Source organism: Gobius niger (genome assembly GCF_951799975.1).
Source record: "Gobius niger genome assembly, chromosome: 15".
NCBI classification, from domain to species: domain Eukaryota; kingdom Metazoa; phylum Chordata; class Actinopteri; order Gobiiformes; family Gobiidae; genus Gobius; species Gobius niger.
In genome coordinates, this window is record NC_136866.1 from 4,498,329 (window position 1) to 4,641,857 (window position 143,529).

The following is a 143,529-nucleotide window of genomic DNA, read 5'->3' on the forward strand; positions in this document are numbered from 1 at the left end:
ACACAACTAAAAAGTGACAAAAATGTGATGAAAAAGTGACTAAAACACAACTAAAAAGTGACAAAAAAGTTGTGAAAAAGTGACAAAAATGTGATGAAAAAGTGACTAAAACACAACTAAAAAGTGACAAAAAAGCTGTGAAAAAGTGAGAAAAATGTGATGAAAAAGTGAGAAAAATGTGATGAAAAAGTGACTAAAACACAACTAAAAAGTGACAAAAAAGCTGTGAAAAAGTGACAAAAATTTGATGAGAAAGTGACAAAAATTTGATGAAAAAGTGACAAAAATTTGATGAAAAAGTGACTTAAACACAACTAAAAAGTGACAAAAATGTGATGAAAAAGTGACTAAAACACAACTAAAAAGTGACAAAAAAGTTGTGAAAAAGTGACAAAAATGTGATGAAAAAGTGACTAAAACACAACTAAAAAGTGACAAAAAAGCTGTGAAAAAGTGAGAAAAATGTGATGAAAAAGTGAGAAAAATGTGATGAAAAAGTGACTAAAACACAACTAAAAAGTGACAAAAAAGCTGTGAAAAAGTGACAAAAATTTGATGAGAAAGTGACAAAAATTTGATGAAAAAGTGACAAAAATTTGATGAAAAAGTGACTAAAACACAACTAAAAAGTGACAAAAATGTGATGAAAAAGTGACTAAACACAACTAAAAAGTGACAAAAAAGTTGTGAAAAAGTGACAAAAATGTGATGAAAAAGTGACTAAAACACAACTAAAAAGTGACAAAAATCCTATGAAAAAGTGACAAAAATTTGATAAAAATTGAAATAAAAAAGCCGCAAAAAAGTGACAGGGAAATATGAAAAAGTGGCAAAAATCCCACAACAACACGTCAACAATGCAAGGAAAAAGATTCATTTAAACCGGTTTCACAGGTCTTAGCTTTCAAATGAGGCTGTAACCTTTTAGATTTGGGTAAGAATGAACTGGATGTTGGTCAAAGAATGACAACTTAAAATATATATATATAACCTTATAGGCCCTTGACCCAGTATCTGCACCAAGTCTAGTCCAGTTATCCCCAGACTCGACCACTGAAAACTAAATCACAAAACAAACATGCCACCGGCGGGACGGGCACAGCAGTTTGGGAGCATTTGAAAAAGCAAATATTTTAGAATCCACAATAGGGAAACAGACATGGAAGTCACAGAAGTACACAAAAGCCTTTGAGTCCCCGCCAGCTAATTCTAATACAAATGTTCAAGCAAATTGACACGATTTTCACCAGTGATTTCCCTTCAAGAGCACGTAATCCTCCCGTCTCCTTCTGTGCGGGACAGATTTTAATATCACCATGGAACCGTGTGTCCGGCCATTCTGGACAGATGGGAACGTACAGACCGAAACGAGAAGAAAACGGGACGGAAGGATCATTGTAAACCAAAAATGATGTTAAAAATAGTTTTGGGAGGCTGGAGTGCTACTCGGATGTAAAAAAAAAGTTGTATAAACTTGGTCTTTTTCTTGGTCCGTTTCAGCAAAAGCCTTTATTTAAACATGCCTTTATTTAGCCATGTTTAAATAAAGGCTTTTTAATGTCTCTACTTTTGGAGTGCCTCAGTTTGTTTGATTTTTTGATATTCAAAATAACCAACAAAATCAAGCAGGATGGTGTTCCCACATTGGAAGTCGTCTAGTCCCGGTGACAAAAAAAACAGAACCACACGCCCCCACATGAACCGCAAAGCTCTTTGAATAAGTCAACTAATGGTGATCATGGTGATATAGCCAGGAGAGTGCGTTTATAATTATGTTTGCATTTACACAGAATGATGCCTATCTCCCGTGCGCTGAAGTCGATTTGCATGTGTGCCGGCAACACAAACAGAGGCCGGCGTTTTTTTTCTTCTGCTTTTTTAACAGTGCACCAGTGATAAATGTGGTTTTTAGATGCGACAAACCGCTTTATTTTCTTGTCAGGGCACGGTGGCGTCGGTTGTACGGTAACGGCGTCGACGCCCGCAGAGCAAAAACAAACACAGACTAAACCGCTGTTCTACTGGAAACAAAAAGCCACAAAACGGTTTATTTATTAGAGGCCAGTTAAGCCGCACTGGCCACTAAACTTAGCTCACTGCCTTCACCGAATGTGAAAAGAGTGAAGTGTATAGAGCGCTTTTCACTCAGCGTCAAACCAACAAAGCGCCAGAATGAAATTAATGTCCTGTATATTACCTTCTCTCAAACAGTCCCCAAAACAGACCTCTTCAATGCCAGGAACATTGTCAATTTTCTCAGCCACAGATGAACATTTTTATCCCTGTTTGCCCTCGCTGTTTGGAAGAATTGTGCTTTAGACCTGACTTATTCATAATCCTTTCCAATACTTGAACAATGGAGGATTTAAAGGACCTTTCCTTTCCAATACTTGACAATGGAGGATTTACAGGACCTTTCCTTTCCAATACTTGACAATGGAGGATCTAAAGGACCTTTCCTTTCCAATACTTGACAATGGAGGATCTAAAGGACCTTTCCTTTCCAATACTTGACAATGGAGGATTTAAAGGACCTTTCCTTTCCAATACTTGAACAATGGAGGATTTACAGGACCTTTCCTTTTCAATACTTGAACAATGGAGGATTTACAGGACCTTTCCTTTCCAATACTTGAACAATGGAGGATCTAAAGGACCTTTCCTTTCCAATACTTGACAATGGAGGATTAAAGGACCTTTCCTTTCCAATACTTGACAATGGAGGATTTACAGGACCTTTCCTTTCCAATACTTGAACAATGGAGGATTTACAGGACCTTTCCTTTCCAATACTTGACAATGGAGGATTTACAGGACCTTTCCTTTCCAATACTTGACAATGGAGGATTAACAGGACCTTTCCTTTCCAATACTTGACAATGGAGGATCTAAAGGACCTTTCCTTTCCAATACTTGACAATGGAGGATCTAAAGGACCTTTCCTTTCCAATACTTGACAATGGAGGATCTAAAGGACCTTTCCTTTTCAATACTTGAACAATGGAGGATTTACAGGACCTTTCCTTTCCAATACTTGAACAATGGAGGATCTAAAGGACAAATACTGTGTCTATAAGTCTGATAATCCTTAAAGCATAATGAGTAAGTGGCATAAAAGCAATGCATAAAAACATGCCACAAAACACTTGGCTCTGCAGTTTCTTGAACATTCTTTACATTCATCTACAAAAACATTCCCCTCATAGAACTTATAAGGTCATCAGATGAAATCCCTACCTTTAAAAACAGCCGTGTAGAGAAACTGGCAGCATGAAGCGTTGGCCGTGTCCGTCCCGCAGGCGCAGTGGAGAGTGCAGGCTGCCCGGTCTTCTGATGTTGTGTGCGTTACTGCGTTTACCCAGGACCATTTGCATCAATGGCATATCAGCCTGCCTCCAGCGATGTGGCCCCGAGCGCCTTCAACTTTCCATGGGTATTTGTTTAGCAAATCCCACATCTCCTTCCAGGAGGTCACGCTGCCACCGACTTCCGAACCCAGCACGGGAGTCTTGAGCGACCCTCCCGGCCCAGGACGGGGTCAGAGGTTGCGGCTCCGTCAGGCATTTGAGGGCAGTTGGCGATCTGCAAGTTTCTCAGTTTGTAACGTGTTTCTTTGGAAGTCACACATTTACAGATGAAACAATAAAGAAGCAACAGCAATGATAGAGAAAATCCTCTCATAAAAAAGGTGTGAGGACCGTAAATGTACTTTTCCATCTGGATCCATAACTCCTGCCGGAAGAGCAACTTTTCTCTCTCAGCCATTAGCCTCATGAGCAAAAAAAAAAACAAAAACTCCCAATAACTTTTTATCCAACTCATATTATTGGCCAGAGCCAGCCAAAATACCCCAAAATTTAAATGTATTTACCAATATCTAGATGCGGATTGACCATTCATGCAAACAACCAATGACTGTAGGACCAAGTACTGGAATAGTCTCCCTTTATCAGTCAGAGACTCCAACTCTGGTCACTTTTAAAGCACGTTTTAAACTGTGGCTAAACGAAAACCAGGCCTGGGAACACTTTTAGGTGTTACATTTATTGTTGTCACATTATGTTAATTGTAAATTGTGTATGTGCTGCCTGCCTCGGGACTACAGATGGAAACTAGCATCCCCGCTATAATCTGGCATATTTACAGTGCTCATGTGCAACTGTTCATCAATATGCATTGTCCTTATTAAATAGATAAATAAAAAAATAAAAAAAAAGGATTGGATCCAACGGGATTATTGACATATCTGGAGCTCATGTTTTTACTTATTCATATCCATTTTTCAACCTTCTGTCACCCCTAGAGCTTCACTGGCCAGGGGCACGGTCCATGTCTTCAAAATGTTTTAAATTGGATCAGAAATTATTTAGAAAACAGACAACAATTTGTACAGTTTGCTGGCAATACTTCAGAAAAATTAAACAATTTTATGTGGAGTTCCCCAAGGTTCCATTGTTGGGCCCAAACTATTTATTCCATGTATAAATGATTTATGTGAAGCACCAGAAATATTACAGTCTGTGTTATTTGCTGATGACACAAATTCCCTTTTCTCAGGAAACAATTTGAAGGACATGAGTAAAATAATGGAGGAAAAAAAATGGTGAAAATAAAGGATTGGTTTGATGAAAATAAATTGCCACTGAATGTGTCTAAAGCAAAATTCATGGTGTTTTCAAATTGTGAATTAAACGTGGATCTCCTGCTGTCTTTAAATGGAAGAAATATCGAAAGAGTATCTGAACTTAGGCTTTTGGGTGTGACACTGGATGAAAAATTAAATTGGAAATCTCATGTCTGAAGCATTAGAAATAAATGATGTAGGAATATTGCTGTTCTTCATAAAGTAAAATATTTTTTTAAATTGTGAATCTTTAAGGGTCTTTAATTCTGCCTCATTTCCTTTACTGCTCAGAGGTTTCGGGAAACACATAAAAAAACTACAATCCAAACGCTGATAAAAATACCAAAAAAAAAGCTATAAGAATAATAAATAAAACGCACAGAAGAGAACATACAAATCAACTATTTAATATATAAGATCCCATAAAATTACAAACATTGATAATAATGTATAAAGCAAGATTTTTTTCGATTGCCTCAAACTGTACAAATGATGTTTTTATTCAAACCTGATGTATCCAGTCGTAGAAAACTTGACTTTACTCTCCCTTTTGCCAGAACAGCCCACTTCTTACAAATTACTGTAAATATTAGAATTTAACATTAATGACATTAGTACCTGTGTTTTATGGTTTGAAATTAATACCTGCTGAAAATAATAATAATATAAAGTTGTTTATGAAATGTGAAAACATGTAATTAACATGACTGAAATAAAAAAAAACATGAAAAAGGAAAATATGAACACTTACGATTTCTGCATTCTGGTAAACTTGCATGTACGGTGTCTTTGCTTATTCATGGTCATTTTGTATTATTATCTGTTAATGTTAGGTGGCAGCGAAGGAAAAGTTGTATAGTTACTGCGCTATATAAATAAAGATCTTCTTCTTCTTCTTTGTGGGTGTAGACCAGGGATCTCCAACCAGATCTCCAGTCCTTTCTGTGTAGCTCACCAAAGACTTTCTATTTCAACATGAGCTTGATGGCTGAAATTTTAGATGCATTTTCTTTGTGTTCTGAACATGAAACATTTGCAAACATTTGGGTTAATATAGTGAAGTATAAGTATAAAGCTATTCTCTTGGTTGAACTCCCTCAAAGTTGCATTTTACTCAAGTGAAGCTATTTATCGTGGAAGAAAATCACCATAACAAAACAAAGTACCAAAGTTGACACATGTGTAGCCTCCGATAGCATCAATGACAGCTTGGAGTCTGTTGTGGTAGTTGTGGAGAAGGTTCTGTATAGAATCTTATGGTAAAGCGGCCCATTCTTCTTGGTAAAAAGCCTCCAGTTCCTTTAAGTTCCTGGGCTGTCTTGCATGAACAGCACATTTCACTTCACTTTATTTCATGTCCCCGATGGGGCAATTCGTTTTGCAGCACAAGATACACAAAAATAGATACATAAAAACAGACAAGAAAAATAAAAATGCATTCATTCACCAGTTCCACAAGATGCCGAAGTGCAAAACCTTACAAAAACAGAGTCCTTGGCAATTTTTGTACAACAACAGAACAAGAGAATACAACAACTTTTTTCCCCTCACACTGAATTTGGTGCCTGTAAACTCCTTTTATACTCAGAGTTTAGAGTGGAGATGGCTACAGGTATGAAGGAATATTTGTATCTGTTTTTCCCCACCAAATGGAGCCCTAAGCCTCAAACCAGAGGGCAAGTAGCAGAATTCACAATGAAGAGGATGAGCATCATTAGCCAGAATACTCAGAGCCTTCCGCGTCACCTGTCCAGAATACAGGTCAGAAAGTGGAGTCTGAGGAGCTCCCAGAAGAGTGAGTGTTTCATTCTAGCTGTCAGGAGGTCAGGAGACTGAGATGGGCACTCCAGAACCTTCAAATGTATTTTGCTGGAGCCAACGAGAGGTCGACTTGGCCCTGTGTTTTGGATCATAGTCTTGTTGGAACATCCAGCTCTTCATCCGACCCCTGTGCAGCTTCCAGGCTGATGAGTGACAGTTTTCCTCCACTATGCTTTAATACCATTCTGCATTCATCCTGAAATCAGTTTTGACCAGGTTTCCAGTGATGTTTCCACACATCTCCAAAACATCAGCGAACCGCCTCCATATTTCACAGTTTGCACTTTTCATCAGCCTTGTTGACGCCTCTTCAAACATAACGTTTATGGTTGTGGCCAAAAAGTCACAAATCCACCAGGGTGTGTAAACCTACTGGAACAACTTTGAATCACCCTTTGATTCTCCTGTTTATTTTGCTTCACGTTGGGCATCTTGACTGAGATGCACAAGGCCGTGTTGATGTTGGAAGTCATGTCCCGTTAAGGGCTCATACTTTGAGAGGGTGATAAATATTATTTTTCTCTCAGATCTTGGCGTTTGGTCACATTTGAGCTCCGCCCACTCTGAGTCTCTGTGATCTGATTGGCTTCAGAGTTACACTATAGGTCAGACACCGTGAGTCTCAGTCACATGACGCTAAATAGTGAGCTCTTTATTTTCTGTAGAAAGGCTGAGGCTTCATTGCTCTTCAGGCACAAACTGAGAAGTGAAGAAAGAAGTCATGGAGATTCTGCATTAGAACATTACACTTCTGCTGGATGTAACAATAAAAGATTGAAATTAAAGTATTCCTTCATAATAAGTGTGAACAATCCTGTATATAATTAAAATATTAGTTAATTATTAATGACTCTCATTCTACAAAAACAAACCCTCATGTTTGTCCCAGTTCCTCTGAGTCGTGGTGCAGCAGGACTGATGTGGACAGATGTTACAGAAGAAGCTCATGAGGTTCATTTCTTCAACAGTTGCTATAGTAAAGTAAAAGTAGATCTACCACAGTCCTGTCCACATCTGTCACGGTCCACCATGACCCCCCACGACTCAGAGGAACTGGGACACACATGACCTCCAGCAGATCATAGATTTGAATATTTCTTCAACCTTTAGAAGCATCAATCACGTGTTTGTTTTTTGTAATAATTTCTCCTATATTTGTTGCTTTTACCATATTTGAGTTTCAGAATATGATATAACTCTTATATCCAGCAGAAGTCTGAAGTTCTGTCTAAAGCAGAAGCTCCATGACTTCCTTCTTCACTTCTCAGTCTGTGACTGAAGAGCAATGAGGCCTCAGCCTTTTTACTGGAAACAAAGAGCTCACTGTATTTAGTGTCATGTTACTGTCACTCACGGTGTCTGACCTAAAGTCTCACTCTGAAGAAAGTCAACTCACATTTACACTGAGAAGGTTGGAAGAGCGCCCCCTTGTATCACCCTGCATCCAAATGCCCGGACCAAAACAGCGGGTCCTATACGGGCTCAGGTGTTCTAAGGGGTTAATAGAAGTTGTTTTTAGAGTTGATTTAGATCTACTCCTGGTTTAGCTTGGGCTTTGTTGTTTGTTTCAAAAGAGCACTATCCAAACACAGTAAGTCACACAGATTTATTATTTAAGTTGTACAGCTATATGAGCACAAGCCATGTAATCATGCAGCATTTTAAAATAAACAAGCTTATAGTGCAGCTTATCCTGCCATGTCTTCTCCAACTGATTTGATTAGCAAAGTAAACCAAGAACAAGTCGTTTTGCATCCACTTTGTGGACATTTCCTTATTTTGAAGTGACGCACTGATTGCTTCTGTAAGATGCAGGCAGTACAATTTCTACAATTCAACCAACTGTGGGTGGAAGCAAGTTAGCAAGGAGGCGACTCAAACCCAGTCTCAAGTATTAACACCAGTCAGTTCTCTTTCAACTCCAATTCATTCACCCGCAGTAGTAAAAAATGAGAGAAAATACTTTTTCATTGGGTGCACAATTTGTACACACATATTTCAAAGTGATTTCAAAGTAAGCTATATAAATACTCTTGAGAAGGAAAATAAAATTGATAAAATAAATAGGCTAATCATCATAAAACAAATGTAAATGCAATAAAATGGTCAGGTGTCAAATAGACAAATACAAATAGAAACCTTTTAACTTTGTCAGAGTGTATGCCTCTCACACATGTTCCAACAAAGAGAAATGGAGAAGATTAAAGCCTAGAATTTATGAAAGACAATAAACAAAAAAACTAAACATTGACGTAACATCCATACATTGTTCATTTTAAATAGTAAACAGTCACACTGTACTCTTTGAAATGAATACCTGCGAATCAGACCATTGTGGTCTATTTTTTTGTGTTTGAAGAAAGGGGCACCTAGTATAAGCATCATGTTAAAAAAATAAAATAATCATATAAAGTTGTTTATGAAATGTGAAACCATGTAATTAACATGACTGAAATTTAAAAAATGAAAATATGAACACTTACGATTTCTGCATTCTGGTAAACTTGCACGTATACGGTGTTTTTGCTTATTCATGGTCATTTTGTATAATTATCTGTTAATGTTGGCAGGGAAGGAAAGGGAAAGTTGTGTAGTTACTGCTGCTTTGTGGGTGTAGACCATGATATCCAACCAGCTCTCCAGCCCTTTCGATGTAGCTCGCCAAAGACTTTCTATTTCAATATGAGCTTGATGGCTGAAATTTTAAATGCATTTATGCAAATACTTTGGGACATGAGCTTTAACGACTGACTAACGAAGCTAAAATGTCTCTGTCCTTGTTTACAGATTTTTGAATAAAAGCAGAACTTTATTTCTGTAAAAACATGCTCTTTCTGCTCAGATGGCCCCTGATAGCTCACACGGCTTCCACCCATGAAAACATGTGAAGATGAAAGTAAGGGCTCGGCAAAAACAAAGACATCACCATTTTCTTAGAGTTTGGGCCACGATTTCGATTTGATCATCATTTTAAAACTGTACTATGTGTCTAATAATCTGTAGTTCTACTTTTATGGAATGATCCCAACAACACTGATCTTTACACAATCCAATCATGCATTATTTAAACCAAGATTCATAACACTCAGCCCCCCTCTTTCCCTTTTTCTTCTCCTCTTCAGAAATACCCTAAAACACACTGTTAAATGATTGTGGTTTTGTAACTATTGACTTCAGGAGCATGACATTTATTTTTTTTAACATAAAGAACCTTGAGGACACTCCACTTTTTTGGGGGGTAAATAGGCAAGATGGATTTTTATTTATAGAATTGTAACAAGTTATCAAATAGACGTCAGAACGACACTGCAGACTGATGAGTCTAACCTGCCATCTAGTGGTGAAAGTGTAGAACGAAACAATATGTAAACAACAAATGCACCCTCTGCTGCTGCTGCTGCTGCTGCTGCTGCTGCTGCTGCTACTGCTACTACTACTACTACTGCTACTGCTGCTGCTACTGCTACTGCTGCTACTGCTACTGCTGCTACCAATAATAATAATAATATGAAGAAGAGGAGGTGTGTGTGGATCGGGAAGTCGGGCATCTCTTCTGAGACTGCTGCCCCCGCGACCCGGCCCCGGATAAAGCGGAAGAAATGGATGGATGAAGAAGCAGAAGAAGAATGCATGCATCACACTTAATAATAATAATAATACATTTTATTTATATTGCACTTTACATTTCAACGAAACCTCAAAGTGCTACAACAGAAGAATAAAATCAGATAAAAACAAAAAGAACATTCACATAGTAAAACAAAGCATCAAACAAACAAATTAGTCAGAATAGGCCTTTTTAAATAAATGTGTTTTCAGGCCTTTTTTTTAAGGCCTCAACACTCTAGGGGACCCTCAGGGCATTCCAGAGTCTCGGGGCAACTGCCTTAAAGGCCCTGTCGCCCATTGTGGAGAGCTTGATCCCGGGCTGGTGAAGGGTGTGGGTGAAAGTGGACCGTCGGCGCCTTGTGGTGGTGTGTGGAGCAACTAGCTCAGTGAGGTCTGAGGGCTGTTCCATGGACACACTGGTCTGTGAGGAGGCAGATTTTGTAGTGGATTCTGTAATGGATGGGCAGCCAATGAAGGGACCGGAGGACAGGGGTGATGTGGTCATATTTGCGCCTCCTCGTCAGGATCCTGGCTGCACAGTTCTGGATGTGCTGGAGCTTCAGCAGGCTCTTACCAGGGATCCCGACGAGGAGGGCATTGCAGTAATCCAGATGCTCAAAGACACTTTACATTTTTGTGCATTATTCATTCCCTTTATATGTGAAAGACCGTTACCATGGATGGGTGTTTGTTTATTATTTTAATCTTCACATTTATTTACATGGGCTCAAAATCTTCCTTCTCCTTTTAAAGGAACAGGCCGCCATTTTTCCGTACAGAGATATGTTCTTACCTGAGCTTAAACAAGTTGATGTGTACCTGTCTGGTCTTTACGCTCAGTCCTGCAAAAAGACCAAAGATGGTGTTCGCATCTAGCCTCTCCTCTTCTCCTCTATGGGGTTAAACGGGGGTGAAGTTAGAAGCGACCAAGCTCTTCCATGTTTCCCCGATTTAAACACAGTTATGTGAGTTACACGAGCCAAGTATAGTCACACAAAATTAACCCCTTAACTCCCACCTGAACCGAGCACATTTTCTCCAGTTTGGCTTTACCCCAATCCAAAAGCTTCTGGGAAAAAGGTGAGAAAAAGCAACAAAACTGAGACGAAAACAATGATGGAAATGTGACAAAAAAGTGAGAAAACATTGGCAAAAAAGTGACGAAAAATGGATGAAAAAGCGGCAAAAATGTGAGAAAAATGTGACAAAATATGACAAAAAATACAAAAATTTGATAAAAAATTGACAAAAAAAATGGGACAAAAATGACCAAAATGTGACAAAATGTGACAAAAAATTGACAAAAATTTGATAAAAAATTGACGAAAAAATAACAAAAAGACAAAAAATGACAAAAAAATGACTAAAATGGGACAAAAAATACAAAAATGTGACAAAAAATTGATAAAAATGTGACAAAAAAATTTAAAAAAATTGACAAAAAAATAAATACAAAAAATACAAAAATGTGACAAAAAATTGATAAAAATGTGACAAAAAAATAAAACAAAGTGTGACAAAAATGACAAAAATGTGACAAAATGTAACAAAAAAATGACAAAAAATTGACGAAAAAATAACAAAAAGACAAAAAATGACAAAAAAATGACAAAAATGGGACAAAATAATACAAAAAATTGACAAAAAAATAAATAAAAAAATACAAAAATGTGACAATTTTTTTTTTTTAAATTGACAAAAAAATAAAATAATAATAATAATAAAAAAATAAGAATAATAATACAAAAATGACAAAAATGTGACAAAATGTGACAAAAAAATGACAAAAAAATTGACGAAAAAATGACAAAAGTGACAAAAAATGACAAAAAAAAATGACAAAAATGTGACAAAATGTGACAATTTTTTTTACAAAAATGTGATTAAAATTTGACAAAAAAAATTACAAAAATTGACAAAGAAATGAAAAAAAAAAAAGACAAAAAAGTTACAAAAATGAGTTGATTACCCAACAAAAAAATGATGGAAAAAAATCTGATGACGTGAGGAAAAAGATCCTCTCGGTTCAGGCGGGAGTTAAGAGGTTAAACATGTGGATTTTCTAAGCAGATAAAAAGAGGTACTAATATAATGTAAGGCGTAATAACAACTTAGGAGCACTTCGACGTCCGCGCAGTAATACCTTCACTTTACTCCCCATTTAGGGAGGGGGGAAAATGTGAAAGGGCTTGGTCGCTTCTAACTTCACCCTCGTTTAGAGGAGAGGAGGAGAGGCTAAATGCTAACAACATCTTTGGTCTTTATGCGTGACTGAGCGCATGCGTAAAGACCAGACGGGTTCACATCAACTCGTCTGAGCTCAGGTAAGAACATATGTCAGTTTGTGTATTTCACCATAGTTTGTTCAGGCCCAAGCAGTTATGAGACTTGTTTCTTCTCTCACTATAATGTATATTCCCACATGCATTGATCATTCTAAACCATCAATTGAATATGGCTTCTTGGGTCTCAGATCTGAGTCCTTTTTAAATTGTTCTCTGTAATGTGAGCTATAGGCCATAACCATCAAGACAAAAAGAGATGCACTGAATCTATTCCAAATTGTAAACATAACTAGACATAATCTTAAAGGGGGGTATTATGCAAAATCAACTTTTTCAAGCTTCCCTCATTAAAAACATGCCTGAAGTGTTGCCTTGGCACATTCACGTATTTCTGAGTAATCTGTAAAAACTCTGAAGGCGGCCATTTTAAGGATAGGTTTGCCTGAGTCCTCCTAGGAACGCCCCCACCTCCTGGAGACGCCTCCGAGCTTTCGTCACCAGCCGAGTAACCAACCACTGCTCCTCAGCAGAACCCCCTCCCCACTGATGCCACAGACAGCGTGTGGAGGGGGCGTGTCGGAAAGGCTCAGAGGTTCTTAAAGAGACAGAGGCCTATTTCAAGACATTCACTACAGCCATTTTGAGAGAGACATTTTATACAAGGCAGTTATTCTAATTTACTGCATTTACAGACCAACAGAAGGTTTGGTCATCATTGTAGTGTGATATAGACTGGTGCTATGTGATTGAAAAAAGCAGAATACCCCCTCTTTAAAATCTTAAGACAAATGTTGTTGTTTTTTTGTGAGGACCAGGAAAGTGTCCTCACAATGTCTTTTTTTCAAATTCTACTACACCAGTGAGTAGACATCAGCTGCTTGCTCTCTATGAAAATCCCACGGTCGACTCCCTGGTGCAGTTTTGCTCTAACTTGCTTTTCTGGTTCAGAGGCCTGTCTATTTTTAGCAGGACGGATCCCAAAAGTGACGCCTCACGTAGCTTTGTGCACGCTGACGGAATAAATTACAACTGCACAAAGGCATGAGTTAACAAAATCATGGCGTCGAAAAGCTTCTTGAAAAAAAAACGAGGAGGAAAAAGCCACAAAAACTAGAGTTGGAAATGCAACAATAAAAAACATGAAGGAGCAACAAGAAAGTGGCGAAACAGAAACAAAAAAAGGGGCGAATGTGACGAAATGCAACCAAAAAGAGATGAGAAAAGGTGAGTTTTGTCGGTCTTGGCTTTCAAATGAGGTGTGACTCTGGTCTATAGACAGGGGCGGACTGGCCATATGTCCATTCTGGAAGAGCACAGAAGGGCCACTGGCTCTAGGGCCACCGGTTTGGCCTCAATTTTCTCCTTAACCTCTTATCTTACGCCTTAACCGAGCTTTGCCCAAATCTAAATGCTCAAAAGAAAAGCGCCGAAATAGAAAAACGAACACGGGACTAAAATGTGCTGTAAAAGCGACAAAAACATGACAAAAAACCACCAAAAACAGACAAAAACACAGCAACAAAGCAATGAAAAAAGCCACAAAAAAGTGATAAAACACAACGACAAAGCCACAAAAGTAATGAAAACACAACAAACTCATGACAAAAAGCTGCAATCACTCTTGTAGGTCTTCGCTTTCAAATGAGGCGTTACACTGTTGCTCTCCAGTTCAGGAGCTTTTTTAGATTTGGGTAATGGTAATTTGGGCCAGACTGGTCAGAGTCCAGGGCTGTTTTTAAGTCCCAGTCCGCCCCTGCCTATAGACATTTTAGATTTGGGTGCAGCTGAACTGGAGAAAATGCACTTGGTTATGGCGGGGGTTAAAAGGAAGTTAAAAATGAAGTAAAGCTTGAAAACAAAGAGACTGTAATGTCAGTATCTATACAATTGTTATCCTGTGTTGTATTTAAAAACCCCTAAGGAAGAACATTGAATATGAGCCCTCTACATGTTGCAGTGTGTTTCATTGTACATTTGTCCCAATCAAATAAAGAGAAGTCAAATAACACGTTTTACTCACGAAGAATTCTCTCGTTTAGCTCAGATTCGGAGCCACATTGCTCTAATAATTGCCATTTCGAAAGGTAAATTAGGAACAACATGCCCATTATGTACGTAGTTATAGGCGGCATGGTAGCACAGCGTGTGTGGAATTTGCAGGTTCTTCCCGTGTCTGCGTAGGTTTCCTCCAATAGGCCAGAATGAATGCGGGGTGTGAGTGGCTGGTGGTGGTCAGAGGGGCCGAGGGCACACACTGGTAGCCTCTGTCAGCCTACCCCAGGGCAGCTGCGGCTACAACAGTAGCTTAGAACCACCGAGTATGGAGTGAATGAATAAGAACTACAGCTTGGCACCTTGAGAAACTTGATAATACAGGTTTGAAAAGTGCAACACAAGTGCAAGCCTTATTATTATTGTTACTATTATCTGCTATTCTCCAGCTTGCACTCGCTGTTTAGCACTCATCTCAATAAATGACCCCCTGTGTGTTAGTTTATCTTATGTCACATGTGTTAAAGAGGGGGTATTATGCTTTTTTCAGTCCCATAGCACCAGTCTATATCACACTACAATGATGACCAAACCTTCTGTTGGTCTGTAAATGCAGTAAATCAGAATAACTGCCTTGTATAAAATGTCTCTCTCAAAATGGCTGTAGTGAATGTCTTGAAATAGGCCTCTGTCTCTTTAAGAACCTCTGAGCCTTTCCGACACGCCCCCTCCACACGCTGTCTGTGGCATCAGTGGGGAGGGGGTTCTGCTGAGGAGCAGTGGTTGGTTACTCGGCTGGTGACGAAAGCTCGGAGGCGTCTCCAGGAGGTGGGGGCGTTCCTAGGAGGACTCAGGCAAACCTATCCCTAAAATGGCCGCCATCAGAGTTTTTACAGATTACTCAGAAATACGTGAATGTGCCAAGGCAACACTTCAGGCATGTTTTTAATGAGGGAGTGACAGAATAACATGATGGAAATCTTGAAAAAGTCCATTTTGCATAACACCCCTCCCTTTAAGAGATTATTCAATGTGGCCCTTTGAGGAGCATGAATTTCTGAGCATGTCAAAAAGAAAAAAAAAGTAAGTCTATAGCCCATTCCTGTGCGGAGTTATGGATTTTAAAAGAAATACCCAGTTTACTCACTCCAGCCACTAGAGGGCAGCTTCAAAAGTAAAAAAAAAAGGAAAGAACTCCACACGTGTCCAGCAGAGGGCACTGACATAATAACAGATCAGGACATAAACTGCATATTTTAGCCACTTGGTAAGGGCGGCTGTGGCTACAATAGTTACTTTCTGCCATCGAGTGTGGAGTGAATGAGTAATGACTGAAGTCGCCGTGGGGGCTGACTTTCGGCCCTTGACCCAAACTTCTTCGACGCCCCTGGCTTTTGTGGTTGATAAACTAGCATGAGCCAGAACCAGGACCACATCTGGGAAAAAAGAGATTCTTAGTGTCAGAATTAAGCTCAAATAAACCTCTGTAAAAACCTGACTATCAGATGACGCCTGCTTGCCCCACGCGCCCCGACCACTTCCTGGGAACCCGCGTTGGCGTTCTACATTCTTTGCTGGTGCCAAGGAAAAACACATCATCCAGGAAATAGCTTGATACAGGCGGTAAAGCAGCAGCATGTATCGCTCAACTGACCCTCGTGCATTGGGGTTTATAGAAGTGTGTAGATCAATAATAATAACAATAATAATATATATTTGAAATGGATCGGGTTATATTCTCTCTGGGGATCAGGATTGTTCTGCTGCCATTTAGTTTACTTTTTAAAATTGTAATGTTGCTCTGTGGATGTTGTGGCCCTATCCTACATTATCAACAGAATGTAGGGCAGGGGCAAGTTTGCGTCGTGGAGGCCGATTTTCATCATTGCCAAAACACCCAAGGGCCGAACCTCGACATTGCAGCCTAAAGTAAAGAACTGTTTTCTGCAAATGCCAATGTTTTATATCAGTGGTTCCCAAGTGTCAGGGCTTTGGGACCCACCATTACCCTCGGACGACGAGCCGAGGACCCAAACAAAACTGTAATTTGTCATATATCGTATAAAATATTGTAGTTTCCTCGCCAGTTTTTGTTGAACAAGCTGAAGATTTCCCTTTAAAGATTGAAATTATGATCAAAACAACCCAATAACAGACCAGGGGTGTCCAAACATTTTTCATGTGGGGCCGCATACTGAAGCGTACACAGGGTGAAGGGCCATAGATCGGTGGTTAGTGCCGCAAAACCTTTGACTAGCAGAGGTTTAAATTGCGCCCCAGACCTTTATTTCTGCTCAAAACCTTCATGCCAGCTCTGTCTCACAGTAAAAGGTTAGTTGTTCAGCTAGAATTGTGTGGAATTATTACATTTCAAATAAAACGGACTATCTCTGGTGATGTATCCCGATTCAGCAAAAAGGCAGAGGGCCACCAACAATTGGTCTGAGGGCCGCATTTGGCCCCCGGGCCGCACTTTGGACACCCCTGCTATAGACTGACCCACTGAAAATGGTTCCGTGACCCACTTTTGGTTCCTGACCCACGAGTAGAGAATCACTGTTTATCATTATATATATGACCAAGAGGGATGTTCTGACAGGACATTTTTAAAACACTGACTCTATTTTTCCACATTTGAAGAGTATTTCACCAGGTATGTGATCTCTTTTTTGCATATTAATATTTCTCAAAATCAGCTTGGGGGCCAGAGGTTCTGTGCCAAGGCCATGGGAACCCAGGGTGCTGAGGGCGCTGCAGCACCCCCCTGGTGGACAGTTTGTGAACCGCAGGCAATATTAACCCCTTAACTCCCACCTGAACCGAGCACATTTTCTCCAGCTTTACCCCCAGTCCAAAAGCTTCAGGAAAAAAGGTGAGAAAACTGAGACGAAAACAAGGATGAAAATGTGACAAAGAGTGAGAAAACATTGACGAAAAGTGACAAAAAATGTAGAAAGAATGACAAAAATGGACAAAAATTTGACGAAAAATTGAGAAGAAATGGACGAAAAAGTGATAAGAATTTGACAAAAAAAATGTGAATAATTTGACGAAAAAGTGACAAAAAAGTCACAAAAATTTGACAAAAATGAGACAACTGCCCAACCCAAAAAAAGTGATGAAAAAAAATCTGATGTGAGGAAAAAGATCCATTTAGTTTTGTAGGTCTTTCAAATGAGGAGATACACTGGCCTACAGGATTTGGGTAAAGCTGAATTGGAGATGGAGAAAATGCTCTCGGTTCAGGCGGGAGTTAAGAGGTTAATCAATAGGATTTATGCACAGAAAAAAGTATTTTGGGGGTAAATTTTGTCCCTCAGCGCCCCCTAACTAAAATATCTTCCCACGGCTCTGTTCTGTGCTGGAGGGCCGGATTTGGCCCCCGGGCCTGACGTTGCCTACCCCTGATGTAGGGTATTGGCAACAAGGCTCATTTTGTCTTTACCTTAAACTCGATGTGGAAAGATAAATGAAAAGGAGTGTTTATCATCATAACAGTCTACACAAACCACATGTTTTCATTTTCAAAGTATGTTCAGAAACTTTTTAACAACCTGGCAACGCAAAGTTTGTTCTCGATGTTTGCATGATGAGATGTTCCCTCGTGGCTTCAGAGTTGACTGCAGTTTCCAGCGTGTTGTTGCCGAGGAGAGACGGCGGGACGGCCAACGATTGCGCGACATTGCATTATAATGATCAGAGGTGTTAATTGTACCCATTCGTCAGTCCAGGCTTCCTCGTGCAAAACAAAGCCCGGCTCCCGAGGGGCTGCACTTCGCTCGCAGCTCCCTGAACGCACCGCGAGGAGAAAACAGCGCGCATTTCACACTTTTAATTGAAGGCTCCTCGGAGATCGTTTGGAAACAGGCGGCTGACGTCAATGTGTATTGTGCACGGTCCCTGTTTCAAAATAACTGAACTAAAATATACTTTTTTTGATTAGATGAGCCAACACTATCCTCCAAAAGTATTATTATAATTCAAAAAACATGGTTCCAGTTTTATTTTTTTAAATTTCCATTCACGATGAAGTTTTAAAATTCAAGACGTAGCTTGGATCTAGTTCTATCCCTGCACTGCAAAAAGTACCCGACTAAAAACAAGGGAATTTTTTTTTTCCTTAAAACAAGACAAAATGTCTTATTTTAAGAGTTTTTCTCTTGTTTTTTTATTTAAAATATTCTAGAATATTTTTCTCATCATAAAACAAGAAAGAAACACTAAATTTAAGCAAATAAATAGCTAGAATTAAGCAAAATGTCCTCAGAAAATGGAATAATTTAAGGAAAACATTCTTATTTAGTGAAAAATTGATGATGATGTATAAAACTAATATTTAAGGAAAACATTGCCGGCGCCCGGGGACCCACCTCCATGATGTGGAGCCAGGCTGATGGTCAGAATCACCTATTGTACATGTTTTTAGTGGTAGGGGAAGCGTACGCAGACACAGGAAGAACATGCTCCACACAGAAAGGCCCCGTCCTGGTGGGAATCAAACCCAGGACCTTTGAGCTGTGAAGCTGAGGCTCTAACCACTGTGCCACCGTGCCACCCTGATTCTCACAGATTAAAAGAATCTGTGAGAATCAGTTCTTAAATTAAGAGTTGTTGCAATCTTATTTTTTCTTAAAATAACAAAAAATATTCTTTGTCTAAAGCTGAAGAAGATTCAAAAAGTTTTTCTTTCTTGTTATAAGAAATGTTGTTAATGTTGTTAAATATATCTGAACAAGAAATGGCTTGATTTTATTTCCTAAAATAAGATTTTTTTTCTCAAGAAAGACATTATTACTTTTTAGGGGGAAAAAAGAACTCATTTCTTAAAGTAAGACATTTTTTACTTGCTTAGAATCCACTTTTTGCAGTGTGAATGTTACGCAAACCAAATGAGGATTAAAGTAAGCAAGTGTTCAACCAGGGTCAAAGGTCGCCACCATCTTTTTATATCAATGACAGTATGACGCGAAGCTGACCGAAAATAAAATCTCTTTATTTACAAAAAGTGCTTGCAGTGACTTTCAGTTTGTGCAGTCATTTAATCTGTTGAATCCCGATCAACGCTCCAAAATCGTTAACTGGTTTTTATCACAAATCTTTTCATTACACAGAACACACATTCATTAAATAAACGGCCGACAGCACTGTTGTCTGAAAAGAATGTCAGATATCACATTGTGAGATAAGAGTGACAGCTCTGTATCACAGCGAGGCACGAATCAAGTATTGGAGGCGGATGAAGTCACATTTGATGATATGTTGTAGCCATCTGAGGAAGAAGATGTCACATGATGGTTCTGCTTCATGTTGTAAAATGGTGAAGACTGTCTTTTTGTGTACGATACCTCTTCGTCTTATTAATCTGGACAATCCACTTGATGATGAAGTCCGTCCACCACTGGTGCTCTGAAATCAAAGCAAAACCATGATACATATGCAGTGATATGTTTGAATAAAAGAATCATTGTGTATTCCTTTACCCTGGTTGCGCCTGCACTTGAAAGCCTTGGTGCAATTTCCTTACGCACCTAAAAATAATAACACATACGGTAATGAATGAAAAAACAAACCACAATGGCAGGTATCAGTTATAGGTATTTTATATATATATATATATATATATATGTTTTCTTTAACCTCTTACCACCCGCCTGAACCAAATGCATTCTGTCCTCTTTGGCCATTATATACGTCTGTGCTAAGCTAAGACCCACAAAACTGATCTTTTTCCTCGCATTGTTGCTGTTTTGTGTAGCCTTTTTTATGTTGTTTTTTTGTCACATTTTTGTCACTTTTTGGTTGAGTTTTTGTCATTTTTTTGTTGAATTTTTGTTGAGTTTTTGTTAAATTTTTGTTGAGTTTTTGTCACATTTTTGTTGAATTTTTGTCACATTTTTGTTAAATTTTTGTCACTTTTTTGTTGATTTTTTGTCACTTTTTGGTTGAGTTTTTTTTGAATTTTTGTCACATTTTTGTTGAATTTTTGTCACATTTTTGTTGTATTTTTGTCACATTTTGGTTGAGTTTTTGTCACATTTTTGTCACATTTTTGTTGAGTTTTTGTCACATTTTTGTTGAGTTTTTGTCATTTTTTTGTTGAATTTTTGTCACATTTTGGTTGAATTTTTGTCACATTTTGGTTGAATTTTTGTCATTTTTTTGTTGAATTTTTGTCACATTTTGGTTGAGTTTTTGTCACATTTTTGTTGCGTTCACATCCTTGTTTTCTTCTCATTTCTTTGTGGCTGTTTTGGTGCTTTTCTCCCAAGAAGCTTTTCGATTAGGGTAAAGCCAAACTGGAGAAAATGGGATCCGTTCAGGTGGGAGTTAAGAGGTTAACCAATCGCATTTTCTCGTGTTCGGCTTTACCCAAGTTTAAAAGCTTATCAATTGGAATTTACAGCCTACAGGCCAGAGTAACGCCTCATTTGAAAGCTAAGACCTACAAAACTGATCGCGAGTTTTTTGTTGCATTGTTTTGACACATTCTTGTTGTATTTTTGTCTCTTTTTTGTCTCTTTTTAATCGTGTTTCAGTCTCTTTTTTGTCATGTTTTCGGTGTTTATTCATCGTTTTTTTTCCATCTCTTGTTTATTGCTTTTTTGTCGAGGTTTCGTCACGTTTTCGTCGCTCTTTTGTCATTTATTTATGGTGTTTTTGTCGCTTTTTAAAAATTGTGTTATTGGTGCTTATCCTGCACGCTTTAGTCGCTTTTTTGTTGCTTTTTTTGTTGCGTTTTCACCCTTGTTTTAGTCTCTAACCCATCACTTTTTTCCAAGAAGCTTTTATATTTGGGTAAAGCCAAACTGGAGAAAATGTGCTCAGTTCAGGTGGGGGCTAAGACGGCAGATTTGACTATTTTTAATGTTCTATTAATTTAGAAATATCAGAATATTCATTGTATTGTATTTCCCCCCAGTGTTATTATGTCACCACTAAAACATACATCCAACCACTATGCTCAAACATACTCTACACTTCAGCAGAATATTCATCAGTTGTTTTTCTGCTCATTAGGCAACTTTTGAGTGACTTATTATACTTCAATTTAGGAGAAATGATTCTGCGCAACACTTGATGACCAGCTAGACACCTATTTCAATCTAGTTTTTGGCTGCTTATAGTCAACATCGCCCCGGAGACAAGCTGGAGACGTCCCTCCCCCAGTATGGTTACAACTCAGGTCTTAAAATTGTGCTTGTTACTTATTTTCCAACAATGAAAACATCTGTAATAAAAATGTACTGTGTTTTATTGAGTTAAAAGTCATGTAGTCAATTTTTATACTCACTGCTGCCACCTCAGGTCTTACGCGTAACTGCAGTCTCTATATTAACTTTTTGAGTGACAGTGCAGGATTTTAGAGGCAGCTGTCGTGAATAGGTCTGGGCTCATTCTACACATTAGGACATTGCTGGAACATGTAGGGGGAGGATAATACACCATTTTAACATTTTTAAACTCTGTATAGTCCCTTTAAGTGACGTTTACATAATAATAAATCATCCGAGCAGAGCAGGATTCTGCTCTGTCCACCTCCTGTTTTAGCTGCTGCCACTCAAGCAAGCGAAACATTTCCACACTATACCTTGTTGTCCAGGAGAGTTCCGAAGAGCAGGACAAAGAAACCCTTCAAGACACACAGATACATTAGCACAAGAGTCAGCACAGGCAAAAATGATCACAGCACAGACGCAGTCAAGGCCGTGGGAACCCAGGGTGCTGAGGGCGCTGCAGCACCCCCTGTTGGGTAGTTTGCGAACTGCAGGCAATATCAACCCCTTAACTCCCACCTGAACCATAGCAACAAAACAGACGAAAACAAGGATGAAAAAGTGACAAAAAATTTACAAAAAAGTGAGAAAAATTTGACGAAAAATGGAGAAAAAATGGACGAAAAAGTGATAAGAATTTGACAAAAAAATTCAAATAATTTGACGAAAAATTTACAAAAAATGTACAAAAAATGACAAAAATTTGACAAAAAAAGTGAGGAAAAGTTGACAAATAATTGAGAAAAAATGGACGAAAAAGTGACAAAAAAGTCACGAAAATTTGACAAGAATGAGACGACTGCCCAACAAAAAAAGTGATGAAAAAAAATCTGACGTGAGGAAAAAGATCAATTTAGTTTTGTAGGTCTTTCAAATAAGGTGACACTGGCCTACAGGATTTGGGTAAAGCTGAACTGGAGAAAGTGCTCTCGGTTCAGGCGGGAGTTAAGAGGTTAATAAATAGGATTTATGCACAGAAAAAGTATTTTGGGGGTAGATTTTGTCCCTCAGTACCCCCTAACTAAAATATCTTCCCACGGCTCTGGACGCAGTTGTACCTGGATTGAATTGAAGAATGCAAATGACACGTGAACTCCGAATCGAGAGTTGTCATCTTTGATATCGATCATTGTGGCCACTCCGAGGCACCACGTTAACCCAAAGAAGGGGGTGAGGAACGCCACGCAGCGAATGATCACCACCAAGACGTGCTTCTCTTCCGAGTGCACTCCGCTCGTCGACCTCCTGCGGAGAATCTTGTAGAGGACGACGCACAAAATCAGGAAGTTGATCGCCACGATTGTCAACGCCGGGATCACGAATGCCAGCAGGGCCATGGACTCGTTGAAGTTCAGCCAGCACACGGCGTTGTGCTGCGTGTACGTATTTGATCCCGCGGTGGAAGCTACGGTCACGACAGCGATGATAAGAGGCGCTCCGTATCCGATGCAAAAGCCGATGGCCAGCAGGGTTCCCTTACTCACCCCGCTGTCGAAAACGCTGATCGTGTGGTAGAGGAGCTGCAGGCCCGACACCAGCATCCAAAAGAACAGAGCCAGGTAAAACAAATGGATGAAGAAAGTGGCGGCCGTGCAAGAGCGCACCTGATCGCCACTTTTGTCCTCTGCTTTCGAAATACCGGCGCCGATCATGAACCAGATGTCGGCGATCAGGAGGCAAAGGGCGATGTTGACGACGGTGACGTGGCGCATGTAGGACACCTTGGGCTTTCGCACTTTCTTCCACACCACAGCTTCGATGATGAGACAAATAACCAAGGAGGCAATCGAGATGGAAACTCCGATGTAGGTTATGTAATCCAGGATGCGCTGTTGCTCCTTGGTGAAGACGGCGAACGGCGACATGAGGACGGAGAATGAGGTCAGGTGGGTGCAGTTGCAGATGACCGTGGAGGTCGTTGTGTTCGCCACAGTGCAGCCCTGGTCGTCCCACGCTCCGGAGTTATTCAACAGGCTGCCGTTCCAGAACACGCACTGCGGGCTGAACAGGGAGTCGTTTCGGAGCTCAAACGTGAACAGCACATAGTCAATAACTTGGTTTCTGGTTTGGACGAGCACAACTTTTGCGTTGATGGATAAGTTTGGGGAGTTGCTTTTGTTGAGGGCAGGGAGAACGTTGTGCATGGATTCAAAAAGCAGCACCGTGATGTCGTCGCTTCCCGGCTCTGAATCTAAATCTATTTGCACTGAGCTGTAATCTTCTTGGAAACCGCCGCTGAACTCCGTCTTGTTTAACAATATATTTTTTGTGGCGATGTTGGCAGATTTTCTATCGAATTTCCTTGCGTAGTTCTCAAGGCTCTGCAAAAATCTCGAGCTGGCTGAGTCTGACCGATTTCCTGTCAGTCTGCTCGCTTTCATATGGCTGTATGTTATTCTGTTGAGTTTGTCCCACGAGTCTTTTGCTTCATCTTCAGTTAAAATACTTGACATGTTCAGAAGGTCCTGAAGAGGAAGAGAGCATTAGCAAAAACACAAGCGCAGTTAAAGGAATAGGCCACCGTTTTTACATACTGAGATATGTTCTTACCTTAGCTTTGACGAGTTCTTTAGGACCTGTGTGATCTTCCCCCGTGCCGTCAGTCACGTAAACACAGCGCAGACGGCGTTAGCATTTAGCCTCTCCCTCTCTCCACTATAGCTCCAAAACTGGTCAAGATAGAAGCTACCAAGCTCTTCCACGTTTTCCCTATTGAAATATGGTTACGTGAAGTGTTTCACTACAAAGTATAATTACACAAAATTAAACAATGTGGATTTTCTAAGCGGATAAAAGGGGGAACTATATTGTAAGGCGTAGTAATACCAGGAGTAGTTTGGCATCCGCACAGTAAAGTTACTGCACGGATTTCGAACTACTCCTGGTATTATTACGCCTTACAATATAGTTCCCCCTTTTATCCGCTTAGAAAATCCACATTGTTTAATTTTGTGTAATTATACTTTGTAGTGAAACACTTCACGTAACCATATTTCAATAGGGAAAACGTGGAAGAGCTTGGTAGCTTCTATCTTGACCTGTTTTGGAGCTATAGTGGAGAGAGGGAGAGGCTAAATGCTAACGCCGTCTGCGCTGTGTTTATGTGACTGAAGGCACGGGGGAAGATCAGACAGGTCCTAAAGAACTCGTCAAAGCTAAGGTAAGAACATATCTCAGTACGTAAAAACGGTGGCCTATTCCTTTAACAAAAAAAGACATTGTTGCGTACCGTCATTGATACCACTGATATGTTCTTGGTGACTTCCAGATTTTCCAATATTGTTACAATTGCGTTAATTGTGGCGGGAGATTCTGTCACTTCATCTTGCAACTCATTTGTGATTTTATTGAGTTCAGCTAGTAGTTCAGGCACTTCGGCCTCGCTGACATCGTCCGTCTAAAAAAATGAACAGAATGAGACTTAACAGAGATTGACGCAGAATGGCAAGTGGTACCGTGTACAGTTGATAAATAATGCAATGTAGAGCGCCATGGCGATCTTTAACAGTGCAGTAGAAGTGTATGCCAAACACATTATGTTTCAAATCATTTTACAGAAACTGACCGTACTGAGCAGCTCCGCTATTTCTTCAAGAACACAGTTGTCTTCCTCGACCCATTCTCCATTCAAACAGGTGGCCTGTATGTCCCCCTTTGTTCCTTCCTCACATGAGCCAGGAACTCTGTCCCCTTCTCTCCCGATCCCCCATTTCTCATTGTTGCAATCAAACTCTGCAAGGAAACATAAAAGAAATGAGCGCTGATTCAAACGCATCGAAAAAAAGGCAAGAGCAATGTATGTTTTGTTCTTGTTTTGTCTCCACCGGAAAAAGGTGCTTTCCCCTCTACAGGTCGGTGGGTGAGTTCAAGTATCTCGGGGTCTTGTTCACGAGTGACGGACGGATGGAGCGTGAGATGGACAGACGGATCGGTGCGGCGTCAGCAGTGATGCGGTCGCTGTATCGGTCTGTCGTGGTGAAGAGGGAGCTGAGTCGGGGCAAAGCTCTCGATTTACCGATCGATCTACGTTGCACTCTCACCGATGGTCATGAGATTTGGGTAATGACCAAAAGGACAAGATCGCGAATATAAGCGGCCGAAATGAGTTTCCTTCGCAGGGTGGCTGGGCGCACCCTCCGAGATCGGGGGAGTAGCTCAGTTACACGGGTGGAGCTCGGAGTAGAGTCACTGCTCCTTCGTGTCGAAAGGAGCAGCTGAGGTGGCCCGGGCATCTGTTCCGGATGCCTCCTGGTCGCCTCCCGTGGGAGGTGTTCCAGGCATGTCCTATAGGGCTGAAACAACTAATCGATTAATCGACAACTACTAATAGTTGTCAACTTTTTCAGTAATCGATTATTCGTTTTCTTGTAAACACAGACTAAAATTGAGCAAAAAAGACAATTATGTATTTTGGATGAAAACCTACTTTGTTTTTCAAAGTGAGGGTCTGCAGTGTTTTGTACATCGTAAATTTCATAAATATCTGTCTTTGTCTCGTCCAATCAGAAAGCAGAATTAGCACAAAGAGCCTCATACAAACGTTTACTTTAAGTTTACTCCACCCACGTGTCCTCAAGCGGCGCCACTTTAGCTTATGTGATAAAATTTTAAAAAAAAATGCAATTTCCATGCATCTTTCACAGCCAAGCGATTAATCGAGTAATCGTAAAAATAATCGGTAGATTAATCGATCACCAAAATAATCGTTAGTTGCAGCCCTATCCTAGTGGGACAAGGCCTCGTGGAAGGCCCAGGACACGCTGGTGGGACTATGTCTCCGAGCTGGCCTGGTGTCTCCTCGGGGTCAGAACAGCTGGAGGAGGTGTGTGTGGATCGGGAAGTCTGGGCATCTCTGCTGAGACTGCTGCTCCCGCGACCCGGCCCCGGATGAAGCGGAAGAAAATGGATGGATGTTTTGTTGAACGCGATCATTATTTATTTTGATTCCATCCTGACACCACTTAGCCGCTGTCCAGGTGCTGCTGCATGACACCCCAGTCGGGTCACATTGTAATTCACCCTTTGAGCCGAAAAGCACTGGCGATCTTAAAAAATCCAAAGCTCTTCCTGATAAAATGGAATATTAAATTGACTTCATAATAAACTAAAACGTACTGGAAAGTTCCATACCCTCAGTAATGACTTTGTATTCTTCGCCTATTTCCTTGATGATGTCCTCTTTGACAGCTTGAAATGTATCTCCTGGAATTGACGGTGCACGAATAACGCTGTTAACTATCGTGCTCCCTTGTCTGTCAAACAAAGACACATCAATATTACTAACAATATGCATTCTGTAAAAAAAAAATTCACCTGAGGTTTACGTTCTTACCTAAATTCCAACACCTGTACGACACAATCTGTGAGCTTTTGTCTACAGCCGTTCTCCATCTGTGAGAAACATCGAAAGTGCTCAGTTTGCAGAAAAAAAAAAAACAAGAAACAAAAACTGAATGAAAACAGAAAGTGACACTTACGGCCCTTTTAATCGTTTGGTGCACGCCGTTGCTCGCATCGTTGTAAGCACTTTTAAACTCCAGGTCCAATCCGAGTGAAAGTTTTTCTTCTAATAAATGGGAAATGAGGTTTACAAACAATTGATGGCGCTTGAAGCTTATTCATCGCGAGATATTGTCGAATTTATGTTATGCCACTTGTCCTATTCTTACCTTCAAAAGTAGTTGGCGCTGCAGTAGTAGTAGTTGTAGTAATTGGTGCTGCAGTAGTAGTTGTAGTAGTTGTAGTAATTGGTGCCGCAGTAGTAGTTGTAGTAGTCGCAGTAGTTGTAGTAGTTGGAGTAGTTGTAGTAGTTGCAGTAGTTGTAGTAGTTGGAGTAGTTGGAGTAGTTGTAGTAATTGTAGTAGTTGTAGTAGTTGGAGTAGTTGGAGTAATTGTAGTAGTTGGAGTAGTTGGTGCTGCAATAGAAGGTTTTGCATGTCATGATCCCAAATGACAGACTTGGTTTAAATCATTCACTTTACTTGAAATATGTTGTTCTATTTCACAAAACTGTATTGTGTGTACAGTGTATTTTTACCCGGACAGGATGGGCCGTCCGTCGTCTGGTTTGTGATACATCCACATGAAACTGGAGGACTGTTATTGCAGACGATATCGGTGTAGCATGTTTCATTGGACCAGCTGAGGCCGGACCCACAGTGACAACTGTACTGTGACACGCTATAGGAACACTCTGGAAATAAACAAAGAGGCAACATGAATTTCGAGTGTTTTATAAAATAAAAACGGTAGTTGTACCTTCAGTGATGTTGACTTCTGTGATCTGGACTGAATTGTTGAGTGTCCGGGGCAGCGACTGATTCTCCAAATATGCTCTGAGCTTTGTCAGGTTACTTACTTCAAGGACAATGTCCAGAGTGATATTCCCAAAGAATACTGAGGAAAGAATAGCCAGAGGGGGTTTATTTAAAAAATGTCAGCACATTTAAAATCAATTATGTCCAAACAATGTACAATGTCCTAATGTGTAGAATGTGTAGACCTATATTCACCACAACTGCCTCTAAAATCCTGCACTGTCACTCAGAAAGGTGTTTATTCGGGTCCGAAATGCCGCCATGCACGAGCTTAATATAGAAGCTGCAGTTACACGTATGACCTGAGGTGGCAGTAGTGAGCATAAAAATGGCCAACTTGCATCTAGCCCCTTTAATGAAATGCTTTTTGTAATAAAAAAATAAATACACCCAGAAATGCAGTTTAATACATTAAAAAAAAACGTTGATGGCGCCTAAAATTATCTGACTTTACTTGAAATATGTTGTTCTATTTCACAAAACTGTAATATGTGTACAGTGTATTTTTACCCGGACAGGATGGGCCGTCCGTCGTCTGGTTTGTGATACATCCACATGAAACTGGAGGACTGTTATTGCAGACGATATCGGTGTAGCATGTTTCATTGGACCAGCTGAGGCCGGACCCACAGTGACAACTGTACTGTGACACGCTGTAGGAACACTCTGGAAATAAACAAAGAGGCAACATGAATTTCGAGTGTTTTATAAAATAGAAACGGTGGTTGTACCTTCAGTGATGTTGATTTCTGTGATCTGGACTGAATTGTTGAGTGTCCGGGGCAGCGACTGATTCTCCAAATATGCTCTGAGCTTTGTCAGGTTATTTACTTCAAGGACAATGTCCAGAACGATATTCCCAAAGAATACTGAGGAAAGAATAGCCGGAGGGGGTTTATTTAAAAAATTCAGCAAATTCAAAGTCCATTATTAATGAACAGAAATGCAGTTTAATACATTAAAAAACAATTGATGGCGCCTGAAGCTTACTCATCGCTAAATATTGTCTAATTTATGCTATACCACTTGTCTTATTCTTACCTTCAATAGTAGTTGGTGGAGTAGTTGTAGTAGTTGGTGCTGCAGTAGTCGTGGTAAATGATTCATGAGAAACAACATCGATACATGCAAATAGATGATGTATTAGGGTAACTTGAACTCACTTGTTTGTGGCTGACAATACTGTCCATCTGTGGGCAGCCCGTCCATGAAATAACATGAAGACTGAACTGTGTCGTTGGCACATTTACTGTCGTTGCTACACTTGTCACATGGCCAGCTGTATTGGTCCTCACAGTCACAACGCGTGCGATTAGATTCTGGAGTACAAACTGAAGACAGAAACGTACTTTATATGAGATTAAGATCACACGCAATTCTTTTCTGTTAGTAAAACATACATATATAAGTACACGTATCACCCTGCAATGCAGTACATGCAAATTATGAATGAAAAACATCTTATAAGAAAATGTCTTTAAAAAGGTGATTTAACAGTGGCATAAGTTTTCATATTTTGGTCTGTAGAAAATGCCATTCTTTTCTGTCCTTTATTAAAGGCACACTGCGTAACATTTTGGACTACACTGTTGCCATCAGGACAGAACATGCTGACCAACATAATGACCAGCTCGACACAGAAAATGCTATTTCTGCAGTGGCTAATCAAAGACAGAATTTGGATGAGAACCTAACCTGTTTAAATTTCAAATCCTGCAGACTTAAATCGGCATCTCCATGGCGACGAGCTGGAGACGTACTCACTCTCGGTAAAGTTATACATGTCTTAGGAGAGGTGAGTCGCTCACAGCAAAATAACTTGTTTGTTTGTACATTTATGAGGTATTTTTCAGTAATGAAAATATCTGTCATAAAATAAATGCTTGTGTTTAAATTTTATTTATTGGGTAAAATTTTATGCACTGCAGCTTTAAATAAATTCAGTTCAAAATCTAGTTTTCAGTGGAGTCCCGACACAAGTATTGCACAGCTTTTAATTCTTTTCTTTTTTTTCTTGGACCTTTATTTAACCAGGAAAGTCCCACTGAGGGTAGGTGTCTCTTTTTCAGGGGAGTCCTGGTCCCAGAGAGGAACCTATTGTACATATTTTTAATGGTAGGGACCTTTTAGCTGTGAGGCATAGACGCTAACCGCTGCACCACTATGCTCCCCGTGTATGGGAAACTAGCACACAAACGAACAAAGTAAAATTGCAGTTGACCCTGGGTACCACCTGAAGAAGCCCAAGGACAGTGGTGCACGCACCACAGTTTGAGAAAAGCAAGGGGGGGAGGAGCAAAGTGGTTCAACAGCCCATAAATACATAAATAATGGCCTGTGCTAACACAATGCTTCATGTTAGTATTGTGCTAATTCTAACGGTTAGCTAGCGCTTGCTACAACTGCCGTTTTATCACTTCTACTGAACAATCTGCTGTGAATAAACATCCATATGGACCCGATTTAGACTTGACTTTATTTATATGTGATAAATAAGTTTATTTTTCACCAGAAAATGGCTAAATAGAGTGAAAAATTGTGTTTCCCAAAAGATTCTATTTTCCCCCTCGGCGAAGCCATGGCCCCTTCTATGACGCAATGCCGTCTGTATCTATGAGATAGAAAGGTACTAAATTAGGTCATTTACCAAGCCTTTGCTCAAGTGTAAAAAGAGTGAAGAAGAAGAGTAAAAGAGTAGCACAAGCAAAAGTGGATGAACTGCTTCTCACACAGATTTGGGGCCTTAAAACGGTGATACATTCATTTGCAAATGTTCCTGTTTGCACTCGCTATTTAGCACCTGTCTTTGATAAATGCCCCTTTTAAAATCAAGAACACGTTGGTGGGTGTTACCTGTAGTTAAGTTGACAGACGAAACATTCACTGTTGAGGAAAGTGAATAGAGGAAGGTCTGTGTGTTTAGCTGCTCTCTAATGGTGTTCAGATTGTTTTCGAGCTGAGACTCTGAGACTCCAGAGACCGGGATCCAAATGATCACAGACACATCATACTCTGTTGCTGCAAATGGAAATAAAAAACAAACAATTTCAATAATTTCAATGACAATCAATATCCTATGGCAATTTTGGATTAGATACAATTCAGCTGCAGTAGTATTTGTAGTAGTTGACGCTGCAGTAGAAGGTTTTGCATGTCATGATCCCAAATGACAGACTTTACATGAAATATGTTGTTCTATTTCACAAAACTGTAATGTGTGTACAGTGTATTTTTACCCGGACAGGATGGGCCGTCCGTCGTCTGGTTTGTGATACATCCACATGAATCTGGAGGACTGTTATTGCAGACGATATCGGTGTAGCATGTTTCATTGGACCAGCTGAGGCCGGACCCACAGTGACAACTGTACTGTGACACGCTGTAGGAACACTCTGGAAATAAACAAAGAGGCAACATGAATTTCGACTGTTTTAAAAAATAAAAACGGTGTTAGTACCTTCAGTGATGCTGATTTCTGTGATCTGGACTGAATTGTTGAGTGTCCGGGGCAGCGACTGATTCTCCAAATATGCCTTGAGCTTTGTCAGGTTATTTACTTCAAGGACAATGTCCAGAACGATATTCCCAAAGAATACTGAGGAAAGAATAGCCAGATGGGGTTTATTTTAAAAATTCAGCAAATTCAAAGTCCATTATTAAAGGGACTATACAGAGTTTAAAAATGATAAAAGTAAGTATTTTCCTCCCCCTACATGTTCCAACATGGTCCTAATGTGTAGAATGAGCCCAGACCTATATTCACCACAACGGCCTCTAAAATCCTGAACTGTCACTCAGAAAGGCGTTTATTCGGGTCCGAAGTGCCGTCATGCACGAGCTTAATATAGAAGCTGCAGTTACACGTATGACCTGAGGCGGCAGTAGTGAGCATAAACATGACTAACTTGCATCTAGCCCCTTTAATATAGAAGGTGCAGTTTTTTTTCTAATAAATGGGAAATGAAGTTTACAAACAATTGATGGCGCTTGAAACTTATTCATTGCGAGTTTTTGTCTAATTTATGTTATGCCACTTGTCCTATTCTTACCTTCAAAAGTAGTTGGCGCTGCAGTAGTAGTAGTTGTAGTAGTTGTAGTAGTTGTAGTAGTTGTAGTAGTTGTAGTAGTTGTAGTAGTTGCAGTAGTTGGAGTAGTTGGAGTAGTTGGAGTAGTTGCAGTAGTTGGAGTAGTTGCAGTAGTTGTAGTAGTTGGAGTAGTTGCAGTAGTTGTAGTAGTTGGAGTAGTTGCAGTAGTTGGAGTAGTTGTAGTAGTTGGAGTAGTTGCAGTAGTTGTAGTAGTTGGAGTAGTTGCAGTAGTTGGAGTAGTTGGAGTAGTTGCAGTAGTTGTAGTAGTTGGAGTAGTTGCAGTAGTTGTAGTAGTTGGTGCTGCAGTCGTCGTAATTTGATCTGCAATAGAAGGTTTTGCATGTCATGATCCCAAATGACAGACTTGGTTAAAATCATCTGACTTTACTTGAAATATGTTGTTCTATTTCACAAAACTGTAATATGTGTACAGTGTATTTTTACCCGGACAGGATGGGCCGTCCGTCGTCTGGTTTGTGATACATCCACATGAATCTGGAGGACTGTTGTTGCAGACGATATCGGTGTAGCATGTTTCATTGGACCAGCTGAGGCCGGACCCACAGTGACAACTGTACTGTGACACGCTGTAGGAACACTCTGGAAATAAACAAAGAGGCAACATGAATTTCAAGTGTTTTATAAAATAGAAACGGTGGTAGTACCTTCAGTGATGTTGATTTGTGTGATCTGGACTGAATTGTTGAGTGTCCGGGGCAGCGACTGATTCTCCAAATATGCTCTGAGCTTTGTCAGGTTATTTACTTCAAGGACAATGTCCAGAGTGATATTCCCAAAGAATACTGAGGAAAGAATAGCCAGAGGGGGTTTATTTTAAAAATTCAGCAAATTCAAAGTCCATTATTAATGAACAGAAATGCAGTTTAATACATTAAAAAACAATTGATGGCGCCTGAAGCTTACTCATCTCTAAATATTGTCTAATTTATGTTATACCACTTGTCTTTTTCTTACCTTCAATAGTAGTTGGTGTGGTTGGTGGAGTAGTTGCAGTAGTTGGTGCTGCAGTAGTCGTGGTAAATGATTCATGAGAAACAATACATACACATCGATACATGCAAATAGATGATGTATTAGGGTAACTTGAACTCACTTGTTTGTGGCTGACAATACTGTCCATCTGTGGGCAGCCCGTCCATGAAATAACATGAAGACTGAACTGTGTCGTTGGCACATTTACTGTCGTTGCTACACTTGTCACATGGCCAGCTGTATTGGTCCTCACAGTCACAACGCGTGCGATTAGATTCTGGAGTACAAACTGAAGACAGAAACGTACTTCACATGAGATTAAGATCACACGCAATTCTTTTCTGTTAGTAAAACATACATATATAAGTACACGTATCACCCTGCAATACAGTACATGCAAATTATGAATGCAAAACATCTTATAAGAAAATGTCTTTTTAAAAGGTGATTTAACAGTGGCATAAGTTTTCATATTTTGGTCTGTAGAAAATGCCATTCTTTTCTGTCCTTTATTAAAGGCACACTGCGTAACATTTTGGACTACACTGTTGCCATCAGGACAGAACACGCTGACCAACATAATGACCAGCTCGACACAGAAAATGCTATTTCTGCAGTGGCTAATCAAAGACAGAATTTGGATGAGAACCTAACCTGTTTAAATTTCAAATCCTGCAGACTTAAATCGGCATCTCCATGGCGACGAGCTGGAGACGTACCCACTCTCGGTAAAGTTATACATGTCTTAGGAGAGGTGAGTCGCTCACAGCAAAATAACTTGTTTGTTTGTACATTTATGAGGTATTTTTCAGTAATGAAAATATCTGTCATAAAATAAATGCTTGTGTTTAAATTTAATTTATTGGGTAAAATTTTATGCACTGCAGCTTTCAGTGGAGTCCCGACACAAGTATTGCACAGCTTTTAATTCTTTTTTTTCTTTTCTTGGACCTTTATTTAACCAGGAAAGTCCCACTGAGGGTAGGTATCTCTTTTTCAGGGGAGTCCTGGTCCCAGAGAGGAACCTATTGTACATATTTTTAATGGTAGGGACCTTTTAGCTGTGAGGCATAGACGCTAACCGCTGCACCACCATGGTCCCCGTGTATGGGAAACTAGCACACAAAGGAACAAAGTAAAATTGCAGTTGACCCTGGGTACCACCTGAAGAAGCCCAAGGACAGTGGTGCACGCACCACAGTTTGAGAAACACTGGCCTATGGATAGATACAGATCTCTGGAATGTTTGAAAACAGTTAAGGGGGAAACAATTTGGAGAAAAATTTTAACTTTCTTTTATTATTATAAAACGACTGTAACAAATGCTGAATTATGAATATATTTTTCTACTAAATAAAGATACAAAGACATGGAGAGGAGCAAAGTGGTTCAACAGCCCATAAATACATAAATAATGGACTATGCTAACACAATGCTTCATGTTAGCATTGTGCTAATTTTAACGCTAGCTAAGGCTAGCTATAACTGCCGTTTTATCACTTCTACTGAACAATCTGCTGTGAATAAACATCCATATGGACCCGATTTAGACTTGACTTTATTTATATGTGATAAATAAGTTTATTTTTCACCAAAAAATGGCTAAATAGAGTGAAAAATTGTGTTTCCCAAAAGATTCTATTTTTCCCCTCGGCGAAGCCATGGCCCCTTCTATGACGCAATGCCGTCTGTATCTATGAGATAGAAAGGTACTAAATTAGGAATAAATAGAGGGATATGAAACACACTTTCAGGGTCATTTACCAGCCTTTGCTCAAGTGTAAAAAGAGTGAAGAAGAAGAGTAAAAGAGTAGCACATGCAAAAGTGGATGAACTGCTTCTCACACAGATTTGGGGCCTTAAAACGGTGATACATTCATTTGCAAATGTTCCTGTTTGCACTCGCTATTCAACACCTGTCTTTGATAAATGCCCCTTTTAAAATCAAGAACAAATTGGTGGGTGTTACCTGTAGTTAAGTTGACGGACGAAACATTCACTGTTGAGGAAAGTGAATAGAGGAAGGTCTGTGTGTTTAGCTGCTCTCTAATGGTGTTCAGATTGTTTTCGAGCTGAGACTCTGAGACTCCAGAGACCGGGATCCGAATGATCACAGACACATCATACTCTGTTGCTGCAAATGGAAATAAAAAACAAACAATTTCAATAATTTCAATGACAATCAATATCCTATGGCAATTTTGGATTAGATACAATTCAGCTGCAGTAGTATTTGTAGTAGTTGATGCTGCAGTAGAAGGTTTTGCATGTCATGATCCCAATGACAGACTTGGTTAAAATCATCTGACTTTACTTGAAATATGTTGTTCTATTTCACAAAACTGTAATGTGTGTGCAGTGTATTTTTACCCGGACAGGATGGGCCGTCCGTCGTCTGGTTTGTGATACATCCACATGAATCTGGAGGACTGTTACTGCAGACGATATCGGTGTAGCATGTTTCATTGGACCAGCTGAGGCCGGACCCACAGTGACAACTGTACTGTGACACGCTATAGGAACACTCTGGAAATAAACAAAAAGGCAACATGAATTTCGAGTGTTTTGAAGGAATAGGCCACCGTTTTTACATACTGAGATATGTTCTTACCTTAGCTTTGACGAGTTCTTTAGGACCTGTCTGATCTTCCCCCGTGCCTTCAGTCACGTAAACACAGCGCAGACGGCGTTAGCATTTAGCCTCTCCCTCTCTCCTCTATAGCTCCAAAACAGGTCAAGATAGAAGCTACCAAGCTCTTCCACGTTTTCCCTATTTAAATATGGTTACGTGAAGTGTTCCACTACAAAATATAATTACACAAAATTAAACAATGTGGATTTTCTAAGCGGATAAAAGGGGGGACTATATTGTAAGGCGTAATAATACCAGGAGTAGTTCGAAATTCGCGCAGTAATCTTCACTTTACTGTGTGGATGCCAAATTACTCCTGGTATAATATAGTCCCCTCTTTTATCCGCTTAGAAAATCCACATTGTTTAATTTTGTGTATTATACTTTGTAGTGGAACACTTCACGTAACCATATTTAAATCGGGAAAACGTGGAAGAGCTTGGTAGCTTCTATCTTGACCTGTTTTGGAGCTATAGAGGAGAGAGGGAGAGGCTAAATGCTAACACCGTCTGCGCTGTGTTTACGTGACTGAAGGCACGGGGGAAGATCAGACAGGTCCTAAAGAACTCGTCAAAGCTAAGGTAAGAACATATCTCAGTATGTAAAAACGGTGGCCTATTCCTTTAAAAAATAAAAACGGTGGTAGTACCTTCAGTGATGCTGATTTCTGTGATCTGGACTGAATTGTTGAGTGTCCGGGGCAGTGACTGATTCGCCAAATATGCTCTGAGCTTTGCCAGGTCACTAACTTCAATGACAATGTGCAGTGTAGAGTTCCCAAATGGTGCTGAGGAAAGAATAGGGACATGTTTATTAAGAAAAATTCAGCCATAGTTACATTATTGTTGGGTATCCTTAGCTGACTCCATGACGTACATGAAAATTCAGTGCCCTTGCTTGATAACAAAACACTTACTAGCTCTCTTCACTATCTCATGTGCAGGAGAAAAGTCCATCTTTCCAGACTCCTAAAACATTTAGCGTCATGAATTTATTCTATTTAGACACAACACAACGCTTATCAAATTGAAAATCTCACCTGGAACCAAAATTGGTGGGCCTCACTGCTCAAAGTGCACTGCAACAGCAGAAGCATGACGCACAAGAAAGATCTTTGTGGTTCCATGTTCACTTGACATTTAACTAAATAACATCTGCAACAAACAGGAACAAAAAACATGACACTCTGCTTCTCTTAAAGGAGTAGTTCACCGTTTTTCCATACTGAGATACGGAACCGTGGGAAGATATTTTAGTTAGGGGGCGCTGAGGGACAAAATTTACCCCCAAAATACTTTTTCTGTGCATAAATCCTATTGATTAACCTCTTAGCTGCCGCCTGAACCGAGAGCATTTTCTCCAGTTCAGCTTTACCCAAATCCTGTAGGCCAGTGTAACGCCTCATTTGAAAGACCTACAAAACTAAATTGATCTTTTTCCTCACATCAGATTTTTTTTTCATCACTTTTTTGGTCGGGCAGTCGTCTCATTTTTGTCAAATTTTCGTGACTTTTTTGTCACTTTTTCGTTAAATGATTCGCATTTTTTTGTCAAATTCTTATCACTTTTTCGTTCCTTTTTTTTTTGCAATTTTCCGTCAAATTGTTCTCATTTTTTTGTTAATTTTTTTTCCATTTTTGTCATTTTTTGTACATTTTTTGTCACTTTTTCGTCAATGTTTTCTCACTTTTTTCACATTTTCATCCTTGTTTCCGTCTCAGTTTTGTCACCTTTTTTCCAGAAGCTTTTGGACTGGGGGTAAAGCTGGAGAAAATGTGCTCGGTTCAGGTGGGAGTTAAGGGGTTAACGTTGCCTGCAGTTCACAAACTATCCACCAGGGGGGTGCTGCAGCGCCCTCAGCACCCTGGGTTCCCACGGCCTTGCTGAGATATGTTCTTACCTGAGCTTAGACGAGTTGATGCGTACCTGTCTGGTCTTTGTGCGTGCCCTCAGTCACGCGAAAAGACGAAAGATGTTGTTAGCATTTGGCCTCTCCCAGTGTATTCCTATTGCTCCAAACGGGGGTGAAGTTGGAAGCTACCACGCTCTTCCATGGGCACCCACAAAGACCAGACCGGTACGCATCAACTCGTCTAAGCTCAGGTAAGAACATATCTCAGTATGGAAAAACAGTGAACTATTCCTTTAATGATGAAATCAATTATATCAGAAATCTAGTAGTGGCAGTTTAAGGATAAAATACATGTTTTAGCTCTGTATGGTTTGGGGTGGAGTGGTTACCATAGCAATTGCCATCACATTGAGGGTGCTACATTATACATAGACTTATAATATTATAACTTGACGAGACACGGAGCAACCGAGTCAGGTTTCGGCTCCTAACTCCTGAATTTCCATTGGCTTATTATTATGACATGCTCCAGGAATCCCACAAATAATAGCAGTTTTGACGACACGGTCCAAAACTTTATATAAATCATACTTTATATATCTACTCACAGCCAGGCAGGTTGATCCAAAACGCTAAGTCAAAATCCCACCAGATGAAACAACACAAATATTCCCAAATGCCACAAACAGCGGTGGTATCGCTTTTGAAGAAATGGAATCGTTTTACCTGTTCTGGTCCGAAATGTTCCGGCGAAAGGGGAAACATGTTTGCGAGCGTCTATCTGCGAACACACTGAGACATGACACGGCTAAGGAATCCAGTCATCACTTTTCCCATAATACACGGCTTAGTCACACCTGCCAATCCAGTTCTGTGGCCAAACATCATGGCGCCACATTAGAGTTGCTCGGCACATCTTGTAAATTCAAAGCTACGGGGTGCGGATTTGAATGATTTTAGTTTGACTTTTTTTGGAGCGGAGTTCAAACTGAGGCTTTAGACGACAGGCACATGGAAAATAAACAACAAAACAAAAAAAGTGGAATAATCTGCTGCAGTCCATTACTGAGAAACGGAGCGGGAAGCAAGAAAGTGAATTATGTCAATCATCCTGTTGTCTTTCCGCATTCCAGCACAGGGATCCTCACACCACGAGAGATTAAATCAAAGTGTGAAAAGGTTACTAAGAATTACGGATGGAGGCCAGCTCAAGTCAGCTGAGCTTCCATGTCTGAGAGTCAAAAGTTCATTTATTTTTATTCTTTAGAACGATTGAATTTGGTGTAATAAAATATGTAATTGTAATGGGCTTATGTCCTTTTTAATGCCGAAAGTTTTGTGTGGAACTTCCACCAACACTGCTCTGCCCGAACCGCGTCTCATGTGGCAAGACTTTCTCTGATTGGACAAAAGAAAAGAAGAGAAAAGTTTATCAGCGCGTTGCCAGAGTAGTGCCAGGCCTTTACCGGGTTTTTTTTTGGCGTCACCTGTGTGAGAGCCTAATGTGAAGAAGGTACATGAAGAATAGTAATTACTCTTTCTTTATTGGCGAATGAATTGTTGGACACAGGAATGCCGTTGAACAGAACAGATGCCTACATCGAAGTACACCCGTGCCACAGACTTAATGTGAACTCCTTTGTGTTGACGGACAACCCTTCTGCACTGTGTTTCCTTCTGTATTTCTGCCTCGGTTTGTTGTCTTTCATAACAGCATGTGGCAACCTCCTTGTAATCCTGTCTATTATTTATTTTAGACAACTGCACACTCCGACCAACTATCTCATCCTGTCTCTGGCGGTGGCCGACCTGCTTGTTGGGTGTGTGGTCTTCCCTCTCACCATAGAGTTCTCCATTACCTCATGTCTTTTTGAAAAGGATCTGTTCTGCCAAGTCCGCAGCACTTTTGACATGTCCCTTTGCACATCTTCTATTCTGCACCTGTGTTGTATTTCTATTGACAGGTATTACGCCGTGTGCCAGCCTTTGACTTACAGGGCTAGAATAAACGACAATGTGGTTCTGGGTATGATCACGGTTAGCTGGAGTGTTTCCGCTTTCATCGGGATCGGTCTTACGGTGATCAACCAGCAGCACTGCGAGGGCGAGTGCTTCGCGAACATCGTGCTGGCGAACATCATGGGACTTATTTTGGCCTTTTACGCCCCGGTTTTCGTCATGCTCTGTGTATATTTTAAGATTTTTCTGGTGGCGCAGAAGCAGGCACGCAGCATCCAAAGCACTCAGAGCGGAGTCAGTAAAACGGAGAGAAAGGCGACCAAGACTTTGGCGACCGTGATGGGGGTTTTCCTGTTGTGCTGGCTGCCGTTCTACATTTGCACCACTGTCATGTCTTTCAGCCCCGGGTCACTTCTGCCCCTGCCCTTCATCGAACTTCTCAACTGGTTTGCGCTCCTGAATTCAACCCTCAACCCCTTCATCTATGCTTTCTTCTATAGCTGGTTCCGAGCCGCCTTCAGAATGATTATGACTGGGAGAATATTCATAGGTGATTTCAAAAACTCCAAGCTACAGTAAATCAGGATTTTTCATCTGATAGAGGATTCGGTTAAAGGCACTATACCTTATCTTTTGTTTTGTTTTTATCCAGTAGTGGAACAAGTGTTTTGACCTCCTTTAGTATATTGTAAACTCAGATTTGTGGGGAAAAGACACTGTGGACCTAAGTACAAAGCATTGTACACAACTAATATTTTAATTTAGGTGTTTTATTTGTCATTACACAGTACAACAACTGTACAGCAACATTTGTGGTGGCTGCCCATGATTTGAATGCACTTGAGTAATGCTTTAATTTGAGTAACGCAACACTGTGAATCACATACTTAATTTGTGCTTTATCTGTTGAAAAAAAACAGAGAGATTTCTGATGTTTGATTTGTTTAACATAAAAATAAATGTTATGTTTGATGACAAAGCAATGTTGTCTTTTGAAGTCATAGTTGTGTGAAGATCAACTGGCTTTTAAGGCTTTTTAGTGCAGCGGGGCAACTATCAGCGCATGCATAATGTGTGTCACTTGCTCAGTCACAAACAGGTGAAACTCTTCCTGATACAACTAGTCCCCTTTGCTATGAGTACAATATAATATGCCTGATATGCTTTGCCAAGGGAGACCACAATAAGTAAGTAAGTTCTTTATTTGTCATTGCACAAATAAAATTACATTCAGATGTTGGGTTAGTCCTGAGCCGCTGCCACTGAAAAACGACAGTCAATTACTGGAAAAAATAGCCGTTTGTCTTTGCACATTCCAGCACAATGTTCCTCATACCACAAAAGATTAAATCAAACGGGTCAAAAGGTTGGCTTGAATTACTGCTGAGGGCTAGCTCAAGTCAGCTGGGTTTCGTGTAAGTGAGCTTTATCTATATAGCACCTTTCACAGACAATAAGCCTCAAAGTGCTTCACAACACAGTTCAAAAACATCAGAAAGTACGCGCAATATAAAAGGCCAAGACAATGCGGCGCAAAAGTAGCTAATTAAAAGCCTGAACCAATAGTTGAGTCTTAAGTTTGCTCTTTAAGGCGTCAATTGAGCGCAAAGAGGGCGGAAGATCATTCCAAAGCCTGGGTGCAACATCCTGGAAGGATCGGTCACCTCTAGTCCGAAAACGAGTGCGAGGAACCTTCAGCAGATTCTGATCCACAGACCTCAGAGCCTGACCATGCAAGGCTCTGAAAGCTAGAAGCAGAATTTTAAACTTGATCCTATAGGACACTGGCAGCCAATAAAGTTCTTTTAGAATAGGGGATATGTGAGTCCTCCTATTAGTACGGGTCAGAATTCTCGCTGCAGCGATTTGCACTAATAGCAGTCGAGAAGCTCCTTCTTGTTTAGACATGAAAACAAACTATTACACTAGTCTAATCGCAAAGACAAAAAAGCATGAAAGATAAGCTCCAAATCATTCCGTGAGACCATATTCCTAAGTTTAGATATTTTCCTTAGTTGAAAGAAGCAGTTCCTCGTCAGCTGCTTACAGAGCTGCACTAATGACAGATCTTTGTCAAAGATAACTCCCAACTTTCTAAGACTTGGCTTAGCAGACTGACCTAAGTCACCCAAGTACTGTTTAATCCCTGGAATTGATTCATCAGGGGCAAAAAACAGTGTTTCTGTTTAGTCTGCACTGAGCTGCAGAGAGTTATTGCCTAGCTATTGTTTTGTTTCCACGAGACAATGGAGGAAGGAGTTTAGCTTCCGGATTCCAGACGGCTTAAAGGAGCAGTAAAGCTGGATATCATCAGCGAATAGGTGGAAAGAAACATCACTGAACATTGGGAAGATCTTTCCCTAAGGGGTCAAATACAACAAAAATAAAACAGGACCCAAAATGGAACCTTGAGGCACTCCACACAACAAATCCGCAAGTTCAGACCTTATTTGTTTGGCTGTAGCACTAAAGCTACGCCCACATAAATATGAGGAGCACCACTGACCCTGACAGTCCTACTTGATCCTTCAGTCTTCTCAGCAGAACCTGATGGTCAACAGTGTCAAAGGCTGAGGACAGATCCAAGAGAACTAGAACAATGCGTTTTCCAGAATCATCAGACATCATAATGTCACTGGACACTTTCAGTAAGGCCGTTTCCGTGTTGTTTATGGAAATCGGACGGAAACGGCTCATGTGGTCTCAGAGTCAAAAGTTACAATAGATTTCATCAGAAGTATTGAATTTGGTGCCAAAATATTTATTCGTCTCAAAAATTCAGTCGCACATGCCAGTGTGATTTGTCCGCTGGCTTATGAACTTACTTTTGAGAACCTCATCATTGACATTTCAAGTTTTAAATCTTAAATTAATATATAAGAGTAAATTAGCTGAGACTGGCTTGTAGAACAGCTTGTGCTAAGTAGCAAAAGCAGTCAAAAAAGCAAAATAAAGTCCGAGGCACTCGAGTCACATAGCAAAAATAAAAGTCCTTTATTAAGTATGGACCAGCCTACGTGTTTCGACCGCACAGTTCTTCGTCAGGGCATGTAAAATTGAGCAGCTCAAATAAACTAAACTAAAAAAAACAACGGAACTTCCACCACACTATTCTGTCTGAAACACGTCTCATGGGGCAAGACTTTCTCTGATTGGACAAAAGACGTTTATCAGTGCACTGGTCAGAGTTGTGCCAGGTTCTACCGCAGAAAGCTCAGACTCCTGCCAGTGTTCAGCGTCCACTGTGTGAGAGCGAATCGTCAAGAAGGTGCATGAAGAATAGTAATTACTCTTTATTGGCGAATGAATTGTTGGACACAGGAATGCCGTTGAACAGAACAGATGCCTACATCGAAGTACACCCGTGCCACAGACTTAATGTGAACTCCTTTGTGTTGACGGACAACCCTTCTGCACTGTGTTTCCTTCTGTATTTCTGCCTCGGTTTGTTGTCTTTCATAACAGCATGTGGCAACCTCCTTGTAATCCTGTCTATTATTTATTTTAGACAACTGCACACTCCGACTAACTATCTCATCCTGTCTCTCGCGGTGGCCGACCTGCTTGTTGGGTGTGTGGTCTTCCCTCTCACCATAGAGTTCTCCTTTAGCTCATGTCGTTTTGAAAAGGATCTGTTCTGCCAAGTCCGCAGCACTTTTGACATGTCCCTTTGCACATCTTCTATTCTGCACCTGTGTTGTATTTCTATTGACAGGTATTACGCCGTGTGCCAGCCTTTGACTTACAGGGCTAGAATAAATGACCATGTGGTTCTGGGTATGATCATGGTTAGCTGGAGCGTTTCCGCTTTCATCGGAATCGGTCTTACGGTGATCAACCAGCAGCACTGCGAGGGCGAGTGCTTCGCGAACATCGTGCTGGCGAACATCATGGGACTCATTTTGGCCTTTTACGCCCCGGTTTTCGTCATGCTCTGTGTATATTTTAAGATTTTTCTGGTGGCGCAGAAGCAGGCACGCAGCATCCAAAGCACTCAGAGCGGAGTCAGTAAAACGGAGAGAAAGGCGACCAAGACTTTGGCGACCGTGATGGGGGTTTTCCTGTTGTGCTGGCTGCCGTTCTACATTTGCACCACGGTCATGTCTTTCAGCCCCGGGTCACTTCTGCCCCTGCCCTTCATAGAACTTCTCAACTGGTTTGCGCTCCTGAATTCAACCCTCAACCCCTTCATCTATGCTTTCTTCTATAGCTGGTTCCGAGCCGCCTTCAGAATGATTATAACTGGGAGAATATTCATAGGTGATTTCACAAACTCCAAGCTACAGTAAATGTTTAGAGGTTCAGGTTAAAGGCGCTATACTTGCTTTTTTTCCAGTCATGGAACAAATGTTGTTTTGACCTCCTTTAGTATATTGTAAACTCAGACATTTGTGGGGAAAAGACACTGTGGACCTAAGTACAAAGCATAAGTACAAAGCATCATGAACTCTCTAGTTTTCTATGGCATTTATGTGACAATGACCTTGAAAAGTGATCCTGCAAGTTGTGAAATGTGCCTGTGATATTACAAATAATGAAAATATGAAAACTTAGGAATGAGTTTGGACCACAGCTAACATTTTAATTTAGGTGCTTTATTTGTAATTATACAAAACTGTACAATGACATTTGTGGTGGATGCCCAAGAGTTGAATGTACTTGTATAATGCTTTAATTTGAGTAACGCAACACTGTGAATCACATACTTAATTTGTGCTTTATGTGTTGAAAAAAGAAGATAAAGAGCCTTCTGATGTTTTTAAGATTTGTTTAACATAATATTAAATCTTATGTTTGATGACAAAGCAGTGTTGTTTTTTATATGTCATAGCTGTGTGAAGATTAACTGGCTTTTGAGGCTTTTTAGTGCAGTCATATACAGGTGAAACTCTTCCTGACACAACTAGTCCCCTGCGCTACAGTGGCAAGAAACAGTAAAACCCACTGTTTGGAATTTCTCACTTTTCTGCCTAGATTGGTCATAAAATGTGGCCTGATTTTCATCACAATCATAAGAATGAATAAACAGTGTCTGCTTAAACTAAATCCACCCAAACATTTACGTTTCGTTATATTTTTATGGCCATAGCAAGTAAACACTCACAGGAGAGCGTGGAATAAGAAAGTACAACCCCCGAATCTCACTGAACTGCAGCAGTTTTGCATGTGATAATTATAATGTGTGATGTGCGTTGCCCAGGGGCACCACAATAGCTCACTCTTCTTCACAGACTTAATCGACAGCACTACTTCATGCGTAAACATTGACAAAATGGTTATTAAACTACTAAACCAGTTATTAAAGGCATTGAACACATAGGAATGGAATTATGCTGAATTATGCACAATAGATTTTCCTCGGTGATAGCCCAACACAAAAGAGTCGAGGTAGTTCCTTGATAGAAAAAAATACTTCTCAGACTAATGTGGGGCTTTCCACTTTTCAAATGTGTGAACTGATTGATGATGGTGTATGGTTTTGGAAAATACAGTCCTCATCGTGTTTCCTTGTTGAACTAAAAAATAATAATGAAAAAATATATATAATGCTAAAAATATATACAGGTATACCACTAATTTAACCATAAACATAATTCATTAAGTCCACAGTTATTCTGTGACACAACAGTGATCGGAGGGTTGATAGTTCAATCCCAGCTCCGGCAGTATTATGGGATTATGTTTATCGCACATCATTCCAAACATTTGTGGTGGTAATACTATCACAGACATTTATCGGCATTGTGTCTCGCAAATTTAGGGGGGCCCCTGTAGGGGTCGGGTGCGGAGAGGACTGGGTGGCAGTCAGAGGCAGGTGCCTCGACAACCTGATCCGTATGCGCAGCTTCTGGCGTTCGGGACATGGAACGTCACTTCGCTGGGGGGGAAAGAGCCTGAGCTTGTGCGGGAGGTTGAGAGATACCGACTAGATATAGTTGGGCTCACCTCCACGCACAGCTTGGGTTCCGGATCCCAACTCCTGGAGAGAGGCTGGACTCTCCATTTTTCTGGAGTTGCCCGCGGGGAGAGGAGGCGGGCTGGGGTGGGTTTGCTCATATCCCCCCAGCTCAGCCGTCACGTGTTGGAGTTCACCCCGGTGAACGAGAGGGTTGCGTCCCTACGCCTTCGGGTAAGAGACCTGTCCTCACCGTTGTCTCGGCCTACGGGCCCAACATCGATGCAGAGTACCCGGCCTTCTTGGAGTCCCTGGGAGGGGTACTAGATGGTGCTCCGACTGGGGACATTGTTCTGCTGGGGGACTTCAACGCCCACGTGGGTAACGACAGTGAGACCTGGGAGGGGGTGATTGGGAAGAACGGCCTCCCTGATCTGAACCCGAGTGGTGTTCTGTTATTGGACTTCAGTGCTAGTCGCAGTTTGTCCATAGAAGAACACCATGTTCGAGCACAAGGGTGTCCAGAAGTGCACGTGGCACCAGGACACCCTAGGCAGGAGGTCGATGATCGACTTTGTAGTTGTGTCGTCTGATCTCCGGCCGCGTGTCTCGGACACTCGGGTGAAGAGAGGGGCTGAGCTGTCAACCGATCACCACCTGGTGGTGAGCTGGATCCGCTGGCAGGGGAGGAACTCTCTTCTGGAGGTGGGACTGGCGGATCCCTCTGTCCCACCTCCGGAAGAGCTTCACCCGGATTCAGAGGAAGGTTGGGGACATGGAGTCCGAGTGGACTCTGTTCTCCTCCTCTATTGTCGATGCGGCTGCTCGCAGTTGTGGCCGTAAGGTCTCTAGTGCCTGTCTCGGCGGCAATCCCCGAACCCGGTGGTGGCGCCCGGAAGTAAGGGATGCCGTCAAGCTGAAGAAGGAGTCCTACCTGGCCTGTGGGACTCCGGAGGCAGCTGAGAGGTACCGGCAGGCCAAGCGTGCTGCAGCTCGGGCGGTCACAGAGGCAAAAACTCCGGTCTGGGAGGAGTTCGGAGAAGCCATGGAGGAAAAAAATCGGTCGGCCTCGAGGAGATTCTGGCAAACCATCTGGCGCCTCAGGATGGGGAAGCAGTGCTTTACCCACACTGTTTACAGTGCAGGTGGGGGGCTGCTGACCTCAACTGGGGATGTCGTCGGGCGGTGGAAGGAGTACTTCGAGGATCTCCTCAATCCCACCGTCACGTCTTCCGATGAGGAAGCAGAGGCTGAGGACTCGGAGGTGGGCTCGCCCATCACCGGGGCTGAAGTCACCGAGGTGGTGAGAAAGCTCCTCGGTGACAAGGCTCCGGGGGTGGATGAGATTCACCCTGAGTACCTTAAGTCTCTGGATGATGTAGGAGTGTCTTGGCTGACACGTCTCTGCAACATCGTGTGGCGGTCGGGGACAGTACCCCTGGATTGGCAGACCGGGGTGGTAGTCCCTCTCTTTAAGAAGGGGGATCGGAGGGTGTGTTCCAATTACAGAGGGATCACCCTCCTCAGCCTCCCCGGTAAGGTCTACTTCAGGGTGCTGGAGAGGAGGATCTGGCCGATAGTCGAACCTTGGATCCAGAAGGAACAATGCGGTTTTCGTCCTGGTCGTGGCACACTGGACCAGCTCTATACCCTTCATCGGGTGCTCGAAAGTTCGTGGGAGTTCGCCCAACCAGTCCACATGTGTTTTGTGGATCTGGAGAAAGCGTTCGACCGCGTCCCTCGTGATGCCCTGTGGGTGCTCCGGGAGTATGGGGTCCGGGGCCCTCTGCTAAGGGCTGTCCGTTCCCTGTATGACCGCAGCAGGAGCTTGGTTCGCATTGCTGGCAGTAAGTCAGACCTGTTCCCGGTGCGTGTTGGTCTCCGCCAGGGCTGCCCTTTGTCACCGGTTCTGTTCATTACTTTTATGGACAGAATTTCTAGGCGCTCTGGGGCGGTTTGCAGCCGAGTGTGTAGCGGCCGGGATGAGGATCAGCACCTCCAAATCTGAGGCCATGGTTCTCCACCGGAAAAAGGTGGTTTCCCCTCTACAGGTCGATGGGGAGTCCTTACCTCAAGTGGAGGAGCTCAAGTATCTCGGGGTCTTGTTCACGAGTGAGGGACGGATGGAGCGTGAGATCGACAGACGGATCGGTGCGGCGTCAGCAGTGATGCGGTCGCTGTATCGGTCTGTCGTGGTGAAGAGGGAGCTGAGTCGGGGCAAAGCTCTCGATTTACCGATCGATCTACGTTCCCACCCTCACCTATGGTCATGAGATTTGGGTCAAGATCGCGAATACAAGCGGCCGAAATGAGTTTCCTTCGCAGGGTGGCTGGGCGCACCCTTCGAGATCGGGTGAGGAGCTCAGTTACCCGGGAGGAGCTCGGAGTAGAGTCGCTGCTCCTTCACGTCGAAAGGAGCCAGCTGAGGTGGCTCGGGCATCTGTTTCGGATGCCTCCTGGTCGCCTCCCGCGGGAGGTGTTCCAGGCATGTCCTAGTGGGACAAGGCCTTGTGGAAGGCCCAGGGCACGCTGGTGGGACAATGTCTTCGAGCTGGCCTGGTGTCGCCTCGGGGTCCCCCCAGAACAGCTGGAGGAGGTGTGTGTGGATCGGGAAGTCTGGGCATCTCTGCTGAGACTGCTGCCCCCGCGACCCGGCCCCGGATAAAGCGGAAGAAAATGGATGGATGGTGTCTGGCAAATGCAGAAAACTGCTTAGTTTGTTCAGGGCAAACCTTTAACTACTCCCATCATGTCCGATAACATGTTGATTGTCCATAAACATTGTTTACGGCCCATTGTGTGTTGTTTTTCTCATTTATTTCAGCTGCATAACACTTAAACAGGTTCCTTCTGGCATTCAAGATCTTATCATGATTTTAGGCAATACAGAATGGTCATGAAACACAACATTAGGGCCCGACCGATATCAACTGGCAGATATATTGGGCCGATATTTGGGTGTTTTCTGCATCGGCTGATCAAAAGGCCGATGTCTCTGAAACTGGAATCGGTCAGAAGTTTGTTCACCTCGGCTACTTTATGTATTTTATGTTGTAAACTTTTGCTTATAATTTCAAACCATAAGAGATTGAGACTTACCGTTTTTTGTTGTGGAATCAGCTGATTTTTATCTTTCAAACAAGCTCCATCTGAAGTATACGGTGGCCTGGAAGTGCAAAACACATGTTTTGAAACAAATGTACGTTTTTTTATGGAAAGGGTACTTTTGGGGGCAAGACTTCCGGTCCTGTTCACAGGGGTTAGACACAGCACACATGCAGACACAGTGGTTAGATACAGAACACACATGCAAGGTGGGGATTTTTGTGTCACCCCAAAAGTACCCTTTCCGTAAAAAAACAAAATTTGTTTCAAAAATTGTACAATTATAAAGTAGAACAAAATTCCATTCAGATGTTGGGTTAGTCCTGAGCTGCTGCGACTGAGCGCGTCGCCACAGTGCGATGCCTCCACTGTGCTGCAGGTGTGGGGGAAGAAATGTGGGGGAAGAAATGTGTAGGTCTCAAATGTCTTTAGCTCATAAAATATAGCTGTAATTACTTAAAAAAAATAGCACCCTCTTCTTCACAGACTTAATCCATGCATCAACATGGATGGAGTTATTAAAAGCATTGAACACATTATGGAAATGGATTTATGCACGGATTATTTTTTCTCTGCGATGATGTATAATCCTAATTTCATATAATGTGCTAACATGATCAAATACTGTAAAAACATGACGTGATTTTTTTTCTAAAGTGATGAAGATCTTGTTCAAATTTGTATTCAGACGAAATACACGAAGAGGCGACTGACCCATCTACTCTTCTGTATGAAAGAATCAATGTACAGTTGTGTGCATGTGCAAGAACCTATGGCAGCCATGTCCAGTAACTCCCAATGATCTGATTGGCTTTTGTCAGTGTCGTTTGGAGACTGATGTCATTATATGCTTTAGCGCATTTGCACACTGACCAGTCGAGAGTGGCTACATGTGGCTGTAGTTAGATGTTTAGTTAAGAGTGAACAACACTCTCTTCTGAGGATGAGTGCAACTCACATGATCCTGGACATTCATCCATGTTTCGACCTGAATAACTTTACAACTTTATTATTTCCCAGTGACCCGTCTGTCCTGTGTGTTCTGGTATATCTTGTACTTGGACTCTTGTCAGCTATAACAGTTTGTGGAAACCTTCTTGTCATAACCTCCATTGTTTATTTCAAGCAGCTGCACATTCCCACAAACTACCTGATCCTGTCTCTGGCTGTGGCCGACCTGCTGGTGGGAGTTGTAGTGTTTCCATTCAGTATGGCTCATACTGTAACCGCCTGTCTTTACCAGGAAAATGTGTTTTGTAAAATCCGGGATTATTTTGATGTTACTGTCACTTCTTCTTCCATTCTGAATTTATGTTGTATTTCCATTGACAGATATCACGCTATATGTCATCCTCTCACGACAGTAACTGTGCGTGTGGCTGGAGTCATGATCTTTGTGACTTGGAGTGTTGCTGCGATGATCGGTATTGGTATAATTTTAAGTGGACACAGTCAGGGAACATGTGAAGAGATGTGTCTTGTTGACTTTTTGAGTACAGTGGTAGGGGCCATTTTTGCTTTTTTCATGCCTGCATTTATAATGCTCTGTATTTATATCAAGATCTTTATGGTCGCTCAGAGACAGAGAAACAGCATAAAGATTTCTAAATCTGGAGGGATCAGTAAGATGGAGAGGAAGGCCACTAAAACCCTGGCCATAGTGATGGGAGTGTTCCTCTTTTGTATGATGCCGTACTTTCTGTGCATCGTTTTTCTGCCTTTAGCGAGTGAAACTCCACCGTTCTCTCTGATCGAAGCTCTCAACTGGCTCGCACTGTCCAACTCAATGCTCAACCCTTTCATTTACGGCTTCTTCTACAGCTGGTTCAGGTCTGCCTGTAAAATGATATTATCTGGACAAATATTCACCGGCAACTTTGCAAACACTAAACTAATGTGATTTTTTTCGTACTACAGTGTAAACACATGCTCAGGAGTTGTAATTTCATCATATCTATGATTTATAAATGTGTTTAACAGAGCCCATAGCATAGAATGAGTAGAAAGTAGAACGTAGAGACTAAAACAAGAAAGAGATCTTTTGTTGCCATCTAGCCATCCATCCATCCATCCTCCGCTTTATCCGGGGCCGGGTCGCGGGGGCAACGGTCTCAGCATATATCCAGTAAAATAAAAATCCTGTAGTCCTGAAAAGTGTAAAGCTGAACAACCTCTTTCGGGGAAATCTGTCATCTGTTTTTGACCGTCCCAACTTTCAAGGCCACTGTGGGGCATCCTGCCGAGTGCAGCGGGCGATTGCAGTGCAAAGTCTGAGGATCATGACTTCTTGATCTTGGGTAGGTCAGGAGTACCTGGAGGTTTAGCCTCTTGTGCAGGTTTTGGGTTGATGAGGAAAATCAGAGAACCATGGAGTGCTGCCCATACTCTCTGTCTCTTGTATAAGTGTATTTGTTTAGAAAATGTAATTAATGAAATGCAAGTCGAACACACAATCACCAATGTGCAAATGCTAACGTAATCCTTGTAGTGATGTGACATTCATGACCGAATAGGCTCTTTTGGATGTTTTTTTTTTTTTTAAGGTAAACAGTTCAAACTGGATCTTTGTTGGAAAAGGTCTTTATGTTCCCCATTCAATGTTTCAAAGATTCACCCCAAAAGAAGTGCAAATTGCCCTAAAACTTGCTCTGTGAGATGAACAGATCAAAAAGACTTAGCTCCCAGTAAAGAGACATCAATCTGGCCACAAAAGCATTAAATCCAACGCAATCGCAGCTTTTTTTTTCTCTCTGAGGGAGGGAAGAGGCCAGTTTGTAGCATCACAGATTTGAAATAGGACATTGTTATGACCGTGCGTATGTCCGTGGGATTTAGTTTTTGGGTTGGTTTGACCATCAGCCTTGCTCTTGTTCAGGGGATGTCGATGGTGACTGTAAACAATGTCATGTAAGTCTTTTTCAGCCTCTTGGTCATTTGTCCGTCCTTGTCAGTCTCTTTCCCTCTTCAAGTGACCACGTTAGGTTAAACATTATTCAGGTGTCAGACCTTGTGTTGTGAAAATGTTCACGCCAACTTTTCAGAATTGCTCAAAGTTGCAAACTTTCATCAACTTTCAATACTCACTGAAACATAGCCCACGTAATCCTCATGTTCTGATTGGGTGACTGAGCTGAGCTGTTGACAGTGGTGTCGATAAAAGTGTCTGCAGGCCCACAGTGAACAGCACAGGGAACAATCACTCATATGAAACTATGAACGCAACTCACATTATGACGGACATTCATCCATGTTTCGACCTGAATAACTTTACAACTTTATTATTTCCCAGTGACCCGTCTGTCCTGTGTGTACTGGTATATCTTGTACTTGGACTCTTGTCAGTTATAACAGTTTGTGGAAACCTTCTTGTCATAATCTCCATTGTTTATTTCAAGCAGCTGCACATTCCCACAAACTACCTGATCCTGTCTCTGGCTGTGGCCGACCTGCTGGTGGGAGTTGTAATCTTCCCTTTCAGTATGGCTCATACTGTAACCTCCTGTCTCTACCAGGAAAATGTGTTTTGTAAAATCCGGGATTATTTTGATGTTACTGTTAGTACTTCTTCCATTCTGAATTTATGTTGTATTTCCATTGACAGATATCACGCTATATGTCATCCTCTCACTTATAAGACGACAGTAACTGTGCGTGTGGCTGGAGTCATGATCTTTGTGACTTGGAGTGTTGCTGCGATGATCGGTGTTGGCATCATTTTAAGTGGACACAGTCAGGGAACATGTGAAGAGATGTGTCTTGTTGACTTTTTGAGTACAGTGGCTGGGGCCATTTTTGCTTTTTTCATGCCTGCATTTATAATGCTCTGTATTTACATAAAAATCTTCTTTGTCGCTCAGACACAGAGAAACAGCATACAGATTTCTACTTCTGGAGGGATCAGTAAGATGGAGAGGAAGGCCACTAAAACCCTGGCCATAGTGATGGGAGTGTTCCTCTTATGTATGATGCCGTACTTTCTGTGCATCGTTTTTCTGCCTTTAGCGAGTGAAACTCCACCGTTCTCTCTGATCGAAGCTCTCAACTGGCTCACTCTGTCCAACTCAATGCTCAACCCTTTCATTTACGGCTTCTTCTACAGCTGGTTCAGGTCTGCCTGTAAAATGATATTATCTGGACAAATATTCACCGGCAGCTTTGCAAACACTAAACTAATGTGATGTTTTGAGTACTACAGTGTAAACACATTCTCAGGAGTTGTAATTTCATCATAACTATGATTTATAAATATGTTCAACAGACCCCATGACACAGAACGTGAAGAAAGTATTTTTTTAGTCAAAACTGTCCTAATGCACTGGTCGAGAGACTAGAACAAAAAGATCTTTCGTTGATATGTTTTACTTCCAGTATAAAAAAGAAATAGCTGTGCACATTTAAAACAATAGTTTCATATTTTATGTAATGGATGTTTTTCCGTAATATATCCAGTAAAATAAAAATCAGAGAATGAGAATCAGCTCAAAAGTTCATAACGACTTTGTTTTTATGATTCACCCCAAAGTAATACAAATTGCTCTGTGAAATGAACAGATCCAAAAGACTCAGCTCCCAGTAAAAAGACATACATCTGACCACAGAATCCTAGAAGCATTGAACCTTATGTAGTATGAAAACATTAAAGTTTGCATGTTCTCCATCTGCCTGCGTAGGTTTCCTTTGGGTACTACTGTACGCTTTCCCGTACCAAGAAAAACATGTACAATACTGTAGGCCAGTATGAGTGAAAGTGTGTTTGAGAGTATGGGTGGGGGACGGCTATAGTCCAGTGAGGCGTGTTTACATGCATGAGTCCCACGTATGTTCATTAATATGCACTGTCCCGAACAAATACCCAAATAAATTAGATTAACAACAGACCAATTTTACTGTCATTTCTTTTTCAAGCACTTCATATTTGCAAATGTTCCTTCCAGTGAAATATTCCTGTTTAATTCTCTCTTGCTCATAGTTGCCTGATCCGCAAGTATTTCTGTTGAGGGAATATTTCCGTGGATAAAAATCATCTGCGGATTTTGGTATAGATATTTTTAATGTAAAATTAGGGAATTTTACCTTTTTTTTTTTCAACAAAAACTCTAATTGGAATGACAAAACATTAAATCCAACGCAATCACAGATTTTTTATTTAGTTTGTTATCTCTGAGAGAGGGAAGAGGCCAGAGAGGATCAGTGGCAGCTGGAGATGTAAACTCTAGGCGGGGCTGTTGTGCACCGTGTTTGTGTTGGCTAAGAAATAAACAAAAATAAACTAGAAGGTCTGGGCTCATTCTACACTTTAGGACATTACTGTAACATGTAGGGGGAGGAAAATACATCATTTTAACATTAACTCCGTATATAGTCCCTTTAAAGGTTGTATGCTGAGTGCATGGTGATCTTACACCACAACTACATTCTCCCCAAACAAAAAAATAAACTCGCGATTTGGGAATTGCCAAAAATTGCACAGCCAAAAACTCATAAGACCTGTTGTTTATTTTATTGACCTTTATTTAACCAGGATAGTCCCACTGAGATTAAGAATCTCTTTTTCAGGGGAGTCCTGACTCTAGAGGGGGGTCTATTGTACATGTTTTAGTGGTAGGAGAAACCGGAGTACCCGGAGGAACCCTACGTAGACAAGGGGAGAACATGCAAACTCCACACAGAAAGGCCCCGTCCAGATGGGAATCGACCTTCAAGCTGTGAGGTGTGAGCGCTAACTGTTGTGCCACCGTGCCGCCCACTTAGGCTTTAAACAGCAGACTATTACCTAACCTACCAATGCATTTACCCTAAGCACAATGAGATGAGAGCAGGAACAAGTTGTTTATGCCCTGCTAAAGTTAGCAACAGCTGTGAACCTGGACAGTTTCCCATATGGTTTACAGAGACCGCTTGCAAGTGAAAGTGATCAATGAAGAGTCTTCAGCGTATCCATGCTCTGTGATCAAGTGTGTGTGTTCGTGCTGGAGGCGGGACCATGCGGTACTGCCTTCTATCGATCAATGTCATATTTGTGTGTGCTCTCGGGGCTAATCATGGCAAGCACATTTTTTTTTCTTGCGGTAAAAATGTATTGTGATCAAAGTAATAAAACTACAATGTAATGACAACAGTAATAACAATAGGCAGTTATGATATAAAATAAAGTATTAAAAAAAAAAGTCTTCTTCAGTCAAAAAAAAAAGAAAGACAGGAAGGGCTTAGTCCACCTAGCTCATTGATACCAGCCGTACCTGGATAGGACATTGTTTTGACCGTGTGTTTGAGTTGGTTTGACCATCAGGAGCCTTGCTCAGGTCAGGGCATGTTGATGGTGAATGTAAACAATGTCATGTAAGTCTTTTTCAGCTTCTTGGTCATTAGTCTGACCATGTCAGTCTCTTTCCCTCTTCAAGTGACCACATTTTTGAAACATTATTCAGGTGTCAGACCTTATGTTGTGAAAACGTGTACGCCACACTTTGCTCAAAGTTGCAACTTTCAATACTCACTGAAACATAGCTCATGTAATCCTCATGTTCTGATTGGGTGACTGAGCTGAGCTGTTGACAGTGGTGTCGATAAAAGTGTCTGCAGGCCCACAGTGAACAGCACAGAGACAGTATAATTGGAGCATTTACTCATATGAAACAATGAACGCAACTTACATTATGACGGACATTCATCCATGTTTCGACCTGAATAACTTTACAACTTTATTATTTCCCAGTGACCCATCTGTCCTGTGTGTACTGGTATATCTTGTACTTGGACTCTTGTCAGCTATAACAGTTTGTGGAAACCTTCTTGTCATAATCTCCATTGTTTATTTCAAGCAGCTGCACATTCCCACAAACTACCTGATCCTGTCTCTGTCTGTGGCCGACCTGCTGGTGGGAGTTGTAGTGTTTCCTTTCAGTATGGCTCATACTGTAACCGCCTGTCTCTACCAGGAAAATGTGTTTTGTAAAATCCGAGATTGTTTTGATGCGACTCTTTGTTCTTCTTCCATTCTGAATTTGTGTTGTATTTCCATTGACAGATATTACGCTATATGTCATCCTCTCACTTATAAGACAACAGTAACTGTGCGTGTGGCTGGAGTCATGATCTCCATGACTTGGACTGTTGCTGCCATGATCGGTATTGGTATAATTTTAGGTGGATACAGTCAGGGAACATGTGAAGAAACATGCTCAGTCAGTGTTGTACTCTCTAATGTCACTGGACCTGTTTTTGCTTTTTTCATGCCTGCAATTATAATGCTCTGTATTTACATGAAGATCTACTTCATTGCTCAGAAACAGAGAAACAGCATACAGATTTCTAAATCTGGAGGGATCAGCAAGATGGAGAGGAAGGCCACTAAAACCCTGGCCATAGTGATGGGAGTGTTCCTCTTATGTTTGATGCCGTACTTTCTGTGCATCGTTTTTCTGCCTTTAGCGAGTGAAACACCACCGTTCTCTCTGATCGAAGCTCTCAACTGGCTCACTCTGTCCAACTCAATGCTCAACCCTTTCATTTACGGCTTCTTCTACAGCTGGTTCAGGTCTGCCTGTAAAATGATATTATCAGGGCAAATATTCACAGGCAACTTTGCAAACACTAAACTAATGTGATTTATTTAATTGAGTTATAAAATAAAATCTTTTAAAATAGTAACTTGTTGGTCGACTGACTTTGACCATAAATTGAGATATTTAAAAAAAAGAGCTTGAGATGTAGTGGAGCATTTCTAGGATTAGTGGTACATTGTACAATCATTTTAAAATGTATAATTCTGGAGTCCTCGTTCACATTAAAGTAGCTGGATGCCAGTTTTGGCATTTAACGAGGTGTTGCACGTTTCTCTTTTTTACATCGTTGTTGGCCACTGTGCATCTATATGAATGGTGCTTGGGTAAGCAGCGAGCTCTTATGCTTGAAATGCCCATTTTTATTCTTTCCTGCTGCGGTGCTTCTGTCCGCTGAGTCCACTCACATCCACCCAGGGCCTCCAATGCCATTGGACGATTGAGAGACCCGAAGGCTGTTGTACTTTCGGGCTGATCAGAGCAGATATGAGAGAGCAGTCACAAAGCACTTTACGTCATGCTTTAACGGCCGCCCTGTCATTAAAGTGTCCCAAACTTCATCAAGTCTATAATTGCAGTCCACTCCCCACACGCCATACTATTCATGAAGGCACATGCAGTATCAGTCAGGCTCTCGTGGTCCTAGCCTCATGTCTCATATCATGTCGTACATTTAGAATAGTTTAGTCTGTGGGTTAATTTCAGTGAGAAATTATGAATTGTGGAAAAATGTCCTTACGTGTGTGGGCTCTGCTCTTTGCATCACGTTTTTAAATCCCAAACGATTTTAAAATCCTCTAGTGTGTACCAGGCTTTCATTTGAATTTTGTGTTTCAGGCCTATAATCATTTTTAAAACGTCCTGCCACTAACGCTCCCTTGTCCTACTCTTTCTACCCACAAAACCAGCCACCCTGCTGACCATGTGGTGAACTGTAATCTCACCTTTGTACATATTCTGAACATAATACTGACTTTGTATCAATAAAGGATGTCCAGACTCTTCATGCTGTCACGTGGTCTCTACTTGCTTGTGGCGCTTTGAGCAATGGGGGATGACAGAGGCAGTTGAAATTCAAATCTGTGCCCCCGGGACAGTAAACTGGGATGAGGGGACCTACTTGCTTTCGTCCACCTTGGATGCTGTGGACGTCGGACTGCAGATGGCGCTGTCGCCGTCACTCTCTTGGTTGGAAAATAAAGCCAAAACTTGTGAAGGACAAATTTGTGCACCCAATCCACAACAGGTCATATGAATTCAGAAAAAGTTACTCGGGTATTTTCATAGGAATGCAGATGATGACACACTTCATGGATCTTGTTGTGCCCTCCCAGAAATAGTTCCCAGATAATCCTCATATTCTGATTGGGTGACTGAGTTGAGCAGTTCAGACTGGTGTCTATTAAAAGTGTCTGCAGGCCCACAATGAACAGCACAGGGACAGTATAATTGGAGCATTCACTCATGAACCTATGAACTCATGAAACGATGAACGCAACTGACATTATGGCGGACATTCATCCATGTTATGACTTGGACAACTTCTCAACCTTAATATTTCCCAGTGACCCGTCTGCCCTGTGTGTACTGGTAAATCTTGTACTTGGACTGTTGTCGGCTATAACAGTTTGTGGAAACCTTCTTGTCATAATCTCCATTGTTTATTTCAAACAACTGCACATTCCCACAAACTACCTGATCCTGTCTCTGGCTGTGGCCGACCTGCTGGTGGGAGTTGTAATCTTCCCTTTCAGTATGGCTCATACTCTGACCTCCTGTCTCTACCAGGAAAATGTGTTTTGTATAATCCGGGATTGTATCGATGCAATTCTTTGTACTTCTTCCATTCTGAATTTATGTTGTATTTCCATTGACAGATATCACGCTATATGTCATCCTCTCACTTATATGACGACAGTAACTGTGCGTGTGGCTGGAGTCATGATCTTTGTGACTTGGACTGTTGCTGCGATGATCAGTATTGGCATCATTTTAAGTGGATACAGTTATGGAACATGTGAAGAAACATGCTCAGTCAGTGTTGTACTCTCTAATGTCACTGGACCTGTTTTTGTTTTTTTCATGCCTGCAATTATAATGCTCTGCATTTATATTAAGATATTTGTTGTTGCTCAGACACAGAGAAACAGCATACAGATTTCTACATCTGGTACAGTCAGTAAGATGGAGAATAAGGCCACTAAAACCCTGGCCATAGTGATGGGAGTGTTCCTCTTATGTATGATGCCAAACTTTCTGTGCATCGTTTTTCTGCCTTTAGCGAGTGAAACTCCACCGTTCTCTCTGATCGAAGCTCTCAACTGGCTCACTCTGTCCAACTCAATGCTCAACCCTTTCATTTACGGCTTCTTCTACAGCTGGTTCAGGTCTGCCTGTAAAGTTATATTATCTGGGCAAATATTCACAGGCAACTTTGCAAACACTAAACTAATGTGATGTGATTAGGGATTAACCATGGATATCGAACAGATGCTTTGCTGGATTACATTTCCCTGAATGCGTAATTTCCCCCAAATTAATAAAATCTGAATCATCAATAGGTGTTGGCTCAGTTAAGTCAAACAACATTGAGACAGCCAAGCATTATGTATTTTTGTGAATATTTTGAGTTGAAGTTTAAAGAGCAAAATAGTTTTATATAGACCTTTATTCTCCTGCACAAGATTCTTTTCTAATATATACCAATATGCTCTTGTATTGTTTGTTCTCCTGCGTACGGCACTTTGGTCAACAGTATTGTTTTGTATGGTTGTGTGGTTTCGAATATAAATAAAGTTGGATTGGATTTGAACTTTCTTCAGGGCACAATCGGGGCTCACATTTGTCAAGGGCAAGAGAGAGATTAATTAGATATGCAAAAATACTGAAAGGTTTGCAAAAGATAAAACACCACTTCAGATATTGTTTGATAAGAATCATACTATACCATATGGCCAAAAGCTCAAAAAGTCACATTTCAATAAGATGAGGCTTTTAAAGGTACATTATGCAACTTTCCTGCTGCGGTGCTTCTGTCCGCTGAGTCCACTCACATCCACCCAGGGCCTCCGATGCCATTGGTAGATTGAGAGACCCGAAGGCTGTTGCACTTTCGGGCCGATCAGAGCAGATATGAGAGAAGCACTTTACGTCATGCTTTAACGGCCGCCCTGTCATGAAAGTGTCCCAAACTTCATCAAGTCTATAATTGCAGTACGCTCCCCACACGCCATAATATTCATGAAGGCACATGCAGTATCAGTCCTGCTTATTTGTGTTCTCGTGGTCCTAGCCTCATGTCTCATATCATGTCGTACATTTAGAATAGTTTAGTCTGTGGGTTAATTTCAGTGAGAAATTATGAATTGTGGAAAAATGTCCTTACGTGTGTGGGCTCTGCTCTTTGCATCACGTTTTTAAATCCCAAAAGATTTTAAAATCCTCTAGTGTGTACCAGGCTTTCATTTGAATTTTGTGTTTCAGGCCTATAGTCATTTTTAAAACGTCCTGCCACTAACGCTCCCTTGTCCAACTCTTTTTACCCACAAAACCAGCCACCCTGCTGACCATGCGGTGAACTGTAATCTCACTTTTGTACATATTCTGAACATAATGCTGACTTTGTATCAATAAAGGATGTCAGGGTCTCTTCATGCTGTGGTCTCGACTTACTTGTGGCGCTTTGAGCAATGGGGGATGACAGAGGCAGTTGAAATTCAAATCTGTGCCCCCGGGACAGTAAACTGGGATGAGGGGACCTACTTGCTTTCGTCCACCTTGGATGCTGTGGACGTCGGACTGCAGATGGCGCTGTCGCCGTCACTCTCTTGGTTGGATAATAAAGCCAAAACTTGTGAAGGACAAATTTGTGCACCCAATCCACAACAGGTCATATGAATTCAGAAAAAGTTAGGAAACACACTCGGGTATTTTCATGGGAATGCAGCTCATGACACACTTCATGGATCTTCCCAGAAATAGTTCCCAGTTAATCCTCATGTTCTGATTGGGTGACTGAGTTGAGCAGTTCAGACTGGTGTCTATTAAAAGTGTCTGCAGGCCCACAATGAACAGCACAGAGACAGTATAATTGGAGCATTCACTCATATGAAACTATGAACACAACCCACATTATGACGGACATTCATCCATGTTTCGACCTGAATAACTTTACAACTTTATTATTTCCCAGTGACCCGTCTGTCCTGTGTGTACTGGTGTATCTTGTACTTGGACTGTTGTCGGCTATAACAGTTTGTGGAAACCTTCTTGTCATAATCTCCATTGTTTATTTCAAGCAGCTGCACATTCCCACAAACTACCTGATCCTGTCTCTGGCTGTGGCCGACCTGCTGGTGGGAGTTGTAATCTTCCCTTTCAGTATGGCTCATACTGTAACCGCCTGTCTCTACCAGGAAAATGTGTTTTGTAAAATCAGAGACTGTTTTGATGCGACTCTTTGTACTTCTTCCATTCTGAATTTATGTTGTATTTCCATTGACAGATATCACGCTATATGTCATCCTCTCACTTATAGGACAAAAGTAACTGTGCGTGTGGCTGGAGTCATGATCTCCATGACTTGGAGTGTTGCTGCGATGATCGGTATTGGCATCATTTTAGGTGGATACAGTCAGGGAACATGTGAAGAAACATGCTCAGTCAGTGTTGTACTCTCTAATGTCACTGGACCTGTTTTTTCCTTTTTCATGCCTGCAATTATAATGCTCTGCATTTATATTAAGATATTTGTTGTTGCTCAGAAACAAAGAAACAGCATACAGATTTCTACATCTGGTACAGTCAGTAAGATGGAGAGGAAGGCCACTAAAACCCTGGCCATAGTGATGGGAGTGTTCCTCTTATGTATGATGCCGTACTTTCTGTGCATCGTTTTTCTGCCTTTAGCGAGTGAAACTCCACCGTTTTCTCTGATCGAAGCTCTCAACTGGCTCACTCTGTCCAACTCAATGCTCAACCCTTTCATTTACGGCTTCTTCTACAGCTGGTTCAGGTCTGCCTGTAAAGTTATATTATCTGGACAAATATTCACAGGCAACTTTACAAACACTAAACTAATGTGATGTGATTAAGGATTAACCATGGATATCAAACAGATGCTTTTGCTGGATTACATTTCCCTGAATGCTTAATTTCCCCCCAAATAACACAATCTGAATCATCAATAGGTGTTGGCTCAGTTAAGTCAAACAACATTGAGACAGCCAAGCATTATGTATTTTTGTGAATATTTTGAGTTGAAGTTTAAAGAGGAAAATACAGTGCCTCTCAAAAGTATTCATACACCTTGAACTTTTGCACATTTTGTCATGTTTACAACCCTAAACATAAAGATTTTAATTTGATTTTTTTTACTGAACGTTCACACACAAGTAACAGACAACTGTGAAGTGAAAGCAAAATGATACATGATTCTGTTATTTTTCAAAAAATAGAAAACCGAAAAGAGGGGCGTGCATAAGTATTCATACAGCATGAATGAATACTTTGTGGAACCCCCTTTTACTGCAATAACAACAGCAAGTCTTGGGGTCTGACTCTACAAGATTTGCACATGTAGAGACTGACATTTTAGCCCATTCATCTTTACAAAACAACCCAAACTCTGTCAGATTAGAAGGAGAGCGTTTGTGAACAGCAGTTTTCAGATTATTCCACAGATTTTCAATAGGATTTAGGTCAGGACTTTGACTGACACATGAATTCTAACACATTAATATGTTTTTATTGAACCATTCCATTGTAGATTTATCTTTGTGTTTTGGGTCATTGTCCTGCTGGAAGGTGAATCTCCGCCCCAGCCTCAATTCTCTTTCTGACTCCAGCAGGTTTTCCTCCAAAATGTCTCTATATTTGGCTCCATCCATCTTCCCAACTATTCTCACAATCTTCCCAGTCCCCGCTGAGGAAAAGCAGCCCCACAGCATGATGCTCCCCCCCGTATATTTTAAACTGGGGATGGTGCACTCAGGACGATGAGCAGTGTCAGGTTTGCTCCATACATAACGTTTTGCATTTGGGCCAAAAAGTTCAATTTTTGTCTCTTCTGACCAAAGCTCCTTCTTCCACATGGAGCTGTGTCCTCCATATGACTTCTACAAACTTCAAACGGGATTTTTTATGGCCTCCTTTCAATAATGGCTTTCTTCTTCCACTCGTCCATGAAGGCCAGATTTGTGTAGATACGACTTATAGTTGTCCCATGTACAGATTCCCCCAGCTCAGCGGCGGGACTTCACAGCTCCTCCAGAGTTATCTTGGGGCACTTGGTTGTATATCTTACCAGTGTCCTCCTTGTTTGATCTAATATTTTAGATGGGCGACTGTGTCTTGGTAAGTCTGCAGTGGTGCGATACTCTTTCCATTTCTGAATGATGGATTGAACAGTTGCTCCGAGAGATGTTTAAATCTTGGGAAATCTTTGTGTAACTTAATGCTCCTTTAAACTTCTCCACAGCTTTATCCCTGACCTCTCTGGTGCTCCTTGGCCTTCATGATGCTGTTTAGTGACCGATACACTCTGACCACAGCTCTGAGGACCTAAAAGAACAGCTGAAATTATACTGAGAGTAGATTACACAAAGGTGGCCTCTATTTAACCGTTAGGCCAAGGTGTGAACATTCTGGAGTCATTAGGAATGTTTTAAAGGCAATTTAATGCACTCAGAAAATGCTGTATGAATACTTATGCACGCCCTACTTTTCACTTTTCTATTTTTTGAAAAATAACAGAATCATGTATCATTTTGCTTTCACTTCACAGTTGTCTGTTACTTGTGTGTGAACGTTCAGTAAAATAATCGAAATAAAATCTTTATGTTTAGGGTTGTAAACATGACAAAGTGTGCAAAAGTTCAAGGTGTATGAATACTTTCGAGAGGCACTGTAGTTTTATATAGACCTTTTTTCTCCTGCACAGGATTCTTTTCTAATATATACCAATATGCTCTTGTATTGTTTGTTCTCCTGTGTACGGCACTTTGGTCAACAGTATTGTTTTGTATGGTTGTATGGTTTCGAATATATAAATAAAGTTGGATTGGATTTGAACATTTCTTGAGGGCACAATCGGGGCTCACATTTGTGGAAGGCAAGAGAGAGATTAATTAGATATGCAAAAATACTGAAAGGTTTGCAAAAGATAAAACACCACTTCAGGTATTATTTGATAAGAATCATACTATACCATATGGCCAAAAGCTCAAAAAGTCCCATTTCAATAAGATAAGGCTTTTAAATGGTACATTATGCAACTTTTTATGCAAAATAAAAAGCTGATATTTGTGCATATTGACCTTGTAGTGGCCCAGTGGCTGTGTGAGTGGTCAGCACGGCGCCTTTACTTTCCATCACGGTGGACTCTACAACGATCCAGGATGAATTGTTTTGGAGGTTCTCTGGTGAAAGTCCGTCTGCAGTGAAAACCTTCCAAACGATTGATAATGCACCTTTAAAGAACATGTTTCTGGCAATGAAGGCCACCTTGTACTCGGAAAAAGTCTCGTCAATCTACACACTACACATACTACAGCACTGTGTGGATTTTCCTGTGTGTTTATAGCAACTTAGCCAGGAGCCTACAGCTTTTTGATTGTTTTGCTGCAGCTCAATTTCGCTCTATATGGACATGCTGTATCTCTTTATTTTGCATTTTCTGAGGACTTTTCAGTCGCTGGATTAGTTTGACAGTTAAATTAAGCGGCTTAAAGGGACTATACAGAGTTTAACAATTTGTAAATTATGTATTTTCCTCCCTCTACATGTTCCAGCCATGTCCTAATGTGTAGAATGAGCCCAGACCTGTTCACCACAACTGCCTCTAAAATCCTGCACTGTCACTCAAAAAGGTGTTACGTCGGGTCTGAACTGCCGAAGCACAAGCTTAATATAGAAGGTGCAGTTACATGCATGACCTGAGGTGGCAGTAGTGAGTGTAACATGGCAAACTTGCAGCTCCTTTAAAGGAATAGGCCACCGTTTTTACATACTGAGATGTGTTCTTACCTTAGCTTTGACGAGTTCTTTAGGACCTGTCTGATCTTCACCTGTGCCTTCAGTCACGTAAACACAGCGCAGACGGCGTTAGCATTTAGCCTCTCCCTCTCTCCCCTATAGCTCCAAAACAGGTCAAGATAGAAGCTACCAAGCTCTTCCACATTTTCCCTATTTAAATATGGTTACGTGAAGTGTTCCACTACAAAGTATAATTGTAAGGCGTAATAACAGGAGTAGTTCGAAATCCGCGCAGTAATCTTCACTTTACTGTGCGGATGCCAAACTACTCCTGGTATTATTACGCCTTACATTATAGTTCCCCCTTTTACCCGCTTAGAAAATCCACATTGTTTAATTTTGTGTAATTATACTTTGTAGCGGAACACTTCACGTAAACATATTTATTTATTTCAAAATGTTTTTATTATTTTTGAAAATAAGTACAGAAAACACACATCAATGTACACTCCATTGTCATACTGGGGCAAATAGTCAAGGACAAAGTTCTTGAATAAACTTATGTTTACCATAGCCACCCCAGGGTAATAATACCCCCTTTGAAAAGAAAAACAACTCTACAACCAACAAACAGACAAATGAAAAATAAGTAAATAATCATAATAATGATAATAATAATAAAATAAATAAATACAATACAAAAAATAAATAAATAAATAAATAAAATAAAACAAAAAACAAAACAAAAAACAGGGATATGCTTGTCTTAAATTGCTAGTCTAAGGAGTCTGCATCAAACACATTTTCATAATAATCCAAAAAGGGTTGCCAAATACTTTGAAATTTTTCCACAGAATTTTGGACTGTGATCCGAATCTTTTCAAGTTGAAGGAACGACATGGTGTCACTCACCCAGCGAGAGTGTTTGGGGGGTGAGGGGGACTTCCAGTTAGAAAGGATTAAACGACGAGCCAGTAGTGTAGAGAAGGCTATTAATTGTGATTGGCCCTTTGAGGTTCTAACATTAGTGTGTACCACTCCGAAAATTGCGGTTGTTGGATCTGGGTCAATTTGCTTTCTACAAATATAGGAAAATGAATTGAAAATTTCCAACCAAAAAGAGCTTAAACTAGGACATGACCAAAACATATGTGCCAAGGTGGCAGGGGCTTGATGACAACGAACACAGGTAGGGTCCACATTAGGGTATATTTTAGCTAGTTTAGTCCGTGACAAGTGCAAACGATTAAATATTTTAAATTGGATTAGCCTGTGTCTAACACAAATGGATGAAGTGTATATTCTATTTTTACAATTTTGCCAGATATCATCAGTTAGCGTTATACTTAAATCCTCCTCCCATTGCCTTTTGAGAGGGAGCAGTGACGGACATTTAATATCCTGAATAGTTGAGTAGAGCTGGGACACACCACCCGAGCGACCAGACCTCAATATCAAGCAATCATCCAAAGGACAAATATCTGGTTTCAAGGGGAAAGATGGAAACTCCTTGCGAACAAAATCGCGAACTTGTAAATACCTAAAAAAATTTGACCTTGGTAGATTGAAATTTGTAGACAATTGCTCAAAAGAAGCAAAACTACCCTCCACAAAGAGATCTCCAACGCTCCTAATACCTTTTACAGCCCAGGTACCAAACGTTGCATCTATCAATGACGGTCTAAAAAGAACATTTCGAGCCAGGGGCATAGACACTAGTGTCTGTTCGTGTCCAAAATGTTTACGGAACTGGGTCCATATACGCAAACTGGCTCTAACAATAGGATTTTTAGTGTGCGCACCTACTGTCAAAGGCAGAGGAGCACATAGTAAAGAGGCCAAGGAGACAGACGCACACGAGTGCTGTTCCATTAAGGACCAAACTGGGCCCACCCTGTTCACGCAAGTTTTATACCAAACCGTTAATTTATATATATTTGCAGCCCAATAATAATGTAAAAAATTTGGTAGACCAAGTCCACCATCTACCCGTCGTCTCTCTAAAACTGCCTTCCGCACACGAGGTATGGTTTTGTTCCAAATAAATGTACTGATACACGTAAACATATTTCAATAGGGAAAGCGTGGAAGAGCTTGGTAGCTTCTATCTTGACCTGTTTTGGAGCTATAGAGGAGAGAGGGAGAGGCTAAATGCTAACGCCGTCTGCGCTGTGTTTACGTGACTGAAGGCACGGGGGAAGATCAGACAGGTCCTAAAGAACTCGTCAAAGCTAAGGTAAGAACATATCTCAGTATGTAAAAACGGTGGCCTTTTCCTTAAAGAATCGCCAGAGCTGTTAGCCGCTAGTTAGCAGCTAGTTAGCAGGATTAGCCTGTATCTTGGAAACACTGCAGACTCCACGCTGCAGCACTAACAACATTTAACTCTGGTTAAATCCAGCACAGACTCTGATTTAGGGAGTGTCGTCTCTAATAAAGTGGAATATTGGAATTTTGGAATAGATGCTTTATTTCCACTGAAGAATGTTTCTGTTTGCTGCTCTTTTTCTCCTCAGCTGAGAGCTGCGTCCTGTAGGAGCTGCACGTCAATTTGGATCAGTTTCCGGTATTGGAACCACATTAATGAGTATGAGTCAAGCATGTGGTATCGGCCCGATACCCTATACTGGTATCGGTGCATCCTTAATTCTAATTGGATGACAGAGCTAAGCTGAAGAGACTGGTGTGGATAAAAGTGTCTGCAGGCCCACAGTGAACAGTACAGGGACGGTGTAATAGGAGCATCACTTTTGATTTTACAATGAACGCAACTCACATTATGGCGGACATTCATCCATGTTATGACTTGGACAACTTCTCAACCTTAATATTTCCCAGTGACCCGTCTGTCCTGTGTGTACTGGTAAATCTTGTACTTGGACTGTTGTCAGCTATAACAGTTTGTGGAAACCTTCTTGTCATAATCTCCATTGTTTATTTCAAACAACTGCACATTCCCACAAACTACCTGATCCTGTCTCTGGCTGTGGCCGACCTGCTGGTGGGAGTTGTAATCTTCCCTTTCAGTATGGCTCATACTCTGACCTCCTGTCTCTACCAGGAAAATGTGTTTTGTAAAATCCGGGATTGTATTGATGCAATTCTTTGTACTTCTTCCATTCTGAATCTATGTTGTATTTCCATTGACAGATACTACGCTATATGTCATCCTCTCACTTATACGACGACAGTAACTGTGCGTGTGGCTGGAGTCATGATCTCCATGACTTGGAGTGTTTCAGTGATGATCGGTATTGGCATCATTTTAGGTGGATACAGTTATGGAACATGTGAAGAAACATGCTCAGTCAGTGTTGTGCTCTCTAATGTCACCGGACCTGTTTTTTCCTTTTTCATGCCTGCAATTATAATGCTCTGCATTTATATCAAGATCTTTATGGTCGCTCAGAAACAGAGAAACAGCATACAGATTTCTATTTCTGGTACAGTCAGTAAGATGGAGAATAAGGCCACTAAAACCCTGGCCATAGTGATGGGAGTGTTCCTCTTATGTATGATGCCGTACTTTCTGTGCATCGTTTTTCAGCCTTTAGCGAGTGAAACTCCACCGTCCTCTCTGATCGAAGCTCTCAACTGGCTCGCACTGTTCAACTCAATGCTCAACCCTTTCATTTACGGCTTCTTCTACAGCTGGTTCAGGTCTGCCTGTAAAATCATATTATCTGGACAAATAATCACAGGCAACTTTGCAAACACTAAACTAATGTGATGTTTGGAAAAGGGATTAACCATGGATATCAAAACGATGCTATTGCTGGATAGATCTTCTACCCAAAATAAATCAAAGAAATGGCTGTGACTGTTGTATTTTGCAACATATTTTTCACAGACATATCAATGTAATTACCAAAGACATGTATTGGTAAAACAGCATGCATGATTCTGATTCATGGGGCAGCATGTATCGTATGTAATCAAAATTAAATCCAGTGTATCATCAAAGTTAGATGGTGATTTCTTTTGGAAAGGCTGTGCTGCAACACCACATCATGCAGGTGTAAAATATGTTCAAAGGTTCAGGAAAGGGCAAGATGAAGATTACATTTCCCTGAATGTGTGCATTTCCCACCAATTAATAAACTATGAATTACAGTATGTATCAGTGTTGGCTCAGTTAAGTCGAACAACAGTGAGGGGGAAAACAATCAATTGAGACAGCCTAGCATTTTGCATTTTTGTAAATATTTTGAGTTGAAGTTTAAAGCGGAAAAAAGTTTAGACCTTTTTTCCCCTCCACAGCATTCTTTTCTAATATACTAGACCAATATTTGCTCTTGTACTGTTTGTCCTGCTGTGTACTGCACTTTGGTCAACAGTATTTTTTTTGCATAGTTGTATGTTTTTTAGAGAGCAATATGAATAACGGTCGATTGTAAATTTATCTTTTTTTTAATTTTTTAATTTAAAGTAGTGCAGACAAACAATACAAAACAGTAGACAATTCCATTGACGTGTAATAACCATAAATTCCATAAAACAAAAAACCCCAACAAAAAACACAAGTTAGAAGTGCTACCTCAAATACTATTTATAGTGTATGCGTGTGTGTGTGTGTGTGTGTGTGTGTGTGTGTGTGCGTGTGCGTGTGCGTGTGCGTGTGCGTGTGCGTGTGAGCACATTTACAACAACTATCACTGCCCAAAGTGCTGTACACAGGCAATGCAAAGTTTCAACAAAGTTAAAATACATTACATAACAAAGAATAGCAATAATAATAACCACCAAAGAAAATCAGCTCGGCTTGTGTTGAAGGCCAGTGCAAACAGATGGGTCTTCAAAACAGATTTAAAAACATTCAAAGACTGAGCTGTTTTAACGCTCGAGGGAAGACTGTTCCAAAGTGTGGGCGCTGCAACAGCAAAAGCTCGGTCACCCCTAGTTTTCATCTGAGATCGCGGAACAACTAGCAGCATTTGATCTGCTGACCTCGTCGTCCTCTTTGGGACATAAACAGACAGAAGCTCTGAAAGGTAAGACGGGGCCATTCCATTTAAACACTTAAAAACATCAGTAGGATCTTAAACTGGATCCTGTAGCTCACTGGGAGCCAGTGCAAAGAGGCCAGAACAGGAGTAATATGCTCATATTTCCTTGAGCCAGTGAGTAATCGTGCAGCGGCATTTTGGACCAGCTGCAGGCGATGGATGGAGGCCTGGGACAATCCATAGTACAAAGAATTACAGTAGTCCAACCGGCACGAGATAAGGGCATGGACTACACGCTCTAGGTCAGCATGTGGTAGGTAGGTAATTATGTATTTTCCTCCCTCTACATGTTCCAGCAATGTCTTAATGTGTAGAATGAGCCCAGACCTGTATATTCACCACAACTGCCTCTAAAATCCTACACTGTCACTCAAAAAGTTGTTACGTCGGGTCCGAACTGCCGAAGCACAAGCTTAATATAGAAGGTGCAGTTCCACGTATGACCTGAGGCAGCAGTAGTGAGTATAAAATGGCCAGCTTGCATCTAGCCCCTTTAAGACTCGCCAGAGCTGTGAGCTGCTAGTTAGCAGGATTAGCCTGTATCTTGGAAACACTGCAGACGCTGCAGCACTAACAACATTTAACTCTGGTTAAATCCAGCACAGACTCTGATTTAGGGAGTGTCGTCTGTAATAAAGTGGAATACTGGAATTTTGGAATAGATGTTTTATTTCCACTGAAGAATTTTCCTGTTTGTTGCTCTTGTTCTCCTCAGCTGAGAGCTGCGTCCTGTAGGAGGCCAGCTGCACGTCAATAGGTGTCAGTTTCTGGTATTGGGACCACATTAATGAGTATGAGTCAAGCATGTGGTATCGGCCCGATACCCTGTACTGGTATCGGTGCATCCCTAATTCTAATTGGATGACAGAGCTAAGCTGAAGAGACTGGTGTAGATAAAAGTGTCTGCAGGCCCACAGTGAACAGCACAGGGACGGTATAATAGGAGCATCACTTTTGATTTTACAGTGAACGCAACTCACATTATGGCAGACATTCATCCATGTTATGAGTTGGATAACTTCTCAACCTTATTATTTCCCAGTGACCCGTCTGCCCTGTGTGTACTGGTAAATCTTGTACTTGGACTCTTGTCAGCTATGACAGTTTGTGGAAACCTTCTTGTCATAATCTCCATTGTTTATTTCAAACAACTGCACATTCCCACAAACTACCTGATCCTGTCTCTGGCTGTGGCCGACCTGCTGGTGGGAGTTGTAATCTTCCCTTTCAGTATGGCTCATACTCTGACCTCCTGTCTCTACCGGGAAAGTGTGTTTTGTAAAATCCGGGATTGTATCGATGCAATTCTTTGTACTTCTTCCATTCTGAATTTATGTTGTATTTCCATTGACAGATATCACGCTATATGTCATCCTCTCACTTATATGACGACAGTAACTGTGCGTGTGGCTGGAGTCATGATCTCCATGACTTGGAGTGTTGCTGCGATGATCGGTATTGGCATCATTTTAGGTGGATACAGTTATGGAACATGTGAAGAAACATGCTCAGTCAGTGTTGTACTCTCTAATGTCACTGGACCTGTTTTTGCTTTTTTCATGCCTGCAATTATAATGCTCTGCATTTATATTAAGATATTTGTTGTTGCTCAGACACAGAGAAACAGCATACGGATTTCTATTTCTGGTACAGTCAGTAAGATGGAGAATAAGGCCACTAAAACCCTGGCCATAGTGATGGGAGTGTTCCTCTTATGTATGATGCCTTACTTTCTGTGCATCGTGTTTCAGCCTTTAGCGAGTGAAACTCCACCGTTTTCTCTGATCGAAGCTCTCAACTGGCTCACTCTGTCCAACTCAATGCTCAACCCTGTCATTTACGGCTTCTTCTACAGCTGGTTCAGGTCTGCCTGTAAAATTATAGTATCTGGACAAATATTCATCGGCAACTTTGCAAACACTAAACTAATGTGATGTTTGGAAAAGGGATTAACCATGGATATCAAAAAGATGCTATTGCTGGATAGATCTTCTACCTAAAATAAATCAAAGAAATGGCTGTGACTGTTGTATTTTGCAACATATTTTTCACAGACATATCAATGTAATTATCAAAGACATGTATTGGTAAAACAGCATGCATGATTCTGATTCATGGGGCAGCATGTATCGTATGTAATCAAAATTAAATCCAGTGTATCATCAAAGTTAGATGGTGATTTCTTTTGGAAAGGCTCTGCTGCAACACCACATTATGCAGGTGTAAAATATGTTTAAAGGTTCAGGAAAGGGCAAGATGAAGATTACATTTCCCTGAATGTGTGCATTTCCCACCAATTAATAAACTATGAATTACAGTATGTATCAGTGTTGGCTCAGTTAAGTCGAACAACAGTGAGGGGGAAAACAATCAATTGAGACAGCCTAGCATTTTGCATTTTTGTTAATATTTTGAGTTGAAGTTTAAAGCGGAAAAAAGTTTAGACCTTTTTTTCCCTCCACAGCATTCCTTTCTAATATACTAGACCAATATTTGCTCTTGTACTGTTTATCCTGCTGTGTACTGCACTTTGGTCAACAGTATTTTTTTTGCATAGTTGTATGTTTTTTAGAGTGCAATATGACTAAGGGTTGATTGTACATTTCTTGAGGGCATACAATTTCAGAACACAAGAGAGATATTAACTATATTTGCAGAAATACTGAAAAGTGTGCAAAAGATTTAAAAAGCATAACACCGCTTCAGGTATTATTTGATGATTACAAGTAAATTTCCCCGGGGGCCAAAATATGTCGGGCATGTATTGCCGGGGTCCATACACAAAAGCTCCAGTAAAATATCATTTGATTGCGAATATTCTATTGAAGAAACCTTTTTCAATAAATGAATAATAATGATCCGGACTGTAGCTTCATGAAAATGGCCTACACTTGTTTTGCACAGATTATTCACTTCACACTCGGTGGCAACTATTGTAGCCACAACCGCCCTGGGGCAGCCTGCCCATTTACCACATGGCTATAATGTGTTTTTTATGTTCTGATTTTTATCAGTGCCCTCTACTGGATACATGTGGAATTCTTTACTTTCCTTCTTTAAGCTGCCCCCTAGTGGCTGGAGTGAGCATTCTGCTTCTTTCTTTAAAGCAGTACTAACTAACTCTTCCCCCTAGAGGCCATGAGCGCATCTGCAGGTGTAGTAGCAAGTTGCAATTTTTTAACTTATTAATTGTCTTGGAGAGTAAATCCTAAGCTGACAGGAAAGGCGAAGGGAGAGAGGGTTACTGTGCATCCAATTATACAATGGAAATATTTTTTTTCACTCAAACTTGGCTGTAAATACTGTTTAAAGTGACGTTTGCCCGCAGTTAGCTTTGCCCGTTAGCCTGTTAGCTTCTTCTTCGTGATTCCATTAGTGTGTATTGGTGACTTCGGACCGGTGGCAGTCAAGTTGCAAACATGTTTTTCTGGCCAGAGACACCAGGGGGCGATGAAAGACCCTCCAATCATCCCATAAACACTTGTATCACCCCCACAGGGACTACGGGGAGGATTTATTAAGGTAAACACGTTACTTAGTACTGCTTTAAAAATCATAACAGGAATGGACTAGAGACTTACTCTTTTTTTTTTTTTTTTTGACATGCATCGGGAAATTTCAATAACACAAGGCCTTTAAAGCAGCATTAAGCAACTTGTTTACCTTAATAACTCCTTTTCGTAGTCCCTCTGGTGGTATTACAAGTGTTGATGGGATGATTGGGGGGCCTTTCATTTCCCCCTGGTGTCTCTGGTCAGAAAACCACAATTGCAACTTTCCTGCCTACGGGTCGGAATCACCAATACACACTAATAGAATCACGAAGAAGAAGCTAACAGGCTAAACGGGCAAAGCTAACTGCGGGCTAGCGCCACTTAAACTGTATTTACAGCCAGGTTTGAGTGAAAACAATTATCTCCATTGTGTAATTGTATGAACAATATCCCTCTGTCCCTTTGTCTTTTCTGTCAGCGTAGGATTTACTCTCACGGACAATTAATGAGTAAAAAAACGTGACATGCTAGGACAACTGTACTGGCGCTGATGGCCTCTAGGGGCAGGAGCTACTTAGTACTGCTTTAAAGATACAACTTAGGTGGAAAAACAAAAGTTAATATTACTTGTTTTGTAGGTTTTCTGTTGAGGGTCCTGCAGTGAAAACCTTCCAAACAATTGATCCAGAGACCACTGTGATGGAAAGTAAAGGCGCCACGCTGACCACTCACACAACTGCTGCTTCACTACAAGGTCAATACACACAACTTTTTCAACTTTTTTCCCCACATATAAAGTTGCTTAATGCACTATTAAAGAAAATGAAGGCCAGGCTGGATTCAGAAAAGTTAACCAGTGAGTTTGACGGTGCAGGTACTTTAAGACTAATTAATTCACACGGAGAATTTGATTGGATGAGAAGTTTTCCGTCACTGTGAGCTGGGCTATAACAAGACACTGGGCTAAGGATCTTATGGTCGGACTAAGACAGTGCAACATGTCTGTCATAAAGGTTATCTCTAACATGTTTTAGAAATGGACTCCGACATCCATCCCTGCTTTGAATTTCATAATGCAACTTATACTTTTTCAGAGAACGCTTCAATATTATGTGTTTTAATTTATATAGTTCTGTCTTTATTGGGTCTCACAACAGTTTGTGGAAACCTTCTTGTCATAATCTCCATTGTTTATTTCAAGCAGCTGCACCTTCCCACAAACTACCTGATCCTGTCTCTGGCTGTGGCCGACCTGCTGGTGGGAGTTGTAGTGTTTCCTTTCAGTGTGTCTCAGACTCTGACCGCCTGTCTCTACCAGGAAAATGTGTTTTGCAAAATCCGAGATTGGTTTGATATAACTCTAAGTACTTCTTCCATTCTGAATTTGTGTTGTATTTCCATTGACAGATATTACGCTATATGTCATCCTCTCACTTATAGGACGACAGTAACTGTGCGTGTGGCTGGAGTCATGATCTTTGTGACTTGGAGTGTTGCTGCGATGATCGGCATCAGCATTATTATTGGAGGACAGGGAACATGTGAAGAGACGTGTCTTGTTGACGTGGTTTTGACCAACGTAACAGGACCTATTCTTGCTTTTTTCACCCCTGCACTCATAATGATTTGCATCTATCTTAAAATTTTCTTTGTCGCTCAGAAACAGAGAAACAGCATACAGATTTCTATTTCTGGTACAGTCAGTAAGATGGAGAGGAAGGCCACTAAAACCCTGGCCATAGTGATGGGAGTGTTCCTCTTATGTATGATGCCTTTCTTTCTGTGCGTCGTTTTTCTGCCTTTAGCGAGTGAAACTCCACCGTCCTCTCTGATCGAAGCTCTCAACTGGCTCACACTGTCCAACTCAATGCTCAACCCTTTCATTTACGGCTTCTTCTACAGCTGGTTCAGGTCTGCCTGTAAAATTATAGTATCTGGGCAAATATTCACAGGCAACTTTGCAAACACTAAACTAATGTGATTTATTTGTTGTTATTGTTGTTAAAAAATGAAATCTTTTAAAGCAGTAACCCATTAATTCAAACCACACCACAAAGGTAATTGAGAGATGAGTAACATTTTCTTGTAAAAAGTTAATTTGTCCTTGATTTGAGTATCCAATTTCCGGAAACCTGTTCAAGAGGCATTATTGTAACATTAACACACTGATAAAATAATCTTATAAAACCAGTAAAGTTCAAATTAACCTTACTGGATTAACCACATAATGGACTCACTGGTTCAATGACAAATTTGGTGATTTCTTTCAAAAGCAATGAATCCCCCAGTGAGTTATGGGCCGCTATACGCTCCATGTACAAGTATGACGTCAATTTGGAGACAGTTTGGAATCAAGCTCAATGCAATCAAACCTGGATTATCAATATCGAGCCATTGACTCAAATAGGACTGAATCTCCAATGTACCAAAGCCAGATGCATCAAACCAAATATGGTGCATCCGGAAGGTATTCACATCCCGACACTTTTCCCACATTTTGTAATGTTACAGCCTGATTCCAAATGTTTTTTTTTTTTTTTTTTTATCAATCAACACACAATCCTCCAGAACGTCTTGCAAACGTATTAAAAAGTAAAAGTCTGCATCTAGTACATTTAAGTGTTGACACCCTTGCCACTTAAAACTGAGCTAAGGTGCTTCCTTTTCTCATTGATCGTCCTTAAGATGTTTCTACAACTTGACTGGAGCCCACCTGTGCTCGATTAAATTCATTGGACTTGATTTGGAAAGGCACAAACCTCTCTATAAGGTTCCACAGTGCATGTCATAGCAGAAACTGAGCCCTGAAGTCAAAGGAGCTGCCTGTAGACCCCAAAAACAGGTTAGCATCGAGGCAGAGAACAACCAGGAGTCGTCCTAGACCTGGCCACCCGTCCAAACTGAGCAATTAAGGGGGGAAGGGCCTTGGTCAGGGAGGTGACCAAGAACCCACCAAGAACCCACTCTGACACAGCTCCAGGGTTAAACTGTTCATGAACCAAAATTTGATCAATTTTGGAATAAGGCTGCAACAGGACAAAATGTGGGAAAAGTGTAGGGTTGTCAATACTTTCCAGGTGCACAGCAATTGGGACACATCCATTTCTGACTGTGCACCTCGAACTTTTTAGCTCATGCTTCAACAAGTTCTCAGTCACCATAAACATTCACGTTATGATGCTGTATATACTGTACATGCCCTTATTACAATCAGGACCATTGGTTTAGTCATAATAGTGTTCACTTTCTTCTACCATTTCAAGTGGCCCTGTCAGTTTTTGCAATATTCAACTGTGAGTCCGGACTTTTCAGTAATGCAGATGATGACACACTTCATGAATGTCATCAGTATCCAATTAATCCGCATATTCTGATTGGATGACAGAGCTAAGCTGAAGAGACTTGTGTCGATAAAAGTGTCTGCAGGCCTACAGTGAACAGCACAGGGACGGCATAATTCACTTTGGAGTGTAAAATGAATGCAACTCACATTATGGCGGACATTCATCCATGTTATGACTTGGATAGCTTCTCAACCTTATTATTTCCCAGTGACCCGTCTGTCTTGTGTGTACTGGTAAATCTTGTACTTGGACTGTTGTCAGCTATAACAGTTTGTGGAAACCTTCTTGTAATAATCTCCATTGTTTATTTCAAGCAGCTGCACATTCCCACAAACTACCTGATCCTGTCTCTGGCTGTGGCCGACCTGCTGGTGGGAGTTGTAATCTTCCCTTTCAGTATGGCTCATACTCTGACCTCCTGTCTCTACCAGGAAAATGTGTTTTGTAAAATCCGGGATTGTATCGATGCAATTCTTTGTACTTCTTCCATTCTGAATTTATGTTGTATTTCCATTGACAGATACTACGCTATATGTCATCCTCTCACTTATATGACGACAGTAACTGTGCGTGTGGCTGGAGTCATGATCTTTGTGACTTGGAGTGTTTCAGTGATGATCGGTATTGGTATCATTTTAGGTGGATACAGTTATGGAACATGTGAAGAAACATGCTCAGTCAGTGTTGTACTCTCTAATGTCACTGGACCTGTTTTTTCCTTTTTCATGCCTGCAATTATAATGCTCTGTATTTATGTCAAGATATTTGTAGTTGCTCAGACACAGAGAAACAGCATACAGATTTCTATTTCTGGTACAGTCAGTAAGATGGAGAAGAAGGCCACTAAAACCCTGGCCATAGTGATGGGAGTGTTCCTCTTATGTATGATGCCGTACTTTCTGTGCATCGTTTTTCAGCCTTTAGCGAGTGAAACTCCACCGTTTTCTCTGATCGAAGCTCTCAACTGGCTCACACTGTCCAACTCAATGCTCAACCCTTTCATTTACGGCTTCTTCTACAGCTGGTTCAGGTCTGCCTGTAAAATTATAGTATCTGGGAAAATATTCACCGGCAACTTTTCAAACACTAAACTAATGTGATGTGATAAGGGATGTGTAAAATGAATGCACAGATTAACCATGGGTATCCGACAGATGCTTTTGCTAGATCTTCTACCCAAAATAAAATCAAGGGAATCAAGGCTACGTTTGTTATATTTTGCAACATATTTGCACAGTGACATATATCAATGTAATTACAGGGGAAATCTATTTGTATAGCGGCATCTATAGCGCTGATTCACGGGGCAGCATGTATTTTGTATCTTGTGCTGCCATTCACTACATTATGCAGATGTAAACTATGTTTAATAGGGTTTAATAGAGTCCTCAGAGTCAGGAAAGGGCAAGGTGAAGACTACATTTCCGTAAAAGCATGCATCTCCCCCCAATGAATACAATCTGAATCATGAATAGGTGTTGGCTCAGTGAAGTCAAATAGTGGGGGAAAAAAATCCAATGACACAGCCAAACATTATGTATTTTTATAAATATTTTGGGTTGAAGTTTAAAGAGGAAAATTGTTTAGACCTTTTTCCCCCCTCCAAAGCATTCTTTTCTATAGCCTACTGTATGCCAATATATGCTTTTGTAGTAAGGTTACGGCATCTGTAGTGCAGGGGCGGCACGGTAGCACAGCGGTTAGTGCTTGTGCTTCACAGTTTGAAGTGATTCCCACCAATGACGGGGCCTTTCTGTGTGGAGTTTTCATGTTCTCCCCGTGTCTGCGTAGGTTTCCTCCAGGTACTCTGGTTTCCCCTACCACTAAAAACATGTACAATAGACCAGGATGTATGGGAGTGTGTTTGAGAGTGCGCATGGGGGACGATGGATGGAAATTAGCCTAAGGCTACCATCCGGTGTGGCTTGTTCATTAACTTGCACTGTCCCTACCAAATAAACCATAAATAAAATACCTTCAGACTCTAGGCTGAAACGACCAAATTCAGATTTTGCCCCTATGCGACCTGTATCTAATCCGTTCGTGACAGTCTGAACGACACAGATCCAATCTTTTCAAATGCGACCCAGGCCACTTGGATCCATCCATCCATTTTCTTCCGCTTTATCCGGGGCCGGGTCGCGGGGGCAGCAGTCTCAGCAGAGATGCCCAGACTTCCCGATCCACACACACCTCCTCCAGCTGTTCTGACCCCGAGGTGACACCAGGCCAGCTCGGAGACATAGTCCTTCCACGAGGCCTTGTCCCACTAGGACATGCCTGGAACACCTCCCGCGAGAGGCGACCAGGAGGCATCCGGAACAGATGCCCGAGCCACCTCAGCTGGCTCCTTTCGACGTGAAGGAGCAGCAAATCTAGTCCGAGCTCCTCCCGGGTAACTGAGCTCCTCACCCGATCTCGAAGGGTGCGCCCAGCCACCCTGCGAAGGAAACTCATTTCGGCCGCTTGTATTCGCGATCCTGTCCTTTCGCTCATTACCCAAATCTCATGATCATAGGTGAGGGCGGGAACGTAGATCGATCAGTAAATCGAGAGCTTTGCCCCGGCTCAGCTCCCTCTTCACCACAACAGACCGATACAGCGACCGCATCACTGCTGACGCCGCACCGATCCATCTGTCGATCTCACGCTCCATCCGTCCCTCACTGAGAACAAGACCCCGAGATACTTGAACTCCTCCACATGAGGTAAGTACTCCCCACCGACCTTTAGAGGGGAAACCACCTTTTACCGGTGGAGAACCATGGCCTCAGATTTGGAGGTGCTGATCCTCATCCCGGCCGCTACACACTCGGCTGCAAACCACCCCAGAGCGTGCTGAAGGTCATACAGGGAACGGACAGCCCTTAGCAGAGGGCCCCGGACCCCATACTCCCGGAGCACCCCCCACAGGGCACCACGAGGGACACTGTCGAACGCTTTCTCCAGATCCACAAAACACATGTAGACTGGTTGGTTGAACTCCCACGAACCCTCGAGCACCCGATGAAGGGTATTAAGCTGGTCCAGTGTGCCACGACCTTTCCGGGGAGGCTAAGGAGGGTGATCCCTCTGTAATTGGAGCACACCCTCCGATCCCCCTTCTTAAAGAGAGGGACCACCACCCCGGTCTGCCAATCCAGGGGTACTGTCGCCGACCGCCACGCGATGCTGCAGAGACGTGTCAGTCAAGAGAGTCCTACAACATCCAGAGACTTAAGGTACTCAGGGCGAATCTCATCCACCCCCGGAGCCTTGTCACCAAGGAGCTTTCTCACCACCTCGGTGACTTCAGCTTGGGTGATGGACGAGCCCACCTCCGAGTCCCCAGCCTCTGCTTCCTCATCGGAAGATGTGACAGTGGGATTGAGGAGGTCCTCGAAGTACTCCTTCCACCGCCCGACAACATCCCCAGTCGAGGTCAGCAGCCCCCCACCCGCACTGTAAACAGTGTTGGTGAAGCACTGCTTCCCCCTCCTGAGGCGCTGGATGGTTTGCCAGAATCTCCTCGAGGCCGACCGATAGTCCTCCTCCATGGCTTCTCCGAACTCCTCCCAGACCCGAGTTTTAGCCTCCGCGACCGCACGAGCTGCAGCACGCTTGGCCTGCCGGTACCTCTCAGCTGCCTCCGGAGTCCCACAAGCCAACAAGGCCAGGTAGGATTCCTTCTTCAGCTTGACGGCATCCCTTACTTCCGGGCGCCACCACCGGGTTCGGGGATTGCCGCCGCAACAGGCACCAGAGACCTTACGGCCACAACTACGAGCAGCCGCATCGACAATGGAGGAGGAGAACATGGTCCACTCGGACTCCATGTCCCCGGCCTCCCTCGGAATCTGGGTGGAGTTCTTCCGGAGGTGGGAGTTGAAGACCCCACTGACAGAGGGATCCGCCAGACGTTCCCAGCAGACCCTTACGACACGCTTGGGTCTGCCAAGTCTGACCGGCTTCCTCCCCTGCCAGCGGATCCAGCTCACCACCAGGTGGTGATCGGTTGACAGCTCAGCCCCTCTCTTCACCCGAGTGTCCGAGACACGCGGCCGGAGATCAGACGACACAACTACAAAGTCGATCATCGACCTTCTGCCTAGGGTGTCCTGGTGCCACATGCACTTGTGGACACCCTTGTGCTTGAACATGGTGTTCGTTATGGACAAACCATGACTAGCACAGAAGTCAAACAACAGAACACCACTCGGGTTCAGATCGGGGAGGCCGTTCTTCCCAATCACTCCCATCCAGGTCTCACTGTAGTTACCCACGTGGGCGTTGAAGTCCCCCAGTAGAACAATGGAGTCCCCAGTCGGAGCACCATCTAGCGCCCCTCCCAGGGACTCCAAGAAGGCCGGGTACTCTGCACCGATGTTGGGTCCATAGGCCGAGACAATGGTGAGAGACCTGTCCCCAACCCGAAGGCGTAGGGACGCGACCCTCTCGTCCACCAGGGTGAACTCCAACATGTGACGGCTGAGCTGGGGGGCTACGAGCAAACCCACCCCAGCCTGCCTCCTCTCCCCGCGGGCAACTCCAGAAAAATGGGGAGTCCAGCCTTTCTCCAGGAGTTGGGATCCAGAACCCAAGCTGTGCGTGGAGGTGAGCCCGACAATATCTAGCCGGTATCTCTCAACCGCCCGCACAAGCTCAGGCTCCTTCCCCCCCAGCGAAATGACGTTCCATGTCCCGAACGCCAGAAGCTGCGCATGCGGACCAGGTCGTCGAGGCACCTGCCTTCGACTGCCACCCAGTACTCTCCGCACCCGACCCCTACGGATCCCTCTGTGGGTGGTGGGTCCACAGGAGGGCGGGCCCATGTCATCCCTTCGGGCTGTGCCCGGCCGGGCCCCATGGGCAGAGGCCCGTCCACCAGACGCTCGTGTTCGGGCCCCAACACCAAAGCCACTTGGATATGTGGTCCAAATTCGATACGTATCTGATCTTTTGCAGTGCAACTTCAGTCTGAACGGCCAGGTCGCATTTATCAGACCTACACACTATCGATGCACTACAGATGCCATTCATTCTGCATTAATCCAAAGCAGCACGTCTAACATTAAAGACAACGCTCTTTCTGCACCACAACAGTCCATAGGGGTGAAGGGGTTAGACGGGAATCGGATTGGGTGGGGGTTAAGGAGTTAAACAGGAACAGCTTGCCCGGGGGTTAAGGGATTAAATTTCACAGTTCTCAGCTGTGACATAAATGTCATGTTTATGCAGATGCTCCACCTCTGAGAAGATCTGTCTGGTGTAGCACCGGACTTCCCTCTCCCCCAGACACTTCTGCTAACTGCTGTCCATCAGGTCTTTCCCCACACACAGCTCCATGGCCATGTAGTAACTGGTCTCCGTCTCTAGTGTCTAACAAACATGCAGGGCCATATTCTAGGGTTGCAATTCACTACATTATGCAGGTGTAAAATATGTAAAAGTTTATATTTGTGCTAACCTTGTAGTGACCCAGAGGCTGTATGAGTGGTCAGCACTTTACTTTCCATCACGGTGGACTCTATAACGCTCCAGGATCAATTGTTTTGTAGGTTTTCTGGTGAGAGGGTCAGTCCGCAGTGAACAATTGATCCAGGAGCTTCCTAAAGACCACTGTGATGGAAAGTAAAGGCGCCACGCTGACCACAACAAATTCAACTTTTTTCCCCCCATAAAAAGTTGGTTAATGCACTATTAAAGAAAATGTCTATAACAATGAAGGCCAGGCTGGATTCAGAAAAGTTAACCAGTGAGTTTGACGCTGCAGTGACTTGAGACCAATTAGTTAACACAGAGAATTTGATTGGATGAGACGTTTTCCGTCACTGTGAGCCGGGCTATAACAACACACTCGGCTAAGGATCTTATGGTCAGACTGTCATGTCTGTCATAAAGATTATCTCTAACATGTTTAAGATATGAACTCCGACATCCATCCCTGCTTTGAATTTCATAATGCAACTTATACTTTTTCAGAGAACGCTTCAATATTATGTGTTTTAATTTATATAGTTCTTTCTTTATTGGGTCTCACAACAGTTTGTGGAAACCTTCTTGTCATAATCTCCATTGTTTATTTCAAGCAGCTGCACATTCCCACAAACTACCTGATCCTGTCTCTGGCTGTGGCCGACCTGCTGGTGGGAGTTGTAGTGTTTCCTATCAATATGTCTCATACTGTAACCTCCTGTCTCTACCAGGAAAATGTGTTTTGTAAAATCCGGGACTGGTTTGATATGACTCTAAGTACTTCTTCCGTACTTAATTTGTGTTGTATTTCCATTGACAGATATCACGCTATATGTCATCCTCTCACTTATAGGACGACAGTAACTGTGCGTGTGGCTGGAGTCATGATCTTTGTGACTTGGACTGTTGCTGCGATGATCGGTATTGGCATCATTTTAAGTGGACACAGTCAGGGAACATGTGAAGAGATGTGTCTTGTTGACGTTTTGAGTACAGTGGCTGGGGCCATTTTTGCTTTTTTTATGCCTGCATTTATAATGCTCTGTATTTACATAAAAATCTTCTTTGTCGCTCAGACACAGAGAAACAGCATACAGATTTCTATTTCTGGTACAGTCAGTAAGATGGAGAATAAGGCCACTAAAACCCTGGCCATAGTGATGGGAGTGTTCCTCTTATGTATGATGCCTTTCTTTCTGTGCATCGTTTTTCTGCCTTTAGCGAGTGAAACTCCACCGTCCTCTCTGATCGAAGCTCTCAACTGGCTCGCACTGGCCAACTCAATGCTCAACCCTTTCATTTACGGCTTCTTCTACAGCTGGTTCAGATCTGCCTGTAAAATTATAGTATCTGGGAAAATATTCACCGGCAACTTTGCAAACACCAAGCTGATGTAATGGTTTAGTTTATATATAGCATCAAATACATACAGGCAATTGTTTATGCTATTAATGTTGAGGACTTTGTTTTTTAATTTTTCACACTACATTTTCATAAAATTGACTTTGTGCACTATTTAGCAATATGTGTGTCTTTATTTGACTCTCTCGGCCTGCATAACAACACACAGTTTAATTGTAAAAGGTTCTATTCACACATTACAAGGCTGAAGAGATGACTGCATTTACTCGGAGGAGAGCACATTGAAGGCCTCACTACATTTCTAGACTTAACTTAACTTTAACTTGTTTCTTTTGATATTTTAGGCTAAGCTTTTCGACTGTTTTTTTTTTAATTGTTTTTTTTTACATTCTTAACGTTTTATAGCATTCACATTCACATTATTCAGTTATAGAAGCTAAAAAAAAAGGAGTAGGAGTCAAAGGCTATACACGTTTGTCCTAACTCCTTTGTTGCCTTCTTATTGTTCAGGAAGTAGCAGCTGCTGAAAATATTGGTTCAGATGGCTAGGTATATTACATTATTCAATTAAAGTTTAAAGTTTATTTATCTAAAGTATTGCATCATTTCTGTTAATCTTCAGACTTTCTTGTAATTTGTCCAAGAATGATTGTTTGTTGTTGCTCAGTGCCTGAGAGGAAGCGCTGCTGTGCTGGTGCAGCTTAGGGATTTGGTACAGTGTGCTGGGACTATCATGGCAGACAAACAACAAACTGCTTTTGTCATTTATAATCTGTATACAGTATACTTTTTGATAAATGTATCTGACAATAGGGCAGTAACTACACCAATGGCCTTTCCTATGCAAGATTTTGTGGGTTTGACCTGACTGTCAGACATAGCGCATGCACACCACACATTCACACATGTACAAACTATATGGAATCAAAGATACAAAGCACTCTAGGACTGGCTTTTTGATTGCTTAATTTAAAGTGATGTTGGTAAGTTTGCAAAGTGAGGAGAGATATAGTGAAATTTAAGAGGTAAACAATGTCCTCCCCTCTTTAACCAGGAAGCCCTAGTATGCAGAATGAGGAGAGGAGCAACAGAATTTTCAAAAGTGATCGATCAGGCTTCTCCCCCTCCCCTCAATACATATTATCACTTACTTTACATCAAAATACAAGACCAGGTGGTAGATTTTGCACATTTTATAAAATGTGAATACATTTACACTTCCAGACGATCACTTTAAAGCTGGGGTACCTTTTTCCTGCTCAAACTTTGATATTTTTAGTTTTGGCCCAAACTCATTTCTAATTATATGCACGTATTTCACACCCCGGGTTTGTAAGTCATTCCGACAACCCTCCATTGTGACATCCCGCCAATCCGACACTTTTTGATACCTCTATTCCGACAATAGTTTTGAGCAGAGCCTGTTCCGTTTGTAAACTCTACTATCCTTAAGGTTCGAGCTAAGGCAAGGTTAGGGTTAGTTTGTGAACTGTACTATCCTTAAAGGAATAGGCCACCGTTTTTACATACTGAGATATGTTCTTACCTTAGCTTTGACGAGTTCTTTAGGACCTGTCTGGTCTTCCCCCGTGCCTTCAGTCACGTAAACACAGCGCAGACGGCGTTAGCATTTAGCCTCTCCCCCTCTCCACTATAGCTCCAAAACAGGTCAAGATAGAAGCTACCAAGCTCTTCCATGTTTTCCCTATTTAAATATGGTTACGTGAAGTGTTCCACTACAAAGTATAATTACACAAAATTAAACAATGTGGATTTTCTAAGCGGATAAAAGGGGAACTATATTGTAAGGTGTAATGCCTGAGCCTCAGACTGGAGAAGGTCCCCGTCCTGTGGAAGACCTCCTGTCTGATCCCGGTTCCTAAAACAGCGCACACCAGGGAACCGGCCCACTACAGACCAGTCTCCCTGACCTCCCACCTGATGAAGACGATGGAGCAACGCTCATCCTCACCCACCTCCGCTCTGTGGTGAGCCCCACCCTTGACCCGCTGCAGTTTGCCTACAGACCCAACATCGGAGTGGAGGACGCTGTCATCTACCTGTCGGAGCGGGCGCTCACGCACCTGGAGCACGCCGGGAACGCTGTGAGGGTCATGTTCTTTGACTTCTCCAGTGCCTTCAACACCATCAGGCCGGCGCTGCTGCGGGGGAACCTGGAGGACGCGGGAGTGGATGAACATCTCACCGCATGGACCATCGACGACCTCACGGACCGACCACAGTATGTGCGGCTGCGCAGCTGTGAGTCTGAGGTGGTCGTCTGCAGCACCGAGGCCCCTCAGGGCACTGTCCTCTCACCGTTTCTCTTCACCATCTACACATCGAACTTCACATACAACACGGACAGTTGTCATCTCCAGAAGTTCTCCGACGACTCCGCCATCGTGGGCTGTGTGTCTAAGGGGAACGACCTGGAGAACCGGTCAGTCATCATAGACTTTGTGGACTGGTGTGAGCGCAACCACCTATGCTTGAACATCAGTAAGACGAAGGAGATGGTGATCGACTTCACAAGGAAGCCACTACCGCACACACCGCTGAACATCCAGGGGGAGGACATTGAGGAGGTGGACAGTTTCAAGTACCTGGGTGTTCACCTCAACAATAAACTGGACTGGTCCCACAACACCAACTCCCTGTACAAGAAGGGCCAAAGTCGCCTCCACCTTCTGAGGAGACTGAGGTCCTTCGGAGTGAGCAGGCCTCTGCTCAGGACTTTTTATGACTCTGTGGTCGCCTCTGCTCTCCACTACGCTGCCGTGTGCTGGGCCCCGGGCAGCACAGAGCGGGACAAGAACAGACTGAACAAGCTGGTCAGGAGGGCCAGCTCCGTCCTGGGCTGCCCCCTGGACTCTGTGGAGGAAGTGAGGGACAGGAGGGTGTTAGCCAAGCTCACCTCCATCATGGACAACACCTCCCACCCACTGCACGGGACTGTAGAAGAGCTGAGCAGCTCTCTCAGTGGAAGACTGTGCAGGACGGAGCGCTACCGCAAAGCCTTCATCCCCACTGCTGTCAGACTGTACAATAAGACTGTGAAGTAACGCCGAGTGTAACAAGTGAATTTCTCCTTTGTGAGATCAATAAAGGTTTATCTTATCTTATCTTATCTTATCGTAATAATACCAGGAGTAGTTTGGCATCTGCACAGCAAAGGGAAGATTACTGCGCAGTAAAGTGAAGATTACTGCACGGATTTCGAACTACTCCTGGTATTATTACGCCTTACAATATAGTTCCCCTTTTATCCGCTTAGAAAATCCACATTGTTTAATTTTGTGCAATTATACTTTGTAGTGTAAATAGGGAAAACGTGGAAGAGCTTGGTAGCTTCTATCTTGACCTGTTTTGGAGCTATAGAGGAGAGAGGGAGAGGCTAAATGCTAACGCCGTCTGCGCTGTGTTTACGTGACTGAAGGCACGGGTGAAGATCAGACAGGTCCTAAAGAACTCGTCAAAGCTAAGGTAAGAACATGTCTCAGTATGTAAAAACGGTGGCCTAGTCCTTTAAGGTTCGAGCTAAGGCAAGGTTAGGGTTAGTTTGTAAACTCCACTATCCTAAAGGGTCAGGGTTAGGGGTTCGGGTTAGGTTACACCTCGGAGTGGTGGGGTTTAACCTTATCACATGTTAGAGCTACAGTACCGTAATCTAATGACAACATGTCATTACAGCAATACAAATGATGCAAGAGTCCATCCATCCATCCATTTTCTTCCGCTTTATCCGGGGCCGGGTCGCGGGGGCAGCAGTCTCAGCAGAGATGCCCAAACTTCCCGATCCACACACACCTCCTCCAGCTGTTCTGGGGGGACCCCGAGGCGACACCAGGCCAGCTCGGAGACATAGTCCCACCACCGTGTCCTGGGTCTTCCACGAGGCCTTGTCCCACTAGGACATGCCTGGAACACCTCCCGCGCGAGGCGACCAGGAGGCATCCGGAACAGATGCCCGAGCCACCTCAGCTGGCTCCTTTCGACGTGAAGGAGCAGCGACTCTACTCCGAGCTCCTCCCGGGTAGCTGAGCTCCTCACCCGATCTCGGAGGGTGCGCCCAGCCACCCTGCGAAGGAAACTCATTTCGGCCGCTTGTATTCGCGATCTTGTCCTTTCGGTCATTACCCAAATCTCATGACCATAGGTGAGGGTGGGAACGTAGATCGATCGGTAAATCGAGAGCTTTGCCCTCCGACTCAGCTCCCTCTTCACCACGACAGACCGATACAGCGACCGCATCACTGCTGACGCCGCACCGATCCGTCTGTCGATCTCACGCTCCATCCGTCCCTCACTCGTGAACAAGATCCCGAGATACTTGAACTCCTCCACTTGAGGCAAGGACTCCCCACCGACCTGTAGAGGGGAAGCCACCTTTTTCCGGTGGAGAACCATGGCCTCGGATTTGGAGGTGCTGATTCTCATCCCGGCCGCTACACACTCGGCTGCAAACCGCCCCAGAGCGTGCTGGAGGTCCTGGTTCGTTGAAGCCATCAGAACAACATCATCCGCAAACAGCAGAGATGAGACTCTGAGGCTCCCAAACCGGACACCCTCCGGCCCCTGGCTGCGCCTAGAAATTCTGTCCATAAAAGTAATGAAAAGAACCGGTGACAAAGGGCAGCCCTGGCGGAGACCAACACGCACCGGGAACAGGTCTGACTTACTGCCGGCAATGCGAAACAAGCTCCTGCTGCGGTCATACAGGGAACGGACAGCCCTTAACAGAGGGCCCCGGACCCCATACTCCCGGAGCACCCCCCACAGGGCACCACGAGGGACACGGTCGAACGCCTTCTCCAGGTCCACAAAACACATGTGGACTGGTTGGGCGAACTCCCACGAACCCTCAAGCACCCGACGGAGGGTATAGAGTTGGTCCAGTGTGCCACGACCAGGACGAAAACCGCATTGTTCCTCCTGGATCCGAGGTTCAACTATCGGCCGGATCCTCCTCTCCAGCACCCTGGAGTAGACCTTACCGGGGAGGCTAAGGAGGGTGATTCCTCTGTAATTGGAACACACCCTCCGATCCCCCTTCTTAAAGAGAGGGACCACCACCCCGGTCTGCCAATCCAGAGGCACTGTCCCCGACCGCCACGCGATGTTGCAGAGACGTGTCAGCCAAGACAGTCCTACAACATCCAGAGACTTAAGGTACTCAGGGCGAATCTCATCCACCCCTGGAGCCTTGCCACCAAGGAGCTTTCTCACCACCTCGGTGACTTCAGCCCCGGTGATGGGCGAGCCCACCTCCGAGCCCCCAGCCTCTGCTTCCTCATTGGAAGACGTGACGACGGGATTGAGGAGGTCCTCGAAGTACTCCTTCCACCGCCCGACGACATCCCCAGTCGAGGTCAGCAGCCCCCCACCCGCACTGTAAACAGTGTTGGTGAAGCACTGCTTCCCCCTCCTGAGGCGCCGGATGGTTTGCCAGAATCTCTTCGAGGCCGACCGATAGTCTTCCTCCATGGCTTCTCCGAACTCCTCCCAGACACGAGTTTTTGCCTCTGCGACCGCCCGAGCTGCAGCACGCTTGGCCTGCCGGTACCTCTCAGCTGCCTCAGGAGTCCCACAAGCCAACAAGGCCAGGTAGGACTCCTTCTTCAGCTTGACGGCTTCCCTTACTTCCGGGCGCCACCACCGGGTTCGGGGATTGCCGCCGCGACAGGCACCAGAGACCTTGCGGCCACAACTACGAGCAGCCGCATCGACAATGGAGGAGGAGAACATGGTCCACTCAGACTCCATGTCCCCCGCCTCCCCCGGAATCTGGGTGAAGCTCTTCCGGAGGTGGGAGTTGAAGACCCCACTGACAGAGGGATCCGCCAGACGTTCCCAGCAGACCCTCACAACACGCTTGGGCCTGCCAGGTCTGACCGGCTTCCTCCCCTGCCAGCGGATCCAGCTCACCACCAGGTGGTGATCAGTTGAAAGCTCAGCCCCTCTCTTCACCCGAGTGTCCGAGACACGCGGCCGGAGGTCAGACGACACAACTACAAAGTCGATCATCGACCTCCTGCCTAGGGTGTCCTGGTGCCACGTGCACTTATGGACACCCTTGTGCTCGAACATGGTGTTCGTTATGGACAAACCGTGACTAGCACAGAAGTCCAATAACAGAACACCACTCGGGTTCAGATCGGGGAGGCCGTTCCTCCCAATCACTCCCTCCCAGGTCTCACTGTCGTTACCCACGTGGGCGTTGAAGTCCCCCAGCAGAACAGTGGAGTCCCCAGTCGGAGCACTATCTAGTACCCCTCCCAGGGACTCCAAGAAGGCCGGGTACTCTGCACCGATGTTGGGCCCGTAGGCCGAGACAACGGTGAGAGACCTGTCCCCGACCCGAAGGCGTAGGGACGCGACCCTCTCGTCCACCGGGGTGAACTCCAACGCGTGACGGCTGAGCTGGGGGGATATGAGCAAACCCACCCCAGCCCGCCGCCTCTCCCCGCGGGCAACTCCAGAAAAATGGAGAGTCCAGCCTCTCTCCAGGAGTTGGGATCCGGAACCCAAGCTGTGCGTGGAGGTGAGCCCGACTATATCTAGCCGGTATCTCTCAACCTCCCGCACAAGCTCAGGCTCCTTCCCCCCCAGCGAGGTGACGTTCCATGTCCCGAACGCCAGAAGCTGCGCATGTGGACCAGGTCGTCGAGGCACCCGGCCTCGACTGCCACCCAGTCCTCTTCGCACCCGACCCCTACGGATCCCTCTGCGGGTGGTGAGTCCACAGGAGGGCGGGCCCACGCCGTCTCTTCGGGCTGTACCCGGCCGGGCCCCGTGGGCAAAGGCCCGGCCACCAGGCGCTCGAGTTCGAGCCCCAACCCCAGGCCTGGCTCCAGGGTGGGGCCCCGGCTGCGCCATGCCGGGCGGCGTCACGGTCCTTGTTCTTTGATGCAAGAGTTGTTTTTATAATAATTGTGATAATACAGTATATTGATGAATGATTTTCCCATCACCTGTTGCACAGTAATCCCTGCCTTGCCCCTCCCCTGACAAGCTGCAGTCTTGTGTATTTAAGCCTGAGCAGCACTGGTCACTAAACACTTGGCCAACACCTGCTCTTTGTAACCTGCTCTTAGATGGAAGCAAACTCTTTCCTCAATGTTACAACTGTATGCAGTCATTCTGAGAACACTTCACGATCCTTCACGATTCATCTGTTGTCTTTTGTGTTTGGGACAATTTCAGTCTTAACAATGTGTGGTAACCTGCTTGTCATCTCTTCTGTTATTTACTTCCGACAGCTTCAAACCCCGACAAACTACCTGGTCCTCTCTCTGGCTGTGGCTGACCTGCTGGTTGGGGTTGTTGTGTTGCCTTTTAGCACAGTCTTATTGGCAAATCCCTGCTGGGATCTTCAAGGAATTCTTTGTAATATGCGAGCCACCTTTGACATAATACTGTCTATGAGTTCAATACTGAACCTGTGCTTCATATCTGTTGATAGATACTTTGCAGTGTGTCAGCCTCTGAGATACAGAACCAAGATTACTCATCATGTTATTACAATTATGATCCTTGTCTCATGGACTGTTCCAGCATTATGTGGAATCACTATCACCATTGGGGGAAAGAGAGATGGGAAGTCTGAAAAGAGATGTGCTTTTTTTAGAATTTCAAATTTAAATTTTATTGGTTTGATCAATGGCTTTTACATCCCTGTTATTATAATGTTTCCAATTTACACAAAGATTCTTCTTGTGGCACGAGGACAAGCTCGTAGCCTCCAGAGCTTCACATCAGGTGCGACAGTGAGTGGGAAGGAGAAAAAGGCGACTCGCACTCTGGCAATCGTGGTGGGGGTGTTTCTCCTCTGCTGGGCTCCTTTCATGATCTCTATGACCTGTTTGCCTTTCATTGAATACACAGTTTCAGATTCTGTATTTGAGGCTTTTAAATGGTTTGGATGGTCAAACTCAATGCTCAACCCGTTCATCTATGGCTTCTTTTACAGCTGGTTCAGGTCTGCTTTCAGAATAATACTGTCTGGAAGGATTTTCTTGAGAAATATGACAAATGTAAAACTGCTTTAAAAGTTATATAATGTCATCACAAGCATCTTAATACAATGGTTCAAACTTTGTATCTGTTGCTCCTGTCTTTCTCTTTTACATTCCTGCTATCCTAATAATGATTACAATGTGCTTAAAGAGTGAGATCAGAGGAAAAGGTGACACACACTCTGGCCTTATAAATACCAGTAACAGATGTAGGGACTTTTAAATAGTTTGAATGGTCAAAGTCAATGCTCAACCCCTACATATATGCTTACTTTTACAGCTGGTTCAGGTCTGCTTCCAGAATTATACGTCTGGAAAGATATTTCAGGGTATCTATACCAATGCAAAGCTATATTTAATAGTTATGTTCCCAAAACATGTGGCTGTCCTGTGTGGATTTGGGTCTTGGAGTTTCCGTGTCTTCTGTTCTTTGTCACATTTCTTGAATTGAACATGATTATTTTTTTCCATAATTTACGTTGGGACCTTTCTTACCATCCACAAGCATGAACGCTTTAGTCCTCTAGGTCTAGACGGATCGAGTTAGACTTTGACAAGTCTGTCTCCACACAATAAAAGGACAGTAGCAGTGGTCGGGTGCTTTGTTTTGGAGACTGCTGTAACAATGTGTGGACTTGTTGTATCACTATCAAAATCAGTCATTATTATACGGCTCTTCACAACGTAAGTAGAAGCTCCGTTGATTTGAATGGGATTTCCCAACGTTCTACCGGTCATTATTTTCTGATACGTAGTAGCGACACTATCTGTCCCTGTCACTGAGAGAGAAGTCGGGGGAATTGCTCGTGAAGTTAGCGTGTCTGACTTTCAACATACCCAGAGATTCACCACCATTCCTCCAACTGCGCCTTCAACTAAGTAGCTAGGCTAGCTACTGTGCCGAGCAACGCGCAAACTTTTGGGAACTATTTGTCGCGGAAGTCATTAAATAAACCTTTCGACCTTCATAAAAGTGTACGAAGTTTATGTTGTGTGTTTTCAGTTGGCAAATGGCCGTATAATGAGCGGGATAATGTATAGAACGCTGGTCATTATCGGGAAAATAAGCACCGACAGGGCGAACCTGAAGGGGCTACATTATCCCTTACTCAAAACATAATGACCCCCACACTTTTGGTTATCAGATCCATTCATCAAAAACAGTTTGTAGTAAGAAAATATTCCCTGTTGTGCTGCCCAAAATATCTTGTTATTAACGCATGAATGCAAATCAATTTTAACAGCATTTTTTTTTTTAAAGCGCGTTGTTTCTGACCTGAAAATTTACCTCTCAATTTGCCGACACATTGAAAAGACGCCGCATGAGCCGCTCTGCAACTGCTGTCAGTCAAATGAGAGCATGTCACGTGACCGCGAGTTTACAGTGGAAAAGATGGCACTTATTGGTTTGTTTTCCTATGATGCCCGTCTAACACCGACTTATCAGGAAACAATGAGTAGAAACGGATGATATTTCCACATGCTTCCATATATACACATAAAACTGTACAAAAACTCCAGAAGGAGTGAGAGGAAGTAAACTTAGAAATATCATAATTTCAGTAATGTTATTGGAGCCAGTAGTAGAGCAATGTACCACAACCTGATGACAACAAACAGCACAACGATCCCAGCCAATGCAGCAGGTCGACAACGCAACCGCCCACAAGCAACGCACCAAAGCCGCCAAAGCCCCTCCAACAAGTGACACATTCAGTCAGTACAGCCACAAATACAATTTATTGGTTTGAAAAATCTGATTTGTATTTGTTTTTCCCATTTTATAATTTGTGTTCTTTCTTTATGACATTATTCCAGTAATGCATATTTGCTTATAGCAATCAATCAATTTTGGGTGCAATACGTAAATCACAATTTTTTTCTTTCACGTGGCAACATGTCAATAAAGTAGAAAGATACAGTGTCCCCCGCACAACAACCTCACTGCATCACCGGCACGCCACCGTCCCACCATACCCAGGACCCAGCACACATGTGCTTGGCCACTGCTGTTGTGCCGCATTTGGAGCAGAAGAGCTTAGGCTCCATCTAAACTTGTGAAAACAAAACATGCCAATGATACATTCACCCCATAAAACTGGACATTCAACAAAACATCACCTACTTTGAGAGGCATTTATGGATAAGAATTACTTTATGCTGTAAGACAACAATGTAAGTGGAAAAAGGGAACTTTCTAACCCGACCTTCCTGCACCTGAAGTTTGCTGTATATTTGAGGTATCCTAATTCACGGGACATTTAGAATAGATAAAAATGTACGATTAATTTGCGATAAATTGTGACTTAAAGGGACTCTACGGAGTTTAAAAATGTTAAAATTAATTATTTTCATCCCCCTACATGCTCCAGCCATGTCCTAATGTGTAGAATGAGCTCAGACCGATTCACCACAACTGCCTCTAAAATCCTGCACTGTCACTCAAAAAGTTGTTACTTCGGGTCCGAAGTGCCGTCATGTACGAGCTTAAAGAAACAGGCCACCATTTTTACATACTAAGACCAGACAGGTACATATCAACTCGCCGAAGCTCAGGTAAGATCATATCTCAGTATGGAAAAACGGTGGCCTGTTCCTTTAATATAGAGGGCCCGATCTTGTGCATCAAAACGGAGACGATAGCGTGACATTTTGCGCTCAGTAGGAGCGCACTTTGTGATCTTGCCACTCCAGACTTGGCGCATTTAAGTGGGTTGAGACACACACATTTTCCTCCAACCAGATCGACTCCGCGTCCAGGAGAGTGGTTGTGTGGGAGTGGGGGGTGAACATGTGCTTTTGTTTTTGCTTCGCGTTGACGCCAAGCGCGGGCTGATCCGCGCCACAGCGGACGCTGTAGCTCTTTTTCTCTCGAGACGTGAACATCGTTTAGCTCACGATGGGGTACATAAAGTTTTTAGTTTGACCTGTGAGAGCCTAAGGCTTAAGAAAGAACGCAAGACAGCGCAATGTAAACAAGGAAGTGAATGTCAGCCGTGTTTCCATCAGTGCAGTCACCTCCTCTTGTGACGCCCCCTCACAGGTGGCGGAGGCGAATGGCACATATAGCGCAGCCACTCGGAAAATAATTCGCCAAGAGCCTGCGCTGCCCCGTGCGCCGCCACAAGATCTGGCCCAGAGACTGCAGTTACACGTAAGACCTGAGGTGGCAGTAGTGGGCATAAAATGACCAACTTGCATCTAGTCTCTTTAACAATGACATTCATGAGATTAATCGTAATTAAATACTTTAATTGATAGACAGCACTCATTCCCTGTGATAAATACTCCAAAATATCCAGCTTCTGTCCCCAATCAAATTGAAACGAATGCAATCATTGACAAGTACAGTGTGACTTTGTCATTCTCTAATTATAAATATATACCTGCCTACACACCAAATATAGGGATTAGTGTGTGATTGATTATATTATTGATTGATTATACCCCTGGGGTTGGGGCCCGAACGCGAGCGTCTGGTGGCCGGGTCTCTGCCCACGGGGCCCGGCCGGGCCCAGCCCGAAGGGACGACATGGGCCCGCCCTCCTGTGGACCCACCACCCGCAGAGGGATCCGTAGGGGTCGGGTGCGGAGAGGACTGGGTGGCAGTCGAGGCCGGGTGCCTCGACGACCTGGTCCGTGTGCTCAGCTTCTGGCGTTCAGGACTTGGAACGTCACTTCGCTGGGGGGGAGGAGCCTGAGCTTGTGCGGGAGGTTGAGAGATACCGACTAGATCTAGTCGGGCTCACCTCCACACACAGCTTGGGTTCCGGATCCCAACTCCTGGAGAGAGGCTGGACTCTTTTCTGGAGTTGCCCGCGGGGAGAGGCGGCGGGCTGGGGTGGGTTTGCTCATATCCCCCCAGCTCAGCCGTCACGTGTTGGAGTTCACCCCGGTGGACGAGAGGGTCGCGTCCCTACGCCTTCGGGTCGGGGACAGGTCTCTCACCGTTGTTTCGGCCTACGGGCCCAACATCGGTGCAGAGTACCCGGCCTTCTTGGAGTCCCTGGGAGGGGTACTAGATAGTGCTCCGACTGGGGACTCCATTGTTCTGCTGGGGGACTTCAACGCCCATGTGGGTAACGACAGTGAGACCTGGGAGGGAGTGATTGGGAAGAACGGCCTCCCCGATCTGAACCCGAGTGGTGTTCTGTTATTGGACTTCTGTGCTAGTCACGGTTTGTCCATAACGAACACCATGTTCGAGCACAAGGGTGTCCATAAGTGCACGTGGCACCAGGACACCCTAGGCAGGAGGTCGATGATCGACTTTGTAGTTGTGTCGTCTGACCTCCGGCTGCGTGTCTCGGACACTCGGGTGAAGAGAGGGGCTGAGCTGTCAACCGATCACCACCTGGTGGTGAGCTGGATCCGCTGGCAGGGGAGGAAGCCGGTCAGACCTGGCAGGCCCAAGCGTGTTGTGAGGGTCTGCTGGGAACGTCTGGTGGATCCCTCTGTCGGTGGGGTCTTCAACTCCCACCTCCGGAAGAGCTTCACCCAGATTCCGGGGGAGGCTGGGGACATGGAGTCCGAGTGGACTCTGTTCTCCTCCTCCATTGTCGATGCGGCTGCTCGTAGTTGTGGCCGTAAGGTCTCTGGTGCCTGTCGCGGCGGCAATCCCCAAACCCGGTGGTGGCGCCCGGAAGTAAGGGATGCCGTCAAGCTGAAGAAGGAGTCCTACCTGGCCAAGCCAAGTGTGTAGCGGCCGGGATGAGGATCAGCACCTCCAAATCTGAGGCCATGGTTCTCCACCGGAAAAAGGTGGTTTCCCCTCTACAGGTCGGTGGGGAGTCCTTACCTCAAGTGGAGGAGTTCAAGTATCTCTGGGTCTTGTTCACGAGTGAGGGGCGGATGGAGCGTGAGATCGACAGACGGATCGGTGCAGCGTCAGCAGTGATGCGGTCGCTGTATCGGTCTGTCGTGGTGAAGAGGGAGCTGAGTCGGAGGGCAAAGCTCTCGATTTACCGATCGATCTACGTTCCCACCCTCACCTATGGTCATGAGATTTGGGTCATGACCGAAAGGACAAGATCGCGGATACAAGCGGCCGAAATGAGTTTCCTTCGCAGGGTGGCTGGGCGCACCCTTCGAGATCGGGTGAGGAGCTCAGTTAACCGGGAGGAGCTCGGAGTAGAGTCGCTGCTCCTTCACGTCGAAAGGAGCAGCTGAGGTGGCTCGGGAATCTGTTTCGGATGCCTCCTGGTCGCCTCCCGCCGGAGGTGTTCCAGGCATGTCCTAGTGGGACAAGGCCTCGTGGAAGGCCCAGGACACGGTGGTGGGACTATGTCTCCGAGCTGGCCTGGTGTCGCCTCGGGGTCCCCCCAGAACAGCTGGAGGAGGTGTGTGTGGATCGGGAAGTTTGGGCATCTCTGCTGAGACTGCTGCCCCCGCGACCCCGCCCCGGATAAAGCGGAAGAAAATGGATGGATGGATGGATGATTATATTATATGTCCCTCTGATGCTGGAAAACGTATTCAGCTGGGTTTACATGACCTTTAAGGAAAGTCATTTTGAGGACTTTTCACCCCAAATCATGAGAGAACTGTGTCACAATAAACAACATGATGTTATGGTAAAACATATATAATCACCTCTTCAAATTTTATCGGGGTTTAATTCATAATTCTGCTCAATTAAATGTCTTTAAATAAAATAAACAAAAATACAGTGGTGTTTGTAATAAGTAACTAACCAATAAGAAAACACACTCTAAACTAAATGCAAAGGAGTAACGTGTGTGATCACTTTGTCCAATCAGAGTCGTCCAGCACCAGGAAGTTTTCTGATAAAGCCCAGTGCACAGTGAGCCGTGCAGTTGTGGAGTTGCGCGACTCACACATCTCTACAGGTGCAGAGAGGCCGGTCCTAAACTTTTGAAACAGGGATTTCTTTTGTTAATATTTCATAACAATGCTCTTGAAACTTTTTTCTTGTCTGCATGGAAGGGCTCACAAACCAGACTACATTTTGTGACAATTTGGAAAACACACCTGCAGACTCTAAGACTCAGATTTTGTGTTTTATTTTTGGGACAATTGCAGTAATAACAATGTGTGGTAACCTGCTGGTCATATTCTCCATAATCGACTTCCGACAACTCCAAACCCCCACAAACTACCTGGTCCTGTCTCTGGCTGTGGCCGACCTGCTCGTCGGGACTGTGCTCGTTCCTTTCAGCACGGTTCTATTTGCAAACCCATGTTGGCATCAGCAAGATCTTTGTTTTTTGAGGGGATTGTTTGATATTGCTTTGTGCTCTTGCTCCGTATTGAACCTGTGCTTCATCTCCATCGACAGATATCATGCAGTGTGTCAGCCGCTGAGCTATAAAACAAAAATCAGCACAAAAGTTTCTGCAGCCATGATTTTGATCGCGTGGGCAGCTTCATTCACATGCGCGGCAGTGATGACGCTTGGTGGACGAAAGCGGGACACCCGATGTGCTTTTTTCCACGGTTCCAACTTCGTGTCTGTCGCCACCGTCTTCCTCTTTTTCATTCCCGCTTTAATATTGATGTCAATTTATTTAAAGATCTTCAGCGTCGCTCAGAAACAGGCGCGCAGCATCCACGTTACACAAGCGGGGGCCACGGTGAGCAGGTCAGAGAAAAAAGCCACGCGCACCCTGGCGATCGTGATGGGGGTGTTCTTCACCTGCTGGTCTCCGTTTTGCACGTGTGTCACGTTTTTGCCTTTGAATGATTTCAAAGTTCCACTAACAGCAATAGAGGTTATTAAATGGTTTGGATGGTCCAACTCGATGCTCAACCCCTTCATATACGCTTACTTTACAGCTGGTTCAGGTGTGCGTTCAGGATGATATTGTCAGGGAAGATATTTCAGGGTAGCTACACCAATGCAAAGCTACATTGAACAATATTCTTATGAATCACAATTTTGGCCCGGACTACATGAAATATACATCATATAGTACTTTCGTGGTATTTTCCATGATAATTACAATGTATGCAGTATATTGTGTAGCAATTGAATCTGTAAGCACAAACTTTTTATATACTTTCAATGGCTTACTTTTAACATCAATCAAACAAATGTAATCATTTCTTACTGCAAATGTAATAAAAAATGTCCCATCCTGTTTAGTGGGTATCTTTTAATATATGTTGCACAGTCGCTCACCCTCGCCATACCTGGAGGTTGGTGGTTCAAGTCTTATGTTATTTACATACTGTGTCCTTGCCAAATGTGCCTGTATGAAAGTGTGACTGCTTACACAAACACGTCGATGTTTACTGGCACCTACGACTAAAGCGAATGGTAACCACAAGAGTGAAGACCAAAATCGGTGATGAAGAGCAGCCACTATGGAGCCCAGCGTGCACCGTGATTAGCTCTGACTTACGGCCGACAGTGAACCAAGCACCCGCAAGAACACGCGGTCAAAAACTTTTTCCAGCTCCACAAAGCCCACGTGAACTGTTCATGTGAATTCACAAAAGGGTTGAATATTTTTTTGCATTTGTGATCTGGCTGCAATATCACAAAGCGCAATGCCATTTTATGCACTTTTTCTGTGTGGTAATGTGCACATGTACACTGCGTTCCAAATTATTATGCAAATTGGATTTTTCTGTCAAAAAGGTAAAAAAAAAAAACAATAATAATGAAACTCATGGATGGTGTCGTGTCTTGGGGCTCTATGAATCACTGACATTAATCTCAGAGACCTGGGATGATTAGTTTTCAGGTTAAGCCCAGTTAAGGGAAAAACTACTGAAAAAGGGTGTTCCACTTTATTATGCAGATCATCATTTTCAAGCAATATGGGAAAGAAAAAGGGTCTCTCTGCTGATGAAAAGCGTGAAATAATTGAATGCCTTGGTCTAGGTATGAAAACCTTCGATATTTCATGAAAGATTAAGTGTAATCATCGTACTGATAAGAGATTTGTGGATGATTCAGAGCACACTCCGGTTTGTGCAGATAAAGGCACAATATGGACGGTTTCTGCCAGACAAACACATCAGATTAAGAGAACAGATGCTACAAAGCAGTATACAGGTATTTGAAGCTGCTGGTGCCTCTGGAGTCTCCCGATCATCAAGGTGTAGGACCCTCCAGAGGCTGCAGTTGTGCATAAACCTTCTATCCGGGCCTCCCCTAAACTGTTAATTGAATGTTCATGAACAGAAACGGCTGCAACGGGCTCAGAAATACATGAAGACTCATTTTCAAACAGTCTTGTTCACTGATGAGGCCGTGTAGCCCTGGATGGTCAAATCAATGGAGTAGTGGATGGTTGGTGAACGGCCACAATGTCCCAACAAGGCTGTGACGTCAGTAACAGCGTTGATAATGGAGCTACTATGAAGAACAAAACCTATTTCTCCATTAGCTGTGAGGAAGCGCCTGTGCTTCTCGCTCCAGAGTTTCATAGAAAGATAGACATAGATGTACTCCATCATGATCCATCAGATGTTCTACTGATCAACATATTCACAGTTTCTTTCCTCAAGCTGTGATCACTTTAAACAAGGCACTTTAAACAAGCACTTCTGTTATATTTATCTGTGTGGACTTTTATTGTACAATATTTTGCCCTTAGGCTTTTAATGTGGCATTGTTTGTTTGTTCTGTTTTTTATATTGTGTCTTTTTACGTGTTTTACATATCGCACTTTGAGCTCTTTGCGCATTTTTTTTCCAATGTGGTTTTTCAAACTGCAAATGGCCAATAAATGAATCTGAATCTGAACAAATTATTTATTCATATGAATAATGTATTGACATTATGATGAATAATGTATTCACTCCCCAAAGGGAAATTACATTCTGTAAAAGTAAAAATTGCTGGCTGGCCGGCCCACAGCCCCTCCCCTGAAAATATCTGTATTTAAGCCTGAGCAGCACTGGTCACCAGACACTTGGCCAACACCTGCTCTTTGTAACCTGCTCTTAGATGGAAGCAAACTCTTTCCTCAATGTTACAACTTTATGCAGTCATTCTGAGAACACTTCACGATCCTTCAGGATTCATCTGTTGTCTTTTGTACTTGGGACAATTTCAGTCTTGACAATGTGTGGTAACCTGCTTGTCATCTCTTCTGTTATTTACTTCCGACAGCTTCAAACCCCGACAAACTACCTGGTCCTCTCTCTGGCTGTGGCTGACCTGCTGGTTGGTGTTGTTGCGTTGCCTTTTAGCACAGTCTTATTGGCAAATCCCTGCTGGGATCTTCAAGGAATTCTTTGTAATGTGCGAGCCACCTTTGACATAATGCTGTCTATAAGTTCAATACTGAACCTGTGCTTCATATCCATTGATAGATACTTTGCAGTGTGTCAGCCTCTGAGCTACAGAACCAAGATTACTCATCATGTTATTACAATTATGATCCTTGTCTCATGGACTGTTGCAGCATTATGTGGAATCATTATCACCATTGGGGGAAAGACACAAATGAAATCAGAAAAAAAATGTGTCATCTTTCGAAATTCAAGTTTAAATGTGGTTGGTGCAGTAACTGGCTTTTACATCCCTGTTATCATAATGTTTCCAATTTACACAAAGATTCTTCTTGTGGCTCGAGGACAAGCTCGTAGCATCCAGAGCTTCACATCAGGTGCGACAGTGAGTGGGAAGGAGAAAAAGGCGACTCGCACTCTGGCAATCGTGGTGGGGGTGTTTCTCCTCTGCTGGGCTCCTTTCCTGATCTCTATGACCTGTTTGCCTTTCATTGAATACACAGTTTCAGATTCTGTATTTGAGGCTTTTAAATGGTTTGCATGGTCAAACTCAATGCTCAACCCGTTCATCTACGGCTTCTTTTACAGCTGGTTCAGGTCTGCCTTCAGAATAATACTGTCTGGAAAGATTTTCTTGAGAAATATGACAAATGTAAAACTGCTTTAAAAGTTATATAATGTCATCACAAGCATCTTAATACAATGGTTCAAACCCTGTCTCTGTTGCTCCTGTCTTTCTCTTTTACATTCCTGCTATCCTAATAATGATTACAATATGCTTAAAGAGTGAGATCAGAGGAAAAGGTGACACACACTCTGGCCTTATAAATACCAGTAACAGATGTAGGGACTTTTAAATAGTTTGAATGGTCAAAGTCAATGCTCAACCCCTACATATATGCTTACTTTTACAGCTGGTTCAGGTCTGCTTTCAGAATTATACGTCTGGAAAGATATTTCAGGGTATCTATACCAATGCAAAGCTATATTTAATAGTTATGTTCCCAAAACATGTGGCTGTCCCGTGTGGATTTGGGTCTTGGAGTTTCCGTGTCTTCTGTTCTTTGTCACATTTCTTGAATTGAACATGATTATTTTTTTCCATCATTTACGTTGGGACCTTTCTGACCATCCACAGGCATGAACGTTTTAGTCCTCTAGGTCTAGACGGATCGACACAATACAAGGACAGTAGCAGTGGTCGGGTGCTTTGTTTTGGAGACTGCTGTAACAATATGTGGACTTGTATCACTATCAATATCAGTCATCAAAACATAATGAGCCCCATACTTTTGGTTATCAGATCCATTCATCAAAAACAGTTTGTAGTAAGAAAATATTCCCTGTTGTGCTGCCCAAAATATCTTGTTATTAACGCATTAATGCAAAGCATTTTTTACAGCATTTTTTTTTAAAGCGCGTTGTTTCAGACCTGAAAATTTACCTCTCAATTTGCCGACACATTGAAAGTCAGTCAAATGAGAGCATGTCACGTGACCGCGAGTTTACAGTGGAAAAGATGGCACTTATTGGTTTGTTTTCCTATGATGCCCGTCTAACACCGACTTATCAGGAAACAATGAGTAGAAACGGATGATATTTCCACATGCTTCCATATATACACATATTACTGTACAAAAACTCCAGAAGGAGTGAGAGGAAGTAAACTTAGAAATATCATAATTTCATTAATGTTATTGGAGCCAGTATAAGGGCAATGTACCACAACCTGATGACAACAAACAGCACAACGATCCAATGCAGCAGGTTGACAACGCAACCGCCCACAAGCAACGCACCAAAGCGCCTCCAACAAGTGACACATTCAGTCAGTACAGCCATAAATACAATGTATTGGTTTGAAAAATCTGATTTGTATTTGTTTGTTCCCATTTTATAATTTGTGTTCTTTCTTTATGACATTATTCCAGTAATGCATATTTGCTTATAGCAATCAATCAATTATGGGTGCAATACGTAAATCACAGTTTTTTTCTTTCACGTGGTAACATGTCAATAAAGTAGAAAGATACAGTGTCCCCCGCACAACAACTTCACTACATCACCGGCACGCCACCGTCCCACCATACCCAGGACCCAGCACACATGTGCTTGGTCACTGCTGTTGTGCCGCATTTGGAGCAGAAGAGCTTAGGCTCCATCTAAACTTGTGAAAACAAAACATGCCAATGATACATTCACCCCATAAAACTGGACATTCAACAAAACATCACCTACTTTGAGAGGCATTTATGGATAAGAATGACTTAATGCTGTAAGACAACAATGTAAGGGGAAAAAGTGTGCTTTCTAACCCGACCTTCCTGCACCTGAAGTTTGCTGTATATTTGAGGTATCCGATAAGAGTATTAGAGCATCAAAATGATAATTCACGGGACATTTAGAATAGATAATAGATAATAGGTAAATTGTGACTTAAAGGGACTCTACGGAGTTTAAAAATATTAAAACGTTAAAAAGAATTTTCATCCCCCTACATGCTCCAGCCATGTCCTAATGTGTAGAATGAGCTCAGACCGATTCACCACAACTGCCTCTAAAATCCTGCACTGTCACTCAAAAAGTTGTTACTTCGGATCCGAAGTGCACGAGCTTAAAGAAACAGGCCACCGTTTTTACACACTAAGACCAGACAGGTACATATCAACTCGCCGAAGCTCAGGTAAGATCATATCTCATTATGGAAAAACGGTGGCCTGTTCCTTTCATATAGAGACTGCAGTTACACGTAAGACCTGAGGTGGGAGTAGTGAGCATAAAATGACCAACTTGCATCTAGTTTCTTTAACAATGACATTCATGAGATTAATCTCAATTAAATACTTTAATTGATAGACAGCACTCATTCCCTGTGATAAATACTCCAAAATATCCAGCTTCTGTCCCCAATCAAATTGAAACAGATGCAATCATTGACAAGTACAGTGTGACTTTGTCATTCTCTAATTATAAATATATACCTGCCTACACACCAAATATAGGGATTAGTGTGTGATTGATTATATTATTGATTGATTATACCCCTGGGGTTGGGGCCCGAATGCGAGCGTCTGGTGGCCGGGTTTCTGCCCACGGGGCCCGGCCGGGCCCAGCCCGAAGGGATGACGTGGGCCCGCCCTCCTGTGGACCCACCACCCGCAGAGGGATCCGTAGGGGTCGGGTGCGGAGAGGACTGTGTGGCAGTCGAGGCCGGGTGCCTCGACGACCTGGTCCACGTGCACAGCTTCTGGCGTTCGGGACTTGGAACGTCACTTCGCTGGGGGGGAAGGAGCCTGAGCTTGTGCGGGAGGTTGAGAGATACCGACTAGATATAGTCGGGCTCACCTCCACGCACAGCTTGGGTTCCGGATCCCAACTCCTGGAGAGAGGCTGGACTCTTTTCTGGAGTTGCCCGCGGGGAGAGGCGGCGGGCTGGGGTGGGTTTGCTCATATCCCCCCAGCTCAGCCATCACGTGTTGGAGTTCACCCCGGTGGACGAGAGGGTCGCGTCCCTACGCCTTCGGGTCGGGGACAGGTCTCTCACTGTTGTTTCGGCCTACGGGCCCATCATCGGTGCAGAGTACCCGGCCTTCTTGGAGTCCCTGGAAGGGGTACTAGATAGTGCTCCGACTGGGGACTCCATTGTTCTGCTGGGGGACTTCAACGCCCACGTGGGGAACGACAGTGAGACCTGGGAAGGAGTGATTGGGAAGAACGGCCTCCCCGATCTGAACCCGAGTGGTGTTCTGTTATTGGACTTCTGTGCTAGTCGCAGTTTGTCCATAACGAACACCATGTTCGAGCACAAGGGTGTCCATAAGTGCACGTGGCACCAGGACACCCTAGGCAGGAGGTCGATGATCAACTTTGTAGTTGTGTCGTCTGATCTCCGGCCGCGTGTCTCGGACACTCGGGTGAAGAGAGGGGCTGAGCTGTCAACTGATCACCACCTGGTGGTGAGCTGGATCCGCTGGCAGGGGAGGAAGCCGGTCAGACCTAGCAGGCCCAAGCGTGTTGTGAGGGTCTGCTGGGAATGTCTGGTGGATCCCTCTGTCGGTGGGGTCTTCAACTCCCACCTCCGGAAGAGCTTCACCCAGATTCCGGGGGAGGCTGGGGACATGGAGTCCGAGTGGACTCTGTTCTCCTCCTCCATTGTCGATGCGGCTGCTCGTAGTTGTGGCCGTAAGGTCTCTGGTGCCTGTCGCGGCGGCAATCCCCGAACCCGGTGGTGACGCCCGGAAGTAAGGGATGCCGTCAGAAGGAGTCCTACCTGGCCTTGTTGGCTTGTGGGACTCCTGAGGCAGCTGAGAGGTACTGGCAGGCCAAGCGCGCTGCAGCTCGTGCGGTCGCGGAGGTTAAAACTCGGGTCTGGGAGGAGTTCGGGGAGGCCATGGAGGAAGACTATCGGTCGGCCTCGAGGAGATTCTGGCAAACCATCCGGCGCCTCAGGAGGGGGAAGCAGCGCTTCACCAGCACTGTTTACAGTGCGGGTGGGAGGCTGCTGACCTCGACTGGGGATGTCGTCGGGCGGTGGAAGGAGTACTTCGAGGACCTCCTCAATCCCACCCTCACGTCTTCCAATGGGGAAGCAGAGGCTGAGGACTCGGAGGTGGGCTCGTCCATCACCGGGGCTGAAGTCACCGAGGTGGTGAGCAAGCTCCTCGGTGGCGTGGCTCCGGGGGTGGATGAGATTCGCCCTGAGTACCTTAAGTCTCTGGATGTTGTAGGACTGTCTTGGCTGACACGTCTCTGCAACATCGCGTGGCGGTCGGGGACAGTGCCCCTGGATTGGCAGACCGGGGTGGTGGTCCCTCTCTTTAAGAAGGGGGACCGGAGGGTGTGCTCCAATTATAGAGGAATCACCCTCCTTAGCCTCCCCGGTAAGGTCTACTCCAGGGTGCTGGAGAGGAGGATCCGGCCGATAGTTGAACCTCAGATCCAGGAGGAACAATGCGGTTTTCGTCCTGGTCGTGGCACACTGGACCAGCTCTATACCCTTCATCGGGTGCTCGAGGGTTCGTGGGAGTTCGCCCAACCAGTCCACATGTGTTTTATTGATCTGGAGAAAGCGTTAGACCGCGTCCCTCGTGGTGCCCTGTGGGGGGCGCTCCGGGAGTATGGGGTCCGGGGCCCTCTGCTGAGGGCTGTCCGTTCCCTGTATGACCGCAGCAGGAGCTTGGTTTGCATTGCCGGCAGTAAGTCAGACCTGTTCCCGGTGCGTGTTTTGTTCTCTGCCAGGGCTGCCCTTTGTCACCGGTTCTGTTCATTACTTTTATGGACAGAATTTCTAGGCGCAGCCAGGGGCCGGAGGGTGTCCGGTTTGGGAGCCTCAGGATCTCATCTCTGCTGTTTGCTGACGATGTTGTTCTGATGGCTTCAACGAACCAGGACCTTCAGCACGCCCTGGGGGGGGGTTTGCAGCCGAGTGTGTAGCGGCCGGGATGAGGATCAGCACCTCCAAATCTGAGGCCATGGTTCTCCACCGGAAAAAGGTGGTTTCCCCTCTTCAGGTTGGTGGGGAGTCCTTACCTCAAGTGGAGGAGTTCAAGTATCTCGGGGTCTTGTTCACGAGTGAGGGACGGATGGAGCGTGAGATCGATAGTGATGCGGTCGCTGTATCGGTCTGTTGTGGTGAAGAGGGAGCTGAGTCGGGGCAAAGCTCTCGATTTACCGATCGATCTACGTTCCCACCCTCACCTATGGTCATGAGATTTGGGTCATGACCGAAAGGACAAGATCGCGAATACAAGCGGCCGAAATGAGTTTCCTTCGCAGGGTGGCTGGGCGCACCCTTCGAGATTGGGTGAGGAGCTCAGTTACCCGGGAGGAGCTCGGAGTAGAGTTGCTGCTCCTTCACGTCGAAAGGAGCAGCTGAGGTGGCTCGGGCATCTGTTCCGGATGCCTCCTGGTCGCCTCCCGCGGGAGGTGTTCCAGGCATGTCCTAGTGGGACAAGGCCTCGTGGAAGACCCAGGACACGGTGGTGGGACTATGTCTCCGAGCTGGCCTGGTGTCGCCTCGGGGTCCCCCCAGAACAGCTGGAGGAGGTGTGTGTGGATCGGGAAGTTTGGGCATCTCTGCTGAGACTGCTGCCCCCGCGACCCGGCCCCGGATAAAGCGGAAGAAAATGGATGGATGGATGGATGATTATATTATATGTCCCTCTGATGCTGGAAAACGTATTCAGCTGGGTTTACATGACCTTTAAGGAAAGTCATTTTGAGGACTTTTCACCCCAAATCATGAGAGAACTGTGTCACAATAAACAACATGATGTTATGGTAAAACATATATAATCACCTCTTCAAATTTTATCGGGGTTTAATTCATAATTCTGCTCAATTAAATGTCTTTAAATAAAATAAACAAAAATACAGTGGTGTTTGTAATAAGTAACTAACCAATAAGAAAACACACTCTAAACTAAATGCAAAGGAATAACGTGTGTGATCACTTTGTCCAATCAGAGTCGTCCAGCACCAGGAAGTTTTCTGATAAAGCCCAGTGCACAGTGAGCCGTGCAGTTGTGGAGTTGCGCGACTCACACATCTCTACAGGTGCAGAGAGGCCGGTCCTAAACTTTTGAAACAGGGATTTCTTTTGTTAATATTTCATAACAATGCTCTTGAAACTTTTTTCTTGTCTGCATGGAAGGGCTCACAAACCAGACTACATTTTGTGACAATTTGGAAAACACACCTGCAGACTCTAAGACTCAGATTTTATGTTTTATTTTTGGGACAATTGCAGTAATAATAATGTGTGGTAACCTGCTGGTCATATTCTCCATAATCTACTTCCGACAACTCCAAACCCCCACAAACTACCTGGTCCTGTCTCTGGCTGTGGCCGACCTGCTCGTCGGGACTGTGCTCGTTCCTTTCAGCACGGTTCTATTCGCAAACCCATGTTGGCCTCAGCAAGATCTTTGTTTTTTGAGGGGATTGTTTGATATTGCTTTGTGCTCTTGTTCCGTATTGAACCTGTGCTTCATCTCCATCGACAGATATCATGCAGTGTGTCAGCCGCTGAGCTATAAAACAAAAATCAGCACAAATGTTTCTGCAGCCATGATTTTGATCGCGTGGGCAGTTTCATTCACATGCGCGGCACTGACGACGCTTAGTGGACGAAAGCGGGACACCCGATGTGCTTTTTTCCACGGTTCCAACTTCATATCTGTCGCCACCGTCTTCCTCTTTTTCATTCCCGCTTTAATATTGATGTCAGTTTATTTAAAGATCTTCAGCGTCGCTCGGAAACAGGCGCGCAGCATCCACGTTACACAAGCGGGGGCCACGGTGAGCAGGTCAGAGAAAAAAGCCACGCGCACCCTGGCGATCGTGATGGGGGTGTTCTTCACCTGCTGGTCTCCGTTTTGCATGTGTGTCACGTTTTTGCCTTTGAATGATTTCAAAGTTCCACTAACAGCAATAGAGGTTTTTAAATGGTTTGGATGGTCCAACTCGATGCTCAACCCCTTCATATACGCTTACTTTTACAGCTGGTTCAGGTGTGCGTTCAGGATGATATTGTCAGGGAAGATATTTCAGGGTAGCTACACCAATGCAAAGCTACATTGAACAATATTCTTATAAATCACCATTTTGGCCCGGTTTATACCAGTCTGCTGTGGTTAGTAATGAGTTCAGCATCCTCAGCAACAGACTACATGAAATATACACCATATAGTACTTTCGTGGTATTTTCCATGATAATTACAATGTATGTAGTATATTGTGTAGCAATGGAATCTGTAAGCACAAACTTTTTATATACTTTCAATGGCTTACTTTTAAAATCAATCAAACAAATGTAATCATTTCTTACTGCAAATGTGATAAAAAATGTCCCATCTTGTTTAGTGAGTATCTTTTAATACATGTTGCACAGTCGCTCACCCTCGCCATACCTGGAGGTTGGTGGTTCAAGTCTTATGTTATTTACATGCTGTGTCCTTGCCAAATGTGCCTGTATGAATGTGTGACTGCCTACACAAACACGTCGATGTTTACTGGCACCTACGACTAAAGCGAATGGTAACCACAAAAGTGAAGACCAAAATCGGTGATGAAGAGCAGCCACTATGGAGCCCAGCATGCACCGTGATGAGCTCTGACTTACGGCCGACAGTGAACCAAGCACCCGCAAGAACACGCGGTCAAAAACTTTTTCCAGCTCCACAAAGCCCGCGTGAACTGTTCATGTGAATTCCCACAAGGGTTGAATGATTTTTTGAATTTGTGATCTGGCTGCAATATCACAAAGCGCCATGCCATTTTATGTACTTTTTCTGTGTGGTAATGTGCACATGTACACTGCATTCCAAATTATTATGCAAATTGGATTTTTCTGTCAAAAAGGTAAAAAAAAAAAAACAATAATAATGAAACTCATGGATGGTGTCGTGTCTTGGGGCTCTATGAATCACTGACATTAATCTCAGAGACCTGGGATGATTAGTTTTCAGGTTAAGCCCAGTTAAGGGAAAAACTACTGAAAAAGGGTGTTCCACTTTATTATGCAGATCATCATTTTCAAGCAATATGGGAAAGAAAAAGGGTCTCTCTGCTGATGAAAAGCGTGAAATAGTTGAAAGCCTTGGTCTAGGTATGAAAACCTTCGATATTTCATGAAAGATTAAGCGTAATCATCGTACTGATAAGAGATTTGTGGATGATTCAGACATACTCCGGTTTGTGCAGATAAAGGCACAATATGGACGGTTTCTGCCAGACAAGCACATCAGATTAAGAGAACAGATGCTACAAAGCAGCATACAGGTATTTGAAGCTGCTGGTGCCTCTGGAGTCTCCCGAACATCAAGGTGTAGGACCCTCCAAAGGCTGCAGTTGTGCATAAATCTTCTATCCGGGCCTCCCCTAAACTGTTAATTGAATGTTCATGAACAGAAACGGCTGCAGTGGCTCAGAAATACATGAGGACTGATTTTCAAACAGTCTTGTTCACTGATGAGCGCCGTATAACCCTGGATGGTCAAATCAATGGAGTAGTGGATGGTTGGTGAACGGCCACAATGTCCCAACAAGGCTGTAACCTCCGTAAGGAGGGGGCGGAGTCATGTTTTGGGCCAGAATCATTTTGAGAGAGCTGGTCGGCCCCATTAGGCCCTTTTAGGCTCCCTGAAGATGTGAAAATGACCTTTGAAAAATATGTGGAGTTTCTGACTGACCACTGTCTTCTATGCTACAAAAAGAAGAGCCGTGCTTTCCCTAACAAAATCCTCTTCATGCATGACAACGCACCATGTCCTGCTGTAAAGAATACCTCTGTATCACTGGCTGCTATGGGCATTAAAGGAGAGAAACTCATGATGTGGACCCCCTCCTCCCCTGACCTCAACCCTATTGAGAACATTTGGAGCCTCAACAAAAAAAAACTTCTATGAGGGTGGGAGGCAGTTTTCATCCAAACAGCAGCTCTGGGAGGCTATTCTAACATCCTGCAAAGAATCCCAAGCAGAAACTGTCCAAAAACTCAAAATGTAATGGATTTAAGAATTTTGAAGCTGCTATCACACAAGGGCTCCTATGGTAAAATATAACTTGACCTGTTAATATTTTTTTGTTTGAAATAGCTTTTGATTTCAGTAAATATGACCTCCTAATGCTATAAATAGAACAAATGAGCATTTTCAGTTAATTACGAGCTTTAAAATGTATTGAAACGATGAGTTGCATAATAATTTGGAAAAGTGGATTTTGAGGTTTTTACTATATTTATTTTTGAAAAAAATACTGTTATCACTGGGAAATTGTTTCCACCACATTTAAATGATCCTCTACCAGGTAAAGACTTGAAAATTATGCTGACTCTCATTTGAGTTGACAATTTAGAAAATCTTTGGAACACAGTGTATAGTGAAAATATCAGCGTTGATAATGGAGCTACTATGAAGAACAAAACCTATTTCTCCATTAGCTGTGAGCAAGCGCCTGTGCTTCTCGCTCCAGAGTTTCATAGAAAGATAGACATAGATGAACTCCATCATGACCATGAATGCTCCATCATATGTTCTACTGATCGACATATTCACAGTTTCTTTCCTCAAGCTGTGATCACTTTAAACAAGGCACTTTAAACAAGCACTTCTGTTATATTTATCTGTGTGGACTTTTATTGTACAATATTTTGCCCTTAGGCTTTTAATGTGGCATTGTTTGTTTGTTCTGTTTTTTATATTGTGTCTTTTTACGTGTTTTACATATCGCACTTTGAGCTCTTTGCGCATTTTTTTTCCAATGTGGTTTTTCAAACTGTAAATGGCCAATAAATGAATCTGAATCTGAACAAATAATTTATTCATATGAATAATGTATTGACATTATGATGAATAATGTATTCACTCCCCAAAGGGAAATTACATTCTGTAAAAGTAAAAATTGCTGGCTGGCCGGCCCACAGCCCCTCCCCTGAAAATATCTGTATTTAAGCCTGAGCAGCACTGGTCACCAGACACTTGGCCAACACCTGCTCTTTGTAACCTGCTCTTAGATGGAAGCAAACTCTTTCCTCAATGTTACAACTTTATGCAGTCATTCTGAGAACACTTCACGATCCTTCAGGATTCATCTGTTGTCTTTTGTACTTGGGACAATTTCAGTCTTGACAATGTGTGGTAACCTGCTTGTCATCTCTTCTGTTATTTACTTCCGACAGCTTCAAACCCCGACAAACTACCTGGTCCTCTCTCTGGCTGTGGCTGACCTGCTGGTTGGTGTTGTTGCGTTGCCTTTTAGCACAGTCTTATTGGCAAATCCCTGCTGGGATCTTCAAGGAATTCTTTGTAATGTGCGAGCCACCTTTGACATAATGCTGTCTATGAGTTCAATACTGAACCTGTGCTTCATATCCATTGATAGATACTTTGCAGTGTGTCAGCCTCTGAGATACAGAACCAAGATTACTCATCATGTTATTACAATTATGATCCTTGTCTCATGGACTGTTGCAGCATTATGTGGAATCATCATCACCATTGGGGGAAAGACACAAATGAAATCAGAAAACAAATGTGCCATCTTTCGAAATTCAAGTTTAAATGTGGTTGGTGCAGTAACTGGCTTTTACATCCCTGTTATCATAATGTTTCCAATTTACACAAAGATTCTTCTTGTGGCACGAGGACAAGCTCGTAGCCTCCAGAGCTTCACATCAGGTGCGACAGTGAGTGGGAAGGAGAAAAAGGCGACTCGCACTCTGGCAATCGTGGTGGGAGTGTTTCTCCTCTGCTGGGCTCCTTTCCTGATCTCTATGACCTGTTTGCCTTTCATTGAATACACAGTTTCAGATTCTGTATTTGAGGCTTTTAAATGGTTTGGATGGTCAAACTCAATGCTCAACCCGTTCATCTACGGCTTCTTTTACAGCTGGTTCAGGTCTGCCTTCAAAATAATTCTGTCTGGAAAGATTTTCTTGAGAAATATGACAAATGTAAAACTGCTTTAAAAGTTATATAATGTCATCACAAGCATCTTAATACAATGGTTCAAACCCTGTATCTGTAGCTCCTGTCTTTCTCTTTTACATTCCTGCTATCCTAATAATGATTACAATATGCTTAAAGAGTGAGATCAGAGGAAAAGGTGACACACACTCTGGCCTTATAAATACCAGTAACAGATGTAGGGACTTTTAAATAGTTTGAATGGTCAAAGTCAATGCTCAACCCCTACATATATGCTTACTTTTACAGCTGGTTCAGGTCTGCCTTCAAAATAATTCTGTCTGGAAAGATTTTCTTGAGAAATATGACAAATGCAAAACGACTTTAACAGTTCTGTGCACATTTTATCAGTGTCCCCAGATACAAAGTCAATGGTATGTGAGAATGATCAAGTAAACACTTTTTAACAGCTGGTAAGGGACCTGCATTTATACATTTGTTTTTGTGCTGAGATCATCTGGACATAGTGCGGCTCACGTACCGGGCGCACTTTTCAGACTCCGGTGACAGGTGTAAACAGACAAGTAAAGATAACTAAGGTACAAGTGATAGCGCCGACGTATTGCTTTGCAAAGCCAGCAGCCATCCAAAAGGCTTCGTCAGCACAGCAAAGTTCAGTTCAGCCCGCAGCCCAGATAAACACCATGAGGGGGAGTTTCGCTTGGCTAAGTCCCTCCAGTCCATTAGCAGCTATTCTCACCTGTAGGTAAGCATATTTGTAGTTTAAGAGTCTTTGTTGTTCTAAGTCCTAACGACCTACCTGACACCTGAGTTTCAGTCTGAACGGTCCTCATCTCAGCTGATCACTGCTAATCACCTGCCTATTGATCTGTCCTGGCTGAGTTTCAGCCTCAATAACATGACAGAACCCTGCAGAGCAGGTGCGACGAAGATTGTTGTAACAGGGGTACAAATGAAACTTAAAGGAATAGGCCACCGTTTTTACATACTGAGATATGTTCTTACCTTAGCTTTGACGAGTTCTTTCGGACCTGTCTGATCTTCCCCCGTGCCTTCAGTCACGTAAACACAGCGCAGACGGCGTTAGCATTTAGCCTCTCCCTCTCTCCACTATAGCTCCAAAACAGGTCAAGATAGAAGCTACCAAGCTCTTCCACGTTTTCCCTATTTAAATACCAGGAGTAGTTTGAAATCCGCACAGTAATCTTCACTTTACTGTGCGGATGCCAAACTACTCCTGGTATTATTACGCCTTACAATATAGTTCATCCTTTTATCCGCTTAGAAAATCCACATTGTTTAATTTTGTGTAATTATACTTTGTAGTGTAACACTTCACGTAACCATATTTAAATAGGGAAAACGTGGAAGAGCTTGGTAGCTTCTATCTTGACCTGTTTTGGAGCTATAGAGGAGAGGGGGAGAGGCTAAATGCTAACGCCGTCTGCGCTGTGTTTACGTGACTGAAGGCACGGGGGAAGACCAGACAGGTCCTAAAGAACTCGTCAAAGCTAAGGTAAGAACATATCTCAGTATGTAAAAACGGTGGCCTATTCCTTTAAGCCTACCATCCCTGTTCATGGAGGGGTTTGCCTTCTTCACAAAAAATTGCTTCTTTCACTCCTGGTTCAAACCAACGTTTTTCTTTAGATAAAATCTTGACCTCTCCGTCCTCCAAGGAGTGGTTGGTGCCTCCCAGGTGTAGGGGAACAGCAGACTGAGGGCCACTTGTGCAGTGTTGATAAAGCTTCTTCTGTAACACTTGTTTAGTTTCTCCAATATAATGTTCTTTGCATTCTTCCTCTTAGAGTACACCACATTACCACATTTCAACCTGGATAGACTCAAACAGACAAAAGCAGCAATTAGGAAGATTTATTGACATGTATATTAGTTTTGGCGTTCACATCTTGGAGTTAGGGATGTCTTCCCCGGAGCCTGGACACTGGTGGTGGTGGTATGGAAGACCCGTGAAGATGCAGCATGTAGAAGCCGTGGACAGAAGAGGTGGAGATGGGGTGGAGGCGGGTCGCAGCACAGCTGGGAAGCGAACAAACCATGATTGCTGGGGCTTAAAAGCGGGACCGAGGGCGATGATTGGCTGCTATGGAGGTGCGGCTCTTACGCTGATGGCTGAGGTGGAGGTGTGGCCCTCTCGGAAGTGGTCATTGGCTGGAGGTATGTGATGCTGAAATTAGTCTCCCAGGTTGAATTAACACCTAGGCTTCATTTGTTTGTGGCTCGGGTTTTTGTCTTTGGGATGAACACATTTTTGTCTCTGTGTTCGCTGGTTTGTGGAAAACTGGAATCCTGTGTGGTCAAAAGATTCTCTGAGACCCCAGCTACATACGGCAAGGAGACTCCCTTTCTTTTGGGCTCTGTAGTCTGTCTGGCCTATTTTAGGTCTTCTTGCCATTAGTGAAAGGCCAGCTAGGATAGCCACAGTCCGAGAGGGCTCCCTGGATGTGTTGCTCCTCTTTGGTCTTCCTTCTGCACTAGTAGGCACCTGTTTAGCCCTGTGTTGGAGCGTCCTAATGACCCCTAGTTTGTGCTGTTTTCTCCTATGATCACTTTGAAGTCTAAAAAGGCAAGTTGGTTCTCCTTAGCATCCTCCCTAGTAAATTTAATGCTGGGGTCCACAGCATCCTCCATGTAGAGGTTAGCCACTGTGGGTGAAACAGGAGAGCCCCTAGCACAGTCATGAATCTGTCTATAGAAGTCAGCTCAGAACTGGAGATATGTGTTGCTAAGACAAATCACCAGTAGTTGGCAAATGTGGTCTGCAGTGAGCTGCGTCCTTTCAGCTGGAGTGCTGTCCTCAGTCAGTCTTTCTCACCGCTGTGACTGCTGCTGAGGTTGGGACAGATGTAACCAGAGCTGTCACATCAAAAGACACCATCGTTACACTTCTTATTTGAGAGAGATCCGCTTCATATTTTCGGTTTTATGGTTGGATAAAGTTACGTTGGGTTTGTGCAATGCCATCACGCGTGGCAATACGCCGCAATGTCGGCCTTTTCCTCTCATGTGTATGAGAGTGTGGCATTACAAAAGTAGTACAGGAGTCTTTTCTAAAGTTAGAACTTCAGTTATGTCTGGAGTCTATACCTTTCTCTCAGCTGACGCAGACGGACTGGGGAGAAGCTATTAAGAAAGCTGTGTGTGCAGGTTACGGATAATATAACGTAGTCATTGTCCATGGCACTAATGACCGTGTGTGCGTTCTTCTTTCCCTCTGGTCAACTGTGTGTTTTTCTTTTTTTATGGCATTTTTCCTGCTTTTTGCCTTTGGTATGGCATACCTAAATGAGATGTAAATGAGCCCTATTGTCACGAGCAGCAGCAGAGAGAGGTGAGAATGTCCCAAATCTTTGGCGTTTTTTTTTTGCCCCTTGCTGCTTTCAGGAGTTGTTAAATTCAAATCGCCGCTACGTCTCCAAATATTATCAGATATCCATGTGTTACACATTGTTGGAGACCACACTTTAACAATCTGTGAAAAGCTCAAAATGCCCCAGAACCGACTTGTCTCCCTGATTCCTGTGACGGACACTTATTGCTGCTTGTACGCAATATGTAAAAATGTTTGCAACATTTAAAAAAGTTTTTGCATTTTTCTTTTCAAATTGAAAATATAGTTAACGCAAAAATTCACGTACCACTATGATGGTCAGGTCTAGGTTCACTGTCATTATCCGTGATAATGATTCATAACAATATGGAACATTTTTGGAATTGCTATCCTTTAGTTTTTCTGTGATTCTTTCTGTGATGGTGAACTGTAAACTAATTTCCACTGAGGTGGACAATAAAGTTAAAATAAAGGTAAAAATGTCATGGTTATTATTATAATTATTATTGTTTCATTATATATGTGATGATAATACACTTTTGAAATATTTCTCAAAATGGTGTTTTTCCCATCGCCTGTTGCACAGTAATCCCTCCCCTGCCCCTCCCCTGACAAACTGAAGTCTTGTGTATTTAAGCCTGAGCAGCACTGGTCACTAAACACTTGGCCAACACCTGCTCTTTGTAACCTGCTCTTTAATGGAAGCAAACGCTTTCCTTAATGTTACAACTGTATGCAGTCATTCTGTGAACACTGACCGATCCTTCAGGATTCATCTGTTGTCTTTTATGTTTGGGACAATTTCAGTCTTGACAATGTGTGGTAACCTGCTTGTCATCTCTTCTGTTATTTACTTCCGACAGCTTCAAACCCCGACAAACTACCTGGTCCTCTCTCTGGCTGTGGCTGACCTGCTGGTTGGGGTTATTGTGTTGCCTTTTAGCACAGTCTTATTTGTAAATCCCTGCTGGGATCTTCAAGGAATTCTTTGTAATGTGCGAGCCACCTTTGACATAATGCTGTCTATGAGTTCAATACTGAACCTGTGCTTCATATCTGTTGATAGATACTTTGCAGTGTGTCAGCCTCTGAGCTACAGAACCAAAATTACTCATCATGTTATTACAATTATGATCCTTGTCTCCTGGACTGTTCCCGCATTATGTGGAATCATTATCACCATTGGGGGAAAGAGAGATGGGAAGTCTGAAAAGAGATGTGCTTTTTTTAGAATTTCAAATTTAAATGTTATTGCTTCAGTTACTGGCTTTTACATCCCTGTTATCATAATGTTTCCAATTTACACAAAGATTCTTCTTGTGGCACGAGGACAAGCTCGTAGCCTCCAGAGCTTCACATCAGGTGCGACAGTGAGTGGGAAGGAGAAAAAGGCGACTCGCACTCTGGCAATCGTGGTGGGGGTGTTTCTCCTCTGCTGGGCTCCTTTCCTGATCTCTATGACCTGTTTGCCTTTCATTGAATACACAGTTTCAGATTCTGTATTTGAGGCTTTTAAATGGTTTGGATGGTCAAACTCAATGCTCAACCCGTTCATCTACGGCTTCTTTTACAGCTGGTTCAGGTCTGCCTTCAGAATAATACTGTCTGGAAAGATTTTCTTGAGAAATATGACAAATGTAAAACTACTTTAATATGACTCTAGTAAGTAAGTAAGTAAGTAAGTAAGTAATCTTTATTTATATAGCACCTTTCACAGGCAAAGGCCACAAAGTGCTTCACAACACAGTTAAAAACAGAAGTTACATACAATATAAAAAGGGGTCAAAACAACACAGAAATCACAGCAGCCCAAAAGTAGCTAATTAAAAGCTTGGACAAATAAATGCGTCTTAAGTTTGCATTTGAAAGAAACAACAGAGTCAATACAGCGCAAAGAGGGCGGAAGACCATTCCAGAGCCTGGGAGCAACAGCCTGGAAGGATCGGTCACCTCTGGTACGAAAACTTGTACGTGGAACCTTTAGCAGGTTCTGATCCACAGACCTCAGAGCCCGCGCAGGGGTGTAAGGCTGAACCAGAGCACTGAGATAAGAAGGAGCCTGACCATGCACGGCTCTGAAGGCTAGAACCAGAACTTTAAACTCGATCCTAAAAGACACTGGCAGCCAATGAAGCTGTTTTAAAATAGGGGATATGTGGGTCCTCCTGTTTGTGCGGGTCAGAATTCTCGCTGCAGAGTTTTGCACTAATTGCAGTCGAGAGAGCTCCTATAGAGAGCTCTATAAAAGAAAACAAATGTATTAGCTGTAGTGTCCCCCAGAAACAACACACCCATATTCCAATCAAGTGCCGGATGAGATAGAGGTTAACAATCTTCTTCAAACAAGTGTTCATTTGCTTTTGTATTTGTCTTTGACGTTGTGTCTTTTTCAATGTGAACATTTAAGATATTTCTGGTATTCATCATATTTTATTAAAATGTTGATTTTTTTGTTTATCCTTGTAGGGAGAGTAAATGTCACTGATTAACATGTACTGGTTAAACCCCCAGGGGCAGACTGTTGCTGTTGTGTCTCTGAACAATTGAATAAATCACAAGATGAAACTAATGGAAATAATACGTTCTTTTTATCTATACATCCAAAAGTATTCATTATTTTCCATGATCATGTGAATAAGAAAGCGACCCATTGCAGTGTGTGGAGAGCCAGATATAAAGTGTTATACATGAACAGAATAGGGTCTGGACTTAAGCAGAATGACTGAGTCAAATTATTTATTATTATCTGTAATAGATAGAAATCATCAAAATGACTAATATTTGCCATGATTTTCCAAATGCACGTGGAGGAGGGCCAATAAATCACATATAAGGCGCTTTGTTTTGGGGATTATGTAACATTGCGTGATGTATCAATAGCACACTATCAGAAAGCATAACGAGAGCCACACTTTGGTTACCTATTTCTTTGGCCAATTTCTAATAGAAAATAGAGTATACTCTATGATGAATATTCCAGAGGGTGATAAAACATAAAACACTGATAAAACAAGAAGAGTAAGTCTAACTTCGTCATACTCCTAATTAAAGAGTACAAAATAGAACGTTTTTTCCTGCATGTGCGTAATTGATAGTGTGTTTTTGTATTTCAAAGACAAGGCCTGATTACTTTTTCCTGTTGGAGACGCTGGAACTCAAGACGACCTGGAATGATAGACAAATCTACCTCTCTCGATAATTGGACGCATTGCTACTATTAAAATGAAAAGACTCCCCAAAGTCAATTATCAAATTTTACTGGCACAATCCGGAATTTAAAAATAATAACACACCTCTTTACTATCGTACATATGAACAAAAAGGAATTGCTCATCTACATCACCTTTTCAATGAAAACAAATCTTGGTCATATAAACAACTTTCAGAAAAATAGAAATTTGATGGCAATAACAATTTTCAATAATCTACAAATCCTTTGTGTTGTTGGCACAGTGTGCACTCTTTGCAGAGATTTCCAATCATCACGAAAGTCGCCTTCGCCTTGTAAAATACAGTCAGGTTGCTTCGCTCATTGGCTCCTCCAGCATCCTCTTCTGTGGTGTGTTGTCCAAAAACATGGAGGACTTTGTGTCATTCCAGGCTTTTACTGTTGTCATCGCTGTTCTTAGCTGTGGTTGCATGCTGTACACAGGCTTCCACTGTGAGAGTCGCTATGATGACAAACTCATCGAGGACCCAGCTTCGCAACATTCAGGTGTTTCCCTCACCCTACTACGAAGTTAGATTTGGCAGATTCTCACCTACAGGGACCCTGTGGGCTGCTCCCTTAACGTGGTGGGGTTGTTTGAGTGCCCGAATGATCCGAGGAGCTATGTTGTTTGGGGCTTTATGCCCCTGGTAGGGTCTCCCATGGCAAACAGGTCCGAGGTGACGGGTCAGACGAAGAGCAGCTCACAAGACTTCTATGGACAGTGAAATATCAAGGACCGAGATGTCGCCCGGCATGGCGCAGTCGGGGCCCCACCCTGGAGCCAGGCCTGGGGTTGGGGCTCGAACTCGAGCGCCTGGTGGTCGGGCCTCTGCCCACGGGGCCTGGCCGGGCACAGCCCGAAAAGACGGCATGGGCCCGCCCTCCTGTGGACTCACCACCCGCAGAGGGATCCGTAGGGGTCGGGTGCCAAGAAGACTGGGTGGCAGTCAGAGGCCGGATGCCCCAGCGGGAAGGAGCTTGAGCTTGTGCGGGACGTTGAGAGATACCAGCTAGATAGAGTCGGGCTCACCTCCACGCACAGCTTGGGTTCCGGATCCTAACTCCTAGAGAGAGGCTGGACTCTCCATTTTTCTGGAGTTGCTCGCGGGGAGAGGCGGCAGGCCCAGCTCAGCCGTCATGTGTTGGAGTTCACCCCGGTGAACGAGAGGGTCGCGTCCCTAAGCCTTTGGGTTGGGGACAGGTCTCTCACTGTTGTCTCGGACTACGGGCCCAACATCGGTGCAGAATACCCGGCCTTCTTGGAGTCCCTTGGAGGGGCACTAGATGGTGCTCCGACTGGGGACTCCATTGTTCTACTGGGGGACTTCAACGCCCACGTGGGTAACGACAGTGAGACCTGGGAAGGAGTGATTGGGAGGAACGGCCTCCTCGATCTGAACCCGAGTGGTGTTCTGTTATTGGATTTCTGTGCAAGTCACGGCTTGTCCATAACAAACACCATGTACGAGTACAAGGCTGTCCATGCACGTGGCACCAGGACACCCTAGGCAGGAGGTCGATGATCAACTTTGTAGTTTTGTCATCTGATCTCCGGCCGCGTGTCTCGGACACTCGGGTGAAGAGGGGGCTGAGCTGTCAACTGATCACCACCTGGTGGTGAGCTGGATCCGCTGGCAGGGGAGGAAGCCGGTCAGACCTGGCAGGCCCAAGCGTGTTGTGAGGGTCTGCTGGGAACGTCTGGCGGATCCCTCTGTCGGGATCTCCCACCACCGGAAGAACTTCACACAGATTCCGAGGGAGGTTCGGGACACGGAGTCCGAGTGGACCCTGTTCTCCTCCTCTATTGTCGATGCGGCTGCTCGCAGTTGTGGCCGCAAGGTCTCTGGTGCCTGTCGCGGCGGCAATCCCCGAACCCGGTGTTGGCGCCCAGAAGTAAGGGATGCCGTCAAGCTGAAGAAGGAGTCCTACCTGGCCATGTTGGCTTGTGGGACTCCGGAGGCAGCTGAGAGGTACCGGCAGGCCAAGCGTGCTGCAGCTCGTGCGGTCGCAGAGGCAAAAACTCGTGTCTGGGAGGAGTTCGGAGAAGCCATGGAGGAAGACTATCGGTCGGCCTTGAAGAGATTCTGGCAAACCATCCGGCGGCTCAGGAGGGGGAAGCAGTGCTTCACCAACACTGTGTACAGTGCGGGTGGGGGGCTGGTGACCTCAACTGGGGATGTCGTCGGGCGGTGGAAGGAGTACTTCGAGGACCTCCTCAATCCCACCGTCACGTCTTCCAATGAGGAAGCAGAGGCTGGGGACTCGGAGGTGGGCTCGTCCATCACCCAGGCTGAAGTCACCGAGGTGGCGAGAAAGCTCCTCGGTGGCAAGGCTCCGGGGGTGGATGAGATTCGCCCTGAGTACCTTAAGTCTCTGGATGTTGTAGGACTGTCTTGGCTGACACGTCTCTGCAACATCGCGTGGCGGTCGGGGACAGCGCCCCTGGAGTGGCAGACCGGGGTGGTAGTCCCTCTCTTTAAGAAGGGGGATTGGAGGGTGTGTTCCAATTACAGAGGGATCACCCTCCCCGGTAAGGTCTACTCCAGGGTGCTGGAGAGGAGGATCCGGCCGATAGTCGAACCTTGGATCCAGGAGGAACAATGCGGTTTTCGTCCTGGTCGTGGCACACTGGACCAGCTCTATACCCTTCATCGGGTGCTCGAGGGTTCATGGGAGTTCGCCCAACCAGTCCAAATGTGTTTTGTGGATCTGGAGAAAGCGTTCGACCGTGTCCCTCGTGGTGCCCTGTGGGGGGTGCTCCAGGAGTATGGGGTCCAGGCCCTCTGCTAAGGGCTGTCCGTTCCCTGTATGACCGCAGGAGCTTGGTTCATTGTCAGCAGTAAGTCAGACCTGTTCCCGGTGCGTGTTGGTCTCCGCCAGGGCTGCCCTTTGTCACCGGTTCTGTTCAATACCTTCATGGACAGAATTTCTAGGCGCAGCCAGGGGCCGGAGGGTGTCCGGTTTGGGAGCCTCAGGATCTCATCTCTGCTGTTTGCAGACGATGTTGTTCTGTTGGCTTCAACAAATCAGGACCTTCAGCTGCTCTGGGGCGGTTTGCAGCCGAGTGTGAAGCGGCCGGGATGAGGATCAGCACCTCCAAATCTGAGGCCATGGTTCTCCACCGGAAAAAGGTGGCTTCCCCTCTACCGGTCGGTGGCGAGCCCTTACTTCAAGTGGACGAGTTCAAGTATCTCGGGGTTTTGTTCATGAGTGAGGGGCGGATGGAGCGTGAGATGGACAGACGGACCGGTGCGGCATCAGCAGTGATGCGGTCGCTGTATCGGTCTGTCGTGGTGAAGAGGGAGCTGAGTCGGGGCAAAGCTCTCGATTTACCGATCGATCTACGTTCCCACCCTCACCTATGGTCATGAGATTTGGGTCATGACCGAAAGGACAAGATCGCGGATACAAGAGGCCGAAATGAGTTTCCTTCGCAGGGTGGCTGGGCGCACCCTTCGAGATCGGGTGAGGAGCTCAGTTACCCGGGAGGAGCTCGGAGTAGAGTCGCTGCTCCTTCACGTCGAAAGGAGCAGCTAAGGTGGCTCGGGCATCTGTTTCGGATGCCTCCTGGTCGCCTCCCGCGGGAGGTGTTCCAGGCATGTCCTAGTGGGACAAGGCCTCGTGGAAGACCCAGGACACGCTGGAGGGACTATGTCTCCGAGCTGGCCTGGTGTCGCCTCGGGATCCCCCCAGAACAGCTGGAGGAGGTGTGTGTGGACCGGGAAGTTTGGGCATCTCTGCTGAGATTGCTGCCCCCGCGACCCGGCCCCGGATAAAGTGGAAGAAAATGGATGGATGGATGGATGGAATATCTACAAATAAAATCCATAATTAAAAGCAAAGTCAACATTATTGCACCTCAATTATTAGACCATATCAATAAACTCATAAATACAGACAATAAAATACACACACTACAAGACAAATGGAACGTAGATCACGATACACGGTTCACATCTGAAAACTGGACAGAGATTTGTAAAAATATTTTTTCTATGACATTAAACACTAATTTACAAATAATCCAATATAAAATCATTCACAGAACACACATCACACTTTCCATAAATCATATAAACTTTATTTTACTTCTTAATTATCACTGTGTTTGCCTCCTATATGCTATAATTAATTGAAATTTCTTATCCAGATGATTTATAGAGGAAAATCATGAACATTTACAGGAGTGCCCAAACTTTTGCATCCCACTGTACTTACATAGAATATAACTTATTGTGCTATTATTTTGTCTTTTTCAACAGATGATCGGCAGAGAAGATTTAGGGGCAATACTAAAGCACAATACCTGAATTACTTGGAAATGGCCCAGTTATTCTGGCTGAATAAAACTGACACATTGTCTCTATGTGCAAATATCACCATGTCCTCTAGATTCTCTACAGCGAATAAGGACTCAAGACTTTAGATGTAAAAGTATGGACAGCAACATATCACTGGGCTTCTTAGCAGCCAAATGCCCTTTCATGTTGAACAGGAAGGAAGTAAATTATACAGAGCAATTTTCCAAATTATTATGCAAATTGTATGTCAGTGTCATAAAGGGAAAAAAAGTTTGTCAATGAAATTGGTTAATCGGCTCAACAAACCAATAATAAAACTCTGCTTTTCACCATTAAAATGTATAAACCTAATATGTAAACGAGAATTTTACATTAATGGGAAACCCATCTAAACCATTAATTAAAATCATCATTTTCTCCTATTATTGTCCGTTGTTGTGGTTTAAGTCATTATTCTTTTAAGTTCCTTTTAAATATTTGATACTAATTTAGTTTAATTTAGTTTTTTCAAGTGTGTGATAATTTCATCCAATCAGAAAGTGTCCGGCCTCAGAAACTTTGTGATAAAAGTCCAGCCCACAGTGACCCGTGCGGAGTCTGAAGGAGTTGTGCTCAGTGTGACTCCAACGTCTCTACGGGTGCAGAGAGGCAGGTCCTAAACCTCTGAAACAGGGGTGTATACTTTATGTAATATATGATAACAATGCATTTGTAACTTTTTTCTTGTCTGCATGGAAGGGCTCTCAAACCAGACTAGTTTTTGTGAAGATTTGGAAAATACATCAGCAGACTCTAAGACTCAGATTGTAGTTTTTTTTTTAATGACAATTGCAGTAATAACAATGTGTGGTAACCTGCTGGTCATATTCTCCATAATCTACTTCCGACAACTCCAAACTCCCACAAACTACCTGGTCATTTCTCTGGCTGCGACCGACCTGCTCGTTGGGATAATGGTTGTTCATTTCAGCTCGGCTCTATTCGCAAACCCATGTTGGCATCAGCAAAATCTGTGTTTTCTGAGACGATTGTTTGATATTGCTTTGTGTTCTTGCTCAATATTGAACCTATGCTTCATCTCCATCGACAGATATTACGCTGTGTGTCAACCATTGAGGTATAAAACAAAAATCAATGCAAATGTTGCTGTGGCCATGATATTGATCGTGTGGACAGTTTCATTTGGAAGTGCGGCTGTGATGACGTTTAGTGGACTAAACAGGAACACAAGTTGTATTTTATTCCGGGTTTCCTACTTGGTCTCTGTTGCTCCTGTCTTTACCTTTTTTATCCCCACTCTAATAATGATTATAATTTACTTAAAGATTTTCTACGTGGCAAAGAAACAGGCGCGCAGCATCCACAGCAAGCAACCAGGGACCACGGTGAGCAGATCAGAGAAAAAAGCGACTCGCACTCTGGCGATCGTGATGGGAGCGTTTGTCCTTTGCTGGTCACCATTTAGTATAAGTATGACATTTTTGCCTGTAAATGGTTTCAAAGTGCCAGGAACAGCTTTGGAAACTTTTAAATGGGTCGCATGGTCAAACTCGATGCTCAACCCCTTCATATACGCTTACTTTTACAGCTGGTTCAGGTGTGCTTTCAGGATGACATTGTCAGGGAAGATATTTAAGGGTAACTATACCAATGCAAAGCTACATTGAATTCCACTTTTCATGGGCTAATTAACTGAAGTCTGATGTGAACGGTGTTAACAGGTTATGTTCAAAAGTGACAATTCGATGTGTGTGTTTCTCTCTCCACATAAATGATCAAATTCATGTTCATTTCCAGATTCATGTCTTTGTCTGCTGCACATAATGACTAGAATACCAGTGTCACATTTTCCCCCATGGTGTAAACTAAAAATATTACCGTTATACTAACTATTCAATTGATTCATTGAAGATCATGTGATTTTATGTGCACAGTACAATGTTTCATCATTATCTACCATGAATTAATAATAGTTGATAAGGAGGATCACTCCCAAACAGTATTTTGCCTTTCACCAAAGTAGCCCTAATGGCACAGAGTCAAACATGACAGAACTAAACACACGCATATACTTACATAGAATAGAACATATTGTGCTATTGTCTTTTCTACACGTTGTCTCACATGTGCAAATATCACCAGGTCCTTTGGATTCTCTTCAGGGAATAAGGTATGGAGGACCGTGGCTGCCAAAACAATGAATATATCTATAAATAAATATATAAATAAATAAAATAAAGATCAAATGTGCAAAGAAATGCATGCATTTATTATAAGTGCATTTATTTATTTCTATATTTATTTATTTCTGTATTTATTTATATATTTATTTATATATTTTCATCTATTTGTTTTTGTATTTATTTATTTATTTCTATATTTTTGTATTTATTTACGAATTTCTGCATTTATATATTTATTTATTTTGTATATATTTATTTATTCATTCATTTATTTATTTATGTATTTATTTATGTATTTCTGTATTTATTTTTTCTGTATTTCCATTTGGGGGGGGGGGGTCCTGAACACAAAATAACAAAACATAGCAAGTATTGTCACATACAGTACATGCAACAGTCACATACACATAACAACACAACATAACATCACAAGGTCTCATGTCTTGTTCCCCATCCCCGCCCACATCAGTACAGGACCCGGAGACAAAATATCAACATATACTGCGTAGGGCAGGGCGATATGGCCAAAAATGTATATCACGGTATGAAAATGAAAAATATCGATAACGCTATATTTGGCGATATAATTTACACCTGGCAAAATACATAAAAATCAAAGCCTTAAGCCGATGGGGAAAATTCATTTACAGCTATTTTATTCTCTTTATTCATCTAAATTCATCTAAATCTCTACCTCCCTCTGGAAGAACACAGAAGATAAGATCAAATAATATTGCTACAATTATTTGCACCTTCATAACAGTAAAATGCTCCTGTCAGTTCACCCTCCTCTGTGCAGTTTACTTGTGTTTTTACTGTCAGGCAATGACCCTTCACATTGACTTTCTGGGTCTTAAGGTGCGCACACACTAAACGCTTTTCGGGCGTCAAAAACGCGCCTAAAGCTCGTAGTTAGACGCGTGTGCTTACCTGAAGTCAGACGCTTGTCACAAATGTCACCGACGCTCTGGCCGCACGTCAGCGTGTGTTCATAGCGCTTCAACGTTCATCCTCGAGGCCCAAACACATTCCCGGTGCAGATTCAGCCACTGATATAAGTTTTCTTGTTGCTGCTTTAATCCAGGGTGTTGAGGTTTTAGACTTTTACAAAGAAACACTGATGTGTGTTTTTGGAAAAGTCCCAGAGCTGCTGTAGCTCCGGTTCACAATGAAGCTAGTGACTTGTTTACATCTGCGGCCGTCATACCATCTTTTTTTTTTTTCCTTTCTTTTTTGGGCCAGCATAGCATCTGTCCCGGTGGCACAGCTACAACGTATGCCACTGTTGGGGAAAGCTCCTGATTGGTCGACGCTCGCAAATTTCTCCAAAAAGTTCAACAACGCGCCGCGCAGGAGGCGCGTGACTCGCTGCGGGACATTTTGATGCTCCGTGAGGCGCGTCCTCCATGTATGTTCAGTGTAAACATGACGCTTTGCCGCGTTTGGTGTGAACACACCTTTAGCATCCAACAGAGCAAGAGCATGCTCGTCCAGGACTTATCTCCTAAGGGTTGGGATGATCCAATTGCAGACCCTGGCCTGGTGACTCGATGGAACTCTTGGTACAGTGAACTTGACCAGCTCCCCCATTGCTGCTATGAATCAGCAACCCATGGAGCTTTCAAAAGTCTTTGAGCTGCACATGTTTTGTGATTCATCTGAAAGGGCTTATGGGTCAGTTGCCTACCTCCGTTCTGACAATCATCTGGGACAATTATCCATCTCCTTTGTCATGGCCCAGTCCAGAGTCGCATCTCGTCACCAACTCTCCATTTCCCGGCTGGAACTCTGTGCTGCTGTGAGTGGGGCCCAACTGGTTACCCTTCTACAGAAAGAGAGTAGTGTGCCTATCTAGCGAGTGTGTCTCTGGAGTGATTCCACCACAGCTGTTGGAGCTGCCCAAATCACATTGCACCAGCCCCTTATGGCTCCTCCTGCAGGTGGTGGGTCCACGGAAGGACGGCCTCACGATTCAACCCGGGCCTGTTGGTCTCTCATAAGGGGCTTCTGAACCGCTCTTTGTCTGACCCGTCATCTAGGACCTGTTTGCCATGGGAGACCCTACCAGGGGCACAAAGCCCCCGACAACAGAGCTCCAGGATCATTCGGGTGCTCAAACCCCTCCACCACGTTAAGGTGGCGGTTCCAGAAGGGGTCCAGTCCAACTCCTGTCGGGATAAAGTCTTTGTCGGCACCCGCATTGCGAAAATCCAAGACTTGACCAAACCCGAGGACTGGAGGTATGTAGAATAAAGAAGGGAAAAAGACAGAACAATGAAATTCATTTTGAATTTCTTAAAAGATCCTGACGGCTACAGAACAAACAATTTAGATCTCAACCTACGTACTGCTGACTACTTATAGGGCTTAAGGGAATATTTAGGCAATAGTTATCTAATTGTTTGTATTATTATGTTGATTGGCACTTAAAAAAGATAGAAAGCTGATAAGTTTTCAAATTTTGTTGCTGGGGACCGCCACATCGGTGTTTAAACCTGCAGAAAAAGGCGACTTGCACTCTGGAAATCGTGCCTTTCACTGAATACACTGCTTCAGATTCTGTATTTGAGGCTTTTAAATGGTTTGGATCTGGGTGTGTCTAACTCGTTTGGGCTGTGGGCCGAAATTCAGCCCCCACAGTGTGTCGCTGTCTGTAAGGGACTGTGGCCTAAATAACAACGACTTACACATATTGCGCTTTATCAGCCTGTGTCACACGTTTGTCAAAGTGCTACATGAAGTCATTATTCATTCACTCCATGCTCAATGGCAGTAATTTACTATTGTAGCTACAACACAGGGTTTTTACCACATGTAGCTATAATGTGTTGTTTATATCCTGATCTCTTATTATGTCAGTGCCCTCTGCTGGACACGTGTGGAATTATTTCCTTTTGTAAACTTTAACCAGTTGTTCGAGTTGTTCATCTATGGCTTTTTTTTACAGCTGGATCTAGCCTGGCCTCATCCGTAAACTCCGGTCAATTATCATTTCCCTACATGTACGTCTGGGTTTGATCTCAGTGGCTGCGCTACATCGGTTGACTTTTTACCTACCATTCAGCGAGCAGGGGAGGCGGGTGTTGTAGGTGACGTCAAACATTTGCGCCGATTTGCGGGTTGTAGTTTGGCAATGGCGGCGAATACGAAAGGAATGGAAGCTCTTCAATCCGTCCTGGCTCGGCTCCCAGATATCCAGAAATTAAAATTGAAGCCTTGAAATGTGCAAGGAATGCTCCCAGTGATGATGGCTTTCTTCACTCACTCGGGCGCATTACATACGTCACGACCAAACGCTAGCAAAAATCAGATCCATTCGTTTCAAAGGAGTTCACCCCTCCCACCTGATAACGGAGCTCAATTGTGAAGTTCCAGACCCTTGTACGATTGAGTATGAGGGTATGGTAAAAACCAGGCTAAGCTGGATCAGGTCTGCTTTCAAAATAATTATGTTTGGAAAGATCTTCTATCCTTGAAGGGAGAGTAAGTGTCACTGATTTACATGTACTGGTTAAACCCCCAGGGGCAGACTGTAGCTGTTGTTGTGTCTCTGAATAATTGAATGAACCACAACCACAAAACCATCCAAAAGTATTTCATTATTTTCCATGATCATGTGACTAAGAAAGCGACCCATTGGAGTCTGTGGAGAGCCAGACATAAAGTGTTATACATGAACAGGATAGGGTCTGGACTTAAGCAGAACGACTGAGTCCAATTATGTTTGTAATTATTTATTTCCAAATGTAACAGATAGAAATCGTCAAAATAACTATTATTTGCCATGATTTTCAAAATGCATGTGGAGGTTACCTATTTCTTTGACCAGTGTCAATAGAAAATAGAGTGTCCATCCATCCATCCATCCATCCATCCATCCATCCATCCATCCATCCATCCATCCATCCATATCCATCCATCCATCCATCCACATCCATCCATCCATCCATCCATCCATCTTCTTCCACTTTTCCGTTGCCGCGTCGTGGGGCTAGCCATTGTAGTTGCCCAAATAGAACTGCACCAGCCCCTGTGGCTTCTCCTGCAGGTGGTGGGTCCTCATGGTTGTAAACGGGCCTGTTGGTCTCTCATAAGGGGCTTCTAAACCGCTCTTGGTCTGATCTCATCTAGGACCTGTTTGCCATGGGAGGCCCTACCAGGAGCACGAAGCCCCCGATGTGTGTGTGTGTGTGTGTGTGTGTGTGTGTGTGTGTGTGTGTGTGTGTGTGTGTGCGTGCGTGTGCGTGTAGAGATGAGAGAGTGATTGAGTGGTTAAGTGATGGACATGTTTTACAGTTTAGGTTTGAGGGTTTGAATATGTCGTATAGAGTGGTGAGGGCGGGCCATGGCAACATCAACACAGTGGATGATCATATGATTATTGTTGTTGTTGATCTATTGAGGAGGAGAGATAGTGTTTGGTAATAGTTCATGAATTGACGAGATAGTATTTGGGAATTTATTGATTCATTATAGAAATTTTGTATGGATGTGTTGTGTGTCCTAGAGCTTGTGATGCATTAAAGGGAACAGGCGGGTTTTCCTAACAAACATTTTATAAACCTTGTATACTAATGAAGGCCGGACACTGAGTGACAGGCCGTTAGCATTAGAGCTAATGGCGTGGTTAAGACCGAACTACGCGCCCCGTGAGGGCCAAGTCTACAGTGAAGATCCCACCCTTATGCCCTTTTTAGGTATAGTGCCTCTCAGACCTGTTCCCGGTGCGTGTTGGTCTCCGCCAGGGCTGCCCTTTGTCACCGGTTCTGTTCATTACCTTTATGGACAGAATTTCTAGGCGCAGCCAGGGGCCGGAGGGTGTCCGGTTTGGGAGCCTCAGGATCTCATCTCTGCTGTTTGCGGATGATGTTGTTCTGTTGGCTTCAACGAACCAGGACCTTCAGCGCGCACTGGGGCGGTTTGCAGCCGAGTGTGAAGCGGCCGGGATGAGGATCAGCACCTCCAAATCTGAGGCCATGGTTCTCCACCGGAAAAAGGTGGCTTCCCCTCTCCAGGTCGGTGGGGAGTCCTTACCTCAAGTGGAGGAGTTCAAGTATCTCGGGGTCTTGTTCTCAGTGAGAGGCGGATGGAGCATGAGATCGACAGACGGATCGGTGCGGCGTCAGCAGTGATGCGGTCGCTGTATCGGTCTGTCGTGGTGAAGAGGGAGCTGAGTCGGGGCAAAGCTCTCGATTTACCGATCGATCTACGTTCCCACCCCCACCTATGGTGATGAGATTTGGGTAATGACCGAAAGGACAAGATCGCGAATACAAGCGGCCGAAATGAGTTTCCTTCGCAGGGTGGCTGGGCGCACCCTCCGAGATTGGGTGAGGAGCTCAGTTACCCGGGAGGAGCTCGGAGTAGAGTCGCTGCTCCTTCACGTCGAAAGGAGCCAGCTGAGGTGGCTCGGGCATCTGTTCCGGATGCCTCCTGGTCGCCTCCCGCGGGAGGTGTTCCAGGCATGTCCTAGTGGGACAAGGCCTCGTGGAAGACCCAGGACACGGTGGTGGGACTATGTCTCCGAGCTGGCCTGGTGTCGCCTCGGGGTCCCCCCAGAACAGCTGGAGGAGGTGTGTGTGGATCGGGAAGTTTGGGCATCTCTGCTGAGACTGCTGCCCCCGCGACCCGGCCCCGGATAAAGCGGAAGAAAATGGATGGATGGATGGATGCCTCTCGTAGGTATTCATACACCTTGAACTTTTGCACATTTTGTCATGTTTACAACCCTAAACATAAAGATTTTATTGTTATTTTTTACTGAACGTTCACACACAAGTAACAGACAACTGTGAAGTGAAAGCAAAATGATACATGATTCTGTTATTTTTTTTAAAATAGAAAAGTGAAAAGTGGGACTTGCATAAGTATTCATACAGCATGAATTAATACTTTGTGGAACCCCCTTTTGCTCCAATAACAGCAGCAAGTCTCTTGGGGTATGACTGTACAAGATTTGCACATCTAGAAACTGAAATTTTAGCCCATTCCTCTATACAAAACAACTCCAGCTCTGTCAGATTAGAAGGAGAGCGTTTGTGAACAGCAGTTTTCAATTCTTTCCACAGATTTTCAATAGGATTTAGGTCAGGTCTTTGACTGGGCCATTCTAACACATTAATATGTTTTTATTGAACCATTCCATTGTAGATTTATCTTTGTGTTTAGGGTCATTGTCCTGCTGAAGGTGAATCTCCGCCCCAGCCTCAGTTCTCTTGCTGACTCCAGCAGGTTTTCCTCCAAAATGTCTCTATATTTGGCTCCATCCATGTTCCCGACTATTCTCACAATCTTCCCAGTCCCCGCTGAGGAAAAGCAGCCCCACAGCATGATGCTCCCCCCCGTATATTTGACACTGGGGATGGTGCACTCAGGACGATGAGCAGTGTCAGGTTTGCTCCATACATAACGTTTTGCATTTGGGCCAAAAAGTTAAATTTTTGTCTCATCTGACCAAAGCTCCTTCTTCCACATGGAGCTGTGTCCTCCATATGACTTCTAGCAAACTTCAAACAGGATTTTATGGCCTCCTTTCAATAATGGCTTTCTTCTTCCACTCGTCCATGAAGGCCAGATTTGTGAAGAATACGACTTATAGTTGTCCCATGTACAGATTCCCCCAGCTCAGCAGCAGCACTTCACAGTTCCTCCAGAGTTATCATGGGGCACTTGGTTGCCTTTCTGACCAGTGTTCTCCTTGTTCGCTCTGATATTTTAGGTGGACGACCACGTCTTGGTAAGTTGGCAGTGGTGCTATACTCTTTCCATTTCCGAACAATGGATTGAACAGTTGCTCCGGGAGATGTTCAAATCTTGGGAATCTTTGTATAACTTAAGGCTGCTTTAAACTTCTCCACAGCTTTATCCCTGACCTCTCTGGTGCTCCTTGACCTTCATTATGCTGTTCAGTGACCAACACACTCCGACCACAGCTCTGAGGGCCTGAAAGAACAGCTGTAATTATACTGAGAGTAGATTACACACAGGTGCCTCTATTTAACCGTTAGGCCAAGGTGTGAACATTCTGGAGTCATTAGGAATGTTTTAAAGGCAATTTAATGCACTCAGAAAATGCTGTATGAATACTTATGCACGCCCCACTTTTCACTTTTCTATTTTTTGAAAATTAACAGAATCATGTATCATTTTGCTTTCACTTCACAGTTGTCTGTTACTGGTGTGTAAACGTTCAGTAAAAAAATAAAAATAAAATCTTTATGTTTAGGGTTGTAAACATGACAAAATGTGCAAAAGTTCAAGGTGTATGAATACCTACGAGAGGCACTGTACATGCTCTGTCAGAGCAGGATGGGAGGAGTCGGTAAATGTGCCGTGATTGACGGACTTGCGGGTCAAAGACTTGGACATGCGGGTCAAAGACTTGGACATGCGGGTCAAAGACTTGGACATGCGGGTCAAAGACTTGGACATGCGGGTCAAAGACTTGGACATGAGGGTCAAAGACTTGGACATGCGGGTCAAAAACTTGGACATGAGGGTCAAAGACTTGGACATGCGGGTCAAAGACTTGGACATGCGGGTCAAAGACTTGGACATGAGGGTCAAAGACTTGGACATGCGGGTCAAAGACTTGGACATGAGGGTCAAAAACTTGGACATGAGGGTTAAAAACTTGGACATGCGGGTCAAAGACTTGGACATGCGGGTCAAAGACTTGGACATGAGGGTCAAAAACTTGGACATGCGGGTCAAAGACTTGGACATGAGGGTCAAAAACTTGGACATGCGGGTCAAAGACTTGGACATGAGGGTCAAAGACTTGGACATGAGGGTCAAAAACTTGGACATGAGGGTCAAAAACTTGGACATGCGGGTCAAAGACTTGGACATGAGGGTCAAAGACTTGGACATGCGGGTCAAAGACTTGGACATGAGGGTCAAAGACTTGGACATGAGGGTCAAAAACTTGGACATGCGGGTCAAAGACTTGGACATGAGGGTCAAAGACTTGGACATGCGGGTCAAAGACTTGGACATGCGGGTCAGAGACTTGGACATGAGGGTCAAAAACTTGGACATGAGGGTCAAAGACTTGGACATGCGGGTCAAAGACTTGGACATGAGGGTCAGAGACTTGGACTTGACTTGGACCGAGTGGGCCGAGACTAGTATACAGTAGGCAATTCACAAGGCAAATAAAATTGTTACCAAAGTATTTTAAATCATATGAATAATGCATTTAATTTATAACACACTTTGCATATGCACATAATACAAAGAAAGTTCTGTCTTTGCTCCTCCCTTTAAATGAATATGATAATGAAGCATATTGTATAAACCTGGGTCTGAGGGAAAGTTCTGTCGATTCTTTTGAGCGGCACATTGAGATTGCACTTTTTTGTATGGATTCTGTCCTATCTGCCAACAGCACTGCCACAGATCGTTGTACTTTCACTCAAAATGTATCTGGTCTAACTCTGTTTTATTTTATATGTTGTGTTTTGGGCACCATGGCAGTTGTAACACTGTGTGGCAACCTGCTTGTCGTAATGTCTGTAGTTTACTTCCGACAGCTTCACACCGCGACAAACTATCTGGTGCTGTCTCTGGCTTTGGCTGACTTGTTAATGGGAGCGATCGTCCTGCCCTTCAGCGTGCTGTTGTATGCACATCCATGCTGGCATCTTCAAGAAATACTGTGCCGAGTGCGGGGAGGCTTTGACGTCATGATATGTATATGCTCAATTTTAAACCTTTGCTTCATCTCTGTTGACAGGTATTTTGCGGTGTGCCAGCCTTTGAGCTACAAAACAAAAATGCGGACTCATGTTATTGTGGTAATGATTTTAATAACTTGGACTATCTCTGTTTTATTCGGGATTGTGATGTCAGTTGGCGGCCAAACGCAGGAAACAAGGTGCGCCTTATTTCAAAACTTAAACTTAGGAGTCTTTGCGGCAGTGGTAGCCTTTTATACGCCCGCTATAATAATGTGTACAATATATGTGAAAATATTCTTTGTTGTAAAAAGACAAGCCCGCTGCATCTACAGCAAGCGTGCGGGAGCGGCGGCGAGGAAGGTAGAGAGAAAGGCAACACGGACTCTCGCGATAGTCATGGGAGTGTTTTTGATCTGCTGGAGCCCCTTCTTCTTGTGTGTCACTTATTTACCGTTTAATGGCTTTAAAATTCCTCTTTCCGTGATGGAGACGTTCAAATGCCTGGCCTGGTCAAACTCAATGCTAAATCCGCTCATATACGCCTTCTTTTACAGCTGGTTCCGGTCGGCCTTCAGGATGATACTCACTGGGAGAATATTCAAGGCGAACTGTACCAATGCAAAACTGCTATAATGTTAACTCATGAACTCCTTCACAAAGTCACTGCAGATTCACGGTGATGATGATTATCGTATGGATGGTTTTGGAAAGTGTTCACATGATCACATTGGGACATTTGGGCCGCACGGGTTCGATTCCCACCCGGACGGGGCCTTTCTGTGTGGAGTTGGCATGTTCTCCCCGTGTCTGCGTAGGTTTGCTCCGGGCACTCCGGTCACCCCTACCACTAAAAACATGTACAATAGATTCCCCTCTGGGGCCAGGACTCACCTGAAAAGAGATTCTTAATCTCAGTGGGACTATCCTGGTTAAATAAAGGTCAATAACATTGGACTTTGCAGGGCATTTCCTAAAAGTTTATTTCTGGCCATGCTTGAGCGTTCTCTTGGTCTGCTGTATCTGATATATATATTTTCAATAATATGGATGTTTTCTATGTAGCATGGTCACATCTCCAGGATCAACTGCCAACATGTGGATAAAAGTGTCAAATGGAGTGAAAGGCGACTTTAACTCTTATGATAGCGATGCTAGTTTGATTGATTGATTGATTGAGCTGTTTATTTGAGCTGTTTACATTCATATTTTTTTACAGTTATTTAAACATTTCATCACAATTATGCTCAAAAGGAGTAGGCTGAAGCAGAGCTTATGAGTGCCTACCCCTCATTCACCATTATTAATCACCCTCGTGCTGTACATATTCAGTAGTGACTTTTTATTAAAAAAAAAAAAATCTCCTTTTTCCTTTTTTGTTCAACATCCTGTCAATTTGGAATTGATTTAGTTTCCACACGCAAGTAGACACATAGTAACACGTGTGCACTTGCCTATGAATTACATTCAGTTCATTCTTTCAGTTATAACAAGGTCATATTCACTGACATCATTTGTATTTTACCGTACATTGTATATTTCATAATGGAACGCATTGTACAGGTTATCAGTGAGCATCAATCTGGAGCGAGATACCTGTGTGGTGACATGGGGCATTTCCTTAAACTGTAATACCAATCATTACTGGTGGACCATTAGGTTAGAAAGTTGTCTATTTCTATGATGGAAATAAACAGATGGTTATATATCAATTCTAGTGTTTTATCATTATTATTATTATTTTTATTTTTTTATTTATATTTTTATATATATTTTTTATTTTTTATTATTTCTTGCTGCTTTCTTATAGACATTATCATCTTCACAACTACAGAATATTTGTGTGTGAGCATTATTTCATGGTTGGTGTATGTGCCCTATTCTGTGTAGTGCATTAAGAAACCAGAGTGTGGACCAGTTGATAGGGGGGGAGCCCCCATCCGACTAGTCCCACTCGGCTACCCTAGGAAGTTGTCTGTCTGTAGCCCTTTCTGTATGGTGCATTAAAAGACAGAGGCCCGTCGGCTCAGATTCTCTTTGGTTCTTGTGTGTGAAAATAGTAATGACCATGACAATGTCAACGGAGCAGCAGAATGATTGAAGCATCATTTTCTTTCAATTTTCTATTTCTCTCTTTTTAGTATGGCCAGAATCTTTTTGGGAGCGTAATGGTTATGTTAGTAATGATTTGATCACACTGTTTTGTTTGTCAATCCATTGACTAGTGGTTCAATCAATCAATCAAAACTTTATTTATAAAGCGCTTTTCATACAGAGTTGTAACACAAAGTGCTTTACAGATTAAAAGCAGTTCCCGCCCACCCAACCACCCACTCTTCCAAACAGACAACAACACTGCTCTCCCCACCCCCCTCCCCATAGCCACATACACACACGCAGCCACACACACGCAGCCACACACACACCCATACACGATGAAATAATGGACGTAGTGCTGAGGCTGGGTACAGATGAACCAGGTAAGGAAATGCCATCAGAGGAGCCGTCTGCACCGGGAGCGGTACATCAGCCACAGCCACAGGGCACCACCACTGGACACCCCGCGGAGGTGCAGCAGAAGCACCACACCTCCATCCGGGCACCCAGAGGACAGCGCCCACACAGCCACAGCCGACCACCGCTCCCGGGGCAGAGGGCTCCCTCAGAGGAAACACTGGAAATTCTAAAAATGCAAAAATGCAATATACGAATACCAACATTAGAATAATAAAAACATATATATAAAACTAACTAAAAACTAGTATAATAAGATAATTATAAACATAAATAATAATAAAAATAACTGAATAAATAAGTAAGTAGAAATCAGCTAAAAGCTAAGCTAAAAAGGTGGGTCTTGAGCCTGCTCTTAAAAACATGAACGTTCTCTGCGGCCCTGAGCTCCTCCGGCAGGTTGTTCCAGAGGCGAGGGCCGTAATACTGGAAAGACGCCTCGCCATAAGTCTTTTTGTTGACTTTAGGAATAACAAGGAGACCTCTGCCAGAGGAGCGAAGGGGCCGTGAAGGTTCATAGGGTAAAAGCAGTTCTGAGAGATAAGAAGGACCAAGACCATTAAGACATTTAAAAACCATTAAAAGAACTTTAAAATCGATCCTGAAACACACGGGGAGCCAATGCAGCGATTCTAAAACCGGTGTAATGTGGTCCCGCCTCCTGGTCTTCGTCAGGACACGAGCCGCCGAGTTTTGCAAAAGTTGCAAACCTGAGATACTCTTCCTGGGAAGACCAGAAAGCAGGGCATTACAGTAGTCGATACGACTGGTGATAAAAGCATGCATTAGCGTCTCCGTGTTGGCCCGAGAGAGAATGGGGCGGACTCTGGCTAGGTCTGGCTGGTTGAAGCAGTAATGTGTTGGTATTTACATGGTAAACTTTCTTCAGCAGCTATATGTGATCTCATATATGAGCCAAGTTGAACAAGCACTCGGACAGAATGAACCCATGTGACTTATGATTTATGTTCATTAGCGTATTTCTTAATCATATTTATCTTATATAGTTTTTTAAATTGTTGTAAGTTAGAGGCGTTTTTTAAGTCATCATTTAAGTCATTCCATAGGTTCACACCTCTTCAAGTGATACATTGGGTCTTAAGGGTAGAACTTGCATACTGTATTTTGAAGTTAAGCATTCTCCTTAGATTATGTCCCCCCTCTCTGTCTGTGAAGAGTTTTTGTATATTCCCAGGAAGCTGTTTGTTCCTCGCTTTATACAATATTAATAATGATTTCAGCTTCACTAGATCTTCTAGTTTTAGAAGTTTGGAATTTAAAAATAGCGCATTCGTATGTTCCTTGAAACCAACATTGTGTACAATTCTGATAGCCTTTTTTTGTAGTCTATATATTGCCACCAAGTGGCTGCTATAGGTATTCCCCCAGACTTCTGAGCATTAATTCAGGTAAGGGGAGATGAGTGAACCATACAAGTTGAGGAGAGATTTGTGATCTAGTAAATGTCTACATTTGCTCATAATAGCAATGTTTTTGACCAATTTTGAACGTATGCTATTTATTTGCGGTCTCCAGCTGATGTCGTGACTGAGGATCACTCCCAGAAATTTGTGCTCTTTTACTCTCTCAATTTCAACGTTATCTATTTTAATTTGAATAGGGATATCCTTATTTCGTTTGCCAAAAAGCATCATCTTTGTTTTTGATATATTTAGTGATAATTTATTTGTATTTAACCACTTTTTAAGTTTATCTAGTTCTTCTGTGATCTCGGTCTCGAGCAGCTGCAGATCTTTGTTTGAGCACAGTATTGTGGTGTCGTCCGCGAATAGTACACATTTCAGTTTTGATGATACATTACATAAATCATTTATATATATCAGGAACATTATTGGACCTAATATTGAGCCTTGTGGGACTCCACAAATGATTCTCCTCAATCTTGACCTGTGCTCTCCCATCTGTACATATTGCTGACGGTCAGTTAAATAAGATTTTATCCAGTTGTACGCGATTCCCCTTATCCCAAGTTGTAGTAATTTCCTTAGAAGTATACAGTGATCAATTGTATCAAAGGCCTTTTTGAGGTCTATGAATATACCTACAGAATACATTTTATCTTCAATTTTATCGGTTATATTTTCTATAGTATCCACCAGAGCAAGAGCAGTCGATCTCAGGATGACACCAACAAGGAACATATTTAAAGTTGATTATATACATGCCAAACTTGTGCAACTCCTGTGAACAATGGTGTGAAAAAAAACGATTGAATAATAACAGACCCCCACACAGTTGTCCTATTGCAGAGCGAGAGGCTTTAACTGGGCTGCAGCAGGAGCCTGGGCTGCTGTTTGAGATATAAATTAAGTTGCACAAGCATTTTCTGTCTTGTAAATCTATCAAATGATGACTGATGCAGCACACGTCTATTGAGAATATTGTATTTGTGACATTTTTGAGAAATAAAGGATTGCAAAAAAAAAAACAGCTCATGTTTGTAAAACTGATAATTAAAAAGAAGAGTATATTGGCGCGAAATGTAGTAAACATATATTTAAGTGAATGGTGAACTAGTGAGTTAGCATTAAGCTTCAGATCTCATCCTCTGCCACCACTAGTGTCCAGACTCTGGGGGAAGACTCCGTCAATCATTCATCATTAATAATAATAATAATAATAATAATAATAATAATAATAATAATAATAATAATAATACATTTTCTTTGTTGGCGCCTTTCTTAAAGGGACCATAGGGAGTTTAAAAATGTTAAAATTATGTATTTTACTCCCCTACACCCCCCCACCCCTACATTTTCCAGTCATGTCCTTATGTGTAGAATGAGCTCAGACCTGTTCACCACAACTGCCTCTAAAATCCTGCAGTGTCACTCAAAAAGGTGTCACTTCGGGTCCAAATTGCCGTCATGCACGAGCTTAAAGGTCCTATATCATGCAAAATCGACTTTTTGGAGCTTTTAGCCATGTTGTTATGCTAGAGTGGTTTGTGGCTTCATTCACGCAGCTCTCAGTAATCCTCCTGAATCCTGCTCTCTGAGCAGCTGCTCCTCCCTCTCCTGGTGAACGACTGACCTGTTCAGTTGTGACGTCACAGCGGAACGGAAGTGCTCGGCGTCTGTAATGTAATGTCTTAATTCTATGCTTACGGCCTGATTTTAATTTGTAAACCACCCTTTTCATTATTTCTGTTGTAAGAAAGAAAGAAATAAAGGAAAAAAAGAAAAAGAAAAGAAAAAAAAAAGGATGTGCCCGAGGTGCTTCCAGGTCAGCTGGGGCCAAAACAAACACACCCCTGAGCGTCTGAACAGATCAGTCATGTTTGCGCTGCAGCTGTGAAGATGGAGCTCGTTATAACCTATTCTGGACACGCCTGTTCTTTAATCTTACCTGACGATCATGTCACGCAGAAAAAGAAGCGCATTTGGCTACGAGGACGTGAGTTTATTCAACCTTTTTCAGGAAGAGGCCACTCGTCAGAAGTTGTTTTTTTCTCCGGGATTAAGCGACTATCACCAAAATATTGTTTTTCTGTGACTGTCTCTGATGGATGTTTGGTGAACCTTCACCAGAACCAAAGTGGATTAACTTTTATAACCAACGCGAATCCCATAATGTAAACAGAGATGGACCAGAGTTTATCAAAACGCGCATTAGCTCGTGTGTTAGTGTGTGTGTTAGCTTGTGTGTTAGCCATTTATGAAGCTGTGTTGCAGATGTCAACTCCTTATAACTGCATTGTGAAGTATCTTCACTTATTGCTGTTTATTTATATCACGGTAAAGTTGTATGTGCGGAGAGAGGGGGCGGAGCTAACTGAATCGAAGCGTTGTGTCTTCCGGGTTCGAAAAATACCTCCAGAAAACACTTATATTTATCACAAAAATGAGTGCTGCATAGTGGTAGAGGTACAATCATTCATATAAATGCCTATAATTAACTTTGGAATGGCTAAAATAGCATGATACAGATCCTTTAATATAGAAGCTGCAGTTACACATATGGCCTGAGGTGGCAGTAGTGAGTATAAAATGGCCAACTTGCATCCAGCCCCTTTAACACTCAAGGTCACCTTACAGTAAAAAGGGGATAAAACAAAAGCAGATCAAAGGTAATTAAAACTTTCGCAGGTGTGGTTTAATGTGGGACTTATAAAGATCAAGAGAGTCAAGTGATCGGATGTGTGGTGGGAGTGAGTTCCAGAGCCTGGGTGCTGAGTGGCTGAAGGCCCGAGCACCCATGGTGGTCAGTTTGAAGGATGGGGTGGCCAACAGGGTGGCAGATGAGGAACGGAGAGAGTGTGCGGGAGTGCATGGGATAATCAGGTCGGAGAAGTAAGTGGGAGCCAGGTTATGGAGAGTTTTGAAGGTTGGCAGGAGGGGTCTGTACTCTATTCGCTGCGTGACCGGGAACCAGTGGAGTTGCTGCAGAACAGGTGTTATGGGATCGGAGGAACGGGTGCGGGTGATGATTCTAGCAGCAAAGTTCTGGATATGTTGTAAACGGCGGATGTGTTTCCCCAATGAGCCCCAATCATGATTCACGTACAGTAATTCATCAGTGCCACTTTTTGTCATGTTCACAGTCTGACATGAAACCAGAATTAACTTTTCCTTTTTTAAGTCAACTTTCCAAATTATTTCTATTTGCTGAACGCCAGAAGAATGAGAGAAAGAAGGCGGGTTCTGTGTCCCAGAGATGAACGTGCTGTGGTCTGAAATGTGAATATCATCATGGGTTGTTTTGCGGGAGGGATTGGTGCTCTGCACAAAATAGATGACGTCATGAAGAAAGAACACTATGTGGAAATATTGGAGCAACATCTCAAGAAATCAGCCAGGAAGTTAAACCTTGGGCGCAGATGGGTCTTCCAAATGGACAATGACCCAAAGCATTTGGCCAATACTGGTTACAAAGTGGCTTAAGGACAACAAAGTCAATGTTTTGAAGAGGCCATCACAAAGTCCTGATCTCAATCCAGATGAAAATGTATGGGCAGAGCTGAATAGGCATGTGATTGTGCACACAAGGTGTTCCGACAAATTTGGCTCAGTTACACCAGTTCTGTTTGGAGGAATGGACCAAAATTCCTGCCAACTATTGTGAGAAGCTTTTGGAATGATATCCATAACTTCACCCCGGCATCCATAGCAGAGTCTCTTCAGTTTGCATTAGACCTCAACAACTGTGGAGCCTAAAACATTACTGTATCCATCCCATTGTTTGATCCTTAATTTTTCTCATGTCTCAAAGTAGCTTTCCACCACTGAGAATGGAGTGAAAGTACAATTGTCTCATGTAAAGCGCTTTGTGACTATATGTCTGTGAAAGGCGCTATATAAATAAAGTTCTTCTTCTTCTTCTTCTTCTTCTTCTTCTTCTTCTTCTTCATGTTAAGAAACAATGATTACGTGAATGTTCATTAGGTCTCTCATCCAACAGGTTTCGTCAGTGCAATAAAATTCAGATGTCTTAGGACATCTGAGCCGCTCACAGCAAAGGCACATGTTTTTTGTACATACATGAGGTCATTTTCAATGATGATAATGATAATGATAAAACAAGTCCTTCGATTTCAATTTGAGTCATTGGGTGAAATTCTACACTGTGTGGCTTTAAGTCGCTCCCCTCTATTAACAGCTACTCTCACCTGTAGGTAAACATCTTTGTAGTTTAAGAGTCTTTGTTGTTGTAAGCCACAACGACCTACCTGACACATGAGTTTCAGCCTGAACCGTTACTAATTCAGTGAAGTAGGCCGGGGCCAGACCTTTGATGGCCTTGAACACAACCAGCAGGACCTTAAACTCCACCCTAAACCACACTGGGAGCCAGTGGAAAGAGTGGAGCACTTTTGATCTGCCTGAGTCCCTTTGTGCATTACGTATTTGCCAATTAATTACTTTAAAATTCCTCTTTCTGTGATGGAGAAGTTCAAATGTCTGGGCTGGTCAAGCTCAATCCTTGTTCATATACGCCTTTTAAAGCTGGTCCATGTCTGCCTTCAGGATGAACTGACCTATACGAGGACTTTTCAAAAAGGCTTTGGTGAAACACCTGGAAAGTAGTAAAACTCATCCCTGTGAAGATTTGGGATGTTGGCTATGTGAAGAAACAACTTTACACACACTGAAAGCAAAGACAGAAAACAGAAAAAGCTGAAGAGCCTTTAAAGGTTTTGGTGACTTAAAGACAGGCCTTTTATCAGCTGGCACACAGACACTGTGTGTTTACTAGTTCATGGACCTTACGATGCAGCAGGCTGCAATTAATTTCTAGCAAAGGGTCCAAGGTGATCCAGCTGGCTTTGAAGAATAAATATAATATTAAGAGGTATAGGGATTCAGGACCTGTCTAAATAACTCTGGTGCAATCACAGAAGTTTTGCTAAAAAGAGCAATAACATAAATCATGCTTTCAATGAGATGCAGCCAATTATTTCATTACAATTGACGTCAAGTGGGCGTATACAGTCACTGTCACCTATCTGTCATGAATATGTTAAGAGATAGGATTCTGCTATTTAAAAGGAGGCTGTTGTCAAGAGACGACTTCACAGGACAAGTCACTGTGCATATTTCTAAATTAATGCTACTTTGAATGGACAGATTCGGCCTTCTCTGATAATAGATTGTCATGAATAATACATGTGCTATTTCTCAAAATGCTGTGACAATATCCTATTTTATATGTTCTGTCTTGGGGACTATAGCAGCTGTAACAGTGTGCGGTAACCTGCTCGTCATACTGGCTATTATTTACTTCCGACAACTTCACACGCCGACTAACTACCTGGTCCTCTCTCTGGCTGTTTCTGACTTTTTAGTAGGACTCATTGTTGTACCTTTCAGCATTTTCCTATTTGTGAACCCATGTTGGTATCTACAAGAAATCCTCTGTAAAATCAGCAGTATTTTTGACGTTCTGCTTTGCACATCATCAATATTTAATTTGTGTTTCATCTCTATTGACCGATACTATGCCGTATGTTACCCTCTGAGCTACAGAACCAGAATCAAAGTGCATATCATTGTAATCATGGTTTTGGCGACATGGACGTTGTCAACATTTAGTGGGGTTGTCATCACCGTTTGGGGAAAGAAACATGGAAATTTACAGAGATGTGTTTTTTTCCAAAACCCAAATTCAGCCTTGATTGGCGCTTTCTTCTCCTTTTACATCCCTGCTTTTATATTAGTTGCTATTTACGCAAAGATTTTCCTTGTGGCGAATAGACAAGCACGCAGCATCCAGGCATTAACGTCTAGAGTGAGTGGGACGGAGAAAAAAGCGACGCGCACTCTGGCCATAGTGATGGGAGTGTTTCTCCTCTGCTGGACTCCCTTATTTCTGTGCTTCACCTCTTTGATATTCGCAAACTATGTCATTCCTGTATTTGTTGTTGAGATTTTTAAATGGTTTGGTCGGTCAAACTCAATGCTCAACCCGTTCATCTATGGCTTCTTTTACAGCTGGTTTAGGTGTGCTTTCAGAATGATCCTGTCTGGGAAAATATTTCACAAGAACCTAACTCACGCAAAGCTGTCTTAGCTTCATGTCAGATACTGCACTTCTTAAACCAGCAGAATTAGGCCTAACATTGTACCATCCTACTTATTCTTATGACACATTTTATTCAAATTGATTGCTGATTATTGGTCGTAGAAAATCTTCAGCATGCACTGACAGAAAAAATGTATGTTCAAACAAAAGCAACTGGATGTTTTTTTTTTTTATTGTGAAAGTATCAGTGTTAAGACTTTTTGATTGAGATTGTTGCTGTGAATAAATCTTCAGCAGGCATCAAAAGAAAAAGGTTAATTCAAATAAAATAACATTTTGAAACATCTTTAGCAACTGGCTGTTATTTATGGTAAAAGCATCAATGTTCAGTGGATAAAACTTTCAAATGGTCGCAGTGAATTGACATGAAACAATAAAGTGAAACAATACTAAATATTGAGGGTTTTTTCGGCACCGGTGAAAGCTCTGGATGCTGGGGCACTGTCTTTAAAGGTAA

General features: G+C 43.3%; 19 protein-coding genes across 19 annotated transcripts in view; 17 read left to right on the forward strand and 2 right to left on the reverse strand.

Annotated features, from left to right (window-relative positions):
* The window catches only part of adgrf3b (adhesion G protein-coupled receptor F3b), a gene marked incomplete at both ends in the record, with an annotated part of 21,262 nt that extends 14,344 nt beyond the window's left edge, over positions 1-6,918 (reverse strand). The window contains one exon of the mRNA XM_079572449.1: positions 6,819-6,918. Within this exon, the coding sequence (XP_079428575.1) occupies positions 6,819-6,918 (100 nt within the window). The remainder of the gene's footprint in view (positions 1-6,818) is intronic.
* A 14,995-nt stretch (positions 6,919-21,913) lies between these two features.
* Positions 21,914-36,588, reverse strand: LOC306975030 (adhesion G-protein coupled receptor F1-like; the record flags this gene model as incomplete). The annotated part of the gene is made up of 11 exons (XM_079572450.1): positions 21,914-21,961; positions 22,664-24,070; positions 24,835-25,002; positions 25,171-25,337; positions 26,721-26,807; positions 27,864-28,001; positions 28,654-28,791; positions 31,380-31,517; positions 32,673-32,810; positions 36,282-36,419; positions 36,549-36,588. The coding sequence occupies 11 exons, from the start codon at positions 36,586-36,588 to the stop codon at positions 21,914-21,916; spliced, it is 2,607 nt and encodes an 868-aa protein (XP_079428576.1).
* Positions 36,589-39,056: 2,468 nt separating this feature from the next.
* Positions 39,057-40,022, forward strand: LOC306975031 (trace amine-associated receptor 1-like; the record flags this gene model as incomplete). The annotated part of the gene is made up of 1 exon (XM_079572451.1): positions 39,057-40,022. The coding sequence occupies one exon, from the start codon at positions 39,057-39,059 to the stop codon at positions 40,020-40,022; it is 966 nt and encodes a 321-aa protein (XP_079428577.1).
* A 2,744-nt stretch (positions 40,023-42,766) lies between these two features.
* LOC306975032 (trace amine-associated receptor 1-like) lies at positions 42,767-43,732 on the forward strand (the record flags this gene model as incomplete). The annotated part of the gene is made up of 1 exon (XM_079572452.1): positions 42,767-43,732. One exon carries the CDS (start codon positions 42,767-42,769, stop codon positions 43,730-43,732), a length of 966 nt encoding a protein of 321 aa, XP_079428578.1.
* A 5,655-nt stretch (positions 43,733-49,387) lies between these two features.
* LOC306975033 (trace amine-associated receptor 4-like) lies at positions 49,388-50,344 on the forward strand (the record flags this gene model as incomplete). Its single annotated transcript, XM_079572453.1, has 1 exon — positions 49,388-50,344. One exon carries the CDS (start codon positions 49,388-49,390, stop codon positions 50,342-50,344), a length of 957 nt encoding a protein of 318 aa, XP_079428579.1.
* A 1,330-nt stretch (positions 50,345-51,674) lies between these two features.
* Positions 51,675-52,622, forward strand: LOC306975034 (trace amine-associated receptor 1-like; the record flags this gene model as incomplete). The annotated part of the gene is made up of 1 exon (XM_079572454.1): positions 51,675-52,622. One exon carries the CDS (start codon positions 51,675-51,677, stop codon positions 52,620-52,622), a length of 948 nt encoding a protein of 315 aa, XP_079428580.1.
* A 2,478-nt stretch (positions 52,623-55,100) lies between these two features.
* LOC306975035 (trace amine-associated receptor 4-like) lies at positions 55,101-56,051 on the forward strand (the record flags this gene model as incomplete). The annotated part of the gene is made up of 1 exon (XM_079572455.1): positions 55,101-56,051. One exon carries the CDS (start codon positions 55,101-55,103, stop codon positions 56,049-56,051), a length of 951 nt encoding a protein of 316 aa, XP_079428581.1.
* A 1,443-nt stretch (positions 56,052-57,494) lies between these two features.
* On the forward strand, positions 57,495-58,463 carry LOC306975036 (trace amine-associated receptor 8b-like; the record flags this gene model as incomplete). Its single annotated transcript, XM_079572456.1, has 1 exon — positions 57,495-58,463. The coding sequence occupies one exon, from the start codon at positions 57,495-57,497 to the stop codon at positions 58,461-58,463; it is 969 nt and encodes a 322-aa protein (XP_079428582.1).
* Positions 58,464-60,139: 1,676 nt separating this feature from the next.
* LOC306975037 (trace amine-associated receptor 4-like) lies at positions 60,140-61,090 on the forward strand (the record flags this gene model as incomplete). Its single annotated transcript, XM_079572457.1, has 1 exon — positions 60,140-61,090. The coding sequence occupies one exon, from the start codon at positions 60,140-60,142 to the stop codon at positions 61,088-61,090; it is 951 nt and encodes a 316-aa protein (XP_079428583.1).
* Positions 61,091-66,759: 5,669 nt separating this feature from the next.
* On the forward strand, positions 66,760-67,710 carry LOC306975117 (trace amine-associated receptor 4-like; the record flags this gene model as incomplete). The annotated part of the gene is made up of 1 exon (XM_079572537.1): positions 66,760-67,710. One exon carries the CDS (start codon positions 66,760-66,762, stop codon positions 67,708-67,710), a length of 951 nt encoding a protein of 316 aa, XP_079428663.1.
* Positions 67,711-69,969: 2,259 nt separating this feature from the next.
* On the forward strand, positions 69,970-70,920 carry LOC306975118 (trace amine-associated receptor 4-like; the record flags this gene model as incomplete). Its single annotated transcript, XM_079572538.1, has 1 exon — positions 69,970-70,920. One exon carries the CDS (start codon positions 69,970-69,972, stop codon positions 70,918-70,920), a length of 951 nt encoding a protein of 316 aa, XP_079428664.1.
* A 2,382-nt stretch (positions 70,921-73,302) lies between these two features.
* On the forward strand, positions 73,303-74,461 carry LOC306975119 (trace amine-associated receptor 4-like; the record flags this gene model as incomplete). Its single annotated transcript, XM_079572539.1, has 2 exons — positions 73,303-73,354; positions 73,638-74,461. The coding sequence occupies 2 exons, from the start codon at positions 73,303-73,305 to the stop codon at positions 74,459-74,461; spliced, it is 876 nt and encodes a 291-aa protein (XP_079428665.1).
* Positions 74,462-75,973: 1,512 nt separating this feature from the next.
* LOC306975120 (trace amine-associated receptor 4-like) lies at positions 75,974-76,924 on the forward strand (the record flags this gene model as incomplete). Its single annotated transcript, XM_079572540.1, has 1 exon — positions 75,974-76,924. The coding sequence occupies one exon, from the start codon at positions 75,974-75,976 to the stop codon at positions 76,922-76,924; it is 951 nt and encodes a 316-aa protein (XP_079428666.1).
* Positions 76,925-81,524: 4,600 nt separating this feature from the next.
* On the forward strand, positions 81,525-82,675 carry LOC306975121 (trace amine-associated receptor 1-like; the record flags this gene model as incomplete). The annotated part of the gene is made up of 2 exons (XM_079572541.1): positions 81,525-81,558; positions 81,822-82,675. 2 exons carry the CDS (start codon positions 81,525-81,527, stop codon positions 82,673-82,675), a joined length of 888 nt encoding a protein of 295 aa, XP_079428667.1.
* Positions 82,676-89,854: 7,179 nt separating this feature from the next.
* Positions 89,855-90,691, forward strand: LOC306975038 (trace amine-associated receptor 1-like; the record flags this gene model as incomplete). The annotated part of the gene is made up of 1 exon (XM_079572458.1): positions 89,855-90,691. One exon carries the CDS (start codon positions 89,855-89,857, stop codon positions 90,689-90,691), a length of 837 nt encoding a protein of 278 aa, XP_079428584.1.
* A 9,004-nt stretch (positions 90,692-99,695) lies between these two features.
* On the forward strand, positions 99,696-100,532 carry LOC306975039 (trace amine-associated receptor 1-like; the record flags this gene model as incomplete). Its single annotated transcript, XM_079572459.1, has 1 exon — positions 99,696-100,532. One exon carries the CDS (start codon positions 99,696-99,698, stop codon positions 100,530-100,532), a length of 837 nt encoding a protein of 278 aa, XP_079428585.1.
* An 8,368-nt stretch (positions 100,533-108,900) lies between these two features.
* LOC306975040 (trace amine-associated receptor 1-like) lies at positions 108,901-111,279 on the forward strand (the record flags this gene model as incomplete). Its single annotated transcript, XM_079572460.1, has 4 exons — positions 108,901-108,925; positions 110,488-110,831; positions 110,991-111,144; positions 111,254-111,279. 4 exons carry the CDS (start codon positions 108,901-108,903, stop codon positions 111,277-111,279), a joined length of 549 nt encoding a protein of 182 aa, XP_079428586.1.
* Positions 111,280-115,458: 4,179 nt separating this feature from the next.
* LOC306975041 (trace amine-associated receptor 1-like) lies at positions 115,459-116,295 on the forward strand (the record flags this gene model as incomplete). Its single annotated transcript, XM_079572461.1, has 1 exon — positions 115,459-116,295. The coding sequence occupies one exon, from the start codon at positions 115,459-115,461 to the stop codon at positions 116,293-116,295; it is 837 nt and encodes a 278-aa protein (XP_079428587.1).
* Positions 116,296-132,809: 16,514 nt separating this feature from the next.
* Positions 132,810-143,060, forward strand: LOC306975042 (trace amine-associated receptor 7e-like; the record flags this gene model as incomplete). Its single annotated transcript, XM_079572462.1, has 2 exons — positions 132,810-133,136; positions 142,917-143,060. 2 exons carry the CDS (start codon positions 132,810-132,812, stop codon positions 143,058-143,060), a joined length of 471 nt encoding a protein of 156 aa, XP_079428588.1.
* Between the last annotated feature and the right edge of the window lie 469 nt (positions 143,061-143,529).